The sequence below is a fragment of the Anolis carolinensis genome, chromosome 2, assembly GCF_035594765.1.
Source record: "Anolis carolinensis isolate JA03-04 chromosome 2, rAnoCar3.1.pri, whole genome shotgun sequence".
Taxonomy (NCBI): domain Eukaryota; kingdom Metazoa; phylum Chordata; class Lepidosauria; order Squamata; family Dactyloidae; genus Anolis; species Anolis carolinensis.
In genome coordinates, this window is record NC_085842.1 from 126886795 (window position 1) to 127030973 (window position 144179).

General features: G+C 40.3%; 1 protein-coding gene across 2 annotated transcripts; it reads right to left on the reverse strand.

Annotated features, from left to right (window-relative positions):
- Positions 1-8705: 8705 nt before the first annotated feature.
- On the reverse strand, positions 8706-102622 carry gabrg2 (gamma-aminobutyric acid type A receptor subunit gamma2). 2 transcript variants are annotated; one of them, XM_003215116.4, is made up of 10 exons: positions 101885-102622; positions 56402-56550; positions 53388-53455; positions 52030-52250; positions 49705-49787; positions 47987-48124; positions 18787-18939; positions 15528-15733; positions 12673-12696; positions 8706-10981 (listed from the first exon to the last, which is right to left on the reverse strand). In XM_003215116.4, exons 1-10 carry the CDS (start codon positions 102016-102018, stop codon positions 10706-10708), a joined length of 1452 nt encoding a protein of 483 aa, XP_003215164.2. In that variant the 5' UTR covers positions 102019-102622; the 3' UTR covers positions 8706-10705. The 2 variants fall into 2 exon arrangements, with proteins under 2 accessions (XP_003215164.2, XP_008111354.1); XM_008113147.3 differs by lacking the exon at positions 12673-12696 and having other exon boundaries at positions 101885-102620.
- Between the last annotated feature and the right edge of the window lie 41557 nt (positions 102623-144179).

Consider the following 144179-nt stretch of genomic DNA (forward strand, 5'->3'; position numbering starts at 1 on the left):
TGCTTGGTCGGACACGTCCTGAGATTTCCTCCAGATGCACTCTAGTCCCCTCCTCGCACGCTTCATCACAGCCAGCTCCTCAGTGAACCAAGGGGTTGACGTGGCTCTACGCAGCGAGAGGGGACGTTCGGGAGCGATCATGTCCAATGCCCTTGCCAGCTCACTATTATAGCAATCAGCCAGGACATCGACAGGATCGCCAGTCTCCAGAACAGGAAGATCCCCAAGAGACCTCAGGAGTCCATCCGGATCCATCAGCCTCCTGGGTCGGACCATCTTAGTGGGTCCACCACCCCTGCGGAGGTTAGAAGTCACGGCGAAACTTACACAGATCAGATGATGGTCAGACCATGACAATGGAAGAATATTTTGCTCTTCCACTCTGACTGTCCCACCGTCCACAATAAAAACAAGGTCCAGCGTGTGTCCCGCCTGATGTGTGGGCCCAGATATAACTTGAGACAGCCCCATGCTCGTCATGGCAACCATGAAATCCTGAGCTGCACCTGTCAATGTGGTCTCGGCATGAATGTTAAAGTCTCCCAAAACTATAATTTGTAGGGAGGCCAGGGCCACATTAGAGACCACATCTGCTAGCTCGGACAGGGAGACTGCTGGGTCGCGGGGTGGACGGTACACCAGCAGAATCCCCACGCTGTCTCGGGCTCCCACCCTCAGGAAGACACACTCGAACCTCGAAGTTTGCGGAACGGCGCATCTGATCAGGGCGATGGACTGCCGAAAGATCACCGCGACTCCTCCTCCCCGCCCCCCAGCCCTGGCCTGCTGATGCACCCCAAAACCCGGTGGACTCAGCTGAGTGAGATTCACCCCACCCAGCTCGTCCAACCACGTCTCGGTGATGCATGCCAGATCCGCCCCCTCATCCAGGATTAAATCCTGAATAACAGCTGTCTTACCATTGACAGATCTGGCGTTCAGAAGCAGAACCTTAAGGCAGGGGGTCTGTCCTGAAGACTACCACACCTATTCCTCTCCAGGGTCGCAAAACCTCTGTTGCGCTTCTCCCTGGGTCGCAGGTGACCGCTCTTCCTCCTCCTCCTCCCCCACACTACCTCAATGGTGCCCCACCCGTGGGAACCCTCTTCCTCCTGGGGGAGTGACTGATTAAGATTGCCTTTTAGGGGGGTTAGTCAACTGTCCTGAGATGTGGGGCCCACAGAAGTATTTGTTTGATTAAGGAAGGAACCCATCTCCATTTGAGGTAAAGAGATAATAGAGATACAGAGTTGTCAAATATGCTGCCACTCTCTGCTTTCCATTATCAATAAAAGACTATGCAAGGGGGATTTCATCAAAAGATGGTGTTTAAAGAAGGGAGGTTCTGAATTCTTGCAATGACAAAAGAGGAGGAGGCACAATACACAACAAGTTACTTACTCATATATATGTTATTAAACAAGTGCTAGCCAAGATTAAGGTGTTTAAATATGTAGCAATATCACAGTACTGTTTTTTTTAAATCGTGTCAGAAGCGAATTGAGAACATACTGCAAGTCGCTTCTGGTCTTAGAAAATTAGCCATCTACAAAGACATTTCCCAGGGGACACCCGGATGTGTTATCCTGTGGGAGGCTTCTCTCATGTCACTGCATGGGAAGCTAGGGCTCACAGATGAGAGCTCACCCCATCTTGCAGATTCGAACAGCTGGCCTTCAGGTCAACAGTTCAGCCGGCACAAGGGGTTAACCCATTGTACCGCCGAGGCCCCTACAATACTGATAAAACCATGCAAACCAGCTAATCCAGCCAATAGGTGCAAATGTTTGAGCAAATCAAAAGAGTTTAATGTGCCTCACTGGGCAGTGCTTTCCAAAGCTAGGGTCCCTTATCTTTTGTAGAATGCACTAATCCTGTAGATGCATCACAGAGAACTGTGCTCTGACAGTTTTAATATCTGGACAGTTTTCTCTCTGTCTCTCTTTTTCAAGGACAGGGATAGGAATCAAGAAACCTTCCTGATGTTATCCGATTGCAAATCCCAGTAGTTCAAACCCACATATGGAATGGTGAAAATGCTGAGAATTGAAGCCCAGCCGCACCTGATGGGACCCACGATTTCTACCCCTGATCTAGAAACAGAATAGGGAGGAACAGAGAGGAAAGACATTTTAGAGATCTTTTTAAAAAAGGATCCTTCAAACAAGCCTCGCATTCTGTCTCCCAAATAAGGTTAGCTAAATAGAGCAAGCAAGCTGCTCCCTTTGGCTTTTTCCCTTCTATTTTTAGACATTCCCCACCATTTTCTCCAAAATAAGAGCACTGTGGAATACTGAGCAAGTTTCACTAACAAGAACAACATTGCATTCTGTTTGGTGTCTGTGAATGTTCTAGTCAATTAGACATGTGTGTGCTTTACACACACATATCAGGATATATAGAGAGACAGAAAGAGAGAGAGAGAGAGAGAGAGCAGCCCCTCATTCTTCACCTCTGCCTGTTAGAAAAAAATGCTTTTTTCTTTCCTTAACATGGGATGGCAGCAGTAGAGGTCAGGTAAGCACATAACCAAGAAAAAAAAACCCAAGATAACCCAAGAAAAGAGGCAGCAAAGAAGGAGGGAAAATTCACCTGGTTCACCCTTGTCTTCTTTTGTATTTAACACATGAGCTTTCCCCTTTCTCCCATGCTACTCATTTACATCAACATAAACATAAAACAGTCTAGAACCCATACTAAACATATTAGAGAAAAACTTATCAAGGCCTTTTATTTTAGAAACTCCTGACTATCACCCGCTCCACAGCAAATAAGCATATTGTTGTTGTATGTCTTTCAGGCTGTGTGGCCATGTTCCAGAAGTATTCTCTCCTGACGTTTCGCCCACATCTATGGCAGGCACCCTCAGAGGCTGTGTGGCATGGATAAACTAGGCAAGGTTTATCCATGCTACACAGCCTCTGAGGATGCCTGCCATAGATGTGGGCGAAACGTCAGGAGAGAATACTTCTGGAACATGGCCACACAGCCCGAAAGACATACAACAACCCTGTGATCCTGGCCATGAAAGCCTTCGACAACAAATACACATATTCTTTTTGGCATAGTTGTGGTATAGCTTGACTCTGAACCCCAAAACACAGTCACAATCTCCCTTCTGTATTCAGCAAATTCACACATTATTTTTCCAGTGGACTGTGGAAGAAATTCTAAAATATTTTGGGGGAGGTAGTTGTGGTGTCTCATTTGAACAAAGGGCACAATTCTTTACCAATTCTCTTTCCAAGGGAAACAAAATGTAATTTTAGCAATTTTCACTGCACTATGAGCAAGTCTTTGAAAGCCACCATTTTCTGAAAATATTTGCAGTTCAATGTTTATTCTGTAAAACATTCATACACGCTTTGTGCAAAAAAAACATTTAATGTGCAGCAACATAATTTTTGTAATATTTTATGTGCAAAAATACTGCTTCCTGCAAGAAAATTCTGTTTTCTTCACAAAACAACCATGTTATGGTTTGTATAGAGCAAATCCCATACTGTGAAGATTCCTGTCATTTTATTGTCATTTTCATCAGGGTTCTAGGAGAATTTTTCATTTAAACAGAGAAACAATTATACATAAGCACAAAAGCTCATATTTCCCACTTTCTAATATAATTATGATGGAATTATATTTTAACTTATTAATGATTAACTGAATGTATTAAAATTATCTTATTAAAAATTAACTGACTGCATTAACCATTTTCTGCTTACTTTCTTACTATTGGTCTTGATGAGCCATTACTTGTAGCAAAAGGACAAGGAGCAGATGTCTGAAAAAAAATAGAGAGCTGCTTTTCGTGCAGGAAAACAAACAATTATTTCAAGGATCATTCAGAAATGAAAAAATTGAAATCAGAAATGGAGACTCAAGCCGCCATGTTTACAGACAGCAGCACGTTTTGTTAATATGGTAAAAAACCAAGTATGAAGAGTACAAAAAAAAAAAACCTTCCAGATTACCTTAATGAGCAATACAATGCAAAATCTATTTCCAAATATACTGCTTCCTTTATATATATGATCATTTATGATGCACCCAGTTAATGTTGCACATAATAAAAACACAATTGGCTATGTATTTCGATGTATCCTTTATTAGTTGAATGGTGTTCATGAGTTAGTACAATTATCCCATAAACTATAGCTTATAAATGTGTCAGCAATCTGTTGGGACATTATGCTATCAAAAATGATAGTTGAATTATGACATTGTAGGAAATGCATATTCCCAAGAGGGGGTGGTAACTGTAGCTACACCATCAAGACTGATTCCATTGCACAATGTTTCCCAATGTGCAATGTATTCCAAGGCACAACTTGTCCCAATGCATAGTACAATGAGAACCACCATTGTTCAGTGGGACAGCTTACATGATGCTCCATTGCTACTCACTAGCATGTTTGGATATCATGTTACTCCATTATCATAATGTAGCTTCTGATGTCAGATCTCAGCCAAGGTTATTAAAGCACAGAAAAGACAGTAATACAGTTCCCAGGAACCATTTGTTGTAAACATTTATTCTTTCTGGCGAGCAGTATGGTAATTATATTCTATGACCTTTTTAAGGGTAAATCCTGATCCTATATAAACAGCAATTTGAGCTGCAGAAATTACAGAATAATCTTTTCATGATGAGCATTGATAACTGATAGTTTCTGAAGAGTAAAAATTTATTATAGAAACAGAAACAGGAATCAATGAAAAATTGGCAACCCTTAGGTAAAGTCTTTTGCATTGCAATATAAACTTTATATGCTCGGATAAAGTGTTTCTGAATTCAACATTTAAAATACACCTAGGACTGCAGACTCAAGCTAGACAGCATTTTAATGTTCTTGAGCTAATTATGTTATTACCTTGACAGGCAGTATTTTCCATTCATCAAGTAGTAATGCTTTTGCTCTACTGATTTGTGGAATCCCACCCTCCAGTTAGTCCAAGTTCTATCTTAAGTTCACAGAGAAACTTGACAAAGTTCTACTTTTCAGCCATATTCATTCCCAAAGCATGAAACTGTGATACATATTTGTGTGCTCATTAATGCAGAGGCTCAACGTGGTTTTATATCCTTAGGGGTCTTGTCATGAAGCTGGATATTTTAAGCCAACCCTCATTACCTTAAATTGAGCAAGAACATGGTTGGACTGTTATGACAGTTTAACAAAAAGTTTTGTTATCTACACAGCTACCTATCACCTGTCAGATGGATGTACTATAACTGTTTGATGGGAAATGTATGCCTAGGCTACTAGCAGCTAGGATGTTAACAATCTGAAGCCCCTAGGGAGCTTTCACAAAATAGTTTGTTCTGGTCTTAAAAGCTACCAACCAAAACTGAAACTTCTATGACAGTGGTGTGTGTGTATCCGTGTGGTAATATATGTCACCTAGAGAGCATGGCAGTCCCTTATAATTCATAATGATTTTGCTGTGTACTGATCCCATCCCTATATTCTCTCTGTGTGTTAACAAAGCAACAAACTCTGCAAGGAGCTGCTTTGTATAAAGTTAGAATTAAATTAGATACCACAGGGAATGTGCATTTCTTCTGATTAACCTGCTTTCTTCCCATGGTTTTCTAGAGCTCATCAATCAGACCCACAAATGAAGCCAAATTTATTTTCTAATGGCCTACAGCTAAACAAAACATGCTAAATGCAAGACTCATATGATAGCTGAGGATAATTCTGAACTATGATAAATACATATGTGTCACCATACAGAGAGCTCCTTTGCATAATTGTGTTAGAACACAATAATGGTGCAAGACGTAGGTTACTTTCGCCCCCCTATGAAAGGAATTCTAGAGCATAGAGGAAATCTCCAAGAAGATTGGCTCTCATGTACCTATGGAAGGTGTTGATGAGGATCGGAGAATGAAGGGGAAAAATATCTTCTAAAGATTTCAATACTGAGACAACCATAGAAAAGTTTACACATATGCCAGAAATATATAAATAGCCAGTCGAACTGTTGTTAAGAAGGGAGTTGTATACTTCTTGCGACTAGTCCAAGTTAACCTCCAGATTGTAGTTTCTGAGCAGTTTCCAGAGTTAATCTCTGTATACTATGTTAGAAAAATCTATAGACAGTGACTAAGGCATATGTAATTCTGGCAAGATCTGACATATTCTATAATGGGAAAATTGGTGTACTATTTTAACTATGTAAATGCATTACTGCAGAAATCAAGGCATTCAAGATCCAGGGTCAATAGGTATTTCTCCAAACAGTGAAACTGTTCTCAAGGGCAACATGGCTGTGTCTAGCACAGGTTGATTCCCTGTTTTTGAGTCTTCCTTTTGACTGATCAAGCACATCTCTGCCTTGCCTGGATTATGTTTCAATTTTTTTTTACTAGCAACCAATTTATTAGATAGCCAATATGGTGTAGTGGTTGATTGCTGAAGTCTGGAAGGCCAGTGTTTGAATCAACCACAGAAACACACTGGGTGATCTTAGGCAATCCTCACTCTCCCCACCTCAGAAGAAGGCAATGGCAGACACCATCTGAACAAATCTTGCTGTGAAAACCATGATAGGGTCATTGAATTAGGTGGAGTAGAAACACAGAGTATAGTGTGGCACTGAATCCTAGATCACCATAAAACCTCTCCACATAGTTTCATGTATATTTAAAATAGCATATTGCATAAAATAGGAGCAAGGGACAACAGCCATGATGTTCAATAGGAATCCTCTAGCATCACCCTTTGAACCCGTTCCCCTAAGAAGGTTTGAAACTATCATAAAATGGTGCCTCAAAATCCCATTACAGAAAGGCAGACCAGAATGATACCATAGACAATGTTATCAAAATCTACTGATAGGTTCTATAGAACCAACAGGGACTTTTCTTGTCTGATTCAGATTTGAATGAACTCCTGATTGACTCAAGTCCAGATTATCCGAAACATAATTGGGGTGGTGGGGCTAGATCTACTAATGTGTATTATATTAGAAATTCAGCAAGATTATGGGGTCATGAATATTTGAACCCAAAACGAGACCTTCAAGTTTAGGATTAGCTTCCAGATTTTAAATAACAAGATCCCATATCAAGTAAATTGATTTTCCTTGTCAGTAAATGGGATAAATTAATCTGGACTAGGTGAGAAACAAGATTAGTTGCTGTTGTTTCAAATTATAAAAGATCAGCAACAATTACAGAGCAACATACAAACTAGAAGAGAATTAACTATAGGGATAATTGGTCCGACTCAAAATAAATCATGCTGCTTAGCAAGAAAGAGCTTCTGAAGGTCCAGATTTAAACTTTGGAATGCACCTGCAGATTGTGTTTCTTATTACTTTATTATTGGAATAAATGTATCAAAACCAATGTTTGGTCACATTACTTATATGTATTTTAATTTCTTTTATAGTTTATATTGACATAGCCCCAATCAAAAGGTCCTGGAAATGAAAATGACAAGACAAAATAGTGTGTCATATAAAATCTGAAAAATCTAGACAGACTTGTAGACCTGAGCCAAACAACAGTGAATATGTAATGGCAATATAATAATGTATGTAATGGCTGAAAGCAAGGAGCTGAGGAGCCTTATAACCAAGGTGAAAGCAGTATCAGCTAAGCTCCAAACTGTTTATTGATTGGTGGAAGATGACTTACACTTAGGAACAAAAGTGTGTGGCATCCAGGTAACGTAGGAATGGATAACCTTGTCTCAGTTCACATTTCCTGATTCATTAAAAAAAAACATAGCTCTGTCCCATGAAATAATGTTCAAAGCTGATTTCAGGCATGCCAGCGCAAGCCCTTCTTTCCAAAACAGCAGCCTTAACATATGGATGAAAATTCATTTGTCAGGCCTTTCATTTCTTTGGTGTCTTTTTCATGTCCAGATTTCAGGGAACTGTCCACCTTGATTTGCCTGAATCCATACAGGTGTTCTCACTTTGTAAATGTATACAGAAATTGTTATAAACCCAGAAACACTTGTAAAAACATATGTCCATTCTATTACACGTGGAAACTCAATGTGACTTCACAACTTGACATGCATCAGGGAGAGCTGGTGGATCTTATGCTAACAGGGTAGTGTTACATCCCATTCAAGTTTTAGACCAAACTTTAAAGGAAATATACAAGGTGTGGAGCTCTATTTTCAACATTATTAATTTTCTTGCTGAAGAGGAATCATTGCTAAATTTCCAATGGTCACGGTTTCTACAAGCTTAACTTAAAATTATTCTTCTGCAATAGGGAGGTCCCTTGAGATGGATCAAAGTGGAGGAAACAAATTGACTGAGAATGCTTAGCCAGCCATATGTCATGCTGCCTATGGCATTACATGAACTCTGCATGAAATAGTCTGCCTTCAGATATTTTCTGAATGCAGCCATTCATATATAAATAAATGATGGTGTGAGAAGTTGATAAAATAAATTCACACATGTAGTCAGCCCTGCAGAGGCTTTACTAGGAGGTTTCACATGCATTAAATTATGTATAGATGCTTAAAAAGTTGGAATAAAAAACTATGGCCTTTCACTGCTTTGAGTATGAAATGGGGAGAGAGAGGGAGAGAAAGACAGCACTATAAACAAAAGTCAAGGTTTTAAAAAGTCATTTAGATATATCAGTGTGCCTGCAATGTGCCTGCAATGTTCATGAACATGCACACAGACTCACCCTAGTTGTATAGCTCAGACATAAACAACAACTGTAAACTTTAGTGCAGCAATTTTATTGGAAAAAACCTATGGATATGTGCATTTTCTTCATTAAAATACATTAAGGAGCAGTTGATGATCAGGAAAGAGTTATACCTTTCTATACATATTTATTTCCAAAACTATACAGACATTGGAAAACTGTACTTAAGTCTCTGTATTGGCTATCATTAATATCATTCATTCTGTAATGATAATATATATATAGATTATTCCTCCTTCCCAGCTGCAAGCCTACTTGAGATGAGCTTGTGTTCTCAGTATGTGACTGTAAAAAAGTCAGTCATTATTTACATGTGCTTAAGTTTGCATAACTGAGCATTGCACAGATGTTTGAAAAGTAACCAGTTAAATGACATTGACAATTCACCCAACTGGGTCTCTTAAAGCACACATACTATGCAGATATTGTTTATTAACAAAGACAATTCACCCTCTTTCATTTTTGTTTGTTCTTTTGTTTCAAAATGGTTGCTATGCTATGTGCTAGCTAGTGATAGACTCTACATAACAACCAAGAGACCCGAGAGAAAGAGAGAGAAAAAGAGAGAGACAGAGAGAGAATGGGAGATTTTTTTGGAAAAAAAAAAAGGATCACTGACATTATCACACAAATGTATGGTCTATATAGTGGCACAAATGATAATGTCCCAGCTTCTGCCTGGGAAACAAATATATGCGTGAAAAGCAAACAGTAAGAACAATATTCAGTTCTGGTTCATTCAGATGGATCGTGCATCTCAGCAAATGTATTCTAGGTACAAATGATCAGCATTTGGAGTGAGGAAAGATCCCTTCACTACAAACAAATGCTTCGAAAGACCACAGTCAATCTTGCCGTACAGAATAATTCCAGGTTCAGTTGACATAGAAAGTGAGGAATAAAATAGCAGCTAACACCTGGAGCTAAGCTATAGACTAAAGTATTATTTATATTGGCCTTACTAAATTGTACCATGGAATGGGTGTCATTTTGGTCAGCTTTTTAAGGCTTGTCTACCTTCTTATGGAAAGCACTGTTTGTCCAAATCTTCCATGCATGGTGGTAATGGTCTTTCTGCTTGAAAAACAGGATGGTTTTTACCAGTATTTTTCTGCTACAATAGCAAAATCAGGGATACAGAATGAAAGACAATACTGAATATGGAACCTTCACTCCATTTAGTTTGCCCCTGACCCCCCCAGTCTTCATGCACTAGACCCAAGCACTACAAGGTAGTGGAATATTTACAGCATTTGTACATGCGCTCTTCAGGAGGGCACCCAAGCACACAATGTTTATTCAGGTGCAAAGAAAAAACTCTTTCCCCCTTAGAATAGTTAGCATGGTCTGAACTGAGAGATGACTCTTCCAGAAAGAAAAGCCCACAGTGGCCAAATATATCACATATTTATAATCAATGATAGCAAACTATACAGTTTTTTTCACTTTCTTAATTATAATGATGACTATTGAAAGCTAAAATTGTAATACTCAAACGTTGAGCTTGTGAAGGCCTTATTCCCACTATCCCTCACACATTTACTGGTGGATTTCTAATTGATACTTGGTTTGGCCTGTACCAAATTTCTTAAAATATAGTACGAGAGCATTCAAGCCACAATGATTTTACAGTAGTGCAACAAATGTTATGGTTAATATTTACTGAATTATGGCACTAAGAAATTGAAACCACTGTGTAATAAAGCTGTTCTAAGTTCCATAAACTCTGGCACTTAATGCAGCTTAGATGAGCTAGGGCTTACCTATTCCCACCTACCCTCACCCATCCATGTCAGGGAATGCTCTGTGTGTGCATATTGGTGCACTTGCAGCATACTCCCTGAAACTGAAGAGAAGGTGGTGGCTCCAACTTGCCGGAACATCTCTGTGTTTGTTGGTCCACATGTTCACTACAGCCAGTAAGTCATGGCATTTGAGCAAATTAGTATAGGAAAGCATTTCATACATTTTTGAGAATAAGGCTTGTGACACAAATTTCTTTCTGCTTGTTTAAAGGTAAAGGTAGGACACCCAGTAGACCAGGTTAAACAAACAAAAGGCAGTGGGAAAGAATATGCGGGCGTAAGAGTCCATTTTGGCAATGCGAATATGTATCCTCCCATGCCGCCATGCTCCTGTTCGGCAATCCTCAAAGCAGCAGAAAAAACTTGCACAGTCCTTTCCATCAAGACATTCGTACCCATATTCTTCATCACGTTCTTGGAGGTGTGTGGCATTGTTCATTTGGATAGTAGCTGACCTTGGACGGATATCAATCGTAGGTGCCTAGGACAAATGAGTGGTGGAGAGCGGAAAAAGAGAAAGAGTGAATGCTTGCATTTTATTAGCCAGTCCAATTTAAACTAGTGGTTGGTCTGTGAAAGTGTGCTGTCCTATATAATGGACAAATGAGGGGTTCCCCAAATTCTTAAGGATATTAATAAGAATGTTAACAAAGGAATTTCATTTTGAATTTAATCAGTTGGCCCTCCACATTTGTGGATTTAACTTTTGTGGATTTAATGATTTGCTGTTTCGATTAAGTTGTTCTCTTTAGGAATCTTTAGATCTCCAGAATGACATCACACTAGAGGGCATAGAGAGTCCCAGAGAGAACATCTCTCAACTCTGTGTCCTTCTGTGAAGTTTTATGATCAATCTCTGGTGGATATTGACCATATGGGAGAACCTAGAGATTCCTAGAAAAGTGTCATCTGAGGTTTTAATTTTTTTTTTAAATTATGCTTTTACCCACTTTCGTGGGGCTCTTAAACTCCAGAAAGTGGAGGACCTACTGCCCAGTGTTTGTGCTTCAAATTCAAATTTCAGTAAATGTAGGAATTTAGCAAGGTATAATTCAAAATATGAACATAGCCTAAAATGCACTTGATTCATTTTTCCTTGTTCAAAGATTACTTGACATAGCAAGGCAATCGTATTTTTTAGTCTGTTAGCACTATAAAAAAATTAAAAAGTGAAGAAATTGATACTTTATGTTTATATAGGTGGAAATCTAAAAATGTTTAAGGGAAAGGGGATGCTATTGGATAAATAACTTGAATGTAAGTTAGATGGTTATCTCTGATAGTATGCATTTCTGGTAACATGCAACTTTGGATTAACTGTTCACCAAGTAAAAGCTTCATAATGCCAACACAGTGAATAGCATTTGTATATTTATAATCATTCGAATATTGTTTTACCAATAAGCTTTTCTGATCCTCTGGTGGACATGCTGCATGAAGCAGCAGCTAGCACATGAGCAATAAAAAAGAGTAACATCTTAAAATGAAAGCTGGAGACAGAAACATGATTAAAATTAGTTTTTAGAATCATTTAATTCACCATGGACTTATACTTTTAAAAACCAAGAACAAGAAATCTTCATTTCCAAATGATGAATATTTGATTTTTTTTATGCAGCTATTTGTATTGGTCACTTTGAATAGTGTGTCTGAAGAACTAGTGATAGTATTAAATATAAGCAAGCACCCTTTCAAAACTCCAATAGTTTTCATAAGAACAATACTGAGAATATATCCAAATGGTACTTCATTGTTTCATAAAAATCTTCGATATAGAGTTTTCATGTCTTCAAATGATATCATTAAGACTCAGAACTGAGTTCTAAAAGGGTTTATTGTGGATTTTCAGTGTAGCTGGTAGCACTGGATTGGATCCCATGGATAAACTAAAAGAGAGCAACACAGATGTTTGGGGTATACTACTAGACTCTCTTCATTCATGCGATCCAAACATGTTAAAATCCTTTGAACTTATTCTAAGTTCAAAACATTAGTGAACTGGTGTTTAGGCTGCTGAATCTACATCATGGTAATTTCTAAATGTGATCCATTCTACTTCACTCCAAGGCTGTTCCAAGTAGAATGCAGAAATGTCTAAAAGTCTGTATTGAAGCTCTATTTGTTCAATTCAGCAGTCACATGCAGTGGATTTCTATACCAAAAATATTATACCTTGAATGAAAACATCCGAAGAAGCTTTGATTTTGTAGACAGAGAAAAGAGAATCAGAATTTTTAAATTAAAGAAAGGAAGAAGGGGAGGAAGGAGACAAAAGCAGCATGAATTAAAGATACTTTTCTAAACTATATCAAATTTTGGGGGAGGAAAATAAATAGAAAATGATTTAAGATAGAATTTTCAACATGAACGTTAATTGAAAAAATGTCTACTATATAAGAAGAATCTATGATATAGTGAAATTCCAATTTAAAACATGTTGACAACAAAGTATCCTGTGATTTGGATGATTTCCAGATTGAGATAAAAACACGCTGTGGGCCAGATGTTCAAATGTTCTGTCTGATGACTCTTCCTCTACTGGGGAGAAAGACCCAGTAGTCTTGAAGAGACACCATTTCAAGGCTTCTAAACCATCGTTCACTGCCCATATTTTCATCCATGCTTTTCCACCAATGATTCACAAAATAAATAAATAAAATGAACTCTGTTTATGTAGAACACTTACATACCACCTTTCATCAATGATTTCAAGGCAGTTTATCAAAGGTAAAACAAGTAGAACTGAAATAAATACCTACAAAACAAACAGAAGATTTTTTAAAAGAAAAAACCTACATGCTTAAAGCTGCAGTCATATCATTCATTGAAAGGGCATCTCAAGGGACAAGAGGCATAGAAGGTCTCCCTCCCGATGCACAGTAAGGACATCCATGGGCAGAGGAGGAGGCCTATCTTCTCAGCTCCACTGTTGGTTCTCTGACACTTGTAATTGCAAAATGAGTACATGGGGGCTGGATATTTTGACTACACTGCATGCAGGGACTACCTATTTCTCCAACATATCCCTAAAATGGAAGCTTTGAGGTTGGCATATTTATTTATCCTCCCAAATATATCAAAGAGATAAAATTGGGAGTATGGGTTCACAAAGAAAAAACAAGACCCACAAACCCTAGCCAGTTAGTGTGAGTCTGATCTAAGGTTTTCACAAATCTCTGCCTGAGGACCCTTTTACACTATACTAAAACTCAAGAGGAAGCAAGATAAAGCAACCCACTTCCTCTTGGGTTTCACCCTTCACCCAAATTCTGGGTTTTCCTGGGAGGGGTGGCTAGATGGCATTAGAGGTCAAACAAAGGTTAACCTGGGATGCCATCCACTCCCCTCCAGCCCCCCATTTTGCCCACAAAACATACCCAAGAGGCCTGCTGGCAGCACAGGCCTCTCTCTACAGTTCTCCTGGCATGAGAAAATAATGCATCAGGAAGGGGAAGGAGGGAAGTCTCTCCTCCCTCCCCACACACATCCCGACGTGTCATTTTTGGAGCCTGAAGAAGCAGGATGGCTGTGAGGATTGACCCCTGGGACTATAGAAGCAGTCCCAGAAGTCAGTCCCCACAGGCGGAGCACCCCAACAAACTTGGGCCTTTCAGTAAGGCCCAGATCTACTGAGGTGTTTAATTAAACAAAGGTAAACTGGGAAAACCCAGTTTACTTTGGATTAATCTGGGTTTACCAGAGGCATTGTTTGGACACCTCCGGTAAACCTGTTACTTATCATTGATTTTGGCCCTGTGTAGAAGAGCCCTAAGATGCTGTTTGTCTCATCCTATCTATCTCCCTTAAGAATTGCCCTGTCATTCTGAGTTTAAGGCTGGATAAAAGGTGTCCTGTAAAAGATTTTAAAGATAACGCCTATATAAACAAACAAACAATAAAAATACAGCAGTGTTGAAGCTAAGAAATGTACAAGTTTTGATTTTAGTATTAGTTGATTATTTTCTGCAGCTATTCTACACATGAAGCTTCTCGAGTACATAAGCATACAGGCAAAACTAACTAAAGGTGTATTTACAATGTAGAAGTAATGTATTTTAACACCACTTTAATTGTCATGGCACAATTCTATGGAATCATGGGATCTGTAGTTTGTTGAGGCATCAGCACTCTTTAGCAAAGAAGGGTAAAGACCTTGTAACTACAGTGCTGATGATTCCATATCTTTAAGTCAAGGCAGTTAAAGTGGTATCAAATTTCATTAATTCTATGGTACAGATGCACCCCAAGAGATGTGCATATAATCTTACTAACAGAGGGATAATTGCAGTGTTATTGTAAAAGATCATATAATGCAAAGCTGATAAATCTGAGGCCCTCTAGAACTTATCAATCTTCACTTCCCATACATTCTAGACAGTCTGCATAATGATATAGTATGGTGAGTGCAATGTCCAGTATGTGAGTGCAATGTCAGGGGCCACAGGTATTCCTACACTCTGCCCCAAACTAAAATGGTAAATGACAGGGAAAAAACCAAAATGGAAAGTTTAATCAGGGAAAAGAAAAGGGAAGGGAATAAAGAGGGACAAGAGAATCACAAGAAGAGACATTTCATCTTATGGCATTTAAATTAACAACCTCCATATTGTATTTCTAGACTTCTAAGTCTTGGAGAGGTTTCACAAATGATGGTAACCCATTTGATGTAATCACATTCCTTTCCGTTTTTAATATAAGTGTAGGATTCAGAAAAATTTCAGGAAGAGAATGGGTCACGTTGCATGACAACCACAAGAGACAAAAAAAGTACTAAAAATCTAAAAATCTTCTTGGGTAGAAGAAGCTGCTGATAACACAGCTGCTGATATATTGTATACTATGAAAACATATTAAAGATACCTAACCTGCAACCTCCTTTCTATATCTTGTATACTTTGTAGGATTTGATGCTTCAAGCATGTTCTGTTTGAAGCTAATGTGAGCACAACAGTATGGCTACAAAACATTCCTGTCTAGAAAACAAAATTAAAACAATGCCATTGTTTATGATGTAACAAAATACATACAGGGTTTTTCTTCTTTTTGTCTTTATCCTTGCTTGGCTTCCTGTTACTGACAAAATAATGAAGAGTCCCGTATTCCACCAGTGCAGAAAACACAAAAATGAAGCACACTGATACAAACAGATCCATTGCTGTCACGTAAGAAACCTTGGGGAGAGATTTGCGAGCAATTGTACTAAGAGTGGTCATTGTCAGGACAGTTGTGATACCTAAGGAAAGACAAATGTTTTTTTTTTAAAAAAAAATGAAGTTGTTCTTAAGGTGACTTACAGTATAACATGACTAAAAGTTAACATTCTCATATGAAAACACAAGATGCAACAAATAAGTTCATCCAAGGGGGTCACACATTAATTAAATAAATTTAATGGCTTGTGACACAATAACCAGTTAGCTAGCAGCCGTTCTTCTTTCTCACTGTAAGGATCCTTCCAACCAAGGTAAGAACATGAAAATAATGCCATTTCCTGCCTGCCATCCAAAAGTGAACCCAGAGCATGGAAATCACTTGATAATAAATACTGGTCATGAGAGGCTTCCACTTTGCATTCAAGCTTTAAAACATTAGCAGCCACTACTAAGAAAACACACATGCACAGAACATTAAGCATTAATCCGCTCATTATGCTGAATCTTATGGGGGGGGGGGATCAGTATACAGCATCTTTTTTTAAAAAAAACAAACAAACAGTGGAGAACACCCAGCCAGCCAGTTACCATATCCTTCTAAAGCCAAAATTAAACTTCTTTTTCTTGCTGAACTACAAATAAGCAGTCTGTAAGACACATACTCTATAGCTCCTCCTGCTTTGCCAGAGGATTGCTAGCTTTCTGGGATGCCCTCCGGAATTATTAATAGGACTATAATCAAGGACTTGCTTCCACCAGATTCTCTCTTGAGATCTTCAGCCTCATTATGTTAAGCATGAGAGTTGAATTAGCATAACTGAACAGATCTGGACAAACTTTAGCACAGGTAGCATTTTTATCTTTCTGTATGTTGTCTGAACACATGACAAGGAACTTCTAAAGGGGAAGGGTTATGTTGTGAAGGTCCAGAAGTGCGCTCAGAGAAGCCAACATGTTTTTGGACTCCTATGGGTTTTCCCTGCCATACCTTAATTTTTTAAGCTGTGATACAATTTCTTTTCCTTGGTCTGAAGTGCATATGGGTTGAGTCATGTTAAACAAATACATGAATGTTTTAATTCTTCAGTTCTGATTCCTTCCTCTTTCAGATTTTATTACATGGTACCCACTTCCCATATTTCCTAGCTACATATCAGCCAGTATTTCCCCTAGTTATACTCATCGTCTTCTTTCTCTCTCTCCCCGTTTCTAATTTACCTACTTTGTCCCCATACAGGGGCCACTACACTGATCATTTAATGCAGTTTCAAATTAGTATTGAAGAAAAAGGTTTTCCTGTTCAGATGATTACAATATATATGAAACCCTGGAAGCAATTTGAGGCCATCATGGTGATTTTACACTAACCAAAGAGAACTGATGTGCATTAAGGGCTTTCTTCTGTGCACTTTTATGGGTGTTTGTTGTCTTGCTGCTGCAGTTTGAAGCTCCCTTTCTAGATGAATTTCAAGACAAATTAAGCAAATGCATTATTGATGTATAGCCCCAACTAGATATGCCTCAATGTGCAAAAGTTTTCATTTGAATCCCTGTTATTTAATTCCACGTTAACCATCTACTTCCTCATGAGATTTCCCTTTTTTATGATTGTGGGAATAACAATCATCTATTCAATTCAATTGGCCAGGGCTGGCAAATAGTTTTGTCTATAAATGGTGATATATGGGAAATTCCTGTGAGAAATGCAAGCACAGATTTCAGCTCCTCTGGTCAAGGTGAGTAATACATCATAATAATGCCCTTGGGTCTTTGCAAGTGCTGTTTCTTTTTCCAAACCTTTCCAAGCAAATATTGATTAACTGAGCTTCCAAATAGCTCTCTTTTACTTAAGATCTATGTATGACCACTGAACTGTGTAAACATCTCACTCAAGTCTGCCCTGATGTACAAGAAGTGTCACAATATAGTTAACGGCAATGTTTATCACACAGGACCACATTCACATGAAGTACTGCCTGAACTAAAAGAGCTGAATTTTCTATTTTATCTGAGGACAAGACTGGAGTACACGCAACAGCTCAAGTGCCTAACACAAGTTCCATTTTCACACTATGGAGCTACTGGATTCGCAAAGAAAGTGAATAAAATTTCACCACTGGGACACCCCAAAGTTTTGATACTACTACAACAGCATGATAAAACATAGCCTTTTTAAGATTCTTTTAAATATAACAGTAATATAAATATGTCAAATAAGTACCTATATACTTATGTATAAGTTGATCTCATGTATAAGCCAAGGGCAGGTTTTAGGACCAAAATTATGCATTATGCTTTGACCCATGGATAAGTTGAGAATAAAACTGGGGGGGTGGGGGGTGGAAAACAAATCTTGGCTAAAGAGAAGGAGAGTATCTGTTTATTTGCAGGGTTACTGTCTGTGTGCATAACATTAAAATGTCTACTTCAATACAAACACAGAAAGGAATATAAATGAGAATAAAGAATGAGATGGGGGGAGAAGAGCGAGGAAAAAATCCGTCTCTGTTGAGGACTCAATGTAATGGCAGGAACAAGAGGCACAGGAAAGAGTTCACCACATCATTACCCTGTACCCAAACTATAGAAAGAAATGCAACCCCTTCCCTGAAATGGCATTTAGCATAGTCATTTTGGACAGAGCAAAGTGGTAGTGGCTGTTTTAACAGATGCTTCCTGTAGTCTCTCTGCAAATCATACGATGTCTGACAACACTTATATAGGAAACCACTATAAAAAATGGCCACTGATACTTTGAATGTGACAAACATCCAAAACAGCAGCACAAATCATGAGCACAAATCCTAGCACTGGTGCCATAAATAAGTTAAATCATGTTTTGAGGTATATTTTTGTCAGAAATTTCCAACTTATATACAAGTATTTATGGTGAGTACAAACTAGGTAATAGGATGTCACAGTTCTGTAGCTAGAGCCTAAATAAGATTCAAAAGAATATAATTGCTTAGAATGTTTTCTCTCTCAAAAATCCAACTTAAAGGAGAAATGTTTCTAAACAAATCTCTGGATTTATGATATATTATGTTCAGGTGCATAAGCAAAGGCCACAATCCAGTGCAAATGTAAGAGAATTTTAGGAACATTAACAAATGAGGGAAAAGTACTAACTTACCCAAAGATGTTCGGGCTGGAACAGCATCCTTATTAATCCAGAATGAAACCCAGGACAAGACAACGATGAGTGTGCAGGGGATGTAAGTCTGAATAGTGAAGTAACCCATCCTTCGGCTTAGGTCAAAGTAGACTGCCATGACAACATAATCTCCTGCAAAACATATTTTAGACAAAACAACACTGTATGTTTCAGTAACTGGACTATTGGTTGTTGAAACTCTAGAGCTTTCAAGCTCTATGGGTTTGAGAAAATTTAATCTTTTCATCTAGTACCAGAAGCTTGCCTTTTTAAATTCCATCTGCACCACTAGGCCTTTGCTCCTTCCAGCTGGACTAGTCAGCTAATTGGCAATTATACAAGAACACCCCCTTGATTGGTATGAATATATGTAAGATGACTGGTCCATTAACTGTAGTGGGATAAGATAAGTGGGATTCAATTAACCTTGTGTCCACCACAAGCTAGAAATGAACAACAGAATGGATTATCCCTTATCTAACCAACTCTTATTACAATTCATCATAGATATCTAATCCTTCAGTGTCAGATTAATGATCTAACTGGTCTAATTCAGTATAACAGTATTGTTTTATATATTCTCCTTCCAGAAAATTCTGCAAGGCTGCAGTTATCACATCCTCCTCACAGAAATTCTATGTGTGTTGTTAATCATAGAGGAAATATATTGATAGTGAAAGGTCATTCACATGCCCAATAGACTATTTTGCAATCTGCTGGAAATGTAGTGTTAATGTAGTGAAAGTGACCCAAGAAATGAATGTCCCACACACAGCCAAAGTCCCCATGGTGTAAAATTTAGGAATCACATATTTTGTATTAATTAGATTAAAAAGACTAAATTCTTTCAAACGAAGGTACTTGTGTCATCAAGGCATATTAGATAAAGGTCATTACTTTTAGAATATAGGTTTTGAATCTCTACTCAGCCATGACAGGTGACCATGAGCAAAACATTGCAACCTGGTCCCAAATAAATTGTGCAAATAAAACTCTATAAAATATGATAGAATTGTCATAAATCAAATTGATTTGAAGGCACATAATACCACCAAACAGCAACAACCACAAACATGAAGCCCATGCAAAATTCAAAAATGTTAGTAGGTGAGCAGGTTAGTTAAGAACCCAATTAAAAAGCCTTCCTTGCCTCTTTTCATTTGAATTCCTCTCACTTTCACTTCTCTTTATTCTGCCTCATTTTTGCTGTCACTTCTTTAGTCTCCTTCCCTTCTCTGTGAAACCAACCCCCTCAGCCATCCAAGACAAGCACTTGCAAGTGTGAATTATCTCCTACCCACAGATCCTCTCAAGCCTTTTTCACACAGCTGATTAAATACCACATTTTCTGCTTTGAACTGCAATATATGGCAGTATAGACTCAAATTATTGTTTGTTTATTTATTTCATACATTTAGATCCTGTCCTTTACACCGGGGGGGGGATGGGGGGAGTGCTCAGGGCAGCCTCACAACCGGCAACCATTAGATGCCAAACACAACCATTATAAAACAATTATAGTTAAAACAAATAGTTAAAACATCAATTATAAAACCATCCATTTAAGATTGCACAAGTTCAAAGTCATAATCCAAGGTCTGTCCACTGTCAGTCACATAAATCATTCTCATTATTATTGCTGTATCTGCTGCTTGAATGATTGGTCCTGCAACCATGAATTTTGATTTTTCCCCCCTAAAGGACAGGAGGGAGGGGCCGACCTGATTTCATTAGGAAGGGAGTTCCACAGATGGGGGGGGGGCACCACTGAGAAGGCCCTGTCTCTCATCCCCACCAATCACAGGGCCTCCCCCAATGACCTTAACCTCTGAAGTGGATCATAATGGGAGATACGTTTGGACAAGTAAGCTGAGCCAGAACTGTTTAGGGCTTTATAGGCTAAAGCCAGCACTTTGAATTGTGCTCGGTAGCAGAATGGCAGCCAGTGGAGCTGACATAATAGGGGGGGGGGGTATGCTCCCTGTACACCGCTCCAGTGAGCAATCTGCCTGCTACCCATTGGACTAGTTTCTGAACAGTCTTCAAAGGCAACCCCTCATAGAGTGCATTGCATTAGTCTATTCAGGATGTAAGAAGACTGTGGACCTGGGTGGCCAAGTCAAACTTCCCAAAGTATGGGCACAATCAGCGCACAAGTATTAATTGTGCAAAAGCTCCCCAAGCCACCGCTGAGACCTGAGGTTCCAGGCTCAATGATCAATCTAGGATCACTCCCATGCTGCGAAACTGTCTTCAGGGGGAATGTAACCCCATCCAGCACAGGCTGTAACCTTATGCCCTGTTCGGTCTTACAACTGACCAGGAAGACCTCTGTTTTTTCTGGATTCAATTTCAATTTGTTTGCCCTCATCCAGTCTGACACAGCTGCCAAGCACCGATTCAGGGCCTGCACAACCTCCTTAGTGACAGGATAACCCAGTTCAAATCAGATATTGTGGGATTTTTTACCTTGATATTATGGGTTATATGGCTGTGTGAAAGATCCCTCAGATTCTATAAGACTTCCTGCATGGATCTACTTTATTGTTGGGAACAGGAGGCTACTTATTTCCTCTCTGTTACAAGGTTCTTGTTTAACTAGGCTATGCATGCAAGACCAAGGAAAAGACAGGGGATTAAAGGTTAAATAACTAGAAATTTAAAATTATACATAGCATGTTCATACTAGGAACATAGTCTTGGATTTCTTAACAACTTCATCATATATTTTATCTGAGATTTTCTCAGATGGCTACTGAATTATGTTCTAGGCACCAGAAAGCCCAATTAGCATTGGATCTGAAATGTTTTAGTTCCTGATGAGTAAATTGTATTCAGTTCACCATATACAGCAAGATTCAGTTCTTGGCAAGTTTTTACTCAATCATTTATGCAGCATTATTCACAGTAGTGTGCTAAAAGTGGTGAATCTTTACTTCCGAAATCCATGCCACTGCATTCAGTGTGTTGTTGGGAGGGCAAAATATCCTCACGTGGAAGTTTATGCTGAACAATCCTGATGGTGCACAGTCCTTTTGCTGAATAGCAATTTTGCATGATAGCACACACACTCTAATGTGCAGCTGCTTGCCCAATGGCACTACATGTGAAACTTCACTTCTGCAACCTTGAACTGAATATAGATATTCTGCAGTAAAAAATTCCAACTGTTTCCACTGAGAATTTATGTATGCACAAGATATCATTTAGATTTCAGTCACCATCTAAAACATAAAACCTTAAGAGATTATTCCAGCAATTCTCTGCAATTCTCTTTGCATTCTGAGGGGAAAAATGAATCAGTTAGTACCAGAAGCTCCCACCATCTATAGGAGGTAAAAAAACAAAATATTGATGGCTTGCTAAGCAAAACAAAGGGAATGTGAGCAGAATTAAAATGTAACCTTGAAGTGGGAGTTTCTACAAAGCAAGGCTTGCCTCCTTCCAACATAGAGAGAAAAGAAGACAGGAAAGTACAGCCATTTGAATTTTCATGGGACCACTGCCACTTTTCTGAATACCACCTTCCCCAATAAAAAAGAACCAACTGCAGTAGACTAAAAAGTTTTGCTTATTCTAGAAAAAAAGGAGATTACTGCTACCATCAAGGTAGCAGTGACTTTGTAAATAAGAGAATCTGAGGGAAAAACTAATGTTCAAAAACATTTTCAAGTGTAGAGAAACCTTGATGAGAAGAATCCCAGACTGACAAGAATGTTTACAGTTTGGTACTTGCTGCCACTTTAAATCCATTTCTGCCTCCTGCAGAATTCTAGGTTTTGTAGTCTTCTGAGGCCCAGAACCTGTCTGGCTGAGCTGCTTTAACCCCCCCCCCCCCCACCTCCCTAAATTGGATTTAAAATGGATCCAAGCTTGAGTGTGATGAGATTCTTATTCTGTACTAAATATGGTTGTCTTGTTCAGGAAAACTGCAGTTGTATATAGAAGAGCTTTTTATGTGTAGAAAGAAATATACACAAAAATATTACTTCTTTTATATAAAATGCTTTCATTGGTGATTTAATATGTGCAAAATTCTCACATGTTTGATTTGCATAAAAACACATTTTCTATATTAAAAAATACAGTTTTCTATATTAAACTTGTCTGAAATCTGAGTAGAATAAGGCCCAAATTATGAATAGCCTTCAGAAATTGTATGGTTTTGAAGACTTTTTGGCAGCAAGAAGATGATTGTTAAAATTATTTGTTACTTCAAGAAACTTAGTGAATACTCATAGTCCTATAAGAGACCTTCCAGATCCCTCATCAGCAACAGCTTTGCCCAGGTCCTGAAAACCCAGTCTGTCTGAACTTTGATCCTCCTCTTACCCTCCAGTTTACACTTTGCTGAGTGTAAAATGTTATCCTCAATTTAATCACTTTTGTTTCTAAAGTAAAAGGAGGCTCTATATACTCTATGAATGATATACTGTATTTGCTTTTTGTCTAGTCCATGGTATCTCTAGAGCTTTCCTTCATCATCACATTTCAAATGTTTTGATTCTCTTTCTATCAACTTCTGGACAGCTTTCATAACCAACCAAACAAACAAATCAGAAATATTAGGACATGATTGAATCTGACATTCGTATTTAATTATATAATTTTACACCTGAGGAGTTTCTTCATGACTGCCTTTTCAGTCTTAGCCATCTTCTGACTTCTTCACTTTCCATTTTGATGGATGACTGAATCAAGGTATGGGAAAATGTTAATTATTCTATCTACTTTAAAATTATGTAAATAATATGTGGTTATTATATCTGTTCTCTTAATACTCACCTGTATGTATGATTACACTTTCTACCTTATCTTACATGAGTAGGTTTTCCAAGTACTTGCTGGTTCCAGAAAGATCAGCATCTTTAAAAGTTTATTTTGTCAAATGTACAGAAATATGAGTTAAAAATCTTAATTCAGAATCAAATTGAGAGGACTCTCCTCAACTGGGGTTTGGATGACACAACAGAATGCTTTCCATGGGTTATGTCGCCTCCCCCCCCCCCCCGAGTTGGGTGTATCAATAATAAATGGTGCCAGAATGCCAGATGGATGAGGAAAGAAATGAAGGAAAAAACATGATGTAAGACCCAAATTGGCTCAAAGTTTCCTGTGTGGATTATCGGTTGTTTCATAACGCCTGATAAAATGTTTAACAGCTGGAGTGAACATAGACCACTGTTTCGATGAGAGCCAGTCAGCACACTCTTCTTGGCACAATTAATAGTAACCACATGGCATAGAGAAGCCCCTATATATACCAGCTGTCTTAACAAACAACAGCTATTTAAAAAGAGAGAAAACACAGACAAATTAACAGGTGGATATTCTGTTTAAATCTGGATTCGGTTTAATTAACAGCAGTAAGACAAAGCATTCTTTAGCCTGATTCCTTAGGGACAGCGAGTTAAAATCCTTTGCAGCTCTGTATCCTTCAGGATCTATTAAGAATCATAAGAAATATCTCTGAATATGTTACATACTAATCATTTGAATGGGCAGTGAGCTATATACGGTAACTCTTGATCACTGCAAGGCACTTGAAACTACACAGGTGCTAAATGCTACACAATGTGTCTGTCAGTTATGTAAGGAGCAGAGCTGCCCACAATTAATTCAGGCACCGCTTGGCATTGTGAGTTACATCTGTGTCCTCTCTCTCCCTTTCAGGCTCCTACTTCTCAGCCACAATTAGATTTCCTTAAATAATGAAATGAAACAATGTTACGTCTCTGACAACATTTACACCAGAGTTCATTTATGTAAGATTCTCTGTGGAATTCAGCTACTCACATGCTTGGCTTTTCCATTCTGTTCTGAAGTCACTGTATTCTTTGACTAATTCAATGTGTGCATCGATGCATTGTTTCTTTGAATAAGATGCAATGTGATTAACTACATTGAGTTCAGAGGAAGAAAAGTGCCTAGATATGAGTATCCAGCACTGTGTGGTCATAGCATCATGCATCAGTCATGTCAAAACCAATGGGGGAACTTTGCATACAGACTCTTGCGCCTTGTGGTGAGTGTGTTTTCATAAATCTCTCTCCTGAAATGACATCTCCATTATGAAATGTAAGAAAATTTCTATTACCTGAGTATATGGATGCATCTAAAGATTTAAGTAGTCTTATTGTTCTAGGTCTAGCATATTTGAATTCAGAAACAATTTATTGTTGTGTTATTTATTTGAAGAATAATTTTGGTTTCCTTTTTACATTACATTCATCTCTTCCAGAATAAATTTCAACCCACTATGGAAAAATAAATCTGGCTTTTAGATACTTCCAGTTACATTGCAACCTTTTATGTATTAAGAAATGCAATATGATCACTATAGCCCACTAGTTCTTTATAAGCTCAGAGGCTCTATGAATTTTTACAGGATTCAAGAATTTTCAAAGGATCACCAAGCATTTTAAAATAATGAAGTTTGGACTGCCAAACCAATCCAGGAAGTGCCTTAAATATCTATGTATATCATGGCACTGCTATGGAGCTCTGGATTATGGGCACTGGGAAGAATACATACCCACAATTCCTAAGAATTCAAGCAGGTTCTATGTGTTCTTTTATCTGTGTGTGTCCATTTGTCATGTATGCACACACACATGTGTTTCAGAGTCTGCATCTTGTTTAATTTTCCATCCATTTAATTCAGAAAGGCTTGTAAAACAGTACTAACTACAACATAGATTTTTACTTCTTTGACAAAAAAAATTCAAAATATAATTTAGGCAAGTGGGACATAATTAAAAATAAATGAGACTTTTTTTCACTTAACAAAAAGAGTGCAGTGTCTGCCTGGGGATTAACAAAGAGATGTCAGGGCAATTTTTGGATCTGAGGATTAGCATCGATGTGAAGAAAAAGTTCTGATGTCATAGATGGAACTTTCTCTGAATGTACCATTATGCATCAATGTGTAAATAATCTACAAATGAAAATGCGTCAACCCTCTCTGCTTTAATTTCCTCTCCAATAAGCTTCCACCAAAGATGAGAGCAATTTTTCTTCTTCTGAGCTGTTCAGACTGGTTGAAAGATTTAGTTTCCAAATAACCTGCTGAGTTCACTCTTACACCAATAACATTCAGAGAAATTGCTTTACAGTTGTGAAATAGGCGAGATCATAATAGAGTAACATTACCCGTTTGCAGAATATGTAATGCAACGCCATCACCCCACCTCATCCCTCACAAAACTTTCCAAAGCAAAGGCTAAAATTCTACCAGCTATGTCATTCCAAAGTTTGGGTCTTGAAAACTCTCTAAAAGAACCTATAAAAATCCCTCCACATCGGGGGGGGGGGGGGAATCATGTGAACTTCCAGATGCTGTTGGACTACAAGTCACAACCACCCTGCCCAGAAGAGTGAATGGCAAAGAATATTATGAAATCCAACAACATTTGGATGGCTATATTATTATTTATCTTAAATACTGTCAATATATTAAATGAATTTAGCGGATCATTGGATGGGCTGACCCTAGCCCCTGGGCAGGATGAGGTGGTCATTTCAGGTAATAAATCCTAAGATACAGCGACCTGCAGCAAAGTGGAGAAGAGAGCTATAATTTAGCCCAGGAAATGATAACAGCATTTCCAGATAAGGTTGAGAAATAGCCCAGTCTGAAACTCTGGAAAGCTATTCCAACTCTTTACAAATCTTTCTCAGTATAAGGCAATTGCTTAACTTCCAAAATCAGCCTATTCAGGTGGTATAATGTTCACTTATCAAAGTTCAGTGATACTGAGACTCAGGGGAAAAAAAGCAAACATCAGACTCCCAAAACACAAGTTGCAGGTGCAAGCTATCTGCTATACTGTGTCCCTATTTATATGGTAATAGTACCCTGTATATTCATGTATAAGTCTCAAAGTTTTAATTTAAAAAAAACTGGGTTGACTTATTCATGGGCTAATCTGGGTACTGTACCCTACCTCTCAAATAAAAAAAGGAAACATCTCTTTTTCTGGGTGAAAGAGTGAAAGACAAGAGCTTAGCCTGCCTGGGAGAACCTAAAATAAGCACTGATCCCCTCAGCTGTCTCTGCAATGGCACTGCTTCTCATTGTTTTGAATGCTTGGGTTGTGAAATGATGGTGGTGGTTGCGGCAGCTATTATTAGAACTGGTGCTTTCCCCTCTCAATAGAATGACTCTCAACATATCCATAGGTCACATCAAAATCCATAATTTTCCCCCAAAATCTGCTCTTGACTTGTACATGAGATTGATTTATACATGAGCATATACAGTACTTCCTAACTTGTACTTTGGAAATCCACTCATTTGGAATTTCTTAAGGTAGTGGTATGCAAGGGAGCACATCTATTTCTCAGTTACCACGTCCAAGCTATTTTCTGAGAAAATTTGCCAGTTTTGATGGTTGTTTCATTCAATTTTAGTATGTTGTTAATGTTAATCAGTCTTAAAGATTCTACTGGAAATGTTTGATGGCGGGAGGGAGTGAAGAAACTTTAATGAAGGAAAATACATTTGGTAAACATGTGAGAAAGTAATATAAAATAGATAATTGTCTTAAATATAAGTTTTCAAAATGTGAAAGACCACTGTTACACTGCAATATTACACACTCCCAGAGAAAGCTCAATGAACTTTCAATGAGGAAGTCAACTGTCTACCTCTATTGTAATATGATCCCTATACTTGCAGGACCAACCCATGATTTCATCTATTCACATCCAACAAAATTCATTGTCTCAAGAATTATCTAGGTTTTCCAGGGAAACTCCCTGATAGCTTCTAGCAGAAGTCATTCATTTCAGTAAAATTCACTGCTATCCATGGTTTCCTGTTTCCCCTGTAAGTTCAGAAACATAACTCCTGAGGACATGGGGGTTGTCCTGTACTTTCCATGGAATACTTTTCCAGCAATGCTTATTTCATACAGATATGACATGAGTTTAATCATGTTTCAGCTAGGGAGTACTGGCCTGGTTGTTTGACAACATTTTAACAGTAAGGATTAGTCATGTGCATGAAATGTGTTTCTTCCATTTCATCCATTTGTTTTGTTTCTTTTGTTCATTTGGAGGCACTGAATGGGAAGGCCCCTCTCAGTATGAAAATAAACTCGAGACAAAAGCAAACAGGAGTGGGTACTGGCTCCATGCCTGCTTTTTGGCATCATAGTTATAGAGAAGATAAGAGGGATTGCACTCAGGGAAACCAACCTTTCTCCACTGCTGAGGTCTCTTCATCAGAGCTAGGGGCAGATCCATGGTGGGACCCTTGACACGGCACTCAGCTGCAGGCCCTGGCAGGCCCGTGAACTTTGGGCCTACACACCACATGCACACTCTCCTTGGAAAGAGAATGTGCATGTGGCATGTAGGCCCAAAGCGTGCGGGCTTGCACAGTTGCTGAGCAAGATCACTGGCAAACATGATGGAGGGCAAGCCCCAGCAAGCTGCCAGCCCTGCACCATGGATTCCACCATGGGTCTACACCTAGCTCTCATGAAGAGACCTCAGCAGCAGTGGTGCAAGGTAGGGTTACCAATTGAAGGGGGAAACAGCAGCAGCCCTAAAGGTGAGGAGAAGGGGAGTATGGGAAGTCCACCCATTGCCACTAATGGGATGAAAATATTCATTTTTTCAGGTGTGGGACAGAAAAGCTCATTCAGAAAGGTGCCTGTTTTCAGAAGGAGTGCTCAAAAACGAAAGCAGGGCCATCCGAATGAAACAAATAGAATCGGATAGTGATCCTATACAAATGCACAGAACTAATAAGGATAGGTTTACTTCATCTGTGATGAAAAATTTAATACTCTTGCTACAGCTGAAAGTGCATAGAGGTACAAAAACTTTCACACAGCCTCCTCCACTATTCTGTGCCTTATTTTGTTCAATTCGACATTTGGAAGTCAAAGTGACACTCATAGATCTGAATATGCAAATTAACTCAGTTTATCTGGATCATCAAATATTCCCCATGTGACCTTATTGATGAAGATGTGATGCAATTCTCTGTTTCTCACTGGTGGTAATTCAATTAGATTTTCACATCAATGAAAAGCCTTTCTGCTTTTCATATCTGTTTGCTCACTGGTGTCCATACTGTCCTGATGTGAAGAGTATGGAAGACCTTCTTTACTGATCGCCCTTTTGAACTCTCTGGTAAAATGCAGTGTCAATTCATATTCACTAAAGGCCTTTGAAGAAGATAATGCCATTGAGCATACATAAGAGAAAAAGGCACATCTGCCCACATCACAAACTACTGTCGGTTTATGACAGAAATGATCCCTTGAATTAATGCCACCAGAGAGCGAAGAGAGTCATGTATAAGGATGATGCCAGAAACACAAATTGCACAAGCAGGTTAATGCTCAGAATTTTGCTTTGTCAACTCTCTTTCAAGTCTCCCTAGATTGCCTGAGGTAGGATAAAAGCCAGCTGAACATTCCTCTAAAAGCCTTCCATTCCCAGAGAGCAGGGAAATGCAAGGTTACTACACATTTAATCTCTGATGTTTGTATTTCCAGCTATTTTCAAAGGCAAGGGACAGGATTACATAATAAAACTGGCAATTTTCCTTCTCATTCAGGGAGTTGCTCTGTGGAGAGACTGAAGATCTCACAGGTTCATTCTGCCTGAACCCACATCAGCAGAAATACTTATACAAGGAAGTGCCATTAGAAAATGCACTGGCATCACACTGATATGAAGCAAAAGGCCAGAGGGAATCTGGATTGCAGACAAGATGAAACGCTGGTTTATAGCTCCTATCATCCCCCACCCCCATCTCAATCCCATGTATTTTTGCCTTCCATCTTTTAAATATTTCAAAAGACTGCATCACCACTTTTTACTGGAACATTTCATTTGAAATCCCCCGGGAAAGAAATCTAAGCAAGTAAGCAATGGATAAAATTCGTCTTGATACAAGATTCTAGAGGGCAAAACAAAAGCAGGGCAGATCAAAAGCAACTTTCTTAGAAGCTACCTCTGATCAGTTAAGCTAATAGCAAGCATTTTAGGGTACCATAATTTAAAGAGGAGATGAATTTCAGGTCAACTATGTGCATAAAAGATGCAGAAAGGAGGAATGTTGTGTAGGGTGACTTTTGAAAAGAATGTCAATGCACACATTTCCTTTAAAAATCTGTATTAGAGCCAACAATCAGTTCCCCACGCAAGTTCAGTTTTATTACTAATAGCTTCTAACAGGTGAGTAGACACACATTCACTAAAATAAAGTCTTCCTAAATTGAGAAAAGACTGCTTACAGACCCATGAAAGCATTTAAAGGCTAGTGGGTGATATGCAGAAAGAGGACCAACCTGCTGCCAATGTTAAGATGGCAAGAAAACGTTCATTCCATTGTACAGAATCAAACTGTACTGGTAATAGAAATTTACTTTAAGACTGGCAAGATGTGTCCTCCACTGCACCTAAGGGTCATAGGTCAGGTTAGGATATGTGAACGAGCTAATGCTAGATGCTGAAGTGGGAAGACCTGGGTAATACAGAAGGATAAAAGACAAAAACTAACAGGAGAAACTGAAAGTGTCAGTGAAGTGTGCAATGGAGCATTCTAACAGCATGATTATTCAGAAGTTCTATTAATACTATTAGGACTTAAGTGAACTAGTTCTATTTCAGGAACAAGACTGGATAAGTGAAAATTCCAAAATCTTGTCTAAAACCTGTGGCTAACAAATAGAACAAAAGCATCATTCAAGGCCCATCCTAAACTGTAGAGGCAGATTTCCCAAGATTTCCCAATACCTTCCTGGTATTAGGTCTCTTTTACTAAAGAACTGCCAGACAAAACACTTTTGGGGAGGGGGAGGGGTTGGTTGGAAGAGGAAAAAAATACAAACACAAAATCTTTAGACCCTCAAGTTTTTTAAATGTATTTTCTCCTGAAAATATGGTAATTTGATTTATTGTTCCCCCATGACTATCCAATATCCCCCATGCAAGACCCAAAATCAGTGCAAAATTAAACTGTGATATGTCATTTCGAGATCACTGTTAAGATATTGGTGTGATCCACAGGGAATATGGGAACACAAATTAACCTCAGTCCCAGAGCAGTTGTCCAGCCTGTTGTATGGTCACCATAGTTAACTAATCTAATACTTTCAAAATATGCAAAACAACAAACAACATCAACCTTGTAACATAACTTAGTGGCTAAATATATGCTTTCTATACTGAAGTCTCCAGGTTGAGTTCTTGGTATGTCCCATTGAAAAGATAGGTAAATGATGGGAAAAAGAAACCCAGGGTGGTTCTACATGGACACAATATCCTCGAAGCGATCTGGAATGTCAAGTTCAGGATCAGCCCTGAGATATTCTTACTGCCAACCCCTGTGCAGCCAGAAAGGAGTCATGACCAACTAGTGGTAATGAACCAAGTTTGGTACCCAGACAGCCACCCCTTACTTTCTCCTTTTCTCATCCTAGCAGTGACCAGCAGTGGTGGCTGTCACTCTTTGTCAGAGTGGCATTGCCCGGGGTGCCAGAGAGATGTGGGAGAGAGGAAGGTAGAATAGAGGAATTACCCCTCCCTTTCCCTCCCCCTTCCCTATGATCCTCCTTGCAATGTGGCAGATGTAATTCCAGGTGATAAGCGATGGCTACTAGACATTTTGCATCCACTGGTCACCACTACAATGAAAATAAGTTGGGAATTTTAACTACCATCCCATGAGTATTACATGGTCATCCTATCTCAGAACCAATCCAACTGTTTACATGGCCTAAAGTTGCAGTTTGCTCTAGATTCTTGATGAAACTCTAGAGCAGTGGTTCTCAACCTGTGTGTTCCCAGGTGTTTTGGCCTACAACTCCCACAAATCCCAGCCAATTTACCAGCTGCTAGGATTTCTGGGAGTTGAAAGCCAAAACATCTGGGGACCCAGAGGTTGAGAACCACTGCTCTAGAGCAACCCACATTTTTCTTAATGTGGTTAAAGGTCCACACTAACCTGAATTAGCTCCATGTGTCATGGCACAGTCATAAAGCTGATTCACCACCCCACGAGGTTAGGTGTCTATGGAGATGTGCCCCTAATCATGGTACACAACACTGAGCAAGATGTACCAGCAGTCCAGTGCTTATGCTGACTAGAAGATTATAGGTTTACAAAGCTAAGTGTTCTAAGCTGTGAGTTATAAGTCAGCTTATTGTTTTTATGCAACTAAAGTACTATTTTTGTTTATGTTGAACATGTAGGAGTATTATAAATGTCTGAAACCCTTCAAAAATATATAACCTCTTTATAGCTTCCACTTCACTCTAAGAACTCTACATTTGCTTGAAATGGTAAAGAAACCCTCATATAATGGTTCACTTTCTCTATAGATTTTTAAACAGATTCATTTTTTAAAAAAAGCCTTTTAATGACTACTTAAGGGATCAGGCTATATGTCACAAATAATTTATTTAACCAAACTAAGAAAAAGATTCTTTTATATGGAAGATGAGAACAGAGCAGGTAAAAATCCTATTGCCAGAAGTGTCTGCTACATGGTAAATTATTTGTGAGGCCCGCAGTTTAAAGTGTTACAAAAGCAAAGCATGTTCTTTTTTGCAATTTCACTGCATCTTTTTTAAAGTCAGAAACAGCATGTACAGAGTATACCACCAACAGTGTAGAAACAGCAGGCAAGGTAGAATACCAGAATACACTCAGTCTACCATTTGCACACTATGGGCCAATCTCTGTTCAAATTAATTCTTTTTTGTATTTCCTAGAAAAAGTGAAATTTGAGCATTAGTAATTTGGAGTCACTGGCAATTTGGATCTTTGAATATTTTTAATTCACTTGACAATAGATGTTCCCAGCAGCATGTACATAAATACAAGTCATGGTGTTATATGACTGGCACCTCAATTCACAACTGTAGTTACACCAAGGTATTTATGATCCCAGTCACTTCACATCTCCCATTCAAGCCTCATCCCACACAATCCCTATTGATTTCCATCCTATTTCACTGCTTCCCATTCACTCAGGTCTCAATTAAAGTTCCGTTCTACAGTTGGGGCAGGGGGAGAGAGGGCCTCCGCATATTAGCTAAGTAGGTTACCAAAGTGTGGTACAGCAACATGAAGTTGAGAAGCCAGCAACTTCAGCTACATTGTGAAGGGATTTAATTGGGCAGGAACAGCCTTGGAGGCATCTGTGTTTATTATTGAGGACATATATATGCCAGAAGCCAAAGCCATTTTTCCCTTCATTTGAGCAGGATCTCTTCAACCTGAATTGCTTAGTAACATTCCAGATGATTTTTTCCCCAGTTATGAATCAAAATATGACAGTTTGGCAACAACCAAAAGCCTGCTTAGTTATTCAAAGCATATTTTATGAATGCACATAATAAAGAGGAACCATGCTGCTCCTTGGCTGCTTATTCAGGCCCCTTCCACATAGCCACATAACCCAGAATATCAAGTCAGATAATCCATAATATGTGTTTTGAACTGGATTATCTGAGTCCACACTGCCATATAATCCAGTTCAATGTGGATTTCATACAGCTGTGTGGAAGGGGTCTCAGACATCTGAATGTTCTCCTTGTGTGTCCAGACGTAGAAAGAGGAGCTCTGTTCAGGCTGTCAGAATGAATACACAGAGGTCAGGGTCACAGGGGAGCCAACATGAATGTTAGACTATGATACCAAGAAACCAGGATTTGAATGTACTGGATGACCTCGGGCAAGTCACACTCTTTCAGCCTTAAAAAGACAATGACATGTCTCCTCTGAATAAATCTGGCCTTGGAGTTGCCTTAAACCAGAAACAATTAGAAGAGACATAACAAACGAACATATTGAGTCAAAGTCTGCTTCTCAGTGTCTGCTACTGTTATGCTATTTTCCTCATGTGTACTAGTTGGATGGAATTTTAGTGTTTTCAGGGATGGAATTATAGGTAGAAAAATGATGGAATTACCCCAAATGAAAATGCTTTCTTCCCCCAGTGTAATTTACTTCGAACTCTCAAATCTCTAGCATTGTAGTTCCAACAATTAAGATATTTAGAAAAACAGTTTAGGTAGTCAAAGACTGGGGGCAGATGGATGATCTAGATTTTGTGGAGACAGAAAATATGAATTCTGAAACAGAATTATTTTTCTACAATTAAGTCTTTGCAGTGCTAGAAAATTGTGAACTTAAGTGCCATGGGGGCAGGGCCGGTCCAACAATGAGGCAAATTAAGCGGTCGCTTCGGGCACAAAACATACAGGGACGCAGTCGAGACTGCTTTTTCTGTTGATTTCTTGTAAAACATGATGTTTTGGTGCTTAATTTGTAAAATCTTAATGTAATTTGATGTTTAATAGGCTTTTCCTTAATCCCTCCTTATCATCCAACATTTTTGCTTATCCAACGCTTTTATTTTTCAGTGATTGTTTTTTTTTGGGGGGGGGCACCAAAATTCTGTTCACCTACACTTCAAAAATACCTAGGGCCGACTCTGCATGGGGGGGGGGTATAATTTGGGAGAGCAATGACCTTATTTTGCCCTCCCTGTAGCTACACCTCTAATTTCAATGGAGAAGATAAAGAAAGATCCTCTTTCAGAGAGACTGGCATGTTTCAAAATATGAAGAGGAGATGAAGGAGAAAGGGTGTCTTGTGGCATTTTTAAAACTAATTTAGGCCATCAGTACTGCTTACTACAACCCACTTCTTCAGAGACATGAAGAAGTGCAGCCTAGAAGACAACATTTATATACACTGTGTGTGGGGGTGTGACATGTAATAGAAGTGCAAAATGTGCCAACATAGTGATGAAGTGCCAAGTACAGATTTTAATGGTGTTTGCTATGAGTTGTCTCCATTTGTGACAAGGATAGATCAGATAGTCACATGTACCATAGAGAAAAGTCCTTCTCTTAGCAAGTAAAAGGGGAGTAAGAAACTATAAATATATACAAGTAGGAGAAAAAGGTCCAACCAGTGTATGCTGCTGTGGTGGTAAAGAGAAATGCAAAAAGAATTCTAATACAGTCATAAATCTTTAAAGGGGCTGGTATGGTCCTAATTGTCTTTCAGGTAAAAAAGCAAACAAGAGAAAAATTTGGAAAATGTTATGTTTAGTTTATATGCGGTCTTTCCTCAAGAGTGGAATCCAAGGTGACTTTAAATAATAATAAATTAAAAATATTTACAATCCAATATTTCTTTAATATTGTCCACATCCCTGAAAATAGATTTTGGCTCATGGAAATTGATACTTTGTCGTCTTTTTGTGGCTAAAAGCCTCATGTTGCAATATTATAAACACAAAATCACCTTCTGTTCTTTACCGGATGGAGGAACTTGATAATCTTTTCAGCATTAGACCATAATGCATATAGACACCCATTTCCCAACAGGGTGCATATTTGCATACACATATGTATAGAAATCTATACATAGATGGTTTTTCACTTTTGTATTTTTAGATTATTTTCTGATCATTGGTTTTTAAAAATATTTTTTCACTTCTTTTTAATGTTTTCTTTTCCTGATTTTTATTAATATATTTACACAATGAAAATATGGAGAAAATTTATTTAAATAAAAAATGATTTCATATAATCATAAAATCATAGAATCATAGAGTTGGAAGAGACCTCATGGGCCATCCAGTCCAACCCCCTGCAAGAAGCAGGAAAATCACATTCAAAGCACTCCTGACAGATGGCCATCCAACCTCTGTGGAAAGCCTCCAAAGAAGGAGCCTCCACCACAATCCACGGCAGAGAGTTCTACTGCCAAACAGCTCTCACAGTGAGGAAGTTCTTCCTAATGTTCAGGTGGAATCTCCTGTCCTGAAGTTTGCAGTCATTGTTCCACGTCCTAGTCTGCAGGGTGGTAGAAAACAAGCTTGCTCCCTCCTCCCTATAGCTTCCCCTCACATATTTATACATGGCTATCATGTCTCCTCTTGGCTTTCTCTTCTGCAGGCTTAACATGCCCAGCTCTTTAAGCCGCTTCTTATAGGGCTTGTTCTCCAGACCCTTAATCATTTTAGTTGCCCTCCTCTGGACACTTACCAGCTTGTCAACATCTCCCTTCAACTGCGGTGCCCAGAATTGGACACAGTATTCCTGGTGTGGTCTGACCAAGGCAGAATAGAGCGGTATAAAGTGCCATGCATTTTGCTAAAAGTCACTTAATCTACCACCCTTTGCTTATTTTTTGCAATCCACATATCTAAAAATAAATCCTACAAAACATTTTTCTGTTGAACTTATTTTTAAGTAGAATAAATATATTTGTATTATTCTCATAGCTGAATGACATGGAGTCTGTTTTATCAACTAAAATAGATTATACTGCTAGGATTAAATATTTTTCTCCCTCATCACAATCCATTTCTCTTACATTGCTCTCTGTTTGCAAGTTTCAGTAATAAAATGGCTATGATTTAGTTTGGTAAGACTATAATAAATGAAGGAAACTCATTCATTTGATTTGGTGTTGTGATTTCTACACAAACAGGAGTGTTGTCTAAGATAATATCATTTTCACATTGTATTATTGGATAAATGTGTTACAAAATGTGTAATTCAAAGTGCATTGTCTGAAAAGGATCATAAGCAAAATAAAAAGAGTAGGGTAATCTGTTAGTTTCACTTTCTCTTTCTTTCTCTCCCTACACACACAGAGAGAGTGAGGGACTATCTGACAGAAAACTTCCAAGTTCTTTCTAGTTCAAGCATGGGCAAACTTTTTAACTTGGAGCCGCATGACGGGCTGGAGCGAGGTGGGTGGGCCAGAAGGGAGGGTTCTCCCAAAGTCCCTCCTGCCCTTTCCTCCCCTTCTCTTCTCTTTTGGAGGCAGAAAGAGAAGAAAAGACTGAAAATGTTTGTATCCCAAAGGGGTTGGTCTTGGTCAGGATGAGATAGTGGACGGGAGAGAAAAATGTATCAATTAGATCCCTTATTGCCTATTCCTGATATAGAATCTGAGAATCCTAGAGCTGGAAGAGAAGGGAGGGAGGGAGGGAGGGAGAGAGGGAGGAAAGAAGAAGGGGGGAAGGAAAGAAGTGTGAAAGGGAATGGAGGGAGGGAGAAAAAAGAGAAGGAAGTAAAGACAAAAGGGAAGGAAGGAGAAAGAGGGAAAGAGAGAAGGTGGGAGGAAAGAGGGAAGGAAGGAAGGACACAAGGGTGGAAGGGAAGGAAGGAGGGAAGGAGAAGGAGGGAGGTAAGGAAGGAAAGGAAGGATGAAAGGAGGAAAGAGAAAAGGAAGGAAGGATAAGATGATGCGAGAAAGGAAGGCCTGAGAAAAGTGCCCAAGGGGCTGCATCCAGCCCAGACCTGGGTTTGCCCATACGGGTTCTAGTTCAAGTGAAAAAGATTGCAGGTGATGGTGAATTCTTCAAAAAGAACTTGTAATTAAATCCTCCCCCATGTACATCAACCAAACTCCATAGGTTACAGTGCTAGCATAAAAAGGATCAAAGTATGTATACCTTCCTGCCATACTAGTCTTAAGATGAGGAACCTCTCAAAAGAAAAAGGTCACAATCCTAAAAAGTTAATGATTTTGACCTTTTTAACCTGCCTTAATTTATTAGGCGTCTAATGAGTTCAGTCTATTTAACATGTTTCATGAGTTCAGTTTATTTAAATTATTTTTATCAGTTTAAATTACCTTCATATACTTATATTGATTGTTCATGTGCAATGTAAATGTTTTAAAAAATAATTATAGGACATGTGTGCTAACTTGTTTGAATACACAGCCATTCAAATGTTTCAAGATGCACAGATCTATTTCAATTTCTCTGACATTCTTTTTAAAAATACCTCAAATTTTGCCAAATTGTAAATATGAAGGAAATTTGCAGCTTTAGATTAATTCATATTAAATTGAAATGAAATTCTTGCTCATCTCAAAAAAGAACACCAAGATATCCAGCACAGTAAGCTGAGTCTCTGAATAAAAGATAGGGAATCTAGTGCCAGGTAAATTATTATTTCAAGGTTAGACTCACTTGTTTGATATCTGTCTCACCTGTAGTTTCCTAGGTAGCTTTGGATAATAAGTTCCTTTGTACTTCGGCTTCCTAAGTGACAATAATTCCCCAACTTCTCTGACTCTGTGAAGTCAGCCACACTTGGAACATTTATAGTTCTTCAGGATGTCAGCAAAATGCAGGAAGACAATTACTCATTTTGTATAATAAGTGCTGTGGGCTGCACCATGTGGTTAGAATAACTGCTCCTGTATTAGGACTATTTCTATCATCCAAGGAAGACAGCTTTGTACTTTTGCATTACTCTGCATAAGCGGAGATCGTTTCTGGTAATTGGGATACAGACCAAACAAGAGTGATCCATTCAGTTGAATGGTGTGAACATACTCTATCTTCTTGCTTTACTCTGCCAGGAACGCATGTGAGTTTTGTGTGCAAGTGAAAGCAATTCCTCCCACAACAAGTTCATGTCTTTGATTCCCTCCTATGCTAATGCCCTTCTAGCATTAATTCATGTATCTTTCAGATACGTGTTATCACGATTACAAATAGAAGTAGTATCTCCATTTCTGCCTTCTTTGATCCTGTGAAACATGCTGGACTGCTGGTTTTACTTTTTTAAAGTTATTGACAACCTACTTTTAAAAATCCAATCCTGTCAAGCAGCAGAAAAGTGATAATGTTTATTGATTTCCAAAATTAGTGAATGATAAGCGTGAAGACTGGCCCAATCTACTTGTCTGAACGTATCTCCTCCTATGAGCCAGCAAGATCCCTAAGGTCATCTGGTGAGGTCCTGCTCTCGGTCCCGCCTGCCGCAGAGGCGCGGCTGGTGGGAACAAGGGACAGGGCCTTCTCGGTGGTGGCTCCCTGGCTGTGGAACACCCTCCCAAGACAGATGCATCAAATTCCAACCTTGTTGGGCTTCAGAAAAGCCCTAAAACATGGCTGTGTGCCCAGGCTTTTAATCAATAAATGGCAAAGATGACACGGACTGAACTATGGACAAAGCATGAGGATGAACAGATCTGATTTTATGTTTGAAATGTATATTTTGTAATTTATAATGTATTTTAATAGTTTTAACTGTTTTATGCACTGTCTTTATATTGATTTGTATGGGCATCTAATTGTTGCCACTATTGTAAGCCACCCTGAGTCCCTTTGGGTGAGAAGGGCGGAATATAAATGTGAGAAATAAATAATAATAAATAAATAAAAATAAAGTAAGCAAATAAATAAATAAATAAATCTATTTATCCTGGAGATTACATTGTGTGGCCTTCTAGATATTATTAGTCTATACCATCCAACATTTATCACCCTTGGTTATGCCAATATGCATAAAACTGTTTTGTTTGTAAAGTCAAAATATTCTATCCCTATACACTATCTCCTGGCCACCATCTTCATCTGATTGACCTCTTTATGTACATGTGCTTTCATATATCATGGAGGAAAGTTCTTACAGTGAGTCAATGAATAAACTGAATCTATTGTTTTTTTCAGTGGTATTCAGCATACCTCTACTTCACAACAAATAGACACAACAACTAGTGTGGCCTACTTATCAAATCAACAAGTGTTTATTCTGTTCCGCTAAAGGAAGAATAGTAATCATGGGTGCACAATCATTCATCTGAGCTTAGAATCAAATGCTGTTTGGAACAGTACAGTGAAATAATCTGGTAAATGCACTGACTGCTTGAAATCCACTTAAATGTCCTAGATATGCTTGTAAATAATGTGCCCACAGTAGCTTCTCTGAAATGAAAAAATAATATTAGTAGATAAAAATGTTGTTAAAAAATCTACACGGTTAGAATTAATACTATATTAAAAATGTTTTAAAAAATCTGCAAATGTTAAAGTTGAACAAAAACAATTGGAGTCACCATCATCTGAAATTTTCTACTCTTAGCACATTAAAAATTGTTTGAAGCATTTGGGGGACAAAAAGAAGCTCTCAAAGATAATTCATCCTTTCGTGAGCTACCTTGGGTCTCCTTTTGGGAGAAATATAGGATATAAATCAATCAAACAAACACAACGCTGTGTGACTATATGGAAATCTGTTCATGGTAAGGTCTCACTGTGTTACTCCCAGACAGTCAGCTGTAGGATTGTTGCCCAGGGAACAGAAATGTTTGGCAATTATGAAATAAAACAAATACGTTTTAAAAATAAATGATGAAAATTAAGCACACTGAAAAATATTAAATTGTTCCCTATAAATGATGAGTGGTTTTTATTTTTGTCACATCTTTTACAAAACATTTTATGGATTTTTTGCATGAATCACTGCACGTGGCAACAACACAAGGCTATGTGATTAATAAAAATAGAAATACATACTTGTCATGTTGGAACTAGGAAGGGTGATATGGTCTAGGAAACCAGAACTGGGAAAAGTTACTTTTTAAACTACCACTTCCAGAATTTTCCCAGCCAGGGTGACTGCTGGCATTGGTCTCACCACCTATTACAATATAAAATAGCTCAGCCTTCTTTTTTGCATTTCAAGCTATTGTTAAAACCTTAAAGCAGTGGTTCTCAACCTGTGTGTCCTCAGATGTTCTGGCCTTCAACTCCCAGAAATCCTAACAACTGGTAAACTAGCTGGGATTTCTGGGAGTTGCAGGACAAAAACATCTGGAGACCCAAGGCTGAGAACCACTGCCCTAAAAATACCAGATTCTGTTTGATCTTGGAAGCTAAAGATGGACAGCCCAGGTTAGTACCTGGATGGGAGATTAATGAATACCAGGTGCTGTAGGCTCCAATTTCATTCCACAACTAATACACGTATACTGTACCTCATAAACTAGACCATTAGAACTGTTGCAGAGGTAAGATAAAAAAAAAAACCTGAAATATAACATAATAGCATGCTAAGCAGATGACAGTATGGCAATTCCAGGAGGAAAAAGCTAATGAGAAGTTGTGTTCATTCCATGCTCCTAATGATCAGATGGAGTTCATTAAGGATCCATTGTTAATTCGGCTATATGCTGACATGATGAGTTTATATGCACAGGCAACGTGAAGGGCAGCAAAAAAAAAAAGCCTAAAACAGGAGAATGAGCAGTGGAAGTGAGCTTAAAAAAGAATGATGTTTTCCTGAGATTGAAAGCACTGTCATTTTGAGGGATTTATAAACAAATGCATTTGCTGTTATTCCACTCTACTAATATGATGATCTTTACATTCCACCCTATATCTCATGCAGTATAGATCAGAATGTGTTGCAGTGGTATAGAAATGCCAGGAGATCAAATACCAATAGATAATTTAATCAAATTATTTAAGGCACATGCAATACGATCAAGAAACATGGGAACAAAAAAGCATGGTCATTGATTGTACAAGAAGAAATGTTTCCATGTCTTGTGGTAAGTTGTTTATTTTCTAGAGCTATAGCACTTTAATTGTATAAGTGTGCTTTCATTTGGTCTTCAGGGGAGAGCATTGGCAAGACAGCCTTGGCTGTGACATTGAAAAAGCAATATCACAAATACACATTAATTATGAATTGCTGCATAGAATGAATCTCTGTTAAGATTCCAAAACTGACTTTGTACCCTAATATCCAACAGACTGATTCTATATAATTTAAACAGAGGCTGGATGGTCATCTGCCAAAAATATGATGATTGTGTATTCTTGCATGGCAGAATGGCCCTTGTGGTCTCTTCCACCTTTCTGCTTCTATGTTTCTGGGACTGTCTATATGGGTGACATGTTCCAAAGTGAGCCAGAAGTTGCTCTTGGGCATTCAGATGACTTCCTGCCATTAATGCGGTGTAAAACCAGTAAATGTGATTTTAACCTACATTAGCAAAATTGGTGAAATGCCCCAGAGCTTCTTTAAGGATTCAGCCTGACTCGGCTCCTACCATTGCCACCATTTGGGAACAGAAAGAGGTATAAATAGCATGGCAAAATCTGAGGCTGGTCCAAATCTGCAATGCTTCAGACCTGCCCGGATTTTTGTGGCTTGTGTAGAAAGGCTCCCTATGATTCTATGATCTTCATTTACAAGATGAATATTGCACTTCAACTTCTGGATTAATTTTGTGAAAGAGAGCATGCACAGACAGAAAAAAGCACCATGGAACTCCGTGGAGCTTACTTTTAATTATTTACACATAGGACTGCTCGCATATCCAGAAAGTTTCTTTATAATATTTTATTAGCTGATTGTCTTGTTTCTTCATTTATTTTGTAAGCATGTGTATTTTATAATGGAATTTTAAACCAGTGATTGTCCTGTTGAGTGGAAATAATATAAAAGCAAGATACTCATTCCTGAGGATCCTTGAGTATGGATCTCCTTAGGGATATGATTTTAGGAACCCTCAAGAAGAGATTCTGCACTTCCAGATTTACCGTTCAACCACAAAGAAGAAATTTGAAACATGTAAGACCATAGCCTAAAAACCTAAAAGACTCCACTTCTGCCTGTTCTTGGAAGCTAAGCAGGGTCAGTTTTAGTTAGTGCTTGGAATGGAGACTGACAATGACTACTAAGTGCATTAGACAATGTTTTAGAGGAGGGAAACTGGCAAAACGACGGCAGACTATTCCTTGGTAAGAAAACACTAAGAAATTCACAGAGTCGCCATAAGTGAACAGGCAACTTAATAGCACACACAGGACTGTGACTGTGGTCATAAAATGATATTTAAACAACACTGTCTGTTAATTTTTTTGTGTGGGTTTTTTTAAAAAACAAGCAAACAAAAAAGAAATTGTTATGAAAATAAAATGAAATAGACTGTGCAGCCATGCAAACATAGCATGAACTGGAAACAGACTGATTGGTCCTTCTCCGGAGCACAGAGGAATAGTGAGGGGAATAGAATCTCTTCAGTTAGCCATTCTGTAGAAGTGGCAGATGGCATCTGAGGCAGACACAGATTACCAGTTTAGTCCATAAATCAGGAAAGCTGGAGGGGTTTGTTTTCCTGTCAGTTTAGTCCTCTTATTATCAGCTACTCTTCTCAGAGCAGAGTTCCCACCAAAGGCAACCACACCAGAGTTAATTCCACACACAACTGGCCACTTGAGTTCCTGCTGGCAGTTCTAAGCAGTGGGTGGAAAATGTTTATTTTCTGTGTTCCATTTAAACATAGATTTTATTTTGCTTATTTGAATCTGTGATCAGCTGAAAGAAATGTTTTCAAAAGAAAAAGAACTGCCTACAAGAGACATGGCTACACAGAAGTAGACCCCCCCCCCCCCCGGTAATACTTCAGCACTTGATTTGGGCTAGATCATCTCTTGCTTCTCTTGTTACTAACAAAAATATTTCACCATGTACAAATGAGCAATTGATATTGATCACTTTACCTGTTTAAGTAAGCAGATAGGAATGGTGTGCCTTGAAGCATTAATAGCAAATCTGACCATTCAATTACATTGGCACTATTAGACCACTGCTGTGGTTCCTGAAATGAAATTAATGGTCACTTAGGGAAGGCACGTTCACTTAATGTGAATGGATTGTTTCTTTCAATGTGCTTTTTCTTTTAATGTTGTACAGAACCTCATAAAATTGATCTATGAAATATACATATCTATTGGAAGCTCTGAAAACAAAGAATAGAAGGCCATACTGTTTATAAAATATACTGATTTTTCCTTAATCTCTTTCTTTTCCTCCAACCTGGCCACAATAAGCAAAAGGAAAGGAGGGAGATCAAGGAAACCATGACATATAAAAAATAAGTTATGGTTGAAGTTGTATACAGTTATTTCTGATATTACACACTAGCAAAATGGAAGGAATGCTAAGGCATTATTTTAAATGGTGGATTACACTGACCCAAACAAATTTTCGTGCCTCAAATGTTAGCCCTGTTTCTGGGTATATTTGGCTTGCTAATTCCAAAAAAGGCACCAGTTCCCCCTATCAGCTCTGGTTCTTGAACATATGCCATCTACCAGTTGCCATCTGCTTGCCCATAAAAAATCATGATAACCATATCTAAGAAACTGGAGCTGATGCATTCTATCCAATGCAGTTTTCTGAATCAGCACCTCAAATTACCTCAGGAACAGGCTCTGATTCAAAGGGTATAATATCCAAGACCCACCATGCTATTTGGACACACAAAGCATTAAATTCCAAAGTTACCTTTCTTCCATTCTAACAGGGCAAACACAATAAGAACAAATTAAATCAGTAGCACATAGCTGCAATTTCATGATAAAAAAATTGATGTCTGGGAAATGTTCACTTGATGCTAATTCATGGGTGAGAATTATATTGCCTTCCAAATATTGTAGGCCTTCAACTCCCAGAATCCCTGACTATGTCACCTAGGGATGGTAGGTCTTCCAGGCGAACAACATCTGCATGACTCCTACCTGTTTCACCCAACAATAGGATTGGAATTGTTTTATTGAGAAACTAAACAGAAGGTCATATTTTCCTTCCTTTTGCTCTTTTTGTATTGTAGTAAATCACTAGGTAAGTTCCACATTTATTAAGTGTTCCCCTGCGTGCAAAGAGAAAGAGAAAATATGTTTTAATAAGCACAAAATTCCTCAGGATCTGGGAAAATTCACATCTTCAACTATAAGCAGTTCCACACAGACATGATTATACAGTTTGAAGCTGTATCGGCGTCAGTCTACAAAACGTACACCTGCAGTGCATGCTGCATCACACATCCTGCCAGAACCAGCATATTTAAAAACTCACCAGAAATTCTAGAATATGCCACAAAATCAGCTGCAGCTGATCAGTGTATATCCCATGTAGAGCTGGAATCTGAAGCTGATAAATGTGGAGCATTTGTCAGGACAGGGTTATCATTGAAGCATTCGAAAAGTGTGGAAACACAGTTTGGCAGAAGGTAAACAATCCATCAGAGCTGGTCATGTTGATGCCCATAAGTGCATCCCGCCAGACAAGATAAGAAAAAAAAATATTCCTGGGTTCATATCAATCTGCAATTAGAGGATTTTCATGGCCCCTCTTCCAGCCTGGAACTAGTTACTGGATTGCTTGTGTAGGCACTCCACAGCAAACTAGTTCTCTTTAATTTACTTCCTGACTCAGTTTAAATGCCTGTGTAGAACTCCATTGTTCCTCCATTCGAATCCTTCTAAATTACTAGGTTGAACCATAAGTATTTCACTTTCCAGGGGCTCAGATGGCACTTAAACATCTGCCTTTTTCTATGGTCCAGGGCTAGCCATCAAGTCTGGATATTCCTGAGACACCAGCATTGCCATAATTCTTAACTACCCCTATCTAACTTAGTATTGAAGAGGCAACCAAGAAAGGCAAAGGCAGTGTGAGGATCCCATCCAAATGTTCAAAGAGTTGGATGAGCTGCATTGACTTTTGCTGCATTGACTTTTTATCTCTAGGACTTTATTATACAAAGAGGAGAACAGGCATTGAAACAGGATTTCACCTTTGGTGGTTTTTCTATCACACACAACACCAAGCCCAACCTGTTGCCAGTCTGCCACCTATCCACAATAAGCCCATCCCTTGCTATTAATAGAAAAACCTATCATTAGTCACAGATCATGCCATGTTCTTGTCACTTACCTGGTGTAATGAGCACATTTTGCTAATGTGATTCTCCTCCCCTCCCCTGTCCCTCACAGTAATTAATTGATTTTTATTTTATTTTTTATTTTAAAAATAAGCTATGCTGAAAATATGAAATTGGCTTTTATTTTTTAAAAAAAATACAGAAAAGTGGAGCTGCAGAAGGGCAGAGTGACAAGGCTATTCAGAAGAGCAGCTATGGGATCATGGTTAAGCAAATAGGTGCAGATGTACAAATGCGAAGAGGAGTGATCGTGAGGGTTATCATCCTGGTATGTTGTTGATATCTGTGATCACATGACTGCTATGGGATAGCTTCATGTGATAAGGCCCCTAGTCACTGCTCAACGCCCCCCCCCCCCCCCCCCCCCGCCCTTCAGATACTCACCGAGCACAGCATTTTAAAAATGTAATCACAGGCTGCAATATTAAAAGTCCAAGGGCATGATTTCTCTGCTTATCAATTCTATTTTTACAAAACTAATTCAAGGATAAAGGACCTATGGCACATAAAAGAATATAATTATGCAACATCTTTTTTTCTGCATAGTCTCCTGACAAACAATCTTTTCTGTCCTGATTTCTTTCCAGGCTTAAATGACAAAACAACTGTTGTCTTTCTGGGATGTTGTCCTAACAAGATTTGGTTACACAGGTACATCCAGAATAACACAAATGGGTTGAAATAGAGGATGTAACTATGAGAGATTCTGCCTGTCTAGCACAGAGGCACAAACACCATTTTGGTACTAGATTGCTCTATTTACTGCTGACTGAAAGCAAAGGCAAAATGGTGCACAGCAGCTTCAGAAACATATTCCAAAAAGAACTATGACACCAAATCACAAAGACTTCTTTCTAAAATTCTTTTTATCTTGCAGCTTGGCAGGAAAGAAAATTCTGATGACAAGGCAGCACAACCAACTAACTCCCTCAGGTTAGCCTTGTTCTTCTCTCCTCAAAGCAACTGTGTTCAAGAAATGAGTACAGTTGCCTAGGGTGTTTTTGATTTGATCCAGGTTAAAACCAGTGGGTTCACAGAAACAGCTTAAACAATTGAGAAATAAGGAGTGTGCAACTTTCCAAATGTTCTTACAAGTCCCATGCTCCCTCATCATTAGCTATGCTGGCTAACTTGATGCAAGTTGCAACAATGTTCACACTATCTGTGTCTTGGATGTGTCACTTAATTTCTTTAAAATGATAGGTAGACATTCACATGCATGTGCGTTTCACAGTATAAAGCATCCTCCAGATGGAAAAAATAAAAAGGTTAGAGCTAAGGGACTTCATCACATGTAGGTCCTTAAGCCAGGGAACAGTGGAGAAATCAATCGGGCAGCGGGGCAAATCTGTTGGGCAGTGCGGGAAACCATCCTTAAGTGCCCCACATCACCCCCTTCCCCATAAAATGTCACTACCCGGCTTCCCCCCGCTCTGTCCCTGGCTTAGGTAATGAGAACACAGGCAGCCACCCATGTTCTCAGGGCTCTGTCTTATGACGCTTCCAGGATGGAGTGCTGCTAGAAGTAGCTCTGCATCATGTGATGGGCTCTGGCAGGGTCTGTCCTGGCTCTGTCCTGGAAGCATCGTAGAATGGGGCAAAAACCCCATGTGATGAGGTCATCTGACAGAGTAAAACTTCCACTTGCTGCTTTTTTGTTTGTTTGCTCACTTCTTTGTTTGATATACAGTATGACCTCCAAATCTGGGGGGAGGGGGTATATTCCCAGACTTAGTGTGGATATATGAAACTGAGCATAATAAATTAAATCAAAGATTTCTGGCCGAAGAATACTATAGAGTCACAGCGGAGGATTTAGAAAATCCCTGGAGATGACATGAAAATGAAATTGCAGGCATGAGTCCTACAGATATGGAGCCATGCTGTATAAAGGAGTATATAAACCAAATGTTGGGAACCATGTCGTAGGGATGGCATGTTTCACCCCAATGGTATTCTGATGCACTTTTGAGACAAAACATTACTGAAAATGTGGCACAGAATTCATTTGAAAATTCTGTTTCCTATGGCAGAGGTACTTCACAGCCATTGGCCGGGGGGGGGGGGGAGTATTTAAATGAACTTTGGAAGTTGATGACTACAAGTTTGTTTTCATTCATAATGCCACTCCAGGAAACATTCAAGGCTTTTCTAAAAAGGTTGATGGCTAATTATTGCAAAGCATTATGTTGTTTGATTCAACTTGAGGGCTTTGGGACCTTCAAAAACATTGCATAATCTTGACAAAAGTAGCTGTTTTGAAGCATTAGACTAAATGCTTCAGGGCTAAAGGGAGCAGTGAGAGGAGATTGGTGACACACACACAATTTCTACCCTCAACAGATATTGCCTCTGTCCACCCCAAATCAGAAGGGTTTGGAATATGTTTCTAGATGTGTTCTAACTCATGCATTTCCACATAAATAAATAAATACATAAATAAATAAATAAATAAATAAATAATGAAGAAACTTCAAGCAAGGTTTCCAATCTGTAAAGTCCCATCTACATTGATATTTAATGCAATTTGAAGCATTCCAAGTAATGAATGGATATGTTTCTTAAATAACAGCAACAATGGCTGTCTTTCTACTTCTCTATTTCACAGGTGCTTAATTATTGTATAGTAGCTTTACCTACCTGAGGTTGTTGGCACTACTTCAGTTGTGTTTCTGAGCCCAATAAATGAGAACTGATATAGCCTCCAGGACCTTGTATCTCCCACTTCCACAGAACTGCGTTTCCACATGTAGATGATTTCTTCTTTGGGATAACCATCTTCAAAAGAATCAAAATCATAATCCCATCAATTTTTGTATTTATTGGTGTTCTGACATTCACTGAAGGATTTCTTTCCTCTGATTGCACATAATATGAAATGTGGGTGGAACAAAATCCTTTAACAGGCCTTTGTATAAATAACCACAGAAAAGTAAAGCTGTTTCTGGTTTCTTCCAGTCTTCAGTAGATTTTGCTTTTCTAAAGATTAATGTTCTGGTTTCTTCACAAGCCTACAATTTTATGTTTAAATTAATTATTTACTTGAACTTTAAAATTATATTTCAGCATGATAAGTCACAAGTAAGTAGGATACTCAAAGCCAGAGTCAGCCCTGCTGAGCACTTTGATAGGAAACCATCCATAAATATTAAGTGTAGTAGAATATATTTAAGAGGAAGAAACTGGAAAAACACCTCTATTTCTTGCTTAATTAAATTCATGGGGTCACCATTCGTCAACAAGTGACTTATAGGCATACAAATATAATAGGTCATATGCAGAACATTTGTATTGTCTCTTTGCAACCTGGCGTTGATCAAATTAATGGGATAACCACTACCAACATCTCCAAACAGCACAGCAAAGTAGTTCTGATCCAATATATCTACTGGTTCCCAGGTTGTGGGAATTAATTTACACTGATAAAAATTTTCCTGGTTGTCTACAATTGCCTTACTATGTGCCAGACTGTATTAAAACTAAAAATGAAAATCTGCTTGTTTCATTGTCACTACATAAAAACAAAAGTGTATTTAATTCCTCAACAGTAGGCAAGGTAACTAACTAGAGTTTTTTGGCATCTCCTCCCCCCCTATATAAAAATATAACCTCTTTAATTTTTGCACAGAAACACATTTTGCACAAAGTACAATATTTTAAAACAAAACATAACCAAAAAAACAGTTGTTATTCCTTTGAAAGATCTCATGTGCTTTCAGGGAAATGTCCTGATATGTTGATACTACAAATATACTCCCTAATGAAAACAAAACAAAGCTGGAAATCCATTTCTTGTTCAAAAATAGATATTTTTTTTGCTTTTTTTAATGTTCAGAGCTACAAGCTATGTGGAAGGTGAGAGACAATTTGTACCCCTTTTGGCCAGAAAAAAAGAGTGGCTGAGAAACCTGAGGAAGGAAGTCAAGGGTCACAAAACAGTCTTTGGGAATTGCTTGCACTGCATTTCTCCCAACTTGGATCTACAACTTATGATATAACCTTTATCATGCATTATTTTCATGGAACAGCCACTCTGATGTATTGGTCATAAAAGCTGATTTCGGAGCTCTGGGGTGTCAAATCCCAGTCAGCGTTCAAGTTTACTGAAAATCAGTTCATTTATTATTTTGTAACTTTTCATTATCAAATTACACATAATTAGTTCATACATCAGCTTTCCTCAACCTGGCATCTTTCCTAGGTATGCTATACACCAAATCCCATCCTTCCTTAACCATGAATCCATAGTCATGCTATCTGGACATGGTGGGAGGTTATACCATATATTTGCTGCTCAGTTTATTTCAAAAAAAATTTTTTTTCATAAAGGAGCCCATTATTTTGAGATTGCTACTTACAGCTTGAAAATGCCAAGGGACAAGAATGTTCATCCATTGGGAAGTTGTGCAGCTGTAGCTGACACTCAGCATCTATTGTTAATCTGTGGAAAAATAAATATGAACCTTATTGCCTTAATCTTTCACACTGTTCAAAGCTCTAGACATTTTAATTTTGCAGTTGTAAAAGCTTGGGTATATGATTCCAGAGGAGTTACAAAATCCAACCCTGCTATATGCCTGCGAAACGTGTACAGTCTACAGACATCACACTCAACTCCTGGAGTGTTTTCATCAGCGCTGCCTCAGAAAAATCTTGCAAATCTCTTGGGAAGACAGGCAGACAAATGTCAATGTGCTGAAAGAAGCAAAGACCACCAGCACTGAAGCAATGCTCCTACGCCATCAACTCCACTGGACTGGCCACGTTGTCCGAATGCCTGATCACCGTCTCCCAAAGAAGTTACTCTACTCCGAACTCAAGAACGGAAAATGGAATGTTGGTGGGCAGGAAAAGAGATTTATAGATGGGCTTAAAGCCAACCTTAAAAACTGTGGCATAGACACTGAGAACTGTGAAGCCCTAGCCCTTGAGCGCTCTAATTGGAGGTCAGCTATGACCAGCAGTGCTGCGAAGTTCAAAGAGGCATGAATGGAGGGATTAAGGAAGAAACGTGCCAAGAGGAAGCCGATGTCCTCACTGCGGGAGAACATGTGGATCAAGAATAGGTCTCTTCAGCCACCCACGGAAACACCCCCAAGACACCAGAAATGGAGGACCATCATCCTCGGCCTACAAGGGATCGCCTAAGTAAGTACAAAATCTATATGGCCCTGTTCCTTTCAGCCATTTCCCCTAGCATGTCTTGACTAGGTGATAAAGTAAAATACTAATCTACTTCCTTCTATACTTGTACTTTTTATTTGTGCTACGAAGAGTGTTAAGAACCAACTGAAAATTTTCCTATCAATTTCTGGAATCTTTCAGATGAGATACTTAAAATACATCATTTCCACTACTTATTTAACTGTCCTCATCAGTGATGGATGTATCAATAATGTGATCTTCCAGAGTTTTCTTGGGCATTGTAGTTTTTACAGAGGATATGTATAGAACTGTCAGGCTACCCTTTGTAAATAGATAATAAACCAGTCTAACACACTAATGTAGTGTGGGGTGTAGAGTCCACTTCATAATTGCGTTATTGGGTGGTGTTTTGTAAATTAATCAAAATTCTATAGACAAAATAGGCAACACAACAGTGGTGTAATCCCATGGTCAAAAATACTAAAAGAAAAAAGAAAAGTGAGTTTCTTAAAAGAGAGATATTGTCCCCATCTACACTGTCATATAATGCAGTTTTAAATGGCATTATATGGTCAGTGTAGGCTCATATAATGCAGTGAATGCATTACATGAGTCTACCATAACCATATAATGCCATTTCAAACTATTATTATAGGGCAGTGTGGATGGGGCCATTGAAGGTACAATTTCAAATAGTTCCAATAAAGAATAAAAATGGGAGGTGTTTAAAAATATGGTGGATGTCTAAGGGACTTTAAATTGAGCTAAGGTTTAAAATGTTGCTAGAGAGGTCAAAAAGATTTTTAAAGGCTTTTTAATTATATCTTAGAAAAAGGAAATCGTAGAACCACTGCATGGAATTACATCACAACTTCTTTGCCTTTGTCTTCTCCCAAAAGAAAAACAGTGCTTAACTTTGGATAATGGAGCAAATAATGCACATGTGGAAATGCAACACAGGTAAAGAGGTGTAAAAATACCTGGCTAATCTAAATGAATTCAAGTCTCCAGGGCCAAAGGAACTACATTCAAGGGTATTTAGAGAACTGGTAGAAGTAATCTCAAAACCACTGGCAATAATAGTTCAAGAATCCCCAGAGGACAAGAGAAGTCCTAGTAATTGCAAGAGGGAAACTGTTGTCCCCATCTTCAAAAAGGAAAAAAAAAACAGAACCAAAACAATCTGATTTGATCCTTATCCCAACTACAAAGGTAATAGGTATCCTATTATTCATAGGACACATACTCTACCCCATCCTTCCTGCCTTTCATGATCTGGGTGCTTTCACAGAAGTTAATACTTATAATACACTTTCATCATGGATTTTCTGAAGCCTGAACCTTATTTGAAATTTCAACCATCATCTAGCCTCAGTTCTCTTAGGCTCAGGTGAAATCTTATTTACCTTAGGAAGCACTAGAGTTCAAAGTTCAAATTACTCTGCTTTGTCTCAGGCTTTGAGTTTCATCCAAATCTAATACATATCACTAATTCAGTACATGTACTGGACAAAACTTAAACAGTGGTAAAAGGATACCTCAGTGTATACAGTACTCTGCCATCATTCCAGATCCGAAGCATCCGATTGGGAGTGGTTATCCAGTGAGCATCAGCCTTCTTTGAATTTCGGAAGAATGTGTCAGGTATCCATATCTTCCCAACCATGTTGCTGTTTAACCTTAGTACTTTAATAGTGCTGTTGAATCTTAGTCTTCTGTCATACCATGTTTGGGCAAAAAATATATCTATTGTATATTCCTGCAGTATTAAAACATATCAAAATTCTGTAAGATCTCAAGAAAATCTCACTTTTCAAAATCTCTGCAATCTTGCTACATAAACTTTTTTATTATTTCATAAGGGAGACCAAGTTAGTTACATCAGTAGCCAACTCCACAAAAGAACTTCATTTTTTATTTTAAGCTGATATTTCTGCAAATTGTGCTGTTGTTACATGGTTACAATGCTAAAATAATGCAATATTTAATTATACTGTTGGTTAAGCTATTTTCCCTAATCCTTTGCAATGTTCTACAGCAAAACAAAATATCCATTAAAAATATTTAGCATCAAGCTGCCTGTATGGAATTGCGATCCCCTTTATCTGGGGTACTCAAACTAGCAAGCTCTTTTATAACACTATGTAACACGATTTTTGTTCCTAAGTTATAAATGTCATTTCCTAATTAGTTCCATCATAAAAACATGGAAAAAGTTTATTTAACTGCAAAAACTTTGTTTTTATGGGACATCGTGCAGCACATTTTGCTATAGTTTTTCAATGAATATCTAAGAGTCTCAACCAATTCAACATAGTTTGTGGCTGCCACAAAAACGTTTCTGGAGTATACAACTACTTTCAAAGTAAGCACCGCACAATTAAACTGAAAATAATACTTTCAAACCAGTAACAGAACATTTTCCAAAATTTTTTATGTTGTGTGATTCAACAGAGCTGCACTAGGCAAAATATAAAATAAAAGTAATATTTGTGATTGAATTTCAGAATAAAACAAACGGAAAGATCAGTGCTTATAACTTTTACATAGTCAGCCAACCTTTGTACTGACTAATGGAAATGATACTAGATAAGTTAAGTTGATTAAAAGACAACATATCACTTCTGCTCAGTTCTTAGTAGTCATCCCTTCTCATCAACAGGGGCGGGGTAGAATGGGGAGGAAGCCATATTTCACCCACTCCCATGTTTCTCTGTATTCAAGCTCAGTTATATATACAGGGTGTTTGAAAAAGAACTCCCTATTCATCATTTAAATTAAATGGTGAATAGGGAGTTCTTTTTCAAACACCCTGCATTTCACATGTATGTATATACTGGCAATCATTAACAGTACAGTTCAAATATAGTTAAATTTAGTACCAATGTTTACTTACCATATTGATAGCATTCACTGGACCAATGCTATTGACATACATATCAGTGTGAATGACTGTTGGCTGCACTGTAATAAAAAACAATGACAACTGCTAATTCCACTAAAAGTAAAACATCTAGACCATGGATCACATTCATATGTACAAAATGTACATTTAAAGCAGCTCCCCTCACTCTGTTGCCTTTCCGATCAGATTATTTAAATTTCCCACCATCCCTAAACATACTCCATAGGGATAATTGGTACTGTAGGTCAACCTATCTACAGGGACGAGTAAAGTTGATTTAAAAGAAGGAGTTCAATTTCTTTCAGATAGGTTGAAATACAGAAGTATCTACTTTAAAAACAATATATTTTGAGAGAAAATGGGAGAAAACTTTTGATTGTTGGAAATTTATGTTGTTCTGTAAGTGAAAATAATCCTGCATTATTACTTGGATTGCTGCTGTAAAGAAAATGTTTGATTTCATTTTATCCTATTACATTATTAATGATACTATAATCAAGGCAATTTTTGTGCTTGAAACATATTTGGGAATAAAGCTGGACATGTGTGTATCTGTTCATGTGTGTATGCAAATGACTCTATTAGGTTTTAAAAATATATTAAGATATATTACTTTAGAGACCCTTCTTACCAATGAAATCTCAATGGCATGGTCTGCAGGAAGTACTGGAGATATAGGAAAAGTTAAATCTAATAACTATTATTACTACTACTCTGATTCTTACTCTCATTATCATTATAATTGTATACATTCAAATTTTAATTCATGTACTCATTTTTAACTATAATGTTGCAAATATTGAATGCTACCTGGCACTAAAAAAGGCTTAACATTTCCTCAAGTGGAAAGACATATCTTTAAATACATTAAAGTCAAAATCATCCATACCACAGTATTTCAGATTTCTGCATATGGTTTTGAAAACTAGACAGTGAAGAAAGAAGACAAGAAAAAAAATAAACTCATTTGATATATGCTGCTGGAAGAGAGTTCTGTGGACTACTAAAACTGAACAGATGAATTGGTCTTGGAACAAATCAAACCTAAACTCTCACTAGAAGAGAAGATGACAAAGTCTTTGGACATATGAAATAACACAAGCACTGGAAAACCAAAGTCAACCTAATTGTAAATAAGAACAACAAAACACCAAAAAACAAAAGGATTCGACAACACAAAAAACACCAAATGTCCTTTAGAAACATGTATCTATTGAACAGTAACGTACAAATAATTCTGAAAAAGCTATCCTTAAGCAGAGAATGCTTAAGACTTCTTGAGGCAAAATGAATTAAGCGATATTGGTTGCTTCAGAACTAAAATAAAATGTTTTAAGGCTTCATAGCAAGATGCAAGCCTTTGGAACCCTGAACTTTTTTTTCTGGGTTTGATTAAAAGCCATGTCCCAAGGCTAAAAGGACAGGCAGGAGAAAGATTGGAGAGTGGCAAAGTGATCATTTACTTGTTTGATAGAACTTAGTTATTTTGAAGTCAAGAAAACTACATATAAAAACAGTTAACCTTTGCAGTAGCATGCAAAAGTTCTGGTTTTAATTCTTTTGTAGTATCTCACTCACAAACATACTAAATCTAGGGACTTTTGTGAGTGTTTATTCCCTTGGAAAAATGTGGCTTGGTAAAAAGCCCATCTGACTCAAAAATATCAAGAGAAGCAGACAATGATGCCAGTCGCAAGTTATTTTCTACAAACAGAAGAGAGTCAAAACTTCTTGGGACCTAACATCTTACCTTCATTGTCATATCAAACTGTCTTCTCTAAGTAGTACAAAATCAAATTGTCTTTTCAGGGTCTCTCCACTTTCGTGATGGCACTTGTTCTACTCAAACTTAACTTTTTCCAGTTCCTAAATTCCCTGTCAATCTTATTAGACCAATATCCCAGGCTGTCTGACATCCCAAGATGCTTAATGACCAGTGCTGGGCTTCTTCCTTTATCTTTCATACAGACTGGACAAGATTAACACCACAATTCCTGTTTAATATCAAACTATATTAGAGGTGATGGTGAGGAAATGCAAATTCTGGTCTATGTGTAGTACCCAGATTTTTCTCAACTTGAAACATCACTGGATTTACCCCTTGTTGAAAAAACACCAAGCAGGAGTAGTGGTTCTGAGATTACATAGGTCAAAGGAAGAGGACAGGCTAGAAAAGGCCTGTAAAACCAAAACTTCCAAATCAGAAATTGATATTTCTGGTTTTGTTTTTCTGCTTTTCCTCAGCATTTTCTTCTTTTTCAGGCTGAGTACTACCGAGGGAAATGCTGAAGACCAATATTTAGCATCCAGCCTCACCAAAATTTCTCACCAATTGTTTTGCGTCCACAAAACATTTCTATGGAAACCCTGACTTGTCTGGTCATGGCGTCCTCCCAGCATAAACTTGAAGATGTTGTCAAGACTTGCATCTGGCATTATTGTGCTGTTTTTCTGATATTGCTTGAAACCCTTTTCTGATATAATGCATTTGACTTTGTTCATAAACACTGGGTGAGGATCAACAAGAATTTTCCTTTTGTTTGGATCCTGTATTTTCTCCTACTCCTGAGAGACTAACCTCCATTCTGATAATGCCTGTGCACTAAAGCCTGACTCACTTAACTCACCCATAATAGAAGTTCTGCAGTGTAGCCGAATGTTAAATCAAACTGAAACAATATAGTTCTAAAATACTTGCCCTTGATGTCAGACCCTTACATGCCCATAAATTCCCAGACATTGAGCCAAACAATATTTACAATATTTTTTAAATCACTGTGAGCTGTAACATTTTTTAAAGCACAAATAAATCATGCTGAACAAAAATGTACATTTTAAACATCTGATAAAGTCTGGGTTATATATGACCATTAACAATTCTCATTGTCAATAGTTTATTTTATGCACTTTTTCACCATTTACTACATTAACTAAGTGAAATATTTTCATCTCTTCCTTTCCTTTCTATTTCATTCTTGTTGGAAAAAGTGAAACATTATCCTTACCTCCGATGTCTGGCCTTAGCTTGTTGTCATATCCCTCCAGTAGACCATTCAAAATAAGTGTAACATCACTCTCATGGATTTTGGGGGTTAAAACCCAGGTTTTGTTGGTTGTATAATCTTCATAATCATCATCACTTTTTTGACTAGAACTATTTTTAAAACAAAAAGAAGAGAAAATTGGAGTCACATGATGGTCCAACATAGTGATTATATTCAAAGGCAACGCTATTAGAAAGCATAATTACCAGATAACCCTTTTTAATTATGGACAGTCCTGTACAAAACAGTGCAACATCTGGCAGAAAAAAACTACAGACAGAATATCATTTACTGACTGATATTCCATTGTAGTGAATTTTCAAATGTGATGTACAGATGTATTTTCTCTTTTCTGTCATGCAAGATTTTTTTGGCGGTACCCTATCTCTTTTGCTTGTTGAAATTAAATGTTTCAGAACTGACAATGTATCACCCATACAGCAATATATATGACATACAGATTGATTGAGTGATTTATTGAGTGATTGATTGATTGATTGATTGATTGGGTTATGTCCTGCCATTCTCTCAACATGGATCCCAAGATTTATTTATTTATTACATTTCTATCCTGCTATTTTCACCCCAAGGGAGACTCTGAGCAGCTTACAAATAAGCCAAAAATTCAATGCTGCATTATAAATACAATAGACAAAAACAAACTATACAGTGACAAAAGCAATAAAACCTATAAAATACAATTCATACAGATTAAAACATAATGCCCAGTCCTAAGTCGTTATTAATGGTGCTGCATTTAAGACGAGTTCCATATTGCATATTCCATATTGTGCTACTGCCTGATTGCCTGGTTCCAGAGCCAGGTTTTTAGCTTCTTCCTAAATATTGAGAGGGAAGGGGCCAATCCAATGTCACTGGGAAGGAAGTTCCATAACTGGGGGACCACCACTGAGAAGGCCCTATCTCTCGTCCCCACCTATCGTACTTGCAAGGGTAGTGGGATTGAGAGCAGGGCCTTCCTTGCAGATCTTATAGCGCTAGCTGGTTCATAGGGGGAGATACATTTGGACAGGTAAGTTGGGCCAGAACCGTTTTGTTGTAAGATGCCTTACAACAAAAATAGAACTAAAAATCTGCAGAAAAACTTTTTTGAATGAAATTAAATTGTCCATCATATTAAAACTTCAGCAATTAAAATGTGGTGGTGCAGTGGGTAAAACCGTTAAGCTGCAGAACTTGCTGACCGGAAGCTCCAGCTTCTGCCAACTTAGCAGTTCGAAAACATGCAAATGTGAATCAATCAATAGATACCGCTCTGCCAGGAAGGCAACAGTGCTCCATGCAGTCATGCTGGCCACATGACCTAGAGGCATCTATGGACAATGCTGGTTCTTTGGCTTAGAAATGGGGATGAGCATCACCCCTCAGAGTCGGACTTGACTAGATTTACTGTAATTTCAAGGGAAACCTTTACCTTTACTTTAATTAAAATGTGAACTATTTCTGAAGTCATCATCATGGATGATAACTCATGGCTGAGTATGATTCTCTTCCAGAGGTAGAGTCCGTAAATTACTCTGAAGACCTATTCTGGATCCACATGGTCTTTCACATTGAGGACATAGATTACCAGATGGGGGGTAGTCACAACAAGGGTTTTCTTGACTTGCCTTCCTCTTGGTAGATTTCTTCTTTTTGCCCTGTATTCATGCCTCTTCAAAATCCATAGCACTATTGGAAACTGCTGACTTCCAGTTACACTGCTGAAGTGCCAGGGCTAAAATCCTTCTCCACAAAGTTAATGACCATATTTCTGTCTGTTTGTTTGTTCTAAAAGGTCTTGAAAGAAATGTCAGAAAAGGGAAAGCAAAGAAGGGCCAGTCAACCCCAAGTAGAAAAGGATTTGTTCACCTGGGAACTGTCACTGAGAAGGCCCTCCTCTCATACATCCTCACCAAATTGGCCCTTCTACACAGACAACCCAGGTTGGGCGTACATGATCATCATCTTTCTCCCCTAAACTAAGTTTTAAATGTAGGAAACATATGGAAATTTGTATCTCATTTTTTTCCACAAGAAAAAAATACAGTTTGAGATGGAAAATGATGATGGGGAGAGAGTTCAGGAACCTTTCTGTTCAAACACAGCCTGATGAAGACTGCTTTATGGAAAATATATGCATGTATACACAGAGAATATCACAGAAAGATTCTTAGAAGTCCAAGTGGCATATAGATAAAACCTATAAAAGGCAATTCATGCATGAGAAATCCATGTCAACCCTCATATAGCATCATCTTAAGAATTCAGAAAACATACACCTTCCGAAATAACCCGGAAATCTTGGCCCAAAGGGGATTCTGGGAATTGTTTAAAAAATTTTTACTTATTAACAGTAGCACAAATAACATATTCACAATTGGAGAAATACACACACACACACAACTAGAACTAAAACTAAAGTAATACCCAGATATTTAACTTAAATACTAACTAAAGCACAACATGACCCATTGCCCCAGTCCAAATTGTAATGTATGTTATTCTGCTATTACAATAAGCTAAGTAGTCCTATTTCAAGCAAAGAATCCTTGTAGAGCTGATAGCACCCATAAGCATAGATTATTACATTGGTAGCTTTATTATTACTTTAAAAATCCATAAATATTTTCAATCTTTCAAAACAAAATCTCCACTTGGTTGATTTTTAAAAAACCTACAGTATTTTTTATTTATTTATTTATTTACAGTATTTATATTCTGCCCTGAAGGGGACTCAGGGCAGATTACAATGAACACATATATGGCAAACATTCAATGCCAACAGACAACAACATTCAGTTTTAGACAGACACAGAGGCATTTTTTTAACAACTTTCCAGCTTCACAATTCCGGCCACAGGGGGAGCTGTTGCTTCACCGTCCATTGGTGGCTGTTCTTCCTCTTCTTTTCCTCGTGAGCAGTTTTATGGTGTTGTAGATTAGTTAAATTAGCCTCCCGCATAAAGCGTCCCTAAATTTTCCCTACTTGACTGTGATGCCTCATGGGCCTTGTAGTCCTGCTCCTAGTGCCATCGTGGCAGATGAAGACGAAAACATGGGGTTTTCGCCGGTTCAACAAGAGCCGGAGTCCTTTCACCTGCCGGATGTTGATGTTTGTCCCCAAGAATTCAGTAAAACAGACCTTGGGCATTCCTCACCTCCGTTTCCCAGAAGGGAATCTTACTCTAGAGACAGAGGAGTCAGAGAACAAAATCGCAGGAGTTTACGGATTGCTGCCAAACAACAGGCTGATTAGGCCTGCTTCCCTTGGGAAATTCTAAGGAGTCTTGCATCTGGATAGAGTTGGGTTTCGCTTCTCGTTCTCTAGGGAAAGAGATTGTTGGCGGGAAAACGAGACCTCAATATAGGTGCTTGACGCGGGAGAATCTTTGCGGAGTCAACAGAGCAGCTTCAGGAGTAAGATCGTGTGTGGACTTCGTAACCCCAGTTCCTTGCTTCCCGGATCAAGCATTCAAGATTTTGCCTCGCCTTGCATTTAACCATGGACCTTGTTCCAGGAATCACTGGTTGCCTTGTACCTAGTCACGGACCTTGTTAAAGAACCAAGTTATATCCAGCCTTGTTCCAGCCTTGTTCCAGCCTTGTTGTCAAGCTACCTTGGACTCTTAAGACTCTGTCATTTCCCCACACTATTGCTTGGCAATAGTGTGTGTTTCGGTATTGGATAAAGAACTTTGAACTCTAATATCATTTATTGGACAATACATTTTTGGACTATATTTGACCTCATTTGAAAGGTCTGCTTCTGAACTATATTCTTCACTTGTTTTTATTGCTTTTATATATTTCCTTAATAAAGATATTAGATAGAGATTGGCCTCCGTGTATGGTTCTTGGTGCTCTGCTGCCAGGGGTCTGACATTGACAGATGCAACTGTCTTTAGGGGCTGCTAGGTCAACAGCAAGCCGGGGCTATTTTTTTTTATATGGTCGGAGGCTTAACCCGACCTGGGCTTCGAATTCATGACCTCTCGGTCAGTAGTGATTTATAGCAGCTGTTTACTAGCCAGCTGCGCCCACAGTTTAGTAGTTTCTAAACTACTGTTTCTAAACAGTAGTTTAGAAATTTAGGCTAACTCCATGACCTTACCTGTTCATATTTCCATGGACAGTGTTTAGTGTTTCCAAATTGGAGTGAACATTGTTCTTACTCCTTTTATAATATATTGGAGAATTAGCCCTTATTTACTACATAATTCTTTATCCTTAACACCCGACTACCTAATGAAATCTTTACATTCCTTGAGGAACATTTCTGTTGATGGAAGCTCACAATTGTCTCCTTGAAGGTACAAAAGAATAAGCATTTTTGGTTTTTAACCCATTTTTACTTTTAAAAGCTTACTGTGTTTTTTTCATATTGTAGAATATGTTAGCTCTATTTTTCATAGTGTAGTAGAACATCTTCAGAATTTAGTATAGGAATTTTAAAACCTCTATATCTTCAAAAATAGCTTCGCAATGTGTCCTTTCTCTAAAATATCTCTTGGTTGCTCCTTTGTCATTTCGCTATTATGCTTGCCAAAGTGTCATTGCTCAGGTGCCTCGCAGCCACAACACAGCATATAATAAGCTTTCCTTGTTTTATTGACTATCAAAAATGAGGTTTGTTAATTAGCATTGCGCTATACCGCATGCATCTAGGTACGATCAAACAGGAGCACTAATAATTAAACTGGTAAGGTAAGCAGGTTTGTGAAGCTACCCGCAATTCCAACAAACTAATTGCATTTCTAATAGACAAATCCCCCTGTCTCTGAAGCTCCAGCCCTTAAATTGGGAATGATGTCTTCTCTGAACATAGTTAACTGAATAATAATTTGTACTTCATAGGAAACTCAAGAGAAACATCATTGGGTACCTGAGTTTTCTCAGAAAGGATTGCTTAACCTCAGAACTGGTTCTGGAGACAAATGACAGATTTGCTTGTTTAAATACACATAGGAATCTATTCGAAGCAAAATATGACCTACAGTTTCATAATAATGGGGAAATTTGATTGTGTGTGTAGGAATATGAAGAATATTTATAAATTCCTCATCTTTGCTGAGAAAGAATATCATGTTCATATCAATGAGGGAAAAGAAAATGTCATTTCTAGATTTTAGGGGGGAAATTGCCTGTTTTTTATGCAACAAAGATTGTTTATGTACTAAAAAAATCACGTAAGAAATGTTTGTACCTAAAATATTGTATTTCTCACAAAGGTCAGGCTAGCAACCTGACAAATTTACAATGGCATAAGTTGGACCTAACATCATCATAAGTTCCCCTTTCTCTCTTTGGTTACTGCATCGGTCTGAATTCTTTATAAACCTCACAAAATGACCAAAATATTCCCTGGCCTCACTTTTTAGCTGCTGCAGTTCCCAATCCATGTTTATTTGGTGGCCAATATCAAGTAGGGGGCATTGGCAAAGTTTCTGCTATGCTATGACTTCCAGAGGAATCTGAAAAGTCCTCAGGAATGGTGTCAGGTATGTAAATATGAAGTAAAATTGGCACAAATTAAACGAACATTGGCATTGATTGATTTCTGTTTATTTCTATTTTAAGATCACATCTTTGTTAGAATATTGCACTCATATTTCCTCAGTTAAGTGATAGATCCAACCTAACAAACCTACTGACAACAAACATTTTTGCCTCAACACATTATAGTTTGCAAAATAAAACATAATAGAGATAAAAATAATACAAAAAAATATGCATTATAGTTTGACAAAATGAAAAACGCAAGCAATGTTTTTGGTCCCAAGACATTACAAATATGTACCCCAACCACTAAAAAACACATACGGTGGTCCATGCCCTAGTTACATCCAGATTGGATTACTGTAATGCTCTCTACATGGGGCTGCCCTTGAAAACGGCCTGGAAACTCCAGTTGGTTCAGAGATCGGCAGCCAGGCTCCTAACTGGAGCAAATTACAGGGAGCATGCTACACCGCTGTTAAAACAGCTCCACTGGCTGCCAATAAGCTGCTGGTCCCAATTCAAGGTGCAGGTCATGACCTATAAAGCCCTATACGGCTCAGGACCAACCTATCTCCATGATCGCACCTCCCCTATGAACCAGTGCAAGCCTTAAGATCCTCCGGAGAGACCCTCCTCTCACTTTCGCCACCGACTCAGACACAGTTGGTGGGGACAAGGGAGAGGGCCTTCTTGGTGGTGGCTCCCCAGCTCTGGAATGCCCTCCCTAGAGAGATTAGCCAAGCCTCCGCTTTACTCTTCACTTCTTCACTTCACTTCACTTCACTTTATTTCTTAATTAGTCGCTCTCCACCAGAGTGCTCCGAGCGACTTACAATTTAAAATATCATTCCACAATATAAGAACATTCAACATAAAACATTCAACAGTGACTATTTGGCAAATTAGAGCTGATTTATTTAAATGCACAACCAAACGGCCAAGTCTTGAGCGCTTTTACAAAAAGGTTGCAACTCCGACATTGCTCTAATATATGGAGGCAATGAGTTCTACAGAATTGGAGCATAGGTCAAAAAGGCTCTACGCCTTGTAGCTTCCAGGTGTACCTCCCTAGGGCCCAGTATGTATAGGAGATTTTCCTGGAAGGAAATTTTCCATAAAGAGCTGAAAACCTGGTGGTTTAAGCAAATTTTTGAATAGAGCCTATAGACCCTTCAGCTATGCCCTTGTTTAGCTTTTTATCCACCCTTACCCACCCAGTATTGGAATACTTGGCACAATTAGCACTTTATAGTTGGCCATTCCAACGCTAAATCTTGGCCACTGTGTTTGGACTCATTGATGGAGTTCTGTTATTGGGTTTTAAATGGTGGATTACATGTTTTCTTGATTATTTGTTACGCACATCTGTTATTGTGTCTAATGTTTTAAATTGCTGTATTTTAACTAACTGTATGTTTTTTAATGTCGGAAACCACTCTGAGCCCCTTGAGGAGATAGGGCGGTATATAAATAAAGTTTTATTATTATTTTATTATTACTTTGGTGGACTTCTTTTTATTTGATGGTATTGTTCATTTGTTTGTTTGTTTTTAAAAGAAATCGTACATTCCAAGTAGCAGAAATCTGGAGACACTGCTTACAGTCCTATTGCTTTAGTTCCATATAGATACTGTAAAAATTAATTAGGAGTATAGGGATATAATTCTTTAAAAGCTGCTTCTCATAAGAAGCAACACATAAATTTAACAATTTTATTTTCATTGCAAGACAGTGTTTAAAAACCATACAGTTTTCAAAACATATGTCCTGTTTGGTCCAAAAATAAAAAAGTTTCCACACAAATCAGCAGGTACAGTAGAGTCTCACTTATCCAAGCTAAACGGGCCGGCAGAAGCTTAGATAAGCGAGTATCTTGGATAATAAGGAGGGATTGTGGAAAAGCCTATTAAACATCAAATTAGGTTATAATTTTACAAATTAAGCACCAAAACATCATGTTATACAACAAATTGGACAGAAAAAGTAGTTCAATACGCTGTAATGTTATGTTGTAATTACTGTATTTACGAATTTAGCACCAAAATATCACGATTTATTGCACACATTGACTACAAAAATGGCTTGGATAATCCAGAGGCTTGGATAAGCGAGGCTTGGATAAGTGAGACTCTACTGTACTATGTAGAAAAATTGGATAGAAAATTCAATTTCCCCATCAATTTTTTTTTTGTTTTTCTTTATGCAAATTTTACATATAATAAATCACCAATTACAGTACTTTGCACATGGTGCTGCATTTTCTGAGCAGTATAATGTTTCTGTATATTGATATGTCATTTTCTGCATATAAAAGTTTGTTTGGATTATTTGTTTGTTTGTTTGTTTGCTGCACAGGAAATGTTTGTTTCTGCACAAAATAACCACAGGCATCATATGTAAATTTTATTCAGAATGCATCCTGAAAATGTTTGTTAATCTTGGATTTTTCTTGTCAAGGTTTCTCAAAGGTCCAAAATCATGTTTTTCAACCATTTTCAAATCTTTCATAAATACTTTCCACCCCTGCTTCCCTGGTGCATGATGGTTAAATTTGAAGTTTTTCTTGGCTGAATATTAGGAAATATGTTTGTTTTCATCAATTCTTTTAAAATGACCTGATCTGAAAATTCTTTCACTTATTGCCAACATAGAGCGTACCCTGTTGCATCTGGCTGATGCGTGCATAGTTAAAGATGATGACTTAAAACAAGGTTACATAACTTACACTTGACTGAGCTGCAGATTAGTTTGTCAAGCTGGAATCTTTGACCTTATAATTCCAGAGAATATCTTAAATGGCCAAAAAAAAAATCACTGAACTTTTCCCAAGGCAAATGATTTGTGTGATTAGGTAGAAAAACTACTGTTTTTTTCACATAATTATCATCATTGTGTAATAATTGCACCTCCATTTTTGTGGTCCCAGTTTTGGTGTTTATATTTTCATTCACTACAGTCACACCCTTGATTTATCTGTGTAAGCCTGCATCTGCTCACTCACCCACTCAGACAGGAGACTAAAGTATACCGTTCTGTTCCTGTTTAATTGCATGGTACTTACTTTGAAAGTGGTTGATAGGCTTCACTCATCTGCCCTTCCATTCGCCTACCCAAAGACCCTCCCTCCTACCCACTCAAGCACCCACTCTCTCACTTGGTTGTCCAATTTGCTGACTATCCCCTTCCAAGAATGCTGGTTCAGGCAGATTTTTCCTTTACTTAATAATCATACACCCCTTTAAAAAAAAGAAGAAGAAGAAGAAGGGGGAAAAGTATAAACTACTATGCAATGAAATACGGTATACTTGAGTCTCCTGTTTGAAATACATAAATTTGCCAGTTAGGCCTTTAGTGATGAAATACTGAATGGCCACACTGTTGTTTGTAGGATATCAAACTTGTTTCTCTCTTGATGCCTTTGATTGAAGCAATGTAGACAGCACAGCTCTATTTCACACCTATATCTTACAGTGTTTTATTTTGCAGTTTGATATCTAATATCTTGCTTAGTTCATGTTCCTACTTCAGCATCATTTGTCTCACATAGCTAATGGAAGAATGAAGTTACTCGCTTCTGTTTCACTGACATCCCTTCCAAAAAGAATAGAGAAAACACAGTTGACCTACAGTCAGCTATGACAACCAAGATTCATCAAAGGGTAGTCTTGCAGTGCAATAGTGTGTCTGGGTTTATAAAATACTGACTCTCAGGAAGGAAGATAGTTAGATATTCAAGGATAATGATATATAAATCTGACTGCCATCTACCACTTCTATTTCTAGTTCATGTTTGGTTCCATCCAGTTTAAACTGGTTCTTTTTTTTTTTTTTTTTTTAAGAAACAGAACTTTTGATGTAAATTTTAAGATTTACATCAACACACAACACACTTGAACACACACACAATGTTGACTAGAAGATTCTGGCAGCCATGGAACCTCTGTGGCAATCATTATACAAGCACAAAAAGGTTGATACAATTTTGCATCCAAAGGAGGACTATTACATATAATTTTAGGTATTCTAGGCAATTAATACTACACTGTGAGAATGGGGAAAAGCTTTATAAGTGATGGTGTAAATTATTATAATGTTTATTTATATCCAGACTTTTCTTTACAAGGAGACTCACAGTGGCTTACATTAAAAACATTTCAATACAGTTTAAAATCTACAAATATACAAATCTTAAATCAGTATGAAATATAATTGGTATTTTAAAAATTCATCTAACATCCATAAAAAAAACATATTTAAAACAAAGAGCTGCAGCCAGAGGGGTTGTCCGATTCCTGCAGCCAGCCCCAGTTAGCAACCTGGCTGCAGCTCTTTGGACCAGCTGAAGTTTCTGAGCACTCTTTAAAGGCAGCCCCATGTAGAGTATGTACAGTAATCCAGATGGGATGTAACTAAGTCATATAGCACCATGGCCAGATCTGGCTTCTCAAAAAATGGGTGCAGTTGGCACACAAGTTTCAATTATACAAAGGCCTTCCTGGCCACCACAGATACCTGGGCCTGTAGGTTCAACACTGATTCCAGGAAGACCCCCAGACTGCAGACCTACATCTTTAGGGGAAGTGGATTCTTATTTCCTGATCTGCCTTTCAACTGACCAGGAGCACCTCTGTCTTGTCTGAATTAAGTTTCAATTTGTTTGCTCTCATCCAGTCCATTGCTGATAACAGACCCTGGTTTAGGGTCAGGACAGCTTCCTTGGCTTTGGGTGGGAAGAAGTAGTAGAGTTGGGTATCATTTGCATATAGGTGGCACCACACTCCAAAACTCCAGATGACCTCTCCCTGTGGTTTCATGTATATGTTAAACAACATGGGGGACAAAATGGAACCCTGAGGAACCCCACATGTCAATAGCCAGGGGTTCAAACAGGAGTCTCCCAGCACCAGCTTCTGGGTACAGCCCTCCAGGAAGGAAAGAAGGCACTGTTAAATAGTGTCTCATAGTTCTATTCCAGTGAGATGACCCAGGAAAATACCACAGTCAATGGAATCAAAAACTGCTGAGAAATCCAGGAGAACCAACAGGCACACATTTCCCCATCTAGCTCTCTCCCCTAGGCCATCCACCAAAGCAAACAAAGGTGTCTCTGTTCCATAGCCAGACCTGAAACCAGATTGAAATGGATCTAGCTCATCTGTTTGCTCCAGAAATCCCTGGAATTGAGAGGCCACCACATGCTCCAAAACCTTGTTCAAAAAGGGAAGGTTGGATACTGGTCAATAATTGCCCATTATGGAGGGGTTTGGAGATAGCTTTTAAAATATAGATCTCAGAACTGCCTCCTTTAGGAAAATGATATTACCATAACAGTCAAGATGATAAATCACAATGCTAAAAATCATGTGTTTAGAGAGTGTATTATATTTCCATCTTGCAGGAACAGATTATTATCAGTGTGAAAGAAGAATTTTTACCCGAGTTATGTGACTACAGCCCACTCATATCCTTAAGACTCTCTAAACCAATATTATTAGTAACAGACTACCCTGTCCTCCTAATGTTATTTTTCCTATTCAAGTTATGAAATAAATCTAGTGGAGAAAATCTGTCAGGATTAGCCTAGATACGCTAGATGTTATCAGAATATCAAACTACCTCATAGAAGAAACAGGAGGACAAAAATGTTCAAAATACAAAAGAGTAATCACTATTTTATTAAAAAAATCTCAGTGAATGAAATATCACTTTGCTTGAGGTTCTGGCTGTTTAAGCTCACTAACATCAGGGGGTCAAAATATACATTGAATAAAGAATATCAGTCAAACTTATACAAAACTTGCTTGTTTAGTATCATGTCTTGTCATCTGAATCTCAGCATATCTCTTTGGAGATGTTTCAGATGAATATGTATCAGTCTCTCTTTCAGGGCATTAGCTTTTACATCTCTTTTCATATGCTCCCAACCCAAGCAGCTGTTCTCTGGACTCTCCCTTCCCACTAATACAAGTGAGACTGTTGTAATAGTTGGCCATGGTCCTCACTGGATTCATGGAAGATCCTTTGTTGAGATACTAACTTTCAATCAATCTACTAACACATTTCACTGGAATCTATGTAGGGATTGCTAGGTGCTGCTCCATATAGCCTGTTATGACCATGGCAGTGGCTCACTATGGCCTGGCCTACCACTTGTTAATTTAGTTATATCCTAAGGGCACATCTAAACTGACTATGATCTGGCCTATCACTTGTTAATTTAGTTATACCCTAAAGGCACATCTAAACTGACTACTTAGGTCAGTGTGAAATTGGCAGAAATGGAGAAAGTAACTTCACTTCTGTGGATGATTGCATGTGAAATCCTAGAGCTGTTTTGAGGCCTGGATGATGCTGATACACATGACAGAGGTTGACCTTGAACCATGTTCCAGGATGCATGGGATCTGTGGCTTCATAGCCATTATGGAATTGTGTGTGTGTGTGTGTGGGGGGGGGGGGGGTTTCAACTCTTCCTACCACAATGTGTATGAGCAGAGTGCCAGAGCACACATCTCTTTATTAGTTTCACCTGACAAAATGTACACTTTGGTGCCCGGATTGACATTATGGGTTCTATTTTAGAGTATCCCCCAAATTTGCTTAATCCTGTTTAAAGCCCTTAATGCACACTTCTGTGTGCATTCACAGCATCTAAACAATGTGCTATCAAACTGCTTTCAAACAGTATTAAGTGATCAGTGTAGATGTGCCTTTAATCTATCTTGAATGGGCCTAACTTATTTCAACCCTGCTTATTTGAATGTTTCCCTTCTCTTGTAGGCCACATTTTGTGAAACAGGATGGATGGTGGCATTTGGGACTTGCAGGAAAATGTCCATATTGCCTGAAGCATGTTTGTGATGGCAGTGGCAGTAGAAATAGTAGCAGCAGTTGTGATGGCTGGAGGATTCACTGCAAATGGGCCATGAATTTTCTTCAGTTTTTTTTGTCCAGATCTATTTTGAGGATAAGACTCAGCATTTCAAACATCTCCCTTCAAGATTAAAACCTGGAACAAATTCCTTCCCCCCTCACCTCCACCCAAACAGTGGAGCAACCAATCAACACTATATAATATGAGTAATATGATACTATAAGTAGATGTTACTAAATGTCTCAAGCAACAAGAAAAGCTTCACAACAAGATGGCCTTATCTTTTCAGCAGGCTTGGGGTTTTGCCTGAACTTTTAACATATGGCTTATAGTAAATTCTATGTGCTTGTTCCATCTTGAGTTGAAGTTGTAATTATAATTTTACTCCTGTTTAAAAAAGCAGAATGTGCATGGGTGGAGATCAGATTCATCTGATGCTGAAAAAGGAATACATAAGATCTTAAGCTTTCTACCAGCTTTAAAAATATAGGTGTGAGCTGACAGGCAGAAGGATCCAATGCCAGCTGAGAAATCCTCTAGAGATAGCTTTTGCAAGCAACAAGAGATACCAAGGAGAGGCAAGGGAAGAAGGAAGTTCCAGTATGTTTACACTACCCCAATGTGACCCAGCTTGATGTAATATAGGGATAGGTGACAATTTTGTTTGGTTTACTTTTTGATAGGAAATCAGGTGAGGAAAAATAAAAATGGAAGAAAACAAAACAGACAAATCTGGCCATTCTGGCCATGAGTTTTAAGTTTTCAGCTTTCAAAGAACTAGTTTTCAATCTTTGAATGCATGCTAAATTCAGGTTTCCAACTATTTTTTTCCTGATAACCTCCTCATCTTTAACAGCAGGTCAGTACAAGATAATTGAATAGTACACATACTGAATATAGCATGCTATACTATAGTGTACTGTATAGTATAGTGCTTTACAACAGGGATGCTAATAGTCAAGTTAGCCTATTATAGCAAAACAATCAAATTCTGTTGTCCTTTAAACACTAATACGTTTTATTTGGCTGAACCTTCTGTGGACTTTAACTCTCTTCATCAGATAAAAACCTATGCCAAAATCTATTAATCTTTAAAATACCATGAGACTTATTTTAATAAAAATTTGGTGATATTAGGCAAGGCAGTATTGGGTTGTTCAAAGATCCTTTTGGGTTTAGGAACTTTTTAAATGGTCTGTGTTTCATCCAGTATAGGAAGTAGACTCAGACATGTCTACACAAATCATGTCTGGTCTCTCTCTCTCTCTCTCTCTCTCTCTCTCTCTCTCTCTCTCTCTCTCTCTCTCTCTCTCTCTCTCTCTCCACTGTCCAAATCCCACAGAAAAGGGCACTTAATTTTCTTTAATTGAAATCTTGCTGCCTTCAATAAACTTAAGAACTCAAAGCAAATTTCCATTGCTTGTGGCTTCTGTGATTAATATGATCTCACACTGTACTGCAGCCCAAAATTCCTTGAATTAGTCCATCCATGGTTCTTTGATATGGAATGTTGTCCAAAAGGTAAGTAATGATACTTCAAAGATCTTTCAAGAATTTTGAATCTATCTGGAATTCTCTCACAATATGAGCTGTGTTGATAAGCATGACTCATGCCTAATTTTGTGAATAGCAGTCCTCTTGCTATTGCTGCAAAATGATCTTCAAATTGAGAAATAGAGTAATATACTACATCTGCACACAACGACATCTCTTTCTAATACAGGTACAATGGGAGGTGAACATTCTGGAATGATTGAAATGTTATCAATTGTACTGGCTCCCTGTAGTGTTCTGAATTCTAGATCTATTTTTGGCTCATTGCAAAAGGCACAAGGAGTTTAAAATAGCAAAATACACTGTTAGGTTTTCAAAAAATTGCCCGTATTTCCATTCATATCATTTAACTCCTCTTTGAAATCTTCCTAATGTATTCTAAATGCCTCTTCCTAAATCAGTCCTTCTTTCATTTTGAAATCCCCAAATTCTTCTTTTGAATTTAGAGCAAGCATAATCTAGAAATACAAAATGTAAAACTTCAGGGAATCTTAAAACCATAATGCAGGGGTCTCCAAACTAAGGCCCACGGGCTAGATCCAACCCTTCAAGGCAATTTTCCAGACCTCCACACTTTCACTTGCAGGACCCTTGCCATAGGGAAAGAAAAAAAAAAGAGCACGGAAGGAAGGAAGGAAGGAAGGAAGGAAGGAAGGAAGGAAGGAAGGAAGGAAGGAAGGAAGGAAGGAAGGAAGGAAGGCAGGCAGGCAGGCAGGCAGGCAGGCAGGCAGGAAGGAAGGAAGGAAGGAAGGAAGGAAGGAAGGAAGGAAGGAAGGGGGCACAAAAAGATCCATGGGGACACTCTGAGGCAGGCCCCTCTCAGAGCCCCCTAAGCTCCCTCAGTTACTAGCTGCCTACAAAATAGTAGCAGACATGATAGCTGTGCATGCCCATATTAAAGAAGTAATAGCCATTTTGTATCCCTAGGAAACAAATATGTCAAGGAAAAGAAATATTGACACCAGTGCATCACTTGTTATGACTGAAAGTGATAACTATGGAACCGGACATTGACTATCTTCTCCGCAGGCTCACACTTACCATTAAAATACTGTTAAGTTTATGTTGGTTTAAATTGTTCTTCATTTTAAGTATTATATTGTTCTTTTATGGGTGGTTTTGCACTACAAATAAGATATGTGCACTGTGCATTCATTCAAGTTTTTTTCAAACTATAGTCCATCCTACCGCCCCTGTGAACTGGCCCTCTGCTTAAAAAGTCTGAGGACCACTGCCATAAGGGAAGATAACTTTTTGTGGAAAAAAAACCCTGACATATACAATAATTATTAGCTTCAAACTTTTAAAACTGTTTTAACAATATACAATTCTTAATTCATATTTTTGTTAGTATATACATTTTATTATTTATTTATTTATTTACCATACTTGTGCCCCAACCTTCTCACCCTGAAGGGGACACAGAGCAGCCTTACAAAGGCAACGATTCAATGGCACACATATACATATTGATAAATAAACAATGCATTAAAATCCAAAACAATTAAAACATCAACATTACAACATCAATTAAAATCACGCAAAATTGCATGTATTGTGATGTATTTATGAAATTTACAACTATGAAAATCTTTAGTATAACACAGTGGTGAAAATACCCTTGTGACAAATTATGTTAGCCCTAAGGTTCTTGTCTCTCACCTTGCTCCTGCAAACTACAAGATGTCTCTCACTTTGCTCCTACAAACTACTCCACTGGTTTTGTATTTGCAACCCTAAAGTGACTAAACTTTTGGATAAGTCAACATTCTTAATTTGGGATTGGATTTTTATATGGGTGACCAGCTTCTCTTTAAACAAATGCCTCTTGGACAGAGATGCATAATAAAACAAAAACAAAGGTTGGTGGAACAACAGAAGGTTCAACTATCTACCACAACTCTATATTTATTTCAGTGTAACAACTTTTAACATCAATTTAGCAACCTGTCCCGAATTCTTCACTCAAAATTTTGCTACCACCTCCTGCCCACATACCAAACTCAAACAAACACAATTATCAGCTAATCAAACCTTGACACTTATTATATCTCTTTTGAATGTATCCTTATCTACCCTCTCTTCTCCCAATCACACTTTATTCTCTACGTGATCCTTCTTCTACCTTAACAGACACCCTATGACTGTTAGACAGCCAGGTTTCTTCATTTTATATTTTTCCCTCACCCATCCACCCTCCCCTACTGCCAAACTAAATAATATCAAGGGCCAAAACTGACTGGGCATGCCATTACTTTGTAGATGTAGATAATATCAGATTTTCTGTAAACTGGAAATCATTTGCTAAATGGTTATATTTAGAGCACCACGCTGTGCACATCTTTGAGACTAGCTCCCAAGTAAGTATATCTAAGAGTTGGGTACGTGTTTGTGTATGTGTTTGTGTATTTTTCACTCCTTTGCCACACTCCAACCATATGGCTAACAAATAGATGTAAAATTCCCTAAAGCCCTTTACTGATAGACTGCAGGTACTTTAGCAGGAGATATAATCTTGAAATGAAATTCTACTGCCATCTTATTTCCTGCTCCTCTTCACAACCCTGTACTAAAGGAAACAGTGCACATGTCTGTACTCAGCATATGCACCTTATTTTTTGTGATCTATGAAACAGGGGAGAAATGAAAACAGAAATCACAAATGTTATAATACTCACAACCTAAAAGACCCATCATCACAAATAGGCCAAAAATGATAAAAACTGTAATTTCAAAGCTCTTTAAAATATGCACAAGCTGTAAGTGAGACGCTAACTGCCTTGGTAGTGATACACTGTCTGACTTGGAGACAAACAGCAGTAAAAGTAAGTTCCATCCCTTTTCCCTGTGCCAAAAAGGAATGGTGGTACTGGACCATGTGGACAGTGGACCAGTTCAAATTAGAGCCTGTCTAGCTGTCCATAGCAACCCTACAGTGTGGAGCTGCTCTGGAGTTTTGAGCAATCAGATTATGTCTACTGACTTACTGGCATAGATAGTATCATTTAGGGAATAGATGGCATTAAACTAGAATGAGGAAATTGGGATCAAATGGTTATAACTCTTCCTATCAGTTTTTAAGGAGCAGGAAAATGGTGTTATACTCATGACCCACACCTCTGGGCTCCTCAGAGGCATTGAATTGGCCACTAAGTGATAGTGGTTGACTAGACCAGATAGGCCTTTGGCCTGATCTACCATTGTTTCTCCTATTTGGAAAGAGGAAAAACACTATCTGAATCTCTATGTTTCCAGGAAATGCAGAGACTGATATTTTCTAGAAAATGGTGAGAATGACCTTAAAATTATGCAATTAATTAGCTTGAGACAGTTACTTGTTCTTCAGATGTACTTTTAAAATGTCAGAAAATATTGAGTCCCAAAATTTGTTGTTGATATACAAGATGGAAACAAAGGTGAAGCTGGTAAAAAGAAAATGCAGGGTTATTCTTTAGAGGTAATGGTAAATACCAACATGTTCTAATAACAGTGGCCTTTAACAGTGACAGAATTACACTATAAAAAACAAGATTCACAAAGTTTGTGACATTTATTATAACAGGCTTTTACATGTATTCGTTGATATTTTCAGATTTATAAAAACAACATCACGTTTATTAATCAGTGATTAAACTTAGGACATCATCAGACACTATGTTCCCTCTGTTTCTATACACTTAAAAATTGAGTCCCACAAAACCCATTGTGCCACAAAAATGTAATGTGCAGATTTGATAAATGTGGATTTAATATGTGTGGGTATGAATGGAAGGTGTATGAATGAGAGTTAATAATTTTGGAGACACCGTTCTAATATTAAGGTCTACAATGATTAACTACCTGCCTGGTAAACTGTGATAAGAACTGTGACTGATAAGATAAATGTTTACATCGAGTTAAGGAAATGTTTACAACTGTTACGAAGGAAGTCAACACAGGGCCAACACCAAGAAGAGTCAACATCTGGTCCAGGAAACTGAGATGGAGCCAGGATATTCCAGAATGGAAGATGTCTATCATTCATTTACAACTTTGGGACAACATCAGCAAAAATTGCTATATAAGTTACCTTATGACAGTCCAGAAATTGTGACAGACAGCAACGCTGTTCACCCACCATGCTCACTGGAGATGGTGTATGGGAAAGTGGAAGATTTCCAGGGAAGCAATCTGGTCACTTTTAGGGCCTCGTTTTCTCATGGGAAGAGAAAGGAGTGCGTTTTGGAGATGTTCTTTTTGGAGTTTTGAAGTTTTGGCATTTTGGAGTTTTGCATTGGCAGGCTGCAGTGGAAGATGGGTCTGGCCTAAGCAGGTGCTTCTCCAAGGACAGAGAAAGGATATGGTAATCTTTGTATGCATGAGGATGGATGCATGTAGTTGTGTGTGAATGCTGAGTGAAAATGTAACCCCCCCCCTTTGTCCGTTTTAGCCAATGTAACTGTAGGTTGTTTGTAAATCTAATGTAGTTGCATAGAATCTGTATGTCTGTATGTCTAATGTCGTTCTTTGTTGTTGTGTAAGAGTTCTGATATACCTCTCACACTGAAATTGCAATAAAAAGAGCCTATGTTTAAAGTTATTGAAAAGTTATTCATAACATTTTTGGTGTCAGAAGTGGGATATTCTGTTCAGTCTGAACAGGATGTTTCAACCTTTGTTTTAAAACAAGGGTCCCCAAAGTCATTTACCTGGCCCCCACCCTCAATTTTAGACTTAGGCTCGCCCAAAGTCTGAAATGACTTGAAGGCACACAACAACACCAACAATCCTAAATTAACTTGACTACCTCATTGGCCAGAAGCAGGCCCACACTCCCCGTTGAAATCCTGATAGGTTTATGTTAGTTCGAATTATTTTCATTTTTAAATATTGTATTGTTCTTTCGTTGGGGTTTTTTTTTTTTTGCACTACAAATAAGACATGCAGTGTGCATAGGAATTTGTTCGGGTTTTTTTTTTTTCAAATGCTAATTTGGCCCCTCAACAGTCTGAAGGATTGTGGACCGGCCCTCTGCTAAAAAAGTTTGAGGACCCCTGTTTTAAATTAAAAGGATCAGTCTCCCCTCTGAATTATGAAGATTTGCAACTTGCTGTTTATCAGCATGTGTTCTATGTTTAAGCAATAATTCAGTTGTGGTCAAGCTTGTGGTGGGCCGATTCCAAGAAATGTATGCAATATATATGTGTTACATATTTTCTGCTTGCACCTGCTGAAATGTTGTGGTTAGAATATCCTGGACTTGTTGACAACGCAGGAAACTCTAGCTCACCACAAACTGAAATGGGGGATTTCCAGTGAATTCCAGTTCAGAAAGAGGAACTGAAATGTGATAAACAACTGCCCTATAAATTGGCCGGGATGAAAACATTCTTGGCCGACAGCTTTTGCAGCCTCACATTGCTGTGTGGCTCTGTCAGCCGGTAGCTACCTAATAAAGGTGTGTTTGTCCTCAACTAATTTTGGGCTCTTTATTGGTCTCATAGCGGCTTGGCGAACTCGGGTAATTTCAGTGATTGGGGTAGTTCCCAAAATCACCCCTTTCATTTCTGGGGGCTGGTCCGGGATTTTTGAAATTTTGGGATTTCTAGTACTTCGCCAAGGTTCCGTTGTAGACCACTTAAGAGCTGCTCTTGGGAGCAAGGGCGTGTCCACTCTCCCCTTCCGGGGTGCCGCGTACGGTCCGCGCTGAGACGTGCACGGCCTCTCGAGGTAAAATACCAGCGGTTCCCTGAGTGGCACCCGAGGCGAGGGAAGGTGAGCTCTCCTCCAAAAACAACCTGTTGGGAGACAACCATCGCTCGTGGGAAGGCGGCCGCCGCGGGACAGAACGCCAGATAGGCAAGTATATCTCTTAAACCGCTGTTGTTTAGCATTGCGGGGAGGGAGAGTTTTAAATTGTAGAAATTGTTCTGGGTCCCGTTAGAAACCCTTGGGAAAACAAGAGAAACCCAAAGGGAGAAAAGAGCTCTGGGAGAGGAGACCTGAAAGGGAGATCCAATCGGGTCTGGGAGGCAAGCCCTAGTAGCAGGACGTGGATACGGGAGATCCAGCCACAGTCCGGGGACATACTCCACTGAAAAATTTATTTCTGTGTTTTCTTTTCGCATCTTGTGGGAGGGCGGAGAAGACCTTGCGTTCCCGGTTACTGGCCATTGATCGTCTGGGGGTGCCGGCCAGGGTCGACTCCACATACCACAATGGGTGGGAAAGAATCAAAGAGATCCAAAGGAGTAGAAGGGTCGATGACCCCTCTCCAATGCATGTTAGATAATTTTGATAAGTTTTCTAAATACACATATGAGAAAGGAATGAAGCCAAATAAATTGCGTTCGCTATGTGAGTTGGAATGGCCCTCATTCCCCCTCACTCCCCAGTGGCCTCCTGAAGGGTCACTCGATCTTGCTTTGACTGCGAATGTCTATAGATTTGTTGGTGAGGTACACCCTGATCAGGCCAAATACATCTCAGCTTGGTATGATATTGTACGGAAGCCACCAGACTGGTTGAGAGAGTGCAAATGCATGGTGGTTGGAGAGGTGATGCCTGAGGGGAATAGAGGAATGGTCTTAGGGGATCCCCAGAAGGGAATTGGCACCCCGATGGGAAAGAAAGGAGGGAGGCAAATTGCCAAACCTCCCCCCTATCAGGATTCAGGGAATCCGGCTGACGAACCCACGCCGGCTCCCCCGTATATACCCACCCTCTATACCCCTCTGCCATCACATGGAGGGGCAGGCGCAGTGGGGGGACTTGACCTCACGACAGTGGCAACCGCTCCCAAGCAGGAGCAGCCTGCGGTGAGTTCTGACCCCCGATTGCTCTACCCCTCTGAGGAGATGAAACGGACAGAGAGGAAGGCGAAAATAGATGCCCGACAGAAGCTAACAGAGTTCAAACAGGCACATGGGTATAGTGAATCAAGTGAGGATGAGACAACATTGTGCCCCATAAGGGAGGTGCCGCAGTTGGTACCACGGTCTTTTGATGCCCAAGGGCGCCCCACATTTGAGACTAGGACCTTGTTTCAACACGTTCCTTTTACTTCGTCGGATATTTTGAACTGGCGGGCGAACCGTCCAGCCTGGTCGGAAGATCCGAGGGGTATGGCGAACTTGGTCGAAGGCATCATTAGAACGCACAATCCTAGCTGGGTGGATTTGAAACAGTTGTTAGAAGCTTTGTTGACGGCAGAAGAACGAGTGTTGTTGACGCAAGTGGGTAGACAGGAAGCGGCGAAGGAGCATGAAAACTCTCGTAGTATAGATGCTGTGGATGTGTACCAGGAAAGGGTATTCCCAGTGAGGGAAGACCCGCATTGGGATTTGAATGAACCAAATGGCCCTGGTAGGGATGCACTGAGGTTGTATCAGGATTTGGTTGTGCGTGCTTTGAGAAGAGGAGTTCCAAGGGTCCCAAATTTGAAAAAGATTTACCAGATGGAGCAGGAGAAGAATGAAAGTCCAGTGGCATTTTTGGAAAGGCTTAGAGAAGCGTTTGAGAAGTTTTCTCCATATGACATGGATGATCAGAGGGATCAAGCTGCAGGAAAGATAGTGTTGAAGAGTGTTTTCTCTAGTCAGTGTAGTCCAGACATACGGAGAAAGTTACAGAAGGATGCTGGTTTGGCTCATTTGACTTTGGAAAGGATTTTGGAGATTGCAAATCAGGTTTACTTGTCTCGTGAGGTTGTGCAGGCAAAGAAAGATGAAACCGCGGTGGCCCGCAGGGCCAAGGTCATAGCTGCGGTATTCCAAGGGGAACAGCCGCCAAGACCCAGAGGAGCAGGCTGGAAAGGGAGAGATCAAGGAAAGAAAGGACCAGGGGGCAAGCCGCTGGGAAAGAATGAATGTGCAAGGTGTCACAAGCATGGGCATTGGGCAGCCGATTGCAAAGTGGATCTTGGGAAAGGACAGAATAGAAAAGTGCAGAATGGAAACTGGAAAGGGAAAAGGCAGAACCGTGGAGCTGCCGGCCAGCCCAGATGGGCTCCGGTTGCAGCTGGATTGGTAGACCCCGCGTTAGATGTGCATGGATTGGCCTCCGTGAGGGAGGAAGATGAGTATGAGCAATAGGACAGACCGGCTCCCGGATCCCCGGGTAGCCATGGAGTGGTTAGGATTGAACCAGGGGAGCCAATGGTCGATATGAAAGTTGGAAATCAATCCGTTGAGTTTATGCTTGATTCCGGGGCTTCTAAGTCTGTGGTGAACACGGCTGTGTCTCACCCAACTGGAGAAGATGTAAATATTGTAGCAGCTACAGGAAGGCGAAAAGCTTGTCCTTTGTTGGCAGAGAGAGAATGTTTGCTAGGAAGGCACCTGGTCAGGCATAGATTCATTTATATGCCTGAATGTCCTGTGCCCCTGATGGGAAGAGATCTTTTGTTGAAAATGAGAGCTGCTTTGCTTTTTGAGGAAGATGGTTCAATGTTGGCAGGATTCAGGACAGGTCCGGATAGACAGTTGGTAGAACAGCAGTTAAAAATGGCTTTGGAACTACCTATGGAGGAAGAGTGGAGATTATATTCTGTATTGGAAGAAAGAACTGACTGGGAAGCATTCAATGTCCCAGAGGTATGGGCGGAAGATAACCCTCCGGGGTTGGCAAAGGATGTTCCACCAGTCATAATTGAATTAAAGCCCTTCGCAAATCCGGTGGCAATCCGACAGTATCGGCTCCCTCGGGAGGCGATCGTTGGAATTGCGGCCTATTTGGAGAGGTTGGAAAGATATGGGATACTGGTTCCTTGCCAGTCTCCATGGAACACACCCTTGTTGCCAATCAGAAAACCGGATGGGTCCTACCGCCCTGTGCAGGATTTGAGAGCTGTAAATAAATTAGTAGTCCCTCTCCACCCGGTAGTTCCAAACCCATACACACTGCTTAGCCTTATTCCACCCCATCACCAATGGTTTACTGTCCTGGACCTCAAAGATGCTTTCTTTTGCATCAGACTGGCCGAAGAGAGCCAGAAGATTTTTGCCTTTCAAAAGGAGGATCCTGGGACAGGGGCCAAAGGTCAACTCGTTTGGTCAAGATTGCCACAGGGGTTCTGTAATTCCCCGACCATTTTTGGACAAGCCCTGGCGCAGGACTTGCTGCCAATGGTCAAAAATGACAAAGGATGGACTATTCTCCAATATGTAGACGACATTCTCCTCTGTGCAGATAGTCGAGAAGAATGTCTAGAAGGAACTCAGACCTTGTTGCAGTTTTTGGCAGATAAGGGTTACAAAGTTTCAAAGAAAAAGGCTCAGCTAGTCCAGCAAGAGGTGAAGTATTTGGGTTTTCGTTTGGCCAAAGGTGTTCGGAGGCTAGAGGTGGAGCGAAAGGAAGCCATTTGCTCCATCCCTACCCCCCAAACTCGCAAGCAGGTCAGAGAATTCCTGGGAGCAGCAGGGTTTTGTCGTATATGGATTCCGAATTTCGGACTATATGCCAAACCCCTCCATGAGGCCACGAAAGGGAAGTCAGGAGACCCCTTGGTGTGGGGAACCGAACAGCAGGATGCATTTGAGCAATTGAAGAAAGCCTTGATGTCTGCCCCAGCTTTGGGGTTGCCTGATTTGGACAAAACTTTCTACTTGTATGTAGGAGAACGGAGAGGAGTGGCTGTAGGAGTATTGTCACAGTTGGTAGGCGATTGGCCCCGGCCAGTGGCTTATCTGTCTAAACAACTGGACAATGTGGCCTGTGGATGGCCCCCATGCTTGAGAGCTGTGGCGGCTGCTGCAGTTCTTGTAGAAGAAGCAAACAAGCTGACCTTAGGGCAGCCTGTGATTTTAAAGTGTCCCCATGCTGTAGTAACTCTAATGGAACATAGGGGGCACCATTGGCTTACCAATAGCCGAATGCTTAAGTACGAGAGCATGTTGGTGGACAATCCACAGGTTAAATTGTCAGTGTGTGCCACTTTAAATCCAGCTACCTTGTTGCCGGTGGAAGAAGGGGAATTGATGCAGCATGACTGTTTAGAAGTGATGGATGAAGTGTATTCAAGTAGGCCAGATCTCAAAGATCTGCCACTACAGACTCCAGAATGGGTGCTTTTCACAGATGGTTCAAGTCGTGTGGTTGGTTCCGAAAGGAAAGCGGGATATGCGGTGGTGAATAGCAATGGGAAAACCCTGGAGGCAAAGGGGTTGCCTCCAGGAACTTCCGCACAGCGGGCCGAGTTGATTGCTCTGATAAGGGCCCTCCAATTGGCTAAAGGGAAAAGAGTCAATATTTATACTGACTCAAAATATGCCTTCACCACTCTGCATGCCCACGGTGCCATTTACAAGGAAAGAGGATTGCTGACATCTGCTGGACAGCAGATCAAGAATGCAACAGAAATTTTGCAACTCTTAGATGCAGTTTGGGAACCAAAGGAGGTAGCGGTCATGCATTGCAAGGGACATCAGTATGGTGAGGATCAGGTAACACAGGGAAATCGCCTGGCAGATCAACAGGCTAGGAAAGCAGCAGATGAGAGCACATCAGAGGAATCAGTTTTGCAATTGGATGTCACACCCACAGTAGAGTCCATGACTTACTCTGCACAAGAGAAGGAGTGGGCCCTAGCAGAAGGGGCAAAGTGGAAGGGTAATATTCTCATATTACCCAATGGGAAAATCTTCGTCCCAAAAGCTTTGGGATGGGAATTGGTGAAGGAGGTCCATAGACAAACCCATTTAGGTGCAACAGGAATGGCTTCACTCTTGGAACGGCAAATCTGGGTGGACAGCTTGCATGCCTTGGCCAGTGTCACGACCCAGGCTACAGAGCACCAATAACCATACGCAGAGGCCAGATTCTATCTAATATCTTTATTAAGGAAATATATAAAGTTAGTAAAAGCAAATGTAAAAGTTAGTCCAGAAATAGACCTTTCAGGGAAGGTCAAAATTAGTCCAAAAAAGCAATGTCCAATAAGAAATATTATGGTCCAAAGTTGTAATCCAATAACCGAAACACTCACTTTGCCAGGCAAAGTGAGGGGAATTGACAAGGTCCTTTAGTCCATAACTTGAGCGAGGCTAGGAAATAACTTGATACTTGAAACAAGGCTTGAACGTGGAACAAGGTAACTAGGAACAAGAACAAGGTCCGTGGAATAACTTGATAAAATCCGTGGTACAAGGCAAGGATTGGTCCTGGGAAACAAGGCAAAGTCCGTAGGTAAACAAAGGCTGGAAGCAAGGCGAAAGCTGGAAAGCAGGGCAAGGCTTGAGCAGGAGCGAGGCTTGAGTCGGAGCGCGCTGTCCAGACACAACTCGCTCCGTAGGCTGACGAATTGACTCCGCGAAGTTACTACGCGGTTAAAACACCTATATAGAGTCTAACTTTCCCACCGAAGCCGTTCTCTGGGAAACAGAAACGAAAGCTAAACTCTGAGACCAGATGTTAAACTCCTTAAAGATTCTCACGAGAAGCAGTCTTAATTGGCTACATTCTTAGCTGCAATTCTTGCACTCCTGCGCGAAGCTGATTCCAAACTTCTCTGTTGTTTACAAAACTCCCGGCGCAAGAACACGGGAGAAGTAGGCTCTGGGCTTGTTTGACATACTTCTGGGAGACAACTTTCTTGCAGGTGCAAGGTTCCCAGATCTGCCTGGGAAAGATCTGGCTGAGAAGATTCCAGTTCAGACTGGGAAGGTAAAAAACCCAAGTTTTCATCTTCATCAGGAATTACAGTGTCCTGAGCAGGACTACAAGGCCCATGGGTCATCACACTATCCCCCTCCTCAAGGCCCCTCCCAAACTGGGGCCCTCTCCCCGAGGTGCGAGGTCGTGGCTTGGCGGGATAGGTCTGATGAAAGCGACGGGTTAGATCAGGAGCATGGACTGTGGAGGCGTCTTCCCAAGAGCGTTCCTCAGGGCCAAAACCCACCCAGTCAATGAGATATTGTAGGCGGCGGCGGTGAAAGCGAGAATCCAAAATGTCCTCAACCTCGAACTCCTCCTCCCCATTCATCAAAACAGGAGGGGGGGCCGGTTGGTCTGTATCAGGACGCACACCATCCGCCGGAAGGAGCAGGGAACGGTGAAACACTGGGTGAATGCGCAATGAACGCGGAAGTTGGAGTTTGAAAGTCACGGGGTTTAATTGTGCCACCACTGGATAAGGGCCAATGAAACGGGCATCTAACTTCCGGCAAGGGCGGTGGGAGGGCAGGAAGCGAGTGGACAGAAAAACCCGATCTCCTACCTTGATTTCGGGGCCCGGCTGGCGATGTTTGTCAGCGTGGCGTTTATAGTCCTCCTTGGCTTGGTCCAGTTGCTGGAGCAAAAGTTGTTGCACCGCTGTGAGTTCCTGCAGCCAATCCTCTGCTGCGGGAACTTCTGAAGTTTCAATGACAGGGGGGAAGAAACGTGGATGGAAGCCGTAGTTTGCAAAGAACGGCGTTTCTTTTGTAGAAGCTTGAACTCCATTGTTGTAGGCAAACTCAGACAGTGGTAACAGAGAAGCCCAATTGTCCTGTTGGTAGTTTACATAACAGCGAAGATACTGCTCCAAAGTGGCATTGGTGCGCTCCGTTTGCCCGTCCGTTTGGGGATGATGAGCTGAAGATAAGCGAGAGTCTATGCCCAATAGTTTTTGTAGTGCCTTCCAAAAACGAGAGGTGAATTGAGATCCACGGTCTGTGACTAAACTCTTGGGCAATCCATGTAGTCTGAAAACATGTTGAAGAAATAGATCCGCAGTTTCTTTGGCCGTGGGGAGGCCTTCGCAGGGAATGAAATGGGCTAACTTGGTGAAAAGGTCCACCACCACTAAGATCGTGGTGAATCCACAGGAAGGTGGTAGGTCAGTGATGAAATCCGCGGAAATTATTTCCCATGGGCGAGATGGGGTAGGAAGGGGGTGTAAAAGCCCTGAGGGCTTCTCCCTTCGTATCTTGGAGCGCTGACATACTGGGCAGGTGTTGACATATTTTTCCACATCCTTGCGGATCTTGGGCCACCAAAAATCCCTTAGGATCAAATGCATAGTTTTAAATAGTCCGAAGTGTCCTGCTGGTTTGCAGTCATGACACAGACGAAGCGCTTTTTCCCTGCCCGATCCGGGTGGGATATAAACATGATTTCTATAGCAGAGCAGCCCATCTTTAAGCGAAAAGGGAAAATGCAGACCTTGGCGAAGTTGGTCCTGCGCCCAGGCATCTGCTTGCTGACTAGCCCTGATTTCTTGAGCACAGATGGGTCCTGGAGTAGGGGAAGTTGAACCAATGGGAATGGATTTGGTGTTCCCCACCGTGAGCGTGGCAAAGTTCTCGGGTTGTAATAGTTGGGATTCAAAGGTCTCCTTGCGTCCTGCAGCGTATTCCGGTTTACGTGACAGGGCGTCTGCTTGCTTGGTCTGGGCTGGGGTCACATAATGAATCTGGAAGTTGAAACGTTCGAAGAATAAAGCCCAACGTTGCTGCCTCTGATTTAGCTTGCGGGCAGTTCTTAGATGTTCTAGATTACGATGATCAGTGTGGACTTCAATGGGGAATTTGGCCCCTTCTAGCCAATGTCTCCAAGTTTCAAAGGCTGCCTTAATGGCCAGTAGTTCTTTTTCCCAAATGGTGTAATTTCTCTCTGGTGTGGTTAGTTGACGAGAGTAAAAGGCACAGGGATGGAGGTGATCTCCCACCGGTTGTAAGAGTACTGCCCCAATTGCCACATCAGAGGCGTCCGCTTGCACAATAAAAGGGGTTCCAGGATTTGGGTGCTGTAGAATTGGCTGGGACGTGAATAGTTTCTTTAGTTGCTGGAACCCTTTCTCTGCTTGATCAGTCCAGCGGAAGGGCTGTTTTCCACGGATGCAGCTAGTGATGGGGTCAGACCAGCGGGCAAAATCTGGAATGAACTTGCGGTAATAGTTCGCGAACCCCAAGAAACGCTGTACCTCTTTCTTGTTAGTTGGCGCCCGCCATTCCAATACTGCTGAGACCTTGGCTGGATCCATGGAAAGCCCTAGAGGCGAGATGCGGTAACCAAGGAAATCTACCTCTTGTAGATCAAAGGCGCATTTTTCCAGCTTGGCATAAAGTCCATGATCCCGCAATCGTTGTAACACCATTTTGACGTGGTTCTCATGTTCTGATTGTGATCTAGAAAATACCAAAAAATCGTCCAGGTAGATTATCAAGAACCTGTCTAGATAGTCCTGAAAAATGTCATTGACAAAATGCTGGAACGTTGCGGGAGCTCCGCATAATCCGAAATTCATAACTCGGGACTCGAATAATCCGAATTTGGTCTGGAAGGCGGTCTTCCACTCGTCCCCTTCCCTGATGCGAACTAAGTTGTAAGCCCCCCGAAGATCCAGCTTGGTGTAAACCTTGGCTCCTCGAAGCCGATCCAGTAGATCCGAGATTAAGGGCAGGGGATAGCTGCTCCGCTTGGTGATATTGTTCAATGCTCTGTAGTCCACCACCAAGCGTAGTTCCCCTGTTTTCTTCTTCACAAACATCACTGGGGAGGCGGCTGGGGATTGAGAGGGTCTAATGAATCCCTTACGAAGGTTTGTCTCTATAAATTCCCTGAGAGCTTCTTGCTCTGGTTCAGTCAGGGAGTATAGATGCCCTCGCGGGATCGGGGCCCCCTCCACCAGGTCAATGGCACAGTCATAAGGTCTATGTGGGGGTAATTTCTCGGCTTCCTTTTCATTGAATACATCCCAATACTCGGAGTACTTCTTGGGCAGGGTGATGATGGGCTCGGTGTCTGTGGCATGGCAGACCTTGGCTACAAGGCAATGGTTTTGGCAGTATTGTGAAGCAAACTGTAGTTCTCTGTTGGACCAGGAGATGTTAGGGTCGTGGAGAGTCAGCCATGGAATTCCCAAGATCACAGGGAAATGGGGAACCTCGGTAACAAAGAAGGAAATCTCTTCCATATGTTCCCTTATCCACATCCTGGTGGGTTCCGACCACTGGCTAACGGGGCCCGTCTTGAGGGGGCGGCCGTCTATGGCTTGCACCACACGGGCATTCTTGAAATCATGATATTGTAATCCCAGAGAGTCGGCATACTCTCTATCAATGAAATTGTTGGTAGCTCCAGAGTCTATCATGGCGTGGATCATGACGGATCCCCTTTTTGCTGACCATAATGTGACCACGAGAAGGAACAGGACCCCGGTTGGCGGCTCTTGAATGGATTTTTTGACCGGGTTGGCGAGCCTCTCTACACCCGGTCGTTGGCTTCCCCCGCCGGCTGTGTGCCAGTCGGCTCAGACGCCTTCGTCTCCGTGGAGGACGCCGCCGCAAGACGGGCGGCAGGCTTCCCTTTGGCTGGGCACTCTCTGGCGAAGTGGCCCCCATTCCCGCAGTACCAACAGAGGTTTAAGCGTTGACGACGGGCCTTCTCGGCGGCATCTAATCTGGGACGCACATTGCCCAACTGCATCGGCACCTCCTCGCTCCCTCTGGGGTATGGGGATGGTGGTGGGGGTCTCCACACTGGACGTGGCTGAACGCTGGCGGGAGCGGGGGGTTTTGCCCCGGCTCTACCGCCCTGGCCTCGAACCCACTGTTTCCTGTTGGCAATCATGACTTCAGCCCGTAAACATTGATCAATGAGTGCCTCGAGGGTCTGGGGAGGATCCACCTTGGAGATTTCTTCCAGCATTTCAATGTTGAGACCCTCCCGGAATTGTCCTCTGAGGGCTACATCGTTCCAGCCGGTGTTGTGGGCCAGCACTCGGAACTCGGCTATATACTGGGACATAGGTCTGTCTCCTTGGAAAAGGCGACGGAGTTTGTGACCGGCTGCCTCCAAATTGTCCTCGATTCCCCAAGTCTCCTTGAGGTGGTCCAAGAAGTGTTGCGCTGATCTTAGGTGTGGAGAGGCTTGGTCGAACAGTGCCGTCGCCCAGTTGGCCGCTGGCCCGTCTAGAAGACTGTAAACCCACGCCACTTTGATGTCTTCTTGGGGAAACTCGGCAGCACGGGCCTCTAGATAAGCTTGACATTGGCGACGGAAAACATGAACCTTAGAAGCTTCTCCAGTAAACTTGGTTGGCAACGCCATGGCCGGAAGACGAATTCCGCGTTCCTTCAAACCCTTTATTTCTCCATCCTGTGCATTGAGCTTATCACGGATTCGGTCCACCTCATCCTTGTCGATGGTGTAGGTAATCGGCTGGCCGCTCGGCCCAGGTACGACTCCGGTAGACATTCTGGCCGAGGTTAATTGGTGCTTAGGGTGGCGGAGTCAAACTGTCACGACCCAGGCTACAGAGCACCAATAACCATACGCAGAGGCCAGATTCTATCTAATATCTTTATTAAGGAAATATATAAAGTTAGTAAAAGCAAATGTAAAAGTTAGTCCAGAAATAGACCTTTCAGGGAAGGTCAAAATTAGTCCAAAAAAGCAATGTCCAATAAGAAATATTATGGTCCAAAGTTGTAATCCAATAACCGAAACACTCACTTTGCCAGGCAAAGTGAGGGGAATTGACAAGGTCCTTTAGTCCATAACTTGAGCGAGGCTAGGAAATAACTTGATACTTGAAACAAGGCTTGAACGTGGAACAAGGTAACTAGGAACAAGAACAAGGTCCGTGGAATAACTTGATAAAATCCGTGGTACAAGGCAAGGATTGGTCCTGGGAAACAAGGCAAAGTCCGTAGGTAAACAAAGGCTGGAAGCAAGGCGAAAGCTGGAAAGCAGGGCAAGGCTTGAGCAGGAGCGAGGCTTGAGTCGGAGCGCGCTGTCCAGACACAACTCGCTCCGTAGGCTGACGAATTGACTCCGCGAAGTTACTACGCGGTTAAAACACCTATATAGAGTCTAACTTTCCCACCGAAGCCGTTCTCTGGGAAACAGAAACGAAAGCTAAACTCTGAGACCAGATGTTAAACTCCTTAAAGATTCTCACGAGAAGCAGTCTTAATTGGCTACATTCTTAGCTGCAATTCTTGCACTCCTGCGCGAAGCTGATTCCAAACTTCTCTGTTGTTTACAAAACTCCCGGCGCAAGAACACGGGAGAAGTAGGCTCTGGGCTTGTTTGACATACTTCTGGGAGACAACTTTCTTGCAGGTGCAAGGTTCCCAGATCTGCCTGGGAAAGATCTGGCTGAGAAGATTCCAGTTCAGACTGGGAAGGTAAAAAACCCAAGTTTTCATCTTCATCAGGAATTACAGTGTCCTGAGCAGGACTACAAGGCCCATGGGTCATCACAGCCAGAACCGCTGCTCTAAGATGTGAAATTTGTGCTAAGAACAATCCCAGGATGGGGCCATTGCTCCCACCTGGAGTTCAGTATTTGGGAACGACACCCTTTGAGTCTCTAGTGGTTGATTTCACTGAAATGCCAAAAGTCCAAAGATTTCATTACATGTTGGTAATGGTATGCACATTCTCAGGGTGGGTGGAAGCATATCCTACCACCTCTGAGAAAGCTGTGGAGGTCAGCCGTGCCCTGATGAGGGATGTAATCCCTAGGTACGGAATACCTTTACACATTGGGAGTGACAATGGCCCGGCCTTTGTTCACCAGGTCTTAGGGTGCCTAGCCCAGTTGTTAGGGACCGCTTGGAAATTGCATTGTGCTTACCGGCCCCAATCTTCGGGGAAAGTAGAGAGAATGAACAGGACTTTGAAAGGAACAATCTCAAAGATGTGTCAAGAGACTGGAATGACATGGGTTCAAATATTGCCAATGGCATTACTGAAGGTTAGATGCACCCCCACAAGGGTGCTGGGTTTGTCACCTTATGAATTATTGTATGGAAGACCCCCTCTGAAAATTAGACCTCTGCAAGGAGACATACATGAATTAGGAAAACAAGAATTGATAAAAGAAGTCCAAGCTTTGGGTACAGTGTTAAACAAACTGTATAAATATACTGGCATGCTGCGTTACCCTTTTCCCGTTACTGCGTTACATTCTTTCTCACCAGGAGACTTTGTTTGGCTGAAAGATTGGAAGTGCGATCCCCTCGGCCCAAGGTGGAAGGGACCACTGGAGGTGTTACTTACAACCCCTACTGCTGTGAAGTTAAAGGGTATAAAGCCGTGGGTACATTACACTCGTATCAAGAAGGACTACACCACCAAAGATCCTGATTACTGGAAGGTAAACCTACACAAGGACAATCCACTAAAATTCACACTCACCCGCCCTAAGGGTCAAGCTACCAAGAGCTGCCCTGAAGAGGAGGGGCCCGAAGCTACCTAGAGCTAGCCCCAGAGGTCAGGTTACCAAGAACCGCCTTGAAGAAGGAAGGAGGGTACACTTCCGAGAGTGTCCCAAAAGACCGAATGGACACTTGGTTTTGGGTGTGGGGAATTGGGGGTTCCTGTGTGGGTTGTATTCTGTTTCTGTGTTGGCTGAAATTTTGTGATATTGAGGACAAACACCAGCGTAAAAATGAGGACACAATTATACTTATTGATATTGATAATGATGCCATTGGTGCAGGCTCAGATGGGTTGGGACAAGAACATGTTCCACCAATTAATTAAAGAGATAGCCAAAGAAGCAGAGGTTGCAGACTGCTGGATTTGTGCCCATAGCCCTCACTCCCAATATGAGGGTTGGGTCATGAAAGCAGGGCCACTGCTGGATATATCTGGATGGAAATTGTTCACCCCTTGGACATATGAACGTGAAGAGGGGTTGACTGATTCAGCCCAATTTTTATTGGCCCTTGATGATACTGCACCAGCCGCATCAGCCTGTTTGACACGATCAAAAGAAGGGATCTCAGAAATTGATCATAAGAACTTCCCCCAAGCCAATCTCATAGAAGTAGGAGATTACCCCCGTTGTAATCTCACTCTCCCTGTATATTATGACAACATACACTTTGGAGTTGAACAGCTACAGCCACAACAGGATGGTCACACGCAAAGATTGAGGAGGCAAGCGGCCTCACCAGAGGGGGGTGACAAGAAACCGCCCTCTCGTCCGGCCCGTAATGGGAAAGTTAACACACCCCCCAAAATATATGTGGTTAAGCCCGGGTCGGAGCTGCCTCGGGCAGCAACTCAGCCACCTGAGGCGGGAGCGGCGGCTCCACCACAACCGCCTGTGGGTGGTGCTGCATCTTCACCCCGATCACCAGTGGTGAAGGCTGCACCCCCACCGCGGCAAGATTTGATCCGGACGCGAGGAAATTTCCCAATGGAATACCAAATTCCTGGAAGGCCAAGGCCCGGTATACTGCTTGATAACCATGCAATGGGAGGATTGCCTCCGGGGTATTTCTGGATATGTGGGAAGTGGGGAGGTAAAGTCTTACCCCCACTATGGGTTGGAACTTGCACTATTGGTACCCTAGTCCCCACTAATATTGGGATACACCCGCGAGAGCAGCCCCTGCATGCATTGGAAGCAGCTGACCGGTGGAACAGGCCTAAAAGATCATATGATGAAAAACGTGGCTATGATCCTGATAATACGTATCTTTCAGAGGGAGAAAGATTTGCAACAATCTTGTTCCCTAGTCTGGGAGTTGCCCTAAATGTCAAACAACTAAGGAGGCTCTCTGCCCAACTGGAAATTTTGGCTAATCAGACTGTTATAGGCATGAAAGCACTCCAGACTGAAATTGACTCACTGGCAGGAGTCCTCATGCAACACAAGATGGCATTAGATTACCTTCTGGCAGCAGAAGGTGGCTTATGCATATGGTTGAACACAACTTGCTGCCATTATGTCAATGAGTCTGGACTTATTGAATCTGATGTGGCCAAAATCAACACTGTTGTCTCCACAATAAGGGCTACTTACACCCCCAAGGGAACTGGTTGGTTTGATTGGCTTTTTAGCTGGCTCCCGAATCTTAATTGGTTACGAGACCTCGTTAAAGTATTGTTTATAATTTTGCTAATTATACTTCTGGCTTTGCTTTTTTTGCCTTGTATTATGTCCTGCTTAAGAAACATGATGGCGAGACTGATCACTGCTACTTTCAGTCAGCACAGGGAAGTTCAGCGTGTCATGTACATGCAGTTAAACACCATGGAACAAGAAACCACCCCACTGTAATTGGATGGTCTGTGTAACCAAGAAAATGTCTTCCTTGGTTACAAGAAAAAACGGGGGAATGAAGGGGTCACTTAGCCAACGTGACTCCATTTTAGAATTGCCTGTCTGCTGTGAAATTAAAAGGATCAGTCTCCCCTCTGAATTATGAAGATTTGCAACTTGCTGTTTATCAGCATGTGTTCTATGTTTAAGCAATAATTCAGTTGTGGTCAAGCTTGTGGTGGGCCGATTCCAAGAAATGTATGCAATATATATGTGTTACATATTTTCTGCTTGCACCTGCTGAAATGTTGTGGTTAGAATATCCTGGACTTGTTGACAACGCAGGAAACTCTAGCTCACCACAAACTGAAATGGGGGATTTCCAGTGAATTCCAGTTCAGAAAGAGGAACTGAAATGTGATAAACAACTGCCCTATAAATTGGCCGGGATGAAAACATTCTTGGCCGACAGCTTTTGCAGCCTCACATTGCTGTGTGGCTCTGTCAGCCGGTAGCTACCTAATAAAGGTGTGTTTGTCCTCAACTAATTTTGGGCTCTTTATTGGTCTCATAGCGGCTTGGCGAACTCGGGTAATTTCAGTGATTGGGGTAGTTCCCAAAATCACCCCTTTCAGTCTCCCTGTGCATAGAAATAGCTAAAATCAGGTAATTTAATGTGGGATGGGAAGTTTTGTGTTTCTCCATCTTCAATCCATTAAACTGGTGATTCACTTAAAAGTGGGCAAATGTGGTCCTGTTTGATGGGGGTTAGTAAATTATCTGGTTTCTTTAAAGATGGAACACCATGGAACAGAACACAAAGAAGACGATTCCGAATGCTCCCACCTTCCACCCCTTTGTGGGCTGAAGTCTTTAAGATTATAATTCTGGATATTCAGAGTCTTGACTTGCATCTTTTTTTAGATCTGGGCAACAATGTAAATTTGATTTTGCAAATAAGTTCTTGTTGTGAGTACATCAATTCACAGTGTCCCACCAAAGTTTTCATCAGGATTGTTTTCCAACCTGGGACTTTCTGCATACAAGAAAAATGCTCTACTACTGAGCTGCAGCCTCCTTCCAGAACTCAGATATCCACAGGTAGACCTGTCCTGAGTAGATACTAGTTACAAAGTATAGCTTTCCATTAATGGAATGAGGACTAGATAGACGATCACACTAAGTTCACACTAAGATAGTAAAAGAAACATATGAATCCCCCATTTTCTATTGGTTTTAGTTCAGCAGCTGACTGACTAAGTTTCAAACAGGGTCTTTTTTCTAAATTGATCTATAGGTGCCAGGAATTGAAACTGGAATATGTTGCATTTAAAACATGGATACTGCCACTGTCCTGGCTTTTTCATATGGTTGAAGGCAAAGAAGAACTATAGATACTGTATAACATCAGAGTATTATTGGTATTATTATTGGGCACTAAGATCTACCGGGGAGACCCTCCTCTCGATCCCACTTCCATCTCAAGTGTGGTTGTAGGGGACGAGAGATAGGGCCTTCTCAGTAGAGGTCCCCTGGCTTTGGAATTCCCTGCTGAGGGAGATCAGGCAAACCCCCACTCTCCAAGCCTTCCGCACACAACTGAAGACATGGTTTTTCCATCAAGCATTTGACCATATCTAGATTCCTTTAATGAATACATGAGGACCTATAGATTTTCAATCAAGCACTTTACAAGACTCAGATTGTTTGCTATCAAACATTGTTTACCTGCAGCTGGTTCTGTATTTTATTGATTTTAACTAGGGGGCATTGCGAGGTTGTGATGTTTAATGTTGGTTGTTTATTGTTTTATGTTATTGTTTTTACACTTTTTGTATTCTGTGTGTTTGCACCTTGAGTGCTTTGTGAGCTGCCCCAAGGCTCTTTAGGAGATGGTGGTGGGGTATAAATAAAGTTTATATCATCATCATCATCGTCATCGTCATCATCATTGTTATTCCAGATGTCAAGAAACTCAGTTCCCCTAATCCCATAATATTAGTCCCATACAGTTGGCTTAAAAATTGCCAGGTTTTGAAATGTAAGAGATGAACAACTGGTATCCTACACCAGTTACTTAGCTATGTATGAATAACTAAATGATATAGAGATATGTGTTGTTTCATGAGCATTTATTTATTTTTTATTACATGCATTTATACCCCGCCCTTCTCCCCGAGGGGACTCAGAGCGGTTTACATTCTGCCACGAGGGCCAGCAACAAATATACTATAAGAACAAAACAATTAAAACATGATAAAAACATGATAAAAAGTATGCAAAAATTAAAACGCTGCAAAGCAGCGATATTGCACCATCCTCAGTCCCTCCATTTGCTTCCATATATAAGGTCATTCTGGAGAAGTAATATTACCCAGAATGGTTTTGTCATTCTCATTAATTCACCTACCTGCCACATTTATATTTAGCAAGATTTGACAAGTTCGCATTATGCTAAAAGGTTGGGCAACTGGAAATGCAATTTAGTTGCTAATCCCCAATCTGGTGGAGAGTACAGACTTTTACTTATATCTGAAGATATCCTTATGCAGCTTAGCAAAAGCCACATATGACCAGAATATGCTATTTATATTGAAAAACTATAGAGTGCATAGGTAAAGGTTTTCAATCCAGAAGTACATCCCCCCACCCCCATCCCCCGATACCTGTATGCTTACCCTGTTTCCTCCTCTAACCCTGCCAACCCCCATCCCTATCCCCCTACCCTTCCCCTCCTTTTCTCATGATCCCCCTCTCTTCCCCAAATTCTTGGTTTTTATATGTATATAATAAAATTTGCAAATAGACTAATATATATATATATATATATATATATATATATATATATATATATATATAGTATCTGATCCAAAGCTAACTGGGAGATTAAATAAGATCATACCTTGATGATCTCTTGATACCTACAGCAGAAGTAGGATAACCTTCACAATTGGAGTCATTTAAGGTCCCACCACATCAGGGAAAATGGAAGCAAGCTGGAAGAAGAGGGATTTGATCTCGCAGCATACCCATCCAGAAGGAAATCCCTCACACAACTTCTAAGTTTTGCCCATTTGACTCAGCATCAGGGCTGTAGCCAAGGGGATGGGGGTAGAGGTTCACTCCCCCCCCCCGCCCGAAAATTTTCAGGTTAAAAAACCCCTGGTTTACTCATTAATTTTAACTGGTTAACTAAATCCCCATGAGTGTCCACTGACGTTTATCTGTCTTGAGTGTCCATTAAAGCTTATCGATGGAGCCTGATTTCTAAATTATTTTGCGTTATGGAACTACTCGTCATGATTCGCTAAAAAGAAGTTTCACCACTCCCACCCCCACCCCACCCTGAATTTTTTTTCTGGCTATGGAGATTCTAGACATATTCAGCTAAGGGTACCTAGAAGCTTCCATGTGATCAAGAACCCTCATAATGCAGAGTACCTTATTACAGGAAGGCTTCAATTTTGCATGCTTCTTGATCAATGCACAAAAGGCACAAAACTTTGACAATAATATTTCAAAGAATTGCTTGAGTATAAGGTAAACAAAGGGCATCACTGAAGCTAGAAATCAAATCATATCAAGACAGTTTAATCCATCATCTTTGATAAATTTCATGCCCAAGCAAAAAGCCTCAAGGGAGGCAGCACTTGCATAAATTATAGAAAATAGCCATTAAAATGACAGGATGGATCTTATCTGTGTTTCTCCAAATATTATGCATTAGTTAGATTTTTAATTAGCAGCTGCTAAGTTTAAGACTGATGGAGAAGAAAGAGAAAGAGAAGGATAAGATGAGGATAAGGAAGACAAGGAGGATGAGGAGAGGAATAACAACTGAAAAAAGAGCCTCTATCAAGAGCCACTGGGACTTAAGTTTGGAGCATAAGCATTTGGTATTGAGAAATGCACATTGCATAATTAGATTAGTATTCAGAGGGCCTGGGCTAACCTTTTCTCTGGGGCTATTGATTCTTCCTGTACATTGAACCATATCATCCTGGCATCTAATATAGTCCTTAAGTTGTCCAATTGTTTTTTCAGAACTTGTCTCACACTTCTGACTTCGACTTCAATCACAAGTATTGATTTGAGTTCTAGCTGCTGGCTCAGACCAGCCTACTGCTCACAGCATGGCCCTTGAAAGTTCAAACATAAGAGATGGGTCACCATGTACACCTTGTGAAGAACATTTCTCATGAATTGAAATAATTCAAACAAGTGTACTTGCATAAGCCCATATGGCTTAGCTCACACAACAATGCATATAAGCCATTCAGAAAACATGAATTCTGGGATCCTAAGTGACCTAAGCCTTAGATTAGCAGTCGGGAAACGTTGACACTCCAAATTTTTTGGATGACACCCCCCCACACACACAGTTCCTTACCAAATTAATAATTATAGTAACAACAACAACAACAACAACAATGACAACAACAACAACACAAATATGCTGATGAGAGTTATTGGCCACAGCTTCCCCATCTCTGCCTTAGATTGACTATAAAATAATTTCAGCAGCCTTACCTTTCACCATTATAATTTGTTGCTGATAAAAAAAAACCTCTTGGCATAATAGCAAAGCAATAACTACAGCGCTAGCTGGCATCAAAAGACTAACTTCCTTATGTAAGGCCATGAGAACTTCATTAAGAAACAAGCTACTGGACATCTTTTAAGCAGCAGGTTACTAGTAATTCCTAGTAATTGAGTCATTTTTTACTTTCAGAATACTATTTAAATTCTCATTCGTATATATGGGAAATGATTTATAGCATTTGCTGCCTACTGGCACAGGCAGGCTCTTTTTTTTTTTTGCATAGCTTCATATACTGACCTTGAAAAATATCCCCTGTGCTACTCTACTTGCATAAGCACCACAGAAATCTAACCAGTATGAAAAAAGATCCTTAGACTAGGTGTTCAATCGCAGAATTACATACATCTCATATGTAGTCCAGTATGGCATACAAGTCATACCAATGAGGTTAGATTCACATGATGAAGTTTATATACAAGAAGTCTATGAGATGGCTAGAAAAGGTAGACAAATGACCCTGAGAAATTGCATTGGCAACAACGTAAACATATAGCCTGTTTATGTCCTGTGCTACTGGCATGTGTCTCATGGTTCTTCTGAGATACATTTGTCCCCTACAGGAGGGATCCATATCTGCAGGTGACAGATAATGGGTAATGAACAGAAATGTCTCTTTGACAACTACATTTCATGGTTGCCCAGAACAATTCTTCCTTGGGTTCCCTGTGCATGTCGGAGATCTACAACCTAGCAATGATGGAAGATACAGATTTCTCAAGGTATCTGGAATATGTGGAGAGCTTTAGGAAAGAGAATGCTTATCTTGCTGTGCTTGAAACTACTGAATAAAAGATGAACACAAGTTCACCGCTTCCCAGTGTCTACAATATGACTGGGAAACATATGTTTTTGGTCTGCAATTCTCATTATGTCTAATAACTGGTAGTGTTGAAGGAAAATTCTGAGAATGCAATTCTTGGACTGCAAGAAGATCCAACCAGCCCATTCTCCAGAATATAATGCCCAACTGCTCACTGAAGGGAAGGATATTAGAGGCAAAGATGAAGTACTTTGGCCACATAATGAGAAGACAGGAAAGCTTGGAGAAGAGAAAGATGCTGGGAAAAATGAAAGGAAAAAGAAAGAGGGTCTGACCAAGTGCAAGATGGGTGGATGGTATCCTTGAAGTAACTGGCTTGATGTTGAAGGACCTGGGGGTTGTGACGGCTGAAAGGGAGCGCTGGCTTGAGCTGGTCTGTGAGGTCACAAAGAGTTGGAAGCAACTGAACGAATAAACAACTAATAACTGGTTTTGTTGGCTAGGGCAGATAGGACCTGTTTTAGAAAAACATAGAGGACAACAATTTCCCCAAATCTGGTCTACCAAATAGTCAATGTGAGTTGTGGTATTGAGCACTCCCCTTTTCTATTTGTACAAGTGAGTGGGATGACTCAGAAGAAGGTTAAGGGATTGAAGAGGTATTCTTTCAGGGGATAAATAAGTCTGCCACCTTTTCATTTGTGTAGAAAGTGAGGGGATTGCTACTTCACCTGAGAGATACAGCTAGTGGATGTTCAATTTTTGAAACATCATAATAAAATAACTAAGGTTCTCAGTATTGTCCTGGCATAAGTGTCACAGGGACTTGTCAGTTGGTACACAGCATAAAGGAACCAGATCCTTTTTTTATCTTGAAAGAAAAACAGGGTCAGTTCTGGATAGTACTCGTATGGAAGAATATTAATGAATACCAGGTGCTGTTGGTTGCATTTCAGGAGAAGGAACTGGCAAAACCATTTCTGAGTATTTATTGTCTAAGCAAACCCCATGAAATTCATGTCACAATACGTTAGCAGGCAACTTGAAGGCCAAAGCATCCACGAACACAGTCCATTCACTGTCACAACCTATGTCCTAAACCAGGTGGGCAAAATCACATTTCCCTCAGAGTATGCAGCTGCAACACTAACTTAAGGAAAAAGCATAGATTTCACTCCTCTCCCCAAATTAGCCAGCTTCCAGTATGTATTAATTAAATTACTTTCACAAAACATTATTTTTTTGGTTGAATTACCTCCTCTCCCCACCCCAAAACAGCATAGGATCTGCCAGCAGAAAATCCCCAAAACTTCTGGAGCTATTTAAAGTATATTCAATGTAAAACTGAAAATCTACCAAATATGCCTCCATCTTCATTTACATGGGACCAATGATATCACTAGGTGAGTGTGGGAAATGCAGCCCACACTGGGTATCAGAGGGGGTGACACCAAAATGGTTATCAAAATATTTTTGTGCAATGTTTTAGCAAACATTTATTATTTTTATAGAAAAAATAAACCTGTAGGTTGATATAACCACAACATCATTCATAGACCATGCACACATATTGCATCGATATAAACCAGCTATCTGGTTCATATTCTGTTGTGGGGAGACTCTATACTGATTTACTCTTTGAACTTTCTAATGTGTATGCACTTCAGCCAGAACTATAATGATTTCCCAATTGTAATGACGTTTCAAATGACATTGTTTTGTCTCCACAGACTCTGAACACATGCCATAGTTTCTATTTTTTATAGTCACTGATTTTGTCAGTACATTCAGTGACATATGGGAATTACGATTCATGAGAAAAAATAGTGCAAAAATATTATTAAGGATTGTAATGTGAGGGGAAGTCATAGGGAGGAAGGAGCAGGCTTATTTTCTACTGCCCTGAACACCACGATGTGGAACAATGGCTTCAAACTACAGGAAAGGAGATTCCACCTGAACATTAGGAAGAACTTCCTGACTGTGAGAGCTGTTTGGTAGTGGAACTCTCTGCCCTGGAGTGTGGTGGAGGCTCCTTCTTGCGAGGCTTTGAAACAGAGGCTGGATGGCCATCTGTCAGGGGTGCTTTGAATGCTATTTCCTGCTTATTGGCAGGGAATTGGACTGGATGGCCCATGAGGTTTCTTCCAGCTCTATGATTCTATGCTTCTATGATTCTGTATGGTCTGGCATAGGAGGGGATCCATGGGAGTGATACCATGAGCTACTGCAGCAGGTGACAGGAACGCTAATGAAGCCACTGCATGGGATCATTCCTTCCTTCCTTGTGAAAGTGAAGAGGGTGCAATTGGAGATTTTAGAGGACAGGTGAAGTTTCAATATGTTTTTGCAGTTGTCTTTCCTTAAATACAATACATAAATAAATAACTTGAATACAAACAGATGAAATTGCTTCCTGCAATACATAGGCTGAATTTGAAAATATTTGTAAATGTCAGATAGTTCAGAACATTATGGCCAGGCTGTTGACTAGCAAATGCCTCCCTTGTAAACAATAGCTTTCTGTCACTGTGTTGTCGAAGGCTTTCATGGCCAGGATCACAGGGTTGTTGTATGTCTTTCAGACTGTGTGACCATGTTCCAGAAGTATTCTCTCCTGACGTTTCGCCCACATCTATGGAAGGCATCCTCAGAGGTTGACCTCACAACCTCTGAGGATGCCTGCCATAGATGTGAGCGAAACGTCAGGAGAGAATACTTCTGGAACATGGTCACATAGCCCGAAAGACATACAACAACCCTGCTTTCTGTCACTGTTTCAAAGTGCAGTTTATGTCCTAAAAGGACCTATGTCAGTGATTCTCAACCTGTGGGTGCCCAGATGTTTTGGCCTTCAACTCCCATAAATCCTAACAGCTGGTAAACTGGCTGAGAATTCTGAGAGTTGAAGGCCAAAACATCTGGGGACCCACAGGTTGAAAACCACTACCGTATGTGAAATGGGAAACAGATAATTTGAAAGACTGTGTTATCCCTTTAAATGCTTGCCAGATTTGATGGTCTTTGGGAAGGGTCTTCTCTCAGCCCTGCCCCCTTGAAAGGCATGTGCCTTGTGAGTGCAAGGAAGGTTCTTCTCACTGGACCAATCCAGGCTGTGGAACTTCCTTCCAAAAGAGACTAGGCTGGACCTCGTCTCTGCTCTTCTATCAACAGACAAACAGGCCTTGGAGAGCAAAGGGAACAGGGCTCTTGTTTCTTTTTATTAATCTGTTTTATGTTGTGCTTTAATGTGTTTATCTATTTAAACTACAGCTATTGTATCTTAATTTTATTGTCATTAGACACTCTGTGTTTTAAAACATCTTTTGTCAGAAAGGTGAAACACAAATAACATAAATAAATGCATGCTATATTTCCAAAGAAAAACACAATTCACTCCTGCTTCAATCGAACAATATTCGTGGAAACCAAGTCCCTGGGAAATAATTATGATATATAACAATGTACAAGGAAAGGGGGTTTCAGCGTGAAAACTATAGAGGCCTCTTGGATTTGTGTAGGTTGCGTAGAAACAAGAATTTCAACAGGTATTGTTTGCTATCTGGTTGCATGACAAGAAACAACTGCTGGTTTTTCCTCTTCTACACAAGCATTAAAGGTACAGGAACCCCCTTCAATTTCATCAACAACCCTAGAAAAAACACTTCCAATGATTTTCTGTCTTTAGAGTGCTGTGGTGAATTTGTTGTACCTGTTTAATATACTAGAGAAAGAGATCTGGGATAAATATTTTATTCCAGTATTCTATAAACCTGTGAACAATAGCTCATTACTTGGATGAAAATGTTTGTGAAACTTCCCCTAAAGCACCATGTTTGGAGTCTGGAGGAACATAGATATATCATTTACATGAAGGCCCATATAGAATCATAGAGTTGGAAGAGATCTCACTAGCCCTCCAGTCCAACCCCCTGCCAAGAATCAGGAAAATCACATTCAAAATCGCGTTCAGTGTCAGTTTTACAATGCACTTTTCCCCAGGTGTTGAAGTCCCACAGGAATAGAGATAAATTGTGCATGGAAATCCATCCTCTGGTGACTGTCATATTAGACTACTAAAATACATTTGTACATTGGCCTGTTGATATTTCTTTCTGTCCTGTGAAACTTCCATTTTAGTGACTTCCAAAAATCCATATCAACTCTGTCTTGAGGCCTGATCGGAAGATGGAATCGCAGTGCTATAATTGTGCATGGTGAAAGGATCCCTGGCTGCCCACACTATGTTATGCAAGACAAGTGGGGGCTGAAGAAAGGGTCTTCTTGGGAATGATACCTCACTCTTGCCTCAGGGAGATCAGACTTGTGCCTATATTAATGTAATTTAGATTGTTAATAACAAAAGTCATATTTGTTGATATAAACTCTTCTAACAGTTCCTTTTGTAGTGGCTATTTTTAGTAAATATACATTTTGATATTTTAAAACACGGATTTGTTGAAATGCTCTACAAACTCAAGATGACTCACTACATAGCACCTCCTCATTTCCCAAGACATGAAGTCAATAAAGTGACAAGATTTGAGAGAATAATTTTCAAATAGAATCTCAAAGAATAACATGTTTGGTTGGGTTTAAAATTGTATTTGGGGATAATTTTGGAGTTCAAATGGAAAGGAATGACTTTGAAAAATGAATGGCTTCAACAAGTTTTCATTGAAGCCGAACTGATGGTAGTTGTTGCTTCAGGCCTACAGGTTTAAGAGACAGCTATTTTCGGGAGATTTATTGTCATTCTCGTGGAATCGTTTTGAAAAGGCCACAAAAGCAGCTGTTTTAATATATACACTGTTCATTTAGATGGAAATTCTGAAGTGTGAATATTTCCCATCATGAAAAGAAAGATAAAAGAGATGTTATAACAGTGGTCATTTCAAAATAAATTCAAGTTGAGACATCCAAATCAAAAGGGAGCCCAATAATTGAAGGCCTATCTAGCTTGAATGTTCTGCTGGAAATAGTTACAAACACCAATCAGGGATTGAAAGCATTCCTTTTCCAAATATTCACATGTCTTTTTTCGCCCTCATGGATTTATTAGTAAAGCAGTACTTTCATTTTTGTGTCAGGTTTCTCCACCATTTAGGTTGGTGAGAATAAGAGGCAAATAAGATAAGGATTGCAATGTCCTTGGTTATCATTTTTATATGACACAAACAATGAGAACATTAGAAGCAAGATAAATATCACCCTTTCTTTGTCAAGGGAGCAGGTAAAAGAGATGTGAAAGCAGGAAGTGATGGTTCAAGCATTTGCCAAATAATACACTAGAAGAGAGGGTGATCCTTTTGCCCCATGCATCCATCAAAATGGAGCTTATGTCCTGTTGGGGGAGCCTCTCAGGAGGAAGCCAGGGCCAATGCTTTCCTACCTTGGCCTCCCCAACCTGCTCAGCGCAGAGTCCACGGCTATTTGGGGGCCACGCGTGTTCAGCAGCCCTGTGCTTACTTACTTAGCACTGCGGTAACCGTTGCCTCCCATTCCATCCCCCACCACAGTGTTTCTGAGCATCCTTCCTCCTCTCCCTCAGGCTGCCCTGGCATTGCATTCTTGCCATACAAACACAAATACATATCAGAAGGAGAAGGGGCGGAAGGAAGAGGCCCCTTGCCACCTCAGTGTCAACATTTGCGCTCCCAGCCAGGGAATCCAGATGTGCACCTCCTTTGGCTCAAAAGCTACCTCCGCATGCCATCACTGCCGATGCACACCCTTCCCCCGCTCTCATTGCCAGAGGGGAGGAATTTCGAGTCCCTTCAGGTAGCTGCCTTGGGCCCAGGAGGCAAAACAAGACATGGCCAGGCTATGCAGAAGGCCGGCATCATTCCTTAAGGTCTCTCTCTCTCTGTCTCAAGGCAGAGACAGCTATGGCTGCCTACAGGCACCACATGCCCAAGCCAGGTCTGCGTAAAAGAAGCCAGGGGCGCATTGCAAACGGGGAGGGGGGTGGCATCTCCCCTCTCAGCCAAGCCCCCCTTCTTTTCCTGCATTGTGGGGCACCAGGATGATCAGGCATTGCATCGATCCATAGGTACAAGAAGCGCTATAGAAAGGCGGCGGGGGGGGGGGGGGGTCCCAGGCTGGCTAGCATCCTCCGTCTCCCCGTTTTGGCGTTTCTTCTCTCACACAGCCCCCCTCCCCCCCCCTTGAGACAAAGCATCACTTACCCGTGGATGAGGGAGCAGAGCAGCAGCGTCCGCACGATCATTTTGAAGGAAGGAGAGGAAGCCTCCAGCGCCGAGAGGCTGGCTGGCTGGGGAGGACTGGCTCTCATGCTCCCTCTCTCCTTCCTCGCACACATCTCCTCCGCCGCCCCCCCCTTCTTTCCTTCTCCCCCTTCCTTTCCGGAGACGTCTCCTTCTCGATTTCGGGAGTTGTAGTTCGGGTGCCGGCGTCGCTCTCCCCCTCCCTCCTTCCCTCCCGTTACCAGGTCCCGCGGCTGGGATGGCCAGGAGACATGGCTCGCTCCCAGCCGCCTGGTTAATATTGGCTTATGGGGAGGCAGGGGTTAACCCTCCAGGTTGGCATCAAGCGCTTGGACTGTTTTGCACAAACGGAGAGGCTGGAATTGGGACGCGAATGGCGAGGGATGGAGGCGGCGGGCGGCGGCGGAGGGGCGAGGCAGCCCCCCGGCCCGGGAAAGGGCTTTGGGGTGGCGGCGAGGGAGAAGAGGGTGATGGGGGCACACACGGGCGGGGGCGGGGGCGGGGGGGGCCGCCCAAGGGAGACTCCGCGTCGGGATTTCAAGTCGGAGGTCAAAGTGGAAACGATGCGCTGTTCTGCAGCCGCAGATTTCAAGACATGCGTGGTTCCGACCGGGCTCCGGGAGGCTGGGTCCCTCCACCCGTCTCCCGGGGAGGCACAGGCGCTGCCTGCCTTGGGGAAGCGCGATCCTGGCGACGCTCCCCGCCGAGCCCTCCTTGCCCAGCCAGCCCTCTTTCCGCCGAGACCTCATTGCGTTGGGTGGCAAGAGAGGGGAACCCGCAGGAGCGCAGTGGTGGCAGTTGCTAAGCAACCCCAGCGGTTTGGAACAGCCAGGGAATGGGAGGCGAATTTTGGGGAGGCCTTGCGGGGTGCCCCGAACTACCTTAGGGGTGCGAGAAAAGGATAGATGGTCCAAAGGATCTCTTCATCTTTCCTCCCCACCAGCCTAGGCGGAATTCAAATCATGGCCCAATGAGCAGGGAAACTAGGCTGGGTTACTCACTTGGGCACCAGCCTGCCAAGGGAGATCAATAAGGCATCCCTTTAGTAGAGTCATGGGCAAACTTGGGCCCTCCAGGTGTTTTGGACTTCAACTCCCAGAATTCCTAACAGCGTAGGCTTTTAGGAATTGTGGGAGTTGAATTCCAAAACACCTGGAGGGCCCAAGTTTGCCCATGACTGGTTTAAAAAAGCTCAGCTGACCTTATTTCAGCCAATGCGTTTGGTATCAGTGGGCTTAAATGGCTCAGTCTGCACCTTAAAGGAGTTGTCCAAGGTTCTGAATCCTACTACAGCCTCCGAGGTTTACCACTCCAGATGAATCATAGAATCATAGAGTTGGAAGAGGCCTCATGGGCCATCCAGTCTAACCCCCGCCAAGAAGCAGGAAAATCACATTCAAAACACCCCTCACAGATCCACCCTCTACTTAAAAGACTCCAAAGAAGGAGCCTCCACAACACTTTGGGGCAGAAAATTACACTGTAGCCTTGAAGCACATTCAGATACTACACATTTCTGGCACATTAATGGACAATCAGGGTGATAATTCTGGATAGTTTCTTCTGGTTAGATGCCAATACCTTGACAATATTGCCACCAATAATGTGGTATGCATCTTCATGGACCTTTCTTCTGCAAACATCAGGACAACATCATAGCCCTGGATCAAAAAAAAATGTGAGAGGCCATATAAGAAGGCAACACAATTAAATAAACAAAGATTAGGAAGGAAAGCAATCAGTTGGTGAGATGCAGATGAATCATAGAGTTGGAAGAGACCACAAGGGCCATCCAGTCCAATCCCTGCTGTTTATGGACATGCAATTAAAGGACTCTCCACATATAACCATCAAGTCTCTGTTTAAAAAGCTCCAGAGGAGACTCCACCACATTCCCTATCAGCATATTCCACTGCCAAAAACCTCTTCTCATCATTAGTTCTTTCTAATGTTTAGACTGAATCCCTTTTCCTGCCATTTGAATCTATTGCTCCATGTCCTAATTGCTAGCGCAGCAGAAAATGAGCTTGCCTTATCTTTCCAAATATTCAACATGGCCCTCACAGCCTTCTTTTCTCCAAGCTAAACATACCCAGCACCATAAACCACTCCTCATAGGGTTTGGCTTGCGAACCTTTCAGCACTTTGGTTGCCCTTGCCTGGACATGTTTCAGCTCCTCAGTATGAGCCCCTTTCATGTTGTGAGCTCATTCACCATCCTCCTGACAGAGCTGTAGACTACCTAACTGTTAAACATTTTGGAAATAGTCTAGCTTTGGGTTCTTTTATTTACAGCTTCAAATAATGTGGGGATTAATGGCAGGTGGTGAAAAATCTGATATCAGTTTGCGAAGAGGATCAGTTAAGGCAGCAAACTAGGGAAAAGTGGCCTTTGGTGAAGCCTGCAGCCTTGAAGCACATTCAGACAGGACACATTGCTGGCACATTAATGGACAATCAGGGTAATAATTATGGTTTCTTCTGGTAAGATGTCACCAACAACCATTTCTGCCCAGAATCATCTGGACACACTCAGACGAACTTGGCATTTTGGCAGATGTATCTTCAACTGATGCAGCCACATCTCAAAAGATGCAAATTAACCTGTAGGCAGTAAGGAGGAGGGTTTTTTTTTAAAAAAATTACCTGTGCCCTGTAGTGAAATCGCTGCTATCCTGTTTAGGAAACTGACAACCTGCTAAGTGTTCTGTGGTCCACAAAAGAGATATTGTTACCTTGGCAATATTGTCACCAAAGGTGTGACATGCATCTTCATGGAACTTGCTTCTTCAAATATCAGGACAAGATCATAGCCCTGGATCAAAAAAAAATATTGGGAGAGGCCATATAAGAAATCAACACAATTAAATAAACAAAGATAAGGAAGGAAAGCAGTCAGTTAGTGAGATTCAGAGTATTTGGTCCGTGATTATATTCACAATTAAAGGGTGATTAACCCATTATTATTTCAATGAAAGCTCATGAGAAAGCTCATGTGGGTTCTTCAAAGAGGTTTCCTTTGAATGCTAATTTAAAGCTTTCTGTCTGCAACTTTAGACAGTTTTATATTTCTCTTGCTTTCCTGGTCAGCATGGCTGAGAGGCGAATGCTCAAAAGCAATATTTCACTACCCTTGAATAAAGCATGAGTGTAGGATGAAATATGAGGTGAAAAACTGGAAGAACCCAAGTAATGTATTACAGGCATTGCCATCCTGGGAATACAAGACCTGTCTAAATAAAAGGGCAATTATGGGGCAATTCCACATTAAACTCCTTTGCTTAGAGAAATACTGTGTGTGTGTTGGCACATAAGCTTGTGTCTTCAAGTTAACTTATTGATTTATGGTGACCCCATGGATGTTTTAGACAAGGAATATTCAGAAGGGGTTTTGCCTGTTCCTTCCTCTGAAACAAAGTTTAAAGCATCTGTTATTTATTGGTTATCTCTCATTCAAGTACTAACCAGAGTTGACTCTGCTTGTCTTCCAAGATCAGATGGGATCTGGTGTCTTTAGTTGTTTAGGTCATAGGTAGTTAAGCCTAAAAATGGGCAGATTTCAACATTACGGACTAGTTCCCCTTAAAAGCCCTAGCAATGTTTCATCTGTTTCCAAAAGACAGGCCTTTCTTTCAGTTTTTTTTTATAATGTCACACACACTTGCTACAAATCCAGTCTCAAAAAACTTGAAAAGATAGAGGACACTTGACTGAAATGACTCTGCTGTCATATTATGGTGATATCCTGTAAAACTGATAGATCAAGAGACAAGATTTGAAAAGAAGAGGGTTGAAGCGGCAGCAGTCTTTGGCTCATCAATCCAATGAGCAAGAAAACAAAGTTAGTCAAGAAGATACAGTTTTGCTCTGGGCAGAATGTGTTTCTGCGCAAAAGATTCCCTGCATCCATGAGATGAATCATGCAAGAACCATGAAATATGTTCCTCAGGATGGAGGAAAGCAGGCAATTCCCTATCCCCAATTCCCTTCCCATCTTATAGGAAATTTCTGAACAGATTAATGGTGCTCTGTTTTACTGCAAGCTCTTACTTGTCAGTTCCTTGTGATCAAGAAGTATGTCTCCTTGATTTCTTGTTGACAGAATCACACTGGATCAAATATTGCTACTTATTTATTCATTTAAATATTTTATCTAATGCTTCAACCAAAAAGGCTCCCAAATGTTCTGCAGTATCAGTGAGGAAACATTGACTATCCTCAGTTTTACAGTACAGAAGACACAACACAAGAAACAAATGGAAAAAAGGGTAAGAAAGAACAGACTTGAACTCCTCTCCCAAAGCAGAAGGTTTATCAGCAGAGTTGCTAAAATGATCCTATTTCTAGTCCCTGATACAAGAATGGGTGATTTAATTGCTGTTCATTAAAAAAAATGAGCAGAATTTACCAGACCTCACAAAGTGTAGGTGTGGAGAAAGCAGAAGTAAATGGTTTCTAAGAATGGGTGAGAATTTATTTCAATTTATTTTTGTGAGAATTTTTTCAAAATGTCAACATTTGGATGTATGACAAAGTAAAACTGATGGGCAGTATCAACCCAAGTCTTCTGGAATGGCTTCTTGTGGTAGATAACAAGGGACAGAAGCACATCAAAAGGAGTCAATCTCCTAATGAATGGGCCTTACCTCCCACGATTCCTGCTGGTGCAACCTGATAGAATGAAAATATTTATATTCAGAATAAAACTAGAATGAGGGAGGAGGCAGATTCTCAAATGCTCTGGTACTGTGGCACACCAACAATCCCCCATTTCCCTAGTACTGTAGCATTTTGAAATAAAGCAAGCATGTGATAGAGAAAAAAAATTAAATTTTACTCTTTAAAAACTTTCTTATAGATTTTGCAAGATTTCACTGGTGAATAAATTCCATACAATCTAGAAACCCTTCCCACAGCTGAATAAAATCCCACATTATCTGCTTTGAACTGGAATATATGGCAGTGTGGACTCAGATAACCCAGTTCAAAGCAGATATTGTGGGATTTTCTGCCTTGATATTCTGGGTTATATGGCTGTGTGGAAGGGCCCTTAGTCATCCTGGAGAAGACACTATCCCTTTCTCTCTGTCTCTCACTCCTTTGATTCTCTTCCTCTTTCTCCCAGCTTCAGGATGATACTCCAAGCAATTCATGACTTTATGCTTCCAGAAATGAAGGTCTACCTGGAAATATATGTTATTCTGGTTATAAACAAGATGCCAAAGAGCCCACCCTGCTTTTCCCTGAGACATAACTCAAACTGCTTTAGTTAAAAAAAAAATCAAAAGCCTTACTTTAAAAAAATTCTTTTACTATGCAAATCTTTTTCTTCTAGGGCATTTACTTTGTATTTTGCTTTGTCTCAGAATTCAGGAAACATGCAGAGACATCCATATGTACACACACACACATATACAAAAGAAATAATTTGATTCTGGAATGGAAGACTAGGAATAAGCAAACTTTGTTATAAAAGAGGAACCATGTGATCTGTAAACAAAGATGTAATGGTTGCCATCACTTCTCAACCTCTCAATCTCTCTTTCTCTTGAAAATGTGTTTTTAGTCAAGTGTTAATTTGAAAATGATTGGGGAAAGAAGAGATAATTGAACAGGAACAGATGATACCTCTTAAAATGGCTTTTTCTGCACTTATTAATGCAGATGGGATGGGGTGGAAGTGCGGGGACTGGAACCAGTCGGGCATTTTATTCTTTAGTTTTCATATTAAGAATAAGTACATAATATATACCCCCACGATGCTCCTGGTGGCGCAGCAGATTAAAGCGCTGAGCTGCTGAACTTGCAGACTGAAAGGTCACAGGTTCGAATCTGGGGAGCAGAATGAGCACCCGCTGTTAGCACCAGCTTCTGCCAACCTAGCAGTTCAAAAACATGGAAATGTGAGTAGATCAATAGATACCGCTCTGGCAGGAAGGTAATGGTGCTCCATGCAGTAATGCCGGCCACATGAACTTGGAGGTGTCACCGGCTCTTCGGCTTAGAAATGGAGATGACCACCAGTCCCCAGAATCAGACACGACTAAATGTCAGGGGAAAACCTTTACCTTTACCTTTTATATACTCCCCAATTCTTAATATCTGTGCATACATGTTAGAGTGTGTACTATTGTGCTTTGGCATTTAGAAATCAACCAAGTGACCTGGATATGCTTTAATATAATTTCACTCACCATCATACTGATAGGCAGGGAAAATGTATTTGAAAATGTGAATACATTAAGCATACACTTAGACTGAATATGGGGCCCCTGGTGGCACAGTGTGTTAAAGCGCTGAGCTACTGCACTTGCAGACCAAAAGGTCCCAGGTTCAAATCCCGGGAGCAGAATGAGCGCCCGCTGTTAGCCCCAGCTCCTGCCAACCTAGCAGTTCGAAAACATGCAAATGTTAGTAAATCAATAGGTACGTCAGGGTCAGGGGAAACCTTTACCTTTACCTAAGACTGAATATAAATAAAATGACCACCTTAATCTAAAAGGATGCCATGTAGAAGTTGGAACAAGTTCATATTTGACTGCTCCAGAGACTAAGACAGGAACCAATGCATGAACCATGACAACCCCATGATGCTATGATTCTAATTGGCACCAACTAGGGAACTGCAAACTGGTCAGAGTAATGCACATAGGAAAAGTTAAATCAAAACCCACTTCTTAAAAAGGTATTATGAAAAAGGTGATCATGAGAAAATGAAAAAAAATACTGGTAACCACAGTATTAAAAATAAATTTATCATGTCTTGCTTTTTAAGTATAATGCAACAAAAAGAGCTGCTACAAAGCCACAAATATTTCCTACCATTGAAATACAATGTTCATTACATGGCTAAATGAAACCGTATCTAAGATTTAAGTTACAACCTAATTCACAGTGATGCCTATAATTACTGTATATTTCTTCTTCTTCTTTTAAATAGCTACTCAAGCCAATTTCCTATTATCTAGATTCAATTGAATGCTAAATTCCTAATTGCCTAGATATTCACACAGGTCATTATGCCATTAATTGTCTCAATTATAGGACTGTTGCAGGAACAGCAGCATCTCAAATAAACATGCCAGTTATATAATATTTGGCGGAGGCAAAGGCTTGGATATGGTGAAGTGAATGGAAACCAAAAGAAAGACAAGAGAGAGCAAGACAAGAGAAAGCAGAGGGGATTGGGCTTTCTTGGCAGGCATCTTAGAGAAGCATATGGCTTCAAAATACACAGGATAATATTTGTAAGTGTGGTCCACAATATTGTGCTACATAAGTTGGGGAGAGCAGCTCTTTTCTACAATGGCACAATGTAATAAAAGAAGTGTATTTATATTATTTATCAATATATCACTTTGAGATTGGATAAGATGCACAATGGAATTAATATGACAAAAATAAATAAAATAGCACAATTTCTTTGCCATTTGTTTCCTGAGAAAAGCTTTAGATAAAAAGAATACTTGCAAATGTTCCTAACCTAAATGAGAGAAAAAAAACGCATCTGAATAGACACACACATAAAATGGTCAGCTGCCACAAGATATACTTTTTTTTGCATTTGTGAACATTGTATTAATATTTTTTCCAATATGTGGGGGAAATGTAAAAAAGTGTAATCTTTGGCCTTATGTACATATGCAATAAGTAAAGATTTGTATCTCTAGTCCAAGCCCTGGGAAGATGGTGCTAGAGTTGTCGTGCAGTCTAGACCAGGCATTGTAATCTCAAGCTATCTTTACAGCCATTTTTCCTGTGATATTTACAGTAATACTATCCCCCCCCAAAAAAAAATCAGGAAAACTGTTTTGATTAGCATTATACAATTGGGGAGTGGGGTGATCGTGGAAAATCCAAGGGTCTCATTCTACTTTCAAGTCCCTCAAATTCCCATGGGCAACACTTGCTTATTAAAAAACAAAGAAATGACCGAATGGCTATTTTAGGCCCCAATAATGTTTCCAAGAAAGCCTAACATAGCCTTTAAATGTAATAAAAAATTGCACTCCCTGGCTTAGTTCATACCAAATTATACTGTCCTTCACATTTGCAAGTTTAACTTTTGCAGATTTGATTTTTCATGGATTTGATTAATACGTTCTGTCTACAAATTTCTAAACTGTCCAGAGTGACTCTTTTGGAAATTCTTGTGGGGAAGGATTTCTAGAGAAGTATTTTCTCAAGTTAAAAAAGGGTGTGTGTGTGTGTGTGTGTGTATGTGTGTGCGTGCGGGGGGGGGGGGGTGTTAATTTGTGAATTCCCCACTTTGTGACAATCCTGTATTCCTACCCCCCCCCCCCCCAATTGTAAGTCCTACTGTAGTCATGTTGGTTCCAACACATATGTTTGATATTTCCCAGCCCTCTTGACTAATACATTCAGAGCTGCATTGTTCCCCTCTCCAAATCAGTACATTCTGAGATATATATGACAATATATTTTGTCATCTTTTAATACACCTACAATTCATTAATCAAAAGATTTGGAAGAGCCCTCACTCCACAATCACACACTTCCTGGGGAGGGGGGTCTTTTAAATTATTTAAGACTTTTAATTTAGCTAGGATATTCTTGAATAGGCTTAACAAAACAGAAGAATACAAGTTACAAAGATTAGTTATGTTGAATCATCATCCCATCTGAGCCATTATATTTAAAAACCGAGAAAGAGTGAAACTGGATGTAAAATGCTCCACTGAGAGAGACAACCAAGAGATTCTTCTTCTTCTCTTCCTCTTTTGTAGGGGATGATTCTCTATCTGACCTTTGCAGAGCAGTTCCTGGATTATGCTGTATTTGTTAGCACTACAACATCTGGTTCCCCCAGCACTGATGATGTCATGAGGTGGATTAATTCCTTTTCAGCATGGAAAGCTGTAATTTCTTCTGAGGACTGCACATTTCATTTCACAAGACCTGAGTGACACACTGTGTTACAAAAACAAAAGCATGCAATCGAAAAAAATACATGTTTTGAAAAAACTATGCAAAAGTCTAGCATTTGCAGACAATCATGGTTTTTACTGAATAAGGCAGATAAAACTGTTATCTCCAGGCATAGTGACCAATACTATACTAATGCCTATGCATTTGATTCTGCCATTTTTGCACTATACATTTCTATCTATTTAAGGGCAAATGTAATCTCTGCATGTGCTTTTATGTTTTGTTATTTTCTTTCTCCAGACAGCTAATCTTATACTATAAAGCCCTCATCCATATTTTCAGGCCTTCTCTAGATTGCACCAAAGCCTCAAAATTTAACTTATAGGGGTTTTTTTTAAAAAAAATATTGGCACCTTGTATTCTAGTCTATTTCTCAAGAGACTGACCAAGACTATTTAAGCCAAGGGCAGAGTTGGGGTATTTTTTAATGTTCCAGGAGTTTCTGATACAGACCGCAGTATAGTGTGTCCCTAAAAAAATGTTTGCATCTTTAAGAGTTTAAAATTCTGATTTTTTTCCTCAAAATATCTATACACATTTAACAGAATTAAGGATTCCAGTAGTAAAGAAGTGTTGTGAAATGACAGTTTCCTGTGATTTTCTGTTTTCAAGCACCATTGAATCTGGAATTAAGTGCTCCTGATGGCATTTTAGCCTATTGTGAAGATTGGTTCACATGGCCCTGGCTATGATAGACAAGTCATCAGAAAAGTATATGACAAGTGTGCTTTATTCATGGGCCATGTATTGTTAAACACTTTACTGCTATATCTGCTCCCATGGCCTTTTGGTGGATATAGAAGCATAGCAATAGCCAGTCAGCAGGACACACACAGGAAATGATATCCTTGTAGACCAGGGGTCCCCAAACTTTTCAAAATGGGGGCCAGTTCACGATCCCTCAGACCGTTGGAGGGCCAGACTATAGTTGGCCAGGTGGCCACTAAGCAATAATAATAATAATAATAATAATAATAATAATAATAATAATAATAATAATCCGAACTCCTTTCTGCCTTTGTGGACCAAAAGCACAAGAAAAGCACCCCTGACAGATAGTGTCCCAGCCTCAATGTTAATAATAATAATAAGAAGAAGAAGAAGCAGAAGAAGAAGAAGAAGTATTTGTGGAGCATCAGAGGTGGAGGATATCGCACATGTACTGTTCAGCTATGAATTGTATAAGAAAGAGACCAATGTCTCGGACCATACATTATTCACAAAACACACTGGGACCCACATATTAAAACTTCATTTTTGTTGGCCAGCCAGAATCCTAAAATAACACACAAAGCCCTTTTCCTGTTCAAAACAACAAAGCTGAGAATTGCATATTTGGACTCAATTGGGGTAAACTGTGGAGGTGATGCAGATATTTGACATGAACGGGATCCTGTTAACAGCTTGTTTATTTTAACTTCTTTTGTACCGTGGGTTGTATGTTGTATGTATGTCTATGTGTTAAATGTTTTGATATGGCCGATGGGCTAATCAATAAAGCGTGATTTATAATAATAATAATAATAAGAAGAAGACGAAGAAGAAGAAGAAGAGGGTTGGAAGAGACCCCTTGGGCCATTTAGCCCAACCCCCTTCAGCCTTTGTGCCATGGGGGCCGGATAAATGGCTTCAAAGGGCCATAGTTTGGGGACCCCTGTTGTAGACCTATCAAAGCTAATTACAGAGAAGCGATTCTGGATACCTTTCTGCATCAGTCATAAAAGAACACAGAAATTATTCCAGCCAGAGTCTGAGTCCTTTTTTAAGTCATAAGTACTGTGCTGAACTTGAATTGCTACCTCATCTTAATCTTAATAATAATAATAATAATAATAATAATAATAATAATAATAATAATAGGAAACCTCGAAGTAAACTTGGAATTACAGCCTTTCAACTTTGCCAACCTCACTGGATTGATTCAATTCCCAACAATTCTTTTTTATCTTGAAATCCCATCAGAGAATGGACATCAAAACTTTCAGGGAGGAATTCTGGGAAATGTAGTTTGGGAAGGCAAGGACCCCTGTGCCAGAGAATTCAAAAGGCTCTGCCCTAAACTATATTTCCCAGAATTCTGCTTGCATCCCGCATTAAAGCCTCAATGTGAGTGTGCCCTCTACCTGTCTCTCCTTAGCCCTGCCATGTGCCAGAAATGCCTTGCCCGACTTACCGGGTGAGGACTGTTGCGGGGGTGGGTGTCTCCGGTGGAACATGGCGCTGGCAGGGGGCTTCTTCTTCCCAGGAGCCCCCAGCATGGTGGGAAAGGTTCCCACCACTTGACCAGTTGGACAATCAGTGCCAGGCCTGGCCTCGCCATCGCATTGGCCAGGCCTGGATGGGTCCAGGACCCAGCAACCTTTTAAGACTTCCATGAGGCTGGAGCAGGTATTGGGCCTGCTTGCATTGGATTCGGTGGCATCAACGGCGACAGGAAAAATCAACAGCGGAGGAATCAGCAGCGGGGAAATTGGCGGCAGCATAATCGGCGGCATCAAAAGTGGCAGCGGCAGAAGCGGCAGCAGAAGCAGCAGCAATTTCGGTGGCAGCATTTCCTTAAGGGGCGGTGATCTTGGCAGTGGGAGCAGTGATGGCAGCAGTGGTACTGTAACTGCCTTGAAGGGCTCTTCTGCCCAGGCCAACCTTGGAGGTCTGCACTTTTTCTTGGCTTTCTGGCAATTGCCCCTTCGGGCTTGGCTCACCCACAGGCCTCGTTGAGGCCCCTTCCACCAGCCCTCCTTGTCCACCCCCTCCTGGGTGGTTGTCATGGGTCTTCGTCCCCTAGCAGGCCTTTGGGGCTCTTCTCACCAGGCCTTGCCCCCTCCCCCAGTATACTCCAGGATCGCATGGCAGTGGTTTCTCCCATATTGGGATAAGCTCACCCCTCAGCCCAGGAAGGGCTTGCTTCTAGAACTTGCCTCCTTTTTCATCAGGCCTTTCAGGACCCTTGCTGTGGCCTCCAGCTGGCCTTCTGTCTGAGCTCTTCCTCATTTGGCCTCTCGGCCTTTTCCAAACGGGTCTTCCCGGGGTTGTTCCCTCCTCTGGCCCTGTTAAGGATTACTAACTGCAGGGCTCTTTGGGCCTCCTGCTAAGCCTGGTTGCCTATTGTTGGGGGGGGGCACCTTCATTGGGAAGTGTTAGCTGGCCCCTGATTTCAAAACTGCTGTTTTCTGAGTGTTGTTCTTTATTTGCTGTCCTGATCCCAGTGTTTCTTATTGACTGGTAGCCAGATTTTGTTCATTTTCAAACAGTCTAGTATATTCCCCTTCCAGGGACCTTGCCCAGCATTAACCCTTGCTAGCCCCTTTTTTGGAAGCAGGGCCCTGCTGGGGACCTGTTCAGGGTTTCTTGCCTACCCCATAGGTGCATAGCTTTAGTGGCGGTGCCATCTCTGTGGGGGCTGCCTCCCTCATCACAGTTACCTCTCCTTCAGAGTGGGAAATTTTTCTCTTCTGATTCTCATTGCAGGAATAGCATGACTCCACATAAAGCCCCACTCAGAAGTTGGCTGGGCCCAAGGCGGGGACAATAGTACCAGCTCAGGCCACCAGGAGCTGGGCAGCAGTAGGGCAAGAGGGAAGCCAGACGACAGCCAAAAAGTCATCATCAAACAGGGCAGGTTAGCAAGCAGGATGCCAATGTTCTGGAAGGTATCTCCCAGAACATTGCTCAATTAGTCAACAGGATAGGTAAGCTAGAATCCAGGGTTTACCAGGAAGTGGCAATGGCAACAGCATCACCTCAGTGTGAGGGAAAATGCAGGAGGATCAGGGACCGCTCTAGGAGAACTTCTCGTGGCTCGGGGTCCAGTAGCAAGGAGTCCAGGGCAACAGAAGTGCAGTTCAACCACAACAGCGTAGGTCCTCCAGACAACGCTGCCAACACACTTCGGACAGTGACTCCTCAGAGGGTGATTATGCCCAAGGGGGCCTGGTAGATAGGGACAACTACTGGAGGACAGCTGCCCTTGTGCCAGATCTCCTGGAGTGGGCCATCAGGAGTAGGTCCAAGTCAGGCGGCACCTCGGATACCCCCTGCAATGCTTGGGACTCAGTAAGCACCCTGCCCTTGCACTTCCTGCACCCTTCCTAGACAATGAGGATCTTCCAGGCACTCACCTATCCCCCCCCAAAACTCAGGAGTAAGATCCTGAAAGGCTACTATATGGACATCTTTGCACTCCTAAAACCCGAGGGGGAGGAGGGCCTCGAACCCCCAGCCAAGGGTAGGCACAGGAAAGGGGACAGGGGCAGGCCCACTGAGCAAACCTTTGTTAATTGGATGGCCAGTTACTCAGTGTTCATGGGGGTAGTGGCAGGAGCCTTCCCAAAGCATGGTTGGCACCTTGCCAACCACCCCACTCACATCATGAGGGCCAGAAGGCTAGCAAGGGAGGTGGTGGCCATCACTTACAACTCAGCCTTCCAGAAAAGGCATCCCAGAGTGCCAGGACCATGTGGGAACTCATCAATCATGACATCTGGCTCACTGAGGTGGGCCCCAGCATCAAAAGTAAGTCAGAGACAGGGAGGTCTGACTGAGGGTGGGGCAAAAATGATGCCAGATGGGCTGTGTACTGGGAGTTCAACATGGGGAAATGTCATTGGGCTAGATGCCGCTTCAATCATGTTTGTATTACACGGGGGGGGGGGGACACTAAGGTGGCATGCAGTAAGCAACCAGGTGGCTTGCAGCCCTTTTGTACAGGCCGGGTTGGTGCCCAGCCCAGAAACAAGAATGAAGTTGGTTACAGCAGTGGACAAGGAAAGTGAGGCTCCTGTTAACCATTTTGCACTCATGGTCACTCCAGTTAGAGTCCCCTCCCCATGCACAGCAGCACAGATGTCAGAGCTGCTCAGCAGTAAAATTGCCAAGGAACTTGGAGTGGGTAGGATTACGGGGCCTTTCAAGGCCCCTGAAGACTTCTGCCTTATCCACCACCTGTCTTACCAGAAATAGGCTTCAGTCAATGACACCAGTTCCCCTGAGCTCTGCTATGTAAAGTATGCCTCCTTCGACCAGGCAGTCAGCTTGGTTCAGGCCAGAGATCCTCATGCCCTTATGGCAAAGTGTGACATCCAGTCTGCCTTCAGACTCCTCCCAGTTCATTCAGCTGATTTCAACCTACTGGGATTCAAATTCAATGACCACTGGTACTTTGACAAGGCCATGCCTATGAACTGTGCCATCAGCTGCATGGCCTTTGAGACCTTCAGCACCTTCCTGGAATGGGTGGCCAGAACCTTGGCCGGATCTTGGTTCATCACCCATTACCTGGATTATTTCCTTTTGTGGGCGGGAAGCACAGTGGTGACTGCTCACTTGCTCAGGACTTTCATGGCCATAGCCAGAGTTTTTGGCATCCCTTTAGTGCAAGAACAGAAGGTCCCTCCACTCCATCATTTACCTGGGAATCCAGCTGGATCATCTAAACTTTGCTTGCAAGGTTGTGTCACCTAGTAGACCCTTCTGCACTCACCTTGCCTGGGCTACAGTTGGAGTGAGGGCACCTCACCACAGGATTTGGGTAATACAAGGAATGCAGGAGGACCTCAAGGTATGGCTCTATTTCTTGGACAGGTTCAATGGGGATTCCATGTGGCAGTCTAGATGGGAGTCCAGGAGTGAACTACAGGTCCACTCCGATGCAGCAGGGAGCATTAGCTTTAGTGTCTTCGTTTAGCATGTGGCATGGGTCCTTGGATCTGCCTTGCCTACTCCCCCACTCATTGGTAGGAGGGGGGAACATCCAGTGGTTGCCAGGGGTGCAGAGGTAACATTGGTCTGGTAGGGTTCCGGTAGCACCCTGGCATGGTTAGTGGTATCGGCCAGCAGGGGGCTGCCCAATCCATGATCCAAGAACCATGCATGGCAGCCAACTCTTGTTCCTGTAATCAATAAATGAGTTGTGGCCATTGTATATCCTAAAACCTGTGTTGTGTTATTATTGGTTCTTCCAATAGAGGTGTTTCGCCCATGCACACGCAAGGGCTTCTTCCTTGCCCTGCCATCCAGCCAGGCATTCCCTCCCTCTTTGGGGAAAGAGCAGGGCTTTTTCTCTCCACTCCAGCCTCACCATCCTCCTCAGGACTCTTTGAGGGAATCAAACCCAGCCCTTTTGATGGAGAAACAGAACCCACAACTGAGATCTGGAGCCATTGACGAGACTTACATAACTCATTGCGCTGTTTGCCTTTCTTAATATAGTCATATATACTAATCTTATGAAACAGATACAACGAACAAGGCACACATGAAATTTTTCACAGCCCTACTAGATATCATGGATTGTGGCCTGTAAACATTATTAAAATATAACAGATTTTAGTCAAGGCATTTCTTTATTGCCTTTAAAAATACAAATATTGGTATAACAGGAAATCATGGCAAGATGTGTCATCTACAAGATTCGGGTTATTTTCTTTGATTCCAGAGTGCAAGATCCAAAGGTTCGACTTTTCCAATGAAAAAAAATAGGTTTGACAGAGAACGATCCCTCGTGTTGGACAAAGAGAAACATGTTTTTCTATACTTTTGTTAATTTTCTCAAATAGGTTTTTATCAACTACTCTGATTCAATTTCCAGACAATGTTCTAATGTTCAAGGAAATCTTCAAATGCCAAATACACCTTTTGAAAGAAGCTTTGGGTTTTACCCTGTTTCCCTGAAAATAAGACATCCCCAGAAAATAAGACCTAGTAGATGTTTTGCTGAATTGCTAAATATAAGGCCTCCCTTGAAAGTAAGACCTAGTAAAGTTTTTGATTGGAAGCATGCAGGATCGGTAAATGTACATACCCTAGATTGTTGTACATGGAAATAAATGTAGTAACAAGAAATAATAATAATAATAATAATAATAATAATAATAATAATAATAATGCAGACTGTGCAAGGAAACCAACAAAACCATTGATCATATCCTCAGCTGCTGTAAGAAAATTACACGTACAGACTACAAACAGAGGCACAACTATGTGGCCCATGATTCATTGGAACGTATGCCTCAAGTACCACCTCCCAGCAGCAAAGAACTGGTGGGATCACAAACCTGCAAAAGTATTGGAAAATGAGCATGCAAAGATACTGTGGGACTTCAGAATCCAGACTGACAAAGTTCTGGAACACAACACACCAGGCATCACAGTTGTGGAAAAGAAAAAGGTTTGGATCATTGATGTCACCATCCCAGGTGACAGTCGCATTGACGAAAAACAACAGGAAAAACTCAGCCACTATCAGGACCTCAAGATTGAACTTCAAAGACTCTGGCAGAAACCAGTGCAGGTGGTCCCGGTGGTGATGGGCACACTGGGTGCCGTGCCAAAAGATCTCAGCCGGCATTTGGAAACAACAGACATTGACAAAATTACGATCCGCCAACTGCAAAAGGCCACCCTGCTGGGATCTGCGCGCATCATCCGAAAATACATCACACAGTCCTAGACATTTGGGAGGTGTTCGACTTGTGATTTTGTGATATGAAATCCAGCATACCTATCTTGTTTGCTGTGTCATAATAAAATAATAATAATAATAATAATAATAATAATAATAATAATAATAATAATATAAAAATAACGTTATTCTTGTATCCCACCTCCATCTCCCAGAAAGGACTCAGGTTAGCTTATACAGGGATAAGCCCAACAACAACATAAATGTACATACGAACAGAAATTTAAAACAGTAATTTAAAAACAGTATAGCAATAAAATATAATATAGAAATTCTTGAAAGGATTCACAGTTTGGTTATGCTGGTTTGTGATGACAACTACCAAACATTAAATAATAAATTTTCATTTTTAAAAAATTCAACCATAAATGTGAATTCTTCTTTGTGGAAAAATAAGACATCCCCTGAAAATAAGACCTAGCACATCTTTGGGAGCAAAAATTAATATAAGACACTGTCTTATTTTCGGGGAAACAGGGTAGGAGAAATTTGCTGGTGTTGCTGATCCAATATATCTATAATTTTACCATTGTTGGCCTTAGCATGTTTAAATTAAGATAGGGATATGCCTCATAATCTATAAACAACGCTCCTCTGATCTGTGGTAAGGATTTCCTCCCACTGCCTTCTATTTCAAAGCTTATGAACATAAAGAAAGTGCACACAAGCTATTCTAAATCTCCTCCTGATGCTACAACATGTCAGAGAAAATTGTTGGGAACTACTTTTAAAAAATTCAATTTTGGAAAGGTGACAGGAGACAGAGATTGTTATTTAAGTTACTGAAGGGAAATCTGTAAGCTATTCAAACTTGATGAGTCAACTGGAAAAAGGAAAATCATTGTGAATTTCCAATCCACCCTCTTCTCTCTCCAACAGTTTTTGAGATCAAGTTATTACATCATCAAATATCAGATAGTTATTTTTGAACTTGGGATGTTAGATCTGAAAACTAATCTAATAGTGTTACATGTTAGAAATTGGTAAATTAAGTCATTCCCATCAATGATTACATTAGCCAGTTGTTAGACAACTGCCTAAGATAATAATGGAATGGTCTATAAACCCTGATTCATAGTAATTGCAAAACAATGTGATTATAGAATAATAATAATAATAATAATAATAATAATAATAATAATAATAATAACAACAACAACAACAACAACAACAAAAACAACAATTTAAATAACTATTTTAATTGAATTTTTAATTGTGGTTTTATATAAATTTATGTTTAATGTCTTTAATGTGTTTAGGTTAGATGTTAGGTTTCGTTATTTTTAATGATAGGTTATGTTATTATTTAATTTTTAGGTTATACGTTTGTCTCAGATGTTGGTTTATGTTGGCTTATTTTGGGAACTGGTTGGTTTGATATTTGTATTTGCCTTGATGAATGTATTATGGCCTTGAATGTTTGTCATATTTTTGGTTGGAATCTGCCCTGTCCACTTGGGGAGATATGGTGGAATACAAATAAAGTTTATCATCATCATCATCGAATTAGGCAAGGCCATGTGGACCACCCTGTGAATTTCAGAATCTCCTCCTAGAACATCTCTAGAAGGTAGCTGTCTAGAGTTTTTTAAAAGACATTCAGGGAAGAAAACCCCACCACAACCCTAGGCAAATTTTCACCATTGTCAAACTGTCAAGAATTACTCTATGCAGGGATGGGCAATCGATTTGGTCAAACCACCATTAACAAAGAGGCTTGGCCGATTTGCACTGATCCACATGAGACCAGAATAGAGTGACCCAATTCAGTACCAGTGTGGAACAACTACATTAAAAATGCTTTGACCATCCAGAGATCTGGATGGCAACACTCAGTCAGATAATATGGAGCAACAACAAGCCAGTAAATGAAAAGAGAGAGGGGGAACAGGTGTAGTTGTCACTGTGATCTCATTCAGATCATTAATTATCTCTCTGGGTTATATACAAGATTTGCAGCCTGCTGGTGAGACCATTTATTTCTGTTTTCCTCTTTTAGATCTTGTGAGACTCTGCTAAAGGCTCATACATTGATTCTATAAAGGGCAGTTTTATTTCAATATAGACTCTTTTTAAAATTCTAAATATCTGGCTGCTTAAGGATCCTGTATGTGATTCAGAAAGGAGCCTCCATTTTAATGTCATTTGTATTTATCTTTGGTGCGAATGACCAGGAGTTACTCACTAAACTGGGTATTTTCAGTATCTTAAAATGGCCTCATTTTAGGGGGGGAATTGTTTACCATTGAATCAGCTCTCCTATTAGGAGAAAGAGGGAGGAAGGAATCATGTCAATTTCATTTAATACTAGTTTTAAAATGCCAAGAGAGAAGAGATTTATTGGAGGGGAGCAGTGTTGTGTGGGCCCCAATTGCTTCTGTTTTTGTTTGATAATGTTTATTACTTAATGGCCCAACCTCCATAACACAGTTTGATTTGGGCCAACAAACCTATAATATTTGTTCCTTCATTAACAACAAAAGCAATGCCTTTAGAAAAATGGATACGGGAGGTTTTTCGTGTATTGATTTGTCTTTCTTCAAGCCCTTCATCTCCTTTCTTACTAACAGAGCCCTGAAATCCTCTTACAAAGAGAAGTCCTGGTTTAAAAAATTCAAAGGAACACTTACCTACATTTATGAGACAGTGATTAATGAACTGAAACAGTAATAAAACCCACCAATTTTGTGAGTCATTCATTTTTACTTATTTCAGCATAACAATAAAGTAGTTATTTTTTATTATTACCCCAACTCATGAGAAAATCTTGCGACATCTAGAAGGCATCCACACTACAGAGTAGAGTTGTGTGACCAATTAAAAAGTTTCAAAAGTCATTACAAAATTAGGGGGCACTGGCATTTCGTTTCTGATGTGTTTCTAAAGTATAGTTAGTAACAATTTTGTTGCTGTGATGAGAGTAATGAAATTTTTGTTCGACAGAATCTCTGTTCAGCAGGCCTTGGAAATTAATATCCCCAGGTCCTACCTGGCCATCAGTTAGTACTCTGCTCTGCACTTTACCCACTCCCCCAGTCCTATGTTACTTCGTTGCATTAGCCCTGGCCCAGCCCTCTCATAGTTGTCTAGGCCCACTTTGAAATTCTGGCTATTGGAAGTTTTGAATTTTGCTTGATAGAATAGTACTGGAACAGGCTTTTAAATTCTAAATGTGTATGATTGTTTCAATAGTATGATGTTTATGTTTTCTAATGGTTATTCTGTAGGTTTTTGTGTTGGTAATTGAATGCTTTATCAATGTTGGAAACCACTCTGAGTCCCCCTCACAAATGAAGTTTTATTATTTTTATTATCATAGTAATTGCACAAGTGGGGAATCTTCAGGGGCTCCTTTCTCCCTCATTTTAGAGTTATTGAGCTAAAATGTGCTACAATTGTAGAACACTGTCAGCCTATCATGTTTCAGAATGTTTCTCTTATCCGCAGATTTTGGGGAATTTTCAAAGTTTTTATAAACAATTTTTAAATAAAACTACAAGAACTATCTCCTTGAATTTTTTATACAATGACACAAGATAACAGGGAATAATTCCCCCCAACTATGGGAAATATTCATACATCAGCTGATTTTAGAAAATTATTTAAAACTTTGACAAAAACTTTTTTTTTGGTTTTGAAAAAGCCACAACAGCTATCTCATTTAATGTCTCTTATATTAGAATGATAGAATCATAGAATTGGAAAAGACTTTGTGGGCCATCCAGTCCAATCTCCTGCCAAGAAACAGGAAAATCACATTCAAAGCACCCCCAACAGATGGCCATCCAGCATCTGTTTAAAATCCTCCAAAGAAGGAGCTTCCACCTCACTCTGGGGCAGAGAGCTCCTACTGAACAGCTCTCACAGTGAGGAAGTTTTTCCTAATGTTCAGGTGGAATCTCCTTTTCTGTAGTTTGAAGCCATTGTTCCACGTCCTAGTCTCCAGGGCATTAGAAAACGTGCTTGCTCCCTCCTCCCTATGACTACCCCTCACATATTTGTACATGGCCATCATGTCTCATCTCAGCCTTCTCTTCTGCAGGCTAAACATGCCCAGCTCTTTAAACCACTCCTCACATGACTTGTTCTTCAGACCCTTGACCAAAAGAGCTTCCATTTAGGTATTTCTTCCCAGCCCAGCCCAGAGATGTGCTTACTAGAAGTAATAATAATAATAATAATAATAATAATAATAATAATAATAATAATAGCAACTACAACAACAACTTTATTTTATAACCCATCTCCATCTCTCCAAAGGGACTCAGAGTGGCTCACATGAGAACCAAGCCCAGAAGTCAAAACAGATAAAAATTAAAACACAAACAACAATATAATTAATACAATTGAGCAATATAAAATATATCAGAAGGCATCAAAACTGAAACATGGGACTCTTCAATGTAGATTCAACAACTTATTGGAACTCTGGCTAGCTGCTGCTATGGAGGGACAAATCTCTCCTCTATCCTGATTGGGATTTTCTGATGATGAACAGAATTCTGGGAAATGTAGTTTAGGGCCTTGGCTCTGTTGAATTCCTTGGCTCCTCACCTTCCCAAACTATATTTTCAGAATTCTGTGATTTCTCAGTCTCTTTCTCCCTGCTACTTTCCTTTCCTAATGGTGAGAGGCCATTTAGAGGAAAAACAGCCTTTATTGCTTTGCTTCCTTGAACTGAAAATGAAACTGACTTTGGAAGGCTTCTGAGATTTGAAAAATTAAAATGAAAAAGTATAGGGCAAGTTTTGGTTTGTAAGTTTTTGGCATGGGCCATGTCTGTGCATTGGATATTGCATCATAAGTACAAATTTAATGAATTTCATAAGACTCATGACAAATAAAGAAAAATTGCACACCCCTACTAAACAGCTGTAGCACTTTGATATTACTTTTGTTGTCATGGCCCCATCCTATTGAATCCTGATATTTAGAGTTTAATGCAAGATATGTCCCCATATCTTTGAAATGATAGCACCATCCACTGAGACCTCTGGAGAACCGGAACAGAACTCAACAGATGATCATTTATGTTTGTCTATGGAACTACCCACAAGTGTAGTGAGAAGTGGTGAACCCCACAGCAGTGGTATGGTTAATCAACATCAGCTTTTAATCTCAACTTTAAAGTAACTGACCAATGTGCTGAATTCCTTTAAAGTGATTCAGTACCTGGAGTGAAGTCACTATCTCACTGGCAATTAATTGGGTGATTCCTGCCTTAGCCAAGTGAAATGCTATTTTCTGTACTAAAAAATGTTGTTTTCTGCACAAAACGACCATGTTTGAAATTTTTTGCAGAGTAAATCCAAAACTATGAATATTCTCATCAATTTAAGATTCTTGTTGTCAGGGTTTTTCAACACTCAAAAATATGATTTTCAGGACTTTTAAAAATGTAAAATCATATTCAGTATAATAATAATAATTTTATTTCTTACCTGCCTCTTCTCAAGGCTCGAGGCGGATTACAACATATATTACAAACTAAATGAGATTCTAAATTCTGATTTCACTTTAAGTTTCCTGAATATCAGTTATTGAATCACTGGAGGTTCAGTGGGGATTTCATTTATAACTGATTGATTCCTGAAAGATCCACCAGTGATTTAGTTTTCTTTATTATGTTTTTCTGAGGATATTCCTCATTTGTAGGTTTAATATGAGTTTCTCTTCAACAAAGATATACAATAATTTGTGACCTTTATACAGGGACATATGATTCAAAACTATTAAGGAGAGTAGAACATTCAGAAGATTATTCTGATGTCTGTCCATTTGTAAATTTATTTTATAAATCTGCTCTGACTGGATTAAAACCATAATACATGGCCATACAATTTCTTTGAATTCTAATCTGGTTATATATATACACATACACACACACACACAGTCAGATTTGTTTATTTTTGCCTGGAGAATGCAAAAAGAAATTTGTTCTGGACTTCAAAATTAATAGTTCCTTGGCTTTGGTTTGTCATGCAATCACAGGGAAAGGGTTTTTAGACTTTGCCAAGTGATGACATTTCTAGTCACTAAAAAGCTGTCATTGAAAGAGAATAGAACACATCCTTCCCCTGGAACTGTTCTATAGATTTCAAGGTGTCAGCCAGAGTCCAGATTTATTCTTAATATATATGTGGATAACTCTATCTATCTATCTATCTATCTATCTATCTATCTATCTATATCCCAATAGTATTATTGAGTGAGGTAGGTGTGGCCATAAGTAAAATGAAGTCAGATAAATGCCCAGGAAAGGATCAAGTAAGAACAGAGCACCTGAAGGTGGGAGGTTATAATCTTCAAAAGGCAATTGCAGAACGTTTTACACAATACTTGCAAAGTGCCATCTTACCTAAAGATTGGGCAATGACTGAAACCAGAGTTCTGATTAAGAAAGAAGACCCAGAAAACCTTAGCAACTATCATCCTATTACACTCCTGTTTCAACTATATAAATTGTTCACAAGGAGCCTGCCACAAAGAATATCTCAAGATGTGGAAATCCACAGAGAACAAGCAGGCTTCAAATGTGGCTACTCCACCCTCAATCATATCCACTCAGTCAAACAGTTACTGGAAAAAAGCAGAGAATATTGAGTTCCAGTTTGTCTTACTTTCATTGATTACCAAAAGGCCTTCAACTCAATTGAGATAAATGCTATTCCTAATATTCTGCACTAAGATGGTGTAAATTCAGCATCTGTGAACACCATAAAAATCAATACAGGGAACACAATGGATATACAACTGTTGTCAGAAGTGTGTCATATCAGAATAAACAAAGTAGTGCATCAAGGAGACACAATATTGCCAAATCTGTTTGTGGTGACTTTGGAAAGCCTCTTCCAAAAAAATAAATTTTAAGGTGGGATTTCAATTGATGGTGAACAATTTTCTCATCTCCTCTTCACAGATTTTTCACAAAAAATCTGGAATATTTACAACAATCTCCAACAACTAGCTCGACACTCAAAATCAGTAGGACTGGAAATGAACCTGAAGAAAACAAAATGGATGAAAAATGAGCAGTGTGCCCAGGGCCGCTTTGTTATAAATTAAGATGAAATTGAGGAAGTACAGTCAAATAATTTGGCAAACAGAAAATGGGCAAGAAGCCACAAGGCAGCTTGGACAGCTTTTAATCAAAACCAGACAGTGCTAAAGATGATAAGCTTCCAGAGCAGATATCTTCAACACTACAGTTTTACTGGCAATGCTATATGCATCTGAAACATGGGCAACAATAAAGTCAGAGGAGGAAAAACTGGTGGTGTCTCAGGGAGCAATGGAAAGAAGGATGTGTGGTGTGACAATAAGAGATAAAGTCAGCAATAAATAGCTCTGTCAGAGAACTGGGGTACATGATACGGTCAATGGAATCTATGAGACAAAAAGAAGATGGGCAGGGCACATAGCATGAACAAAAAAACAACCAATGGGCAGATCGATTAACAAACTGGATACCAAAAGACCACAAGCAGCCCTTGAGCAGAACTCGTATTTAATAGGACAAACCAATGGTTAAGCTATTTGGCCAGAAATTGAAAAGTAAAGCACAGAATCATATATTTTGGCAAATGGTAGATTTGCAAAAAGTCCAAAGGTATGGATTGACGACAAGTTGGATATGATAGGACAGGATATACTTGGAGTAAAGTGACACAACCTGTCTTCTTTGAACATGCTCTGAAAACTCTAGTATACTGTGGGGGTAAGACATAGTCCAAGACAAAAGAACAAGCTTCTCAAAATACTGGTGTGCTATGAGTGCTATGAGATCTTGCAAATCTCACAATTCTCAGTGTAGAATGGGAGGAGAAAGAGCAGAAAAACATTCACCTATCTTCCTAAAACTATTCCTATGCACAGCATGGAAAGATGAGATCAGTGTTATTCATCCAGTTGTAGGAACATAGTTGAAGACTTCTCTACTGCCTTCCCAACTGCTCTCCAGTAACCATTTGCAATGGATGCAGCAATTAAAAGATAATGTGAACAAGTAAGGAAGAACACACTGTTATATTAATAATAATAATAATAATAATAATAATAATAATAATAATAATAATAATAATAACCCCCCTGTAGGTGCCACCTTGTCCTTTTTGAGATGCTGCAGAAAGGAAGTATCAGTGAATGGATAACAACTGGAAGTACATACCTGATACAAAAGGATCCAGCAAAAGGAGCAGCACCAGGAAACTACAGGCCAATAACGTGTCTACCCACTATGTTTAAACTACTGACTGGCATCATAGCTGACAGAATTCAAGACTATCTTGAATAAAAAAAACATCTTGCCAGATGAACAGAAAGGCAACAAACAGAAAAGCAGGGGCACAAAAGACCAGTTATTGATTGACAAAATGATTCTGGAGAACTGTAAAAGCCAAAAAGCTAATCTTCACATGATGTGGATTGACTACAAAAAGGCCTTTGACTCACTCCCACACAGCTGGATCATCAAGTACCTGGACGCCATCGGGATCAGTAAAAACATTGGCACCTTTATTGAAAACATAATGGAACACTGGAAAACTGAACTGTTTGTTGGAAATGAAAGCTATGGAATTGTCAGCATCAGAAGAGGAATTTTCCAGGGAGACTCATTGTCCCCTCTGCTTTTCACTATTGCCATGATCCCTCTGTCAACAATCTTACAAAAAACAAATCTCGGCTATCAAACATCTAAAAAATCTCAAAAAAGTTCACATCTGATGTACATGGATGACCTGAAGTTGTATGGGAAAACGGAAATTGAAATCCAGTCTCTGACTAACACTGTTTGAATTTTTAGCACTGATATCAGCATGGAGTTTGGTTTGGACAAATGTTCAACAGTGGCATTGAAGAAGGGAAAAATCACTGAAAGTGAGGGCATTAATATGCCCAATGGCCAAACAATAAAGTGTCACCAGCCAAAGGCCTATAAATATCTGGGCATATTACAGCTGGACAACATCAAGTATGAACATGTGAAAACTGTGGTCAGCAAAGAATACACACAAAGGGTCCAAAAAATTCTCAAAAGCAAGCTCAATGGAGGCAACACCATCAAGGCCATAAACACCTGGGCCATACCTGTCATAAGATATACTGCTGGCATTATAAACTGGACACAGGCGGAACTGGACAATTTGAACAGAAAAACAAGAAAACTCAAGACCATTCATCATTCACTGTACCCTCGCAGTGATGTTAACCGGCTATATCTACCTAGAAGATCAGGTGGCAGAGGACTCTTACAAGTAAAACAAGCAGTCAAAGAAGAAGAATGTGTCCTGGCAGAATATGTAAAGCAAAGTGAAGAACCTGCTTTGTTTGAAATCAAAAATCAGAAACTCCTCAAACCACAGCAGACAAAAAACTAGTTCAAGAAAACCACACTGCAAATTACAACTGACAGCTGGCACAACAAAACATTGCATGGAAAGTTCCTTGACAAAATTGAAGGAAAAGCTGATAAGGGGAAGACCTGGCTATGGCTCACGAATGGGACATTGAAGAAGGAGACAGAAGGCCTGATCCTTGCAGCCCAGGAGCAAGCCATCAGAACAAATGCAATTAAGGCCAAGATAGAAAAATCATCTGATGACCCAAAATGCAGACTGTGCAAGGAAACCGACGAAACCATTGATCATATCCTCAGCTGCTGTAAGAAAATTGCAGATAGAGTACAAACAGAGGCACAACTATGTGGCCCAAATGATCCATTGGAACTTATGCCTCAAGTACCACCTCCCAGCAGTAAAGAACTGGTGGGATCATAAACCTGCCAAAGTATTGGAAAATGAGCATGCAAAGATACTGTGGGACTTCCAAATCCAGATTGACAAAGTTCTGGAACACAACACACCAGACATCACAGTTGTGGAAATGAAAAAAGGTTTGGATCATTGATGTTGCCATCCCAGATGACAGTCACATTGACGAAAAATAACAGGAAAAACTCAGCCGCTATCAGGTCCTCAAGATTGAAATTCAAAGACTCTGGCAGAAACCAGTGCAAGTGGTCCCAGTGGTGATTGGCACATTGGGTGCCGTGCCAAAAGATCTCAGCCGGCATTTGGAAACAATAGACATTGACAAAATTACGATCTGCCAATTGCAAACGGCCACCCTACTGGGATCTGCGCGCATCATCCGAAAATACATCACACAGTCCTAGACATTTGGGAAGTGTTCGACTTGTGATTTTGTGATACAAAATCCAGCATATCTATCTTGTTTGCTGTGTCATACAATATAATAATAATAATAATAATAATAATAATAATAATAATAATAATAATAATAATAATAATAATTCTGCCTGTCAGAATTTTATTCAGCTTCTTCCTTTTCCAGAATATGTTTGCTACGAAACACATAAAACCACTGTCCTGTAAAAACCATGGAAACCCTAGAGTGCACAGAATCAATGGAAATGATCTCATCCATTATCCAATATTGGAGGAAAGGTGGGATATCATCACCACCATAATCAAAAAGCACATATCTGCAGTAGGCAAAACACGCAAATTGGGGAGAAGAGGAAAAGAGCAATAACCTTTATTGTACATCATATATTCTATTTCTTCTTTCCCTGTGGAAGGACCAAAAGGCACCTAGAGCAATAAATCTTCATCTTCATTGCCTTGTTTAAGTCCCCTTATGCCAAACAGCTTCAGACATGCATCCTGAGCAGCTGTGAAGGAAAATCACATGCTTAGCACCAGTTCTGTACATGGCCAGAAGTACAGTTTACACAGACATTCTTATGGTTCTTTGCTATATCAGAGCAAAAGTTTCTACTCATTATGGATAGGCAAAGATAATTGCTTTTGACATATAGAGTCCACAAGCCAGTGGAATCTCAGAAGCAAAACAAGGTCAATCAGAACTTCACAGCTTTGCACATCTTCTATCCCTTCCGTATGTCAAAAAGAGAGAGATACATTCTACAAACAAATCATGACATGCCAGTCCCTGGCCCTTTAAGTTGCCTTATGCATACATCTTAAGGATTCACAGATTTGTGGAAAATCCAGCATGTGTGTTTATAAGTTAAAAAAATTCAGGAGCATCCCCTATCTCCAAAAAAACAAACAAACAACTCTTAATAAACAAATACTCAAATAAAGAAATAAAGAAATAGAGGTTTGTTTAGGCCCTTGCTGTCATATAGGCCACAAAACTAGAACACTAAAATCTTTCTGGCAATTGCTTGTTCATCAGTAGAACTTCCATATGGTGCAGATGACTTAATACCATTCAAATACTCAGGTGGATTGACTTTGATTAAGATCAGTATTTAAATTTAGGCTATTATTTGAGGTGAAGGTACTAGGCATGTCCGATCAATGAAAAAAAGTAGGGGGCGCTGGCGCTTCGATATAGAAAGTATTTCCATTTTTTTCACCCAAAAATTTCATATATTTCTGAAAATTCATAATGATTCTAAATGTTTCTAAAATGGCAGACACGCATGAGCAATTGCAAAAAAAAAAAAAAAAAAGGAACCCGAGGGGGGGGGGGGACTTTTACAGGGCTCTCCCGCCCTCATTTCTTGAGCTATCTTCATCAAATTTGCAATGCCCTTTCAAGTTGTGCAAAGATACTTTGAAAACTAGAAATTCCCTTGCTATATTTGTAAGCAAGAAGGACACTGGAAATCAATAGTGTCTCTGGCTATGTCACAAGCCTCAACCCAATGCCTTCAATTAGAAATGGACCAGTGACCAACATGCCAAGCAATGCCTTGGCAAGGAGTGCAAAGATACTTTGAAAACTAGAAATTCTCTTGCTAAGAGAAAGAACCAGCAACAAAACCTTAATCCTTTCTCCAAACCCCTCTGTGGGAACAGCCAGACCAGGCCCCTTCACCCTCTCTCTTCCTCAAGAGGCTTGCTTGCTCTCCATTTGCAGACCACCACCCTCTCCGCACAAGGCCCAGCCCAGAATGGCTAGCCCGGGCTACACAACGGGCTTTTATGGCAACCTTCCATGTGGACACAGAGGACCCTAGCCCCTACCTTTGCGTCCATCGTGGAAGCTCCTTATTGGCTGGGGAGTGGCAGCCATGTTAGGCTGCGCTAAGCTCCCATTCAAGGTAGGTTGCAGAAACAATTTTTTAAAAAAATATTTTAAAAAATATATTGAAAAAAATTTTGGGGGAAAAAATAACGAAACATTAAGAGACAATTAGAGAATGGGCCAACAATGGTTCGAATTACATTGCTGGTTGCGCTGTGAGACAATGTCTCGGAATGCATATCAAAAAGTGAGAACAATCAGAAATAAATCCAATATACGATTCAAAACGATTTTTTTGGAGAAGTCTAGAAGGTACCCATACATTGTAGCGTTTCACAGATAAAAACAGGAACCCATGTGACCAAGGCACATCAGGGCAAGGTTAGAAGGGTATGGCAGGGCAACCAGATGGCAAACGAGGAAGAACACAGAAAACTAGTTTTTTAAGCAGAGAAGCTCTGAAATATATGTTTAGGAAGGATGAGACTGAGTCCCTTCCTTTCCTTTCTCTTTTGTTGAGTTAACAGCAATTTGCAGCAAATTAAGTAAGCTGAGGATAAAGGGGGAAAGCGGCAGGAGGAGAGAGAAAGCAGGAGAAAAGTCTATAGCAGAGGATTAACTGACATTGTCTCTTCCAAACCAAGACAGTTGGGGGGGTATAAGGTACAGCTCACACAGAGAATTTGTTTTTACTTTGTGTCATGCAGAGCAGAAGGCACCATAACTAAAAAGCAGGGATGTACTGGATACAACATGACTACAGAGTCTAGAATACCAGGTAGTTTATGAAGACCATACACTACAAAAATTAGTAGGAACAAAGGAGGTGGTCAAGTGTCCTAGTCCCATACTCAAACTATAAAATCCTACTTATCAATTGAATCCATCCACTACCCCTCCTTCGGAAAATTGTTGATCACAAAGGGAAGGGATTGCCTTCAGTTATGAATAGCTATGGCCTTATCAGAAGTAGGAGGTTAAAATGAGACCCAAGGGGGGCAGGCAAACACTGTCTGACCGGGTGGACACTACTGAGTGATTAAAATCAAGAAAAGCATACGATATTTTCTAAAAATGCATCAGATCCTGTTCATTTCATATTTTTATTTAATGTGCTTGTTCTTCACTGACTGACTTCACAATGAACTGTCTTGTCATCATTAATCCTTTGGCCATACCTTACAGACATTTTCTGTACCAATAATAAATACAGATTTCATTCCATTATTCTTGCTCATTGCAAAGTTCTTCCCTGGGGCTGATTGTCTGCTAGCACTACTATGAAAGAGAATATTCAAAGCAAGCTGATTTCAAGGCATCACATTGTGAATCTGCTTCCAGGGTTTTTGAAGATTCAAATGTGCTAATGCTTTTTTTAAAAAAAATGCTTGGTTTATTTAATTGGTTTCCAGTGAATTGAATTAACATCTTCAAAAGACTTTAAAAAAATGTTTCCCCATCTGGTATAAAATAAATCTTACAGGACAATTCAAAGATTATGTAAAGCTGGATAAAGGTGTTTTTTTTTTTGTAAAAAAAAAAATGCAGGTCCTAGAATCTCTCTGCCAGCATGGGTGAGTTTAGAAACGGAAGTATTTCCCATCTCTGAATTGATATAATGGTGTGACATATCATGACAAATGAGAAATTTCCCCACCATCACTCTTTTTTCTATGGTACTTAACTAAAGAGCATTGTGGCTTCATAAATAAATGGCGACTGTAGATCAGGACTCAATTTTTCCAGTCTGCATAGTGGTTAACTTTACTCAGAGATGTGAGAGTAATATGAAGAAATAATAGGGAGCGTTGTGAAAAAGGTTCGCAAAATTTCAGATTTCTTGATGATTCATGATCTGAACACATCCAGAAAAGCTGTCAAGAAATCCCTAGCCTCTGCAGGAGTTCTAGCCTCCAGCATAAGAACAAAGCAAGGAGTGTTTTGCTTCTTTGTCACGGTTTCTATAATTTGCTGGAAAATGTCTCTGTGCAAAGATTATTTTTCTCCTTTGTGGAACCAAACAAACATTCACACACAGCAGACAGCAAACCCAGAAGGGCTGGCTGTCCATGAAACAAGACAGCAGTTATTTTATAAGCTTAGCTATACAATTTGCAGTTTTATGCAATTGGCACAAAACGTGTTCTCACAAGTGAAAAAGGTCCTTTTGAGACAAATAAAAAATATCTCAGTATCTCAATATATATGTAGTTTCTCATGCTTGCATGTGAGATCAAGGCTAATGAATGTTTACTGTTCATTATAATATATGTATTTGTGTGCATATATGTGTGCATGTAACAGAGAGAAAGCATGAGTGGGGGGGGGGGGAGAGAGAGAGAGAGAGAGAGAGAGAGAGAGAGAGAGAGAGAGAGAGAGAGAGAGAGAGAGAGAGAGAGAGAGAATGCACCTGCCAGAAAAGAGATACTATATAATGAGAACATAAACCTGGGATTCTGCAGTTGTCTGGAAGAAGGAGATTTTGGGAAATGGCACTCAGTATTCAGATTCTGTGATAAACTGGGAGACATTACTTATCAACATGCTTATATGAGTCTAAGGTGCCAGAGAAGGGAGGAAATTTTCCTGGCACTCACTCTTGGCCAATCAGTTATGGGAGTGGAATGGCAGTTGCGCACTGATCAAATAAAATTATTATGTGATGAGGTTTTAGTTATCTCCTTATGCAACATCAGAAAAAGTAGATTCTAACATAAAGTCCCAAGCCATTTTCATTCATTTATTTGAGGGGGCTGCACAGCTTTATAACACTTGTGACTTATGATCCACGTCTGGGTTTTTGCACAGTCCTGGCAAATAACCCCATTAAAAAAATCTCTAGATTGTCCTCCTTACAAGGGGACTGATTCTACAATGCCTGCCCCTTGAACATTCTGTAGCTCATAAAAGTGGTCAGCATCTTAATCCATACCAAATGCTCACCAATGGCACTTTTTAAGACAGAAGCAATATTTCTGTAAATTCCATCAATGTATAAAAAACTTGCCTCTTTCAAAAATTGTTCACTGTATTGTCCCCTCCTCCCAGTTGCTTCATTTCCATTTTTGTTAATATGTCAGGCCTGTTCTCAATAAATAGGGATCATGTAGTAAATGTGATGTGGTCACAAGATGACATAACCAATCAGAATCAGCTACATCTGCATGTCATTGATGACAAATGAAACCAATTTAGAAGGAAGAGTTATGCTTTCTGACTTTGGTCATCTGGGTGATTTTGACCATTCAGGATAGTGTCCTACAAAGTCTGGTCAAAGCAAGGGCTTTCTCACCAGGCAAACATTTCCATTTCCCCTTGAATAATTGTATCCTTTCAATGTGGATAAAAATAAAATCTGTGAAAAATGCCTCCATCCTTTGTCTCTAGCTCTAGAACCATGATAATTTTTTTCAATTTCTTACTATTCGCATAGGATAACCTGTCCAGACCCTAAGGGTTAAATTGTTATACATTGGTTTTCTAAAATAGGTTAAGCATTGAAGCCATTAGTGATAACTTCATCAGATAGGATCGATAGAAAAGGTAATACCTTGCTCAAGTGATTTCTAAGTGCTCTTTGCAGTGCACACTTGAAGGAACAGACTCTGCTAATTTTATTACTGGAGCTACCGGAATGGTATTTAAAAAGGATTGGAATGATGGTATTCCAATTATAAACAGCTTTAGGAAGATTTGATTAACTACATTTAGGGCCTTTATGTATTCACATAATTAGGATGGCCTATTTAATAATAACTGTTCAGAATCAACCCCCTGCCAAAAAATGTACTTAGCAAAATCTTGGAAAAAGAATCCACAATATCCTTTGTCTCATAATGTTAATAAGCTTTAAGGGAACAAAAATTAACTAGAAGAGTAGAAGTACAATCAGTATTTTGCCAGAAAAAAATCTTCACTACATTCATAATGTCACTGAAATAAAAATAGTACTTCCATTTGCCATTGAGTGTTTCAGCTATTCTTTGGAAGACAGAACATTTATGCCTTAACATGTCCCATGGTTCAGGTCCATATTTTACATTAGGCATAACCCTATGCTTAGATTTTGCTAACTGGAAAAAATTAGAATTTAAAGGCCAAGAAGAATCTTCATAATAAACCATTGCCAAGATCCAAAGCAAATACAGAAATGTGTCACTATTTTGTTATGTCAATATATACCCACACCGAATGCAACTGTCAGATGGAACTTCACATCCCAGAATCCATGATCATTTGTTTGGCTTGCTGAGGCTTCTGGGAACAGAGGTTCAGTGACACCTGAGTGACTGCATTTAGGAGGTGATGCTGTATAGCCACCTGCTTTTTCTACGCTGGTACTGAACTCATGTTGTTCATGCAGAATAACCTATATCCATCCTTTCTGGCATGTGATTAATCATCTCTGTAAGTAGCAATCCTTTATCATTATAATATTGCATCCATTTAAGAACTGAGGTGGGTCAAAAATGGACAACATTGATACATGTTGAGAAGAGCAGAAAATTTAGTCTGAATCCTGAATCCTTAGATTACTCATGCTGGATGTAGAGCTTGGAGGATAGAACTCGAAAACTAATGTCCCCAAATTATGCAGATAGCTATTTCTATTGAATATAGAAACCAAAGAGAAATTCAAATTAGTTCAGATTTGTAGAATTAATTAAAATTCACAATTTTCCTTGATAGCTACAGCTGAAAAACTACAGGTTTATAAAGCCAAATTTGGGATAAGACGAAACTCACAAATTTCCCTATTCCTATTGCAGTTCTCATTTCCAGCAAATTGTCCATTTACTAGTATATAGTGAAGCTCCATCTACACTGCCTTATAAAATCCAGATTAGCTGCTTGGAACTGGATGATAGAGCAATGTAAATTCATATTATCCAATTCAAAGCAAATAATCTGGATTTTTATTGCAGTGTAGATCGGGCATGGAGGGAGGCCATGATGGCATAGCGGGCTAAACCTCTGAGCTGCTGAACTTGCTGGCTGAAAGGTTGGCAGTTCGGATCCAGGGAGCAGGACTGTTAGCCCCAGCTTCTGCCAGCCTAGCAGTTTGAAAACACATAAATATGAGTAGATCAATAGGTACTGCTCTGGTGAGAAGGTAACGGCGCTACATGAAGTCATGCCAGCCACATGACCTAGGGTGTCTACAGACAATGCCAGCTCTTTGGCTTAGAAATGGAGATGAGCACCAACCCCCAAAGTCGGACACAACTAGACTTAATGTCAGGGGAAAACTTTTACCTTTACCTGTGTAGGGCCTGGAGCTACCTAGCTGTTGCACATCACACCAATTTGAGGTTTCATTTGTTGTTTCTTTTTATAGTAAAAAAGTCAGAAGATCTCTTCATAGGAGTTTCCAAAGACCAGATAAAATCAGCTATGAAATAATCATGCATATTTGACCTTCTAGCCCTAACAGAAGGAAGGATCAGAATGACACAAATGCTAAGCAGCCACAACATGCCACAACGCAGGGGCATGTCAGCGCCCTGTCCCCATCATATGGGATAAACAGGTGGCAATGCATGTTGCCCAGTTGCCCTTTCCCCCATCCTATCAGGAAATTGAGAGAAAAGTGCAGGTAGCTCTGTCGGAGCTACTCGAAAAGCACTTTCCTCTCCATTGTGGAGGAGTAAGCATCTTGCCATGCTTCCCTTCCACTTCAGGAGGAATGTGGGTGGGGTCAAACCAGCATCATCTGATGACATTCAGAAGGCCCCCTCAACAAATGGAAGAACGGGGTGAAAAAAGCCCTGGGTGAAGAGATCCTACAACTACATATTCCAAAACAATCCAGCCATAAGGACTAGTACTGGTTCTTGCTAAAGTAAAGTTGCTATAGAAAAGATCACCAGAAACCTAACTGTTTACTACATTCCACTACATCAAATGGTATGAGGTGGTTACATTAGCAAAACCATCATACTTCCTTTACAAAGAACTGTTCATTACAGACTGCCCTTAATGACCCTTCCATTACAGCTAATGTCATTGAAACCAAAATGTTTATCAACATTGATTGAGTCATTTATAAAGCTATGTAGCAATATAAACTGTGGAACTCGTTTAAAAAGTCATGTCAAATATGTAAATTAGGGCCCTTTTAATTATAATGGTCCTTCCTCGTTGAGGCAATGTGCAATAAATGTATATATAAATAAATATACTAAGTATAATTTAGTACACATATGAAACTAGTATTATAACCTATGTCTTCTTATTATCATACACACTATTCCTCAATAAAGAACAATATTTGTTGTATGAAATCTAACAAAATCAGGAGCTTGCTTTGTATTAAACATAAACAATAAAAGTTTGGCAGAACTATATTTCAAGTGTCATGGCTCCTGAAGTCATTCTATTTTAATGTGTTATATGTTATGTTTATAGAAAATCAGTTCATTAGGTAGATACTGGTTGCTCTGGGTCTGTAGTGAGAGAGCAAGCTGAAGGGCTGGGTGGTAGTGAGAGGGATACCCAGAACCATCTAGTTTACTACAAAGCAAAGCAGTCCAGGTGAGAGTAAGGTGCTGCTGGACTAGCCAACTAATCAACCTGAGTGACTGAGAATACGCCCATTAACTGTGTTTTAAATGTTGTTTTATCAATGCCTTATAATTGGTCTTCTGTTTTTTTTCCCTTTTTTGCTTTGAGTGGTTTGTTTGTCCCTATATTGTTTGTGTTCATCATATATGGAAATTGGGGCAGCAATACAAGTCGTACAGGACAGAGGGAGATATGGCAATGGCAGGGTCACATGTCCTTAAAGAGGAAGGAGAGAAAGGTGTTTAATAACTATCCCACCTTCCAGTCACCCTGCCACCCTGGGGAACTAGACCATCCACAAAATCTCACCTTGTTCTTAAGCAATGCCAGTTCAGTGAAAAATATCATCTATGACACCCTCAAAGATGAGGGGGCTGACCTGGCATGCATCACTGAAACTTAGCTGGAGGATGATAATAGGCCAACCTGGAGGATGATAATGGGCGGGTACTGTGTCTGTGAGCAGGTGAGGGGAAATGGACAGGCGGGAGGCTGGCTGTGGTCCAGAAAGGCCACCTAACCTGACCAGACTGCCTACTAGGAAGTTGAGTGTACGTACCTGAAAATCAGACTGGTGAGTCTGTTAGAATATCATCCACCTCATTGCCTAACAGACTTCCTGGTTGAGCTCACGGAACTGGCCTCGAAGGTGTTGTTGGAGTCACCCAGACTTTTGATTCTAGGTGTCTTCAACATACCTCTGGAGGCCAGTTTGTCAGGTCCACCTTGGGAGTTCATGGTATCAATGACAAACATGGGCCTATTCCAATTGATTTCTAGACTGACGGACTCATCAGATCATACTCTTGATACGATTTTCAGCTTGGACCATACGGATCTGTGGGCGGGGGTAACCAATATTTCTGAGTTGTCATGGAGATATCACTTTCTGGTCAGGGCTAGTATCACAGCTACAACCTATCCCTGCAGCCATAGAGGACCTATTAAAATAGTCCACCCTTGAAGGCTAATGGATCCTTTGATATTCCAGGAGACCTTAGAGCAGTGGTTCTCAACCTGGGGTCTCCAGATGTTTTTGGCCCACAACTGCCAGAAATCCCAGCCAGTTTCCCAGCTGTTAGGATTTCTGAGAGTTGACGGCCAAAAACATCTGAGTACTCCAGGTTGAGAACTACTGCCTTAGAGGGTTCCATGGCTGGTATCACTGACAATCCAGTCTCTCCAAATGTTAGCCCAGGTAGATATGACAGCAGTGCTTACTATCAGTTTCTACTGATGCACCAGCTGCACTCCTTCCTAGATTTGAAGGACCTAAATATGGTAGTGCATGTGCTGCTAACCTCAATTGGACTTCTGCAATGAACTTTACAGTGGGCTACCTTTATACCAAGTCCAGCTGGCTCTCTGAAATATAGCTAGAATCCTGTAAGTAATGTCCTGTTACATGAGTGTATATGTTTCTCATATTATTACAGTACCTCCTTATGCATTACCTTCAGTATCCTATTTCTGTTCCTCATTCTAGCACAGGTCCTCGCATGCAATTCTAATCCTGTTCCTGCTGGGAGTTACCAATGTGCCAAGATCTTGGAAAATGGATAGCTTTTCTTATAATAAAAATGAGCATGAGCAGTTGAATGTGAATAATCTGACTAGTAGCAAAAATCTTATATAATTGTTAGTGGAGTGGAGAGATGCCGCTGGCTGCATTAACTAAATTGAAAATGTAAGTTTACTCTCATAACCAACTAGTGACTGAAGAGAAAGAAGCTCACAGATAGCACCTCTCTGGGCCCTTCCACACAGCCATATAACCCAGAATATCAAGGCAGAATAACCCACAAAAACTGTTTTGAGCTTGGTTATCTGAGTCCACACTGTCATATAGCCCAGTTCAAAGCAGATATTGTGGGATTTTATTCAGCTGTATGGAAGGGCCTTCTGTAGTCACCCAGTCCAGAAAAGAGAACAGCTGTCATTCTTCTGGACTTCCAGTACAACTGTAATTGAATTGTGACCTGGAGTTCTGTATCACTGGCAACTGATTGGCTGAGAAGAATTCCCTGACATCTTCATTCTGGGGTTGTACAGATGGGTTCACTGCACAAGCAGGTACTAAATACCTCCTTCTGCAGTAATACAAAAGAACCATATAGCGGAGTCACAGAAAAGAAAGAAACAGAGTTATAAAGCTCGCTCACCCCCCTCTGTTGTACAGCAGATCTTTCTCATTGTCACTGTTCAGATATAACCCTCCTCAGAGGAATCTACTTTGACAGTGATTGTAGTTTCACCAGCCACGCCTCCACTAAGGCTCCATCTATACTATATATGCTATATAATCCAGTTTTTGTAGAGTAGACTCCTATAATCCAGTTTAAAGCTGATATATATGGCAGTGTAGATCCAGCCTCAAATGGAGTGAATACAACTCTTACAGTTGTATAACTTAGCTTGAAAACTAAATAGAAGCAGCTGGTGTGTTTCATGTCAGTGGGGCATGGATTTTAATCAAAAGTTTAATGGTGCTGTCGAAATCTCCAAAGCAGGGTCAGCACCTTGGATAGATATTTTAAAGTTTTCACTAAAACCTAGAACAGATTCATTTCCTCATTGACATAGAAGCTACCAGCTATCTTGACTAAGAGTTATTCAGGTCCATATTTTATTTATTTATATGTCAATTTATGTATTGAGGTATACAACACTGCATGCCTCATAAGAGATAAAAATGTATTTTGAATGACTCGAGCTGCTTATAAGATATGGCCTCCTATTGGAAGAATGTTTGTGAAACATTAAGATAATGAATAGTATATTCCCTGATGAAAATTTAAGCATAACATTACAGAATGTTTTCTAAAAGAATATTTAGGCAAAAAAGAAATAGAGGCACTGAAATGATGCATATTTATCATAACTTGTCATACCAGAATGATGATGCCATTAGCTTGGATTACATAAATAATTTATGAACTCTCACCATCATATCTGGAGTTCCTAAAACCAGTGGGATATCGACATGTAATTAACCAAGTAATTATTTATAGGTATTGAACCCTAAATAGTGGTATTAAAATACATTAATGGATTGCTCTAAACAAGCAAATGCAAATTAAAAACTCTGGATTGTTTAAAATGAGTGACTTTTAATCCTTAATTTTGAAGAACAGTTTTATTCAATAAAATGCCTGACTACGTGCTGATGAATGTGGTTGGATACAAGAGGACAAGAATCAGGAATTGAGACACTTTTCATCAGGATGACCATATCAAGGACCTTGTTTTGTAGAGCTAATATATTGTATAGGTGTTTAATGACCTGCCCGATTTACTGGACAGAGTGGATGCCGTGAGGGCGCTTCCTCTGCCCACTCTTTCTTTCTGGGTAGCCCCATGTCTTCACATGCTTGGGCACTCACTGCAGTATCCAGAAAATTAGGGCTGCACAGGAACTGGCGACCATTGCCCCTGGCCCACTGAAACAACAGCCCTTCTCAGGTCTACTGTAATAATGGTCAGTGGTCAGAGGAAGACTGGACAGACCACTGGGCTCTGACAATGGGCTCCCCTGCATATTGCACACCCCCCCCCTCTCTCTCTCTCACACACACACACAGCATGCTTCTCCCCTGTGTGGGTGGGAAGGGACTGTGAGAGCTTGTGGGGGGGGGGAGAGGCTCTGTCGATGGGCCTCCCAGTAGCAGGATTCTGAGAGGGAATCCCTGACTCCATAATGGAACTTTCTGCAGAGGTAGGCCAAATTGAAGTGGCTTAGGTTTACCTCTCCCCCTTGCCTCATGGGTAGGCATTTTACTCCAACTAGGGTTGTCACACACACCCAATTCTATTCTATTGGGGAACATTGCTCCAGAGACAGCTATAGATTTGATAGAGTTGTGGCTAACTTTCTTTTGCTTGTATAACAGTATGTCTGCCAAGAGAAGCTCAGCAAAGGCCCCACCAGGACCCAGAACTAGGCAATGGGCCTCTGCCTTGGTTAAGCAGGTGGAGGAACAGCAACCCAACCTGCAGGAAGGAAGTCTGACACCCAAGATCCCAACTTGCTGACTGGCATCTCCAAAAAACACCAAACCCCTCATGGAAAGAATAGGGAAGCTGGAGTCCAAGGTATATGCAGGAGCATCGTAAGCAAAGAAGGATGCAGAGATTCCATCAACTAGCAGATCAGTCCAGAAATTAACAGGTGGGACTGGGAAACAAAAAAGGAAGAAGGCAGAGCAGCAGGACAGCAAGAGCAGCAAAGAGTGTGGTGAAGACGAGTCACTGCTAGAAGTGGAGAAAAGGGGAGAAAGCAAAGAAGCAGCACTAGGAGCAGAAAAAGGCCACCGAGTAAATGGCATAGCCGGTGGAACACAGGCAGCGAGGAGTCATTGGGCGAGTCTTCTGAGGATGATGAAGAGAAAAGAGGCAATTGCTCGAGGTTGGCAATGTATGTCTTATGTAAATAAATCAACTTGATGATATGATAGGAGGTTTTGTGCTGGGAATTCAACATAGGGAAGTGTTAGAGGGCCCAGTGTTGCTCTGACCATTTGTGTGAGTGGCCTGGGGAGCCATACCAAGATGCCATGTGGTAAACAGCAGGAGTCCTTCCTGCCCGGCAATAACTAGATTGGTTCTGGCATTGGAAGCTCCAGGGTAGAAGCAGGTAGGCTTCTTTCCCCCTTGGAACTTTCCCTTGCCCCATCCCTATCAATTTGCCTACCATGTTGTCCTGAATTGAGGCTTACCCTAACATGGCAGCAGTGGCCTTTATTTCTAATAGTTTCTTAGTTCGCTTTTGCATTCTAGCAGTAGGAACTAGAAAAGCTTTCATGTCTGGTAATTTAAAGTTGGCAGCTGAGCTGCCCAAGGTAGCAGCCCTCAAGATAGAGAAGGAGAGGAGGGTAGGCAGGATTTTAAGACCATTTTGCTTCCCACCTCTGCCTGATTTCCAAGTTTCCCCTTTAGGGGTTGCCCCTAAGAAGCTTCCCAGCAAATTCAGGCTCATCCACCACCTCTCTTTCCCAAAGGGTAAATCAGTCAATGATGACATACCTCCTAAAAAATGCTTCCTTTGACTACACAGTGAGCATAGTTAGGGTGTGCAGCACTCATGCCTTTATGGCAAAATGCAATATTCAGTCCACCTTTCAATTACTTTTGGTATATCTGGTAGAGTTCAGATATGGGATTTAAATTTTAGGATCAGGCTGGGGGGTTGGTGACAGATTCCAATAGAGCTACATCAGAGAGGACCCTCCAACTTGTGAATGTCTCCTTGAGGGATGAGGTGCTGTCTACCAAGGTCAAGAGGTCAAAAACATCCCTGGGGACAGGAAGTCAATCCATGAACTAAAAAGGTAGAACTCTGCCCAGTTCATACATCTCTCACTTCCTGCAGTTGAGAGGCCCCTCTCCTGCAATGTTGTTTGTCCACCAGGATGGAACTGCTTTGTCTAGGTTCCAGTTCATAGCAATTTTTCAACAGATGCTCATAGAGCTTGACCTCCCACAGACAGAATTTGGTGGACAATATTTTAGAATACTGGCAGCTATCACATCTGCTGTGTATATGTGTGTGTGTGTGGGGGGGGGGGGAAATCATCAAAAGACTAGGTCACTTGAAGTCCTCAGCCAATACATCTTTCATGCGGCCGGGTCTCCTATTGTAGGGGCAGATGCTATTGTTTGTTTGTCCTTTGGTTTGTTTTAGATGGGATTTGGCATGTAGAGAGCTGGAGGTGGAGCTTGTATTATTATTATTATTATTATTATTATTATTATTATTATTATTATTATTAAAACTTTATTTATATCCAACCCACTCTTTCCAAGGGGACTCTAGCAGCCTACAACAAGATGAAACCATGTATATATTATCAGTCATGCATTCAATCCAAAAAACAAATAAATCAAAACGACAGATCACAATACGTTGAAGAAAAATAAATCCCAATAAACATATTAATTATAACTCACAAACATTACTCATATAAATATAAAACTTTACAACAATTAAGACATATAGTACCACTAAAAACATCACAGAACCTGCTCTTGTTGGTAAAAGCAATAAAACCCAATTAAAATTATGTTTCTATAAACTACCAGTAGAGATTAGGAAGGAGTCTGAGCATTGGCATCTGTTCAGCCTCTTAGACAGCAACTTTGTAGCTTGAATTTGACAGTGTGAATTCGCATTGGAGCCACCACCTACCATTGGCTGCTACTATTGTTCAGCTAATTACAGGAAATATATCAGTATCAGAACAGGCTAACTATATGAGGTAACATTCTTGTAGGAGCAAGATGTGCCACTGAAGAAAGACAAATCAGCTCTACACTGCCAGGTATTTAAAATCACATTTGTTTATGAGTATACTTAGCAAAACAAAGAGCTGAATATTAGCCAAGTACAACAACAGCTCCTCCTAATGGAGCTAAATTAATTAATAATTTATTTTAGCTGCCAAATATACATGGATGTCCATATCTGCTTTTGTGCTCATAAATATTTTACAAAATTATATTACTGCAAGTCAATCAATAAACAGGTATCATAGGGGATGCACTATGGAAAAAAAAACACAGGGCATAGAGCCCTGTGATTTCTTCAAAGCAGTTTGTGCTACAATCAATCTACTCATCTGCTTATCCTGGGAAGGAAAATAATGAATTTTTCACCTAGCCACAACCTTTTTGTTGGATGGCCTCATCTGAGTTCTAAGTCATTTGTTCTCCTCCAGCTGATATTAGTTTTAGGACAGTTGTAGTCCCTTGCTCTATTGTGTTGTCGAAGGCTTTCATGGCCGGAATCACAGGGTGGTGGTAGTAATAATAATAATAATAATAATAATAATAATAATAATAATAATAATGGATTTTGGCTCAAACATCTGATTAGTTTACATGGAAAAATGGCCCAACAATTCAATGAGATGCTGCAGAAAGGAAGTATCAGTGAATGGCTAACAACTGGAAGAACATACCTGATACAAAAGGATCCAGCAAAAGGAGCAGCACCAGGAAACTACAGGCCAATAACGTGTCTGCCCACTATGTTTAAACTACTAACTGGCATCATAGCTGACAGAATTCAAGACTATCTTGAAGAAAAAAACATCTTGCCAGATGAACAGAAAGGCAACAAACAGAAAAGCAGGGGCACAAAAGACCAGTTATTGATTGACAAAATGATTCTGGAGAACTGTAAGAGCCGAAAAGCTAATCTTCACATGACGTGGATTGACTACAAAAAGGCCTTTGGCTCACTCCGACACAGCTGGATCATCAAGT

Bases quoted from the DNA above. Each gene is read 5' to 3' on its own strand.
- gabrg2 (XM_003215116.4), bottom strand. From the start codon at position 102,018: ATGTGTGCGAGGAAGGAGAGAGGGAGCATGAGAGCCAGTCCTCCCCAG. The intron at 52,251-53,387 runs GTAAGTAAACAT...TTAATACTGCAG, and splicing joins CAGTGAATGCTATCAATATG to GAATATACAATAGATATATT. The intron at 10,982-12,672 runs GTATAATATTTT...CATTTGTCCTAG, and splicing joins TTCGGATGTTTTCATTCAAG to GCACCTACGATTGATATCCG.